The 144,179-nt window shown below is 36.8% G+C and overlaps 7 protein-coding genes across 7 annotated transcripts; 2 read left to right on the top strand and 5 right to left on the bottom strand.

The window, feature by feature from the left end:
- Positions 1-7,059: 7,059 nt before the first annotated feature.
- LOC123879389 lies at positions 7,060-12,211 on the top strand. Its single transcript, XM_045927050.1, has 2 exons — positions 7,060-7,104; positions 11,555-12,211. The coding sequence occupies exons 1-2, from the start codon at positions 7,072-7,074 to the stop codon at positions 12,050-12,052; spliced, it is 531 nt and encodes a 176-aa protein (XP_045783006.1). The 5' UTR covers positions 7,060-7,071; the 3' UTR covers positions 12,053-12,211.
- Positions 12,212-30,333: 18,122 nt separating this feature from the next.
- LOC123879391 lies at positions 30,334-31,669 on the bottom strand. Its single transcript, XM_045927052.1, has 2 exons — positions 31,629-31,669; positions 30,334-30,953 (listed from the first exon to the last, which is right to left on the bottom strand). The coding sequence occupies exons 1-2, from the start codon at positions 31,659-31,661 to the stop codon at positions 30,474-30,476; spliced, it is 513 nt and encodes a 170-aa protein (XP_045783008.1). The 5' UTR covers positions 31,662-31,669; the 3' UTR covers positions 30,334-30,473.
- Positions 31,670-37,340: 5,671 nt separating this feature from the next.
- On the bottom strand, positions 37,341-39,317 carry LOC123879390. Its single transcript, XM_045927051.1, has 2 exons — positions 39,253-39,317; positions 37,341-37,910 (listed from the first exon to the last, which is right to left on the bottom strand). Exons 1-2 carry the CDS (start codon positions 39,283-39,285, stop codon positions 37,431-37,433), a joined length of 513 nt encoding a protein of 170 aa, XP_045783007.1. The 5' UTR covers positions 39,286-39,317; the 3' UTR covers positions 37,341-37,430.
- Positions 39,318-45,966: 6,649 nt separating this feature from the next.
- Positions 45,967-75,259, top strand: LOC123879388. The gene is made up of 5 exons (XM_045927049.1): positions 45,967-46,183; positions 52,999-53,000; positions 71,286-71,509; positions 73,060-73,591; positions 75,164-75,259. The coding sequence occupies exons 3-4, from the start codon at positions 71,477-71,479 to the stop codon at positions 73,582-73,584; spliced, it is 558 nt and encodes a 185-aa protein (XP_045783005.1). The 5' UTR covers positions 45,967-46,183; positions 52,999-53,000; positions 71,286-71,476; the 3' UTR covers positions 73,585-73,591; positions 75,164-75,259.
- A 5,083-nt stretch (positions 75,260-80,342) lies between these two features.
- On the bottom strand, positions 80,343-81,011 carry LOC123879327 (histone-lysine N-methyltransferase PRDM9-like). The gene has a single exon (XM_045926973.1). The coding sequence runs from the start codon at positions 81,009-81,011 to the stop codon at positions 80,343-80,345; it is 669 nt and encodes a 222-aa protein (XP_045782929.1).
- Positions 81,012-82,233: 1,222 nt separating this feature from the next.
- LOC123879604 (gastrula zinc finger protein XlCGF57.1-like) lies at positions 82,234-84,137 on the bottom strand. Its single transcript, XM_045927395.1, has one exon. It carries the CDS (start codon positions 84,098-84,100, stop codon positions 82,406-82,408), a length of 1,695 nt encoding a protein of 564 aa, XP_045783351.1. The 5' UTR covers positions 84,101-84,137; the 3' UTR covers positions 82,234-82,405.
- Positions 84,138-84,233: 96 nt separating this feature from the next.
- LOC123879326 lies at positions 84,234-131,971 on the bottom strand. Its single transcript, XM_045926972.1, has 18 exons — positions 131,701-131,971; positions 119,136-119,310; positions 118,958-119,050; positions 100,939-101,073; positions 100,340-100,816; positions 99,738-99,835; positions 99,492-99,565; positions 96,746-98,413; positions 94,421-95,142; positions 94,148-94,314; positions 91,448-91,597; positions 90,412-90,586; positions 90,234-90,326; positions 89,960-90,094; positions 89,361-89,837; positions 89,152-89,249; positions 88,906-88,979; positions 84,234-87,833 (listed from the first exon to the last, which is right to left on the bottom strand). Exons 1-18 carry the CDS (start codon positions 131,778-131,780, stop codon positions 86,170-86,172), a joined length of 6,555 nt encoding a protein of 2,184 aa, XP_045782928.1. The 5' UTR covers positions 131,781-131,971; the 3' UTR covers positions 84,234-86,169.
- Between the last annotated feature and the right edge of the window lie 12,208 nt (positions 131,972-144,179).

Here is a 144,179-nt window from a genome sequence, read left to right as displayed (position 1 = left end):
TAAATAAAAGTAGCCCCGGGATGGAAGCTGACTCTACTTTTCATCAAAATCGGTAAAACTGTTGGGCCGTGAAAAGCTAGCAGACAGACAGACAGACAGACACACTTTCGCATTTATAATATTAGTATGGAGTATGGCAGTATGGATTTTAAGATTCTTTGTCAATCTCTCATCGAATTCAAATCACAGCGGGTTTCGGTCAGCGGAAAAGAAGTTTTTTCTTTAATATACAATAGTGAGCAAACGATCAGGCGGGTCGCCTGGTGTTAAGTGATAACCATGAACATTTGCAGCACCATAGGTCCGATGCGTTGCCGGCCTTTCAGGAATTTGTTGGTCCGCCCCTTGAATAACCCCATGTCGTAATCTATTGGGAACAGCGCCGATGGGAGTTGGTTCCACAGTTTGCATGTGCGTGGAAAAAAGGATCTGGCAAAGGGTGGCGTCCGATGCAGTTCACTTACAAAAATTGGATCAACCCTGAAAATAATCTATACTGCACTATTGATATTGACATAAAAAATTAAACGGTTAAGTAAATGGCAATGAGGCTTTAGTGCAAACGACTTTATCGCATTATTCTAAGTATAAAAAGACAGGGCGGCGATCAGTAATATCATTATTGAGAGTAACTTCAATAAAGTGACTTCAACCCTCAAGATGAAAAGCGCAACCGTCGTTCTGGTGGCACTGGTAAGTAATTAACTTTACCTACTCTCTTAATTTTTTTTTCTCTCTCGTCTGGCTTTACAAAGATTAGCCAATGTCAGATTTTTAGTTATTTGTAACGCGTTAGTTAAACTATACAAGTATGGACCCCGTCTGTGCCGGCGCTCGCCGACATACGCACGGCACCCCCTTAGAGTGCTTTCCAGTCAGTCTTAACAAAAAAAACACTCCAAAAAGGCAGAGCACATCCGCCAGCTAACACCAACACAGACGAAGTCCCACACTCTTAATTTAAAATCCTTATTATGTATCCATACGCCCATCAGGGTGTATGGCACGGGTCTGCCCGCGAAATTCAAATTTAATTTGATTTTTCGCAATTCGTAAACTAATACGACAAAGTAGGCTTATGGCACTTTAATTGCGCCAATATCATCCTCACAGGTTTATATGAAAACCTTTACTTGAAAGGGTCCAGTTCAAGAAATTAGTAGTAACTCATCAAACTCAACAATAATAACTCGTCAAACTCATTATTTTGACTAATTTCTTAAACTGAACACTTCCAAGGTAGTGCTAAGAGAGAGATAATAGAGTCCTAATATAGTCTTCCCTATAGAGCGCCACCACACCCGGTCCTCAGCCTTCCTCATCCAGCCACTTCCCGCCAGCCGCTTTATATCGTCGGTCCATCGTGTTGGAGGGCGTTCCACACTACGCTTGCTAAACGTGGTCTCCACTCAAAGACTTTTCAGCTCCAACGGCCATCGCCTCTACGACAGGCATGGCCTGCCCACTACCACTTCAGCTTGCTAGGCTAGGCTATGGCAGTGACCTTGGTTCTCCTGCGGATCTCCTGATTTCGGATATTATCCCTTACGGAAACTCCTACCATAGCATTCATTTGATAATTTGGAATTTGACTTGTTCCAGGTTGTGTTCACCACCTTATTCCTGGAAATTTCCACTGGTGCTGTAGAGTGGAGAGCAAGTGAAGACACCAGTATTGTAAGCGCAGATGCTGTTGGTAACGAGAAGGACTCAATTGTGATAGAAGCTATAACCAAGCTGAAAGACCGCCTTATTACCGCTATTAACACCATAGGTCAGACAGTAAACACTAAAGACAGAATCAAAGTTGCCGAATCAGTTAAAGAACGCCTTAATCAAGATATGGAAGATGCTCGAAATGCAATAACCCAGGCCATAATAATCACAGGCACCCCTGGACCTAAACCTGGGCCAAAAGGTGAAGCCAACGTTATCATCGTTAATAACTGGCTGAAGAATTTATTAGCTGAGACCATTAGTATCCAGAATGAGATCAAAGCGGCTATCAATAGCGGTTGGGTAAATGCTATCGCAAAGTCCTTAGCTAAAACCACTGTGGCGGTTGCTGAAGCTAAAGTCACATGGTGGGGATTAGTAAGGATTCTTCCGGAAGGCAAAGTCAGGGATGGCGCTAATAGGGAAATGCAAATCAACTTTAATAATGCTGATGAAATACAGGCAATACTTAAAGGATTGCTGTCCGGTACTACAGCCGCTTAGGATGCAAGTAAGTTAACAGAAAGTACTCTATAGGTTTAGATTTCCTTGACAGCTTGACAGACACAACAGACAGACAGACAAACAGATGACGAAGTGATCTTAGCAGAGTTCCTTTTTAGCTCTAAATATACGGGCCCTAAAATTAGCTGCGTACCTACCTCACACTAATATTATAAAGGAGAAAGTTTGTATATGTGTATGTGTGTGTGTGTGTGTGTATGTTTGTTACTCCTTCACGCAAAAACTACTGGACGGATTGGGCTGAAATTTAGAATGGAGATAGATTATACCCTGGATTAGCACATAGGCTACTTTTAACCCCGGAAAATCAAAGAGTTCCCACGGGAATTTTAAAAAACCTACATCCACGCGAACGAAGTCGCGGGCATCAGCTAGTTAATAATAAAAATAACCTTATCTCATAAGAACTGACTTTATTTTTAACTATTAACTTCTTGAAAATATAAGACAACTTATATACTTGGTTGGATGAATAAATATATAAGTATATTCCAATTTTTTTCTGAATTAATAACCCCCACTTTTTTGCCGCCATTTGCAATCTGCCGCGAGCGTGGTTTTTTTTTAAATCAACGTAAGCAAAGGCAATGTCGCTAACACTATTGTTTTTTTTTTTCAGATTACAAAAAGGTCGAATATATCAATCAAAAGCACATAAAGATCCCTCATCCATTCTTCGAAGATTAGCTTACGAACGCAGACTACAGAAAATTTTCTATAGAAACACTAACTTAAACTTAAGAGAGATGTTTTACGTGCCAATCACCGAGGAATTTTAATGGAATACCTTTAACAGGGCTCTCTCCGTCACTTACTCCATACAATCGTAGTTCCAATTTCATGAAATTTTGCAGACATATTCTAGAAAACTAATATCTGTGCCTGTGGTGTTTTAGATTTTTCTAAAAATATGTAGTTTTAAAATTACAGGGGCTCAAAGGTTTGTAAGTGAATTTTTAAGACCGCGTAACTTTGAAACCGAATATTTTAACGGAAATATGGAAAACCACAGACATAGATATTAGTTTCCGGAACGTTTCTAAAAAATTCCATTGAGTATGAATGGTTAGTATTCCAATGAGAGACGAACTACGTTTGTATGGAGCGTGTGACGGAGAGACCCCTCTTAAAGTATTTTCCTTCTTTCATGTAGATGTCACTGTTATAAATTAAATATTAATATTATATAATTAAATATTACACTGTTATAATTATTTAAATGTTATAATCATGTTTCGTTTTGAATATCCATATATAGATCTAAAATAAATTTCATTGCAATTAATTATAAGTTAGTTTTATTTAACTTTAGTTCATCATCTTTATTATTAACTAGCTGATGCCCGCGACTTTGTTCGCGTGGATGTAGGTTTTTGAAAATTCCCGTGGGAACTCTTTGATTTTCCGGGATAAAAAGTAGCCTATGTGCTAATCCAGGGTATAATCTATCTCCATTCTAAATTTCAGCTCAATCCGTCCAGTAGTTTTTGCGTGGAGGAGTAACAAACATACACACACACATACACACACATACAAACTTTCTCCTTTATAATATTAGTGTGATTCAATGACGATCTACTACTAAGTGTAATAAGTGCGGATTGACAGACTTCACACACCTTTGAGAACGTTATGGAGAACTCTCAGGCATGCAGGTTTTCTCACAATGTTTTCCTTCAACGTTAAAACAAGTGATATTTAATTGCTTAAAACGGACTCAACTCCGAAAAGTTAGAGGTTTGCACCCGGGATCGAACCCCCGATACTAATACTAAGGCAAATGGTTATTGGCATTGGATTGTGTTATAATATTATAGTGGTAGTAAGTTGCCTTCAAACTACGGAAATATATAATACTAGCCGATGCTCGCGGCTTCGCCCGCGTGGATTTAGGTTTTTCGAAATCCCGTGGAAACTCTTAGATTTTCCGGGATAAAAAGTAGCCTATGTGCTAATCCAGGATGTAATCTATCTACATTCTAAATTTCAGCCCAATCCGTCCAGTAGTTTTTGCGTGAAGGAGTAACAAACATACACACACACACACACACATACAAATTTTCGCCTTTATAATATTAGTGAATTGTCTCTGTTCACACTGAGATGAAATTACATCTCATTTCAAAGTAGGGTGAGCGATATTTATATATTATATTATATTTCCGTAGTTTGAAGGCAACTTAATAATAACGCTAAGTATTTGCTAGCGTTCTGGTTACACTCTGTATTTATATTTCACACAACTATCTATTTCTATACTTACTTATAATAAAAACTGTAACTGGACGATTTCTGTATCTTCTATATCTATATAAGTACATATAATAAAATTGTAGAAGAGTGGTGTCTGTACAATGGAAATATATAAAAAAAAAGTAGCAGGGGTTGTTATTATATCGATGCCGAACCCGAAATTGTAATTAATTTTTTTTTTTTGTCTGTTTGTCTGTTTGTCTGTGTGTTTGTGCACGCTAATCTCAGAAACGGCTTATTCGATTTAGATACGGTTTTCACTAATATATTGTAGTAAGCTTCACTTAGCATTTAGTGTTTATTTCATGTCAATCGGTTCATAAATAAAAAAGTTATGTCAATTTAAAGAATCACGGCGCCTCGCGCCTGAGCGTCCGTGGCTATATTATAAAGCGCGAAAAGTCACTATTCCACGCGAACGAAGTCGCGGGCACAGCTAGTATTTAATACATTTTGATGATCGGAGAAAACATTATTATCGATATAGAGCCCAAAACAATTTTTTTTAAAATTTTTGTCTGACTGTCTGTCTGTACGTGCATCACGAAAAAACTACTGAACGGATTTAAATGAAATTTTCATCCCATCTATTCGAAAAGGACGACTTGGTAAATAATAATATTAGATACAGTAAAATATGAGGCGCCATTTATTTCCTCATAGAGGGTGATGAAAAGTAGAGTGACTCGGGCGCAAAATATTTTTGGCTCGGGCGACGTACCTTGAATCCCTCGCTACGTTAAGGATTGTACAAAAGAATCCCTCACTTCACTCTGGATTCAAAAAAGCGCCGTAATAATATTATTTTGCTCCCTTATGATACAATCTACTATTTAAGACCTTCCTAAGGCGGAGAGTAGGAGCGTAAAAATGCAAGTGTGCAGGAATATCTTGTAGTTTCAGGGTCACAAAACAAGTGCAGATGTTTTCAGTAAATGGGATGGCAAATAAAATAATGTGGCAGTAAATGCAGTCTGCTAGGTTAGGGATGGCACTTTGGGGTATCAAGGTCACCTAAGTACCTACCATAAACATATTATTAATTCGTTTTTTTGAAAATCATGCCACATATAATTTTTGTACGACAAAACATTCTCAGTTACAAAAAAATCGGTGACCTCCACGATAGGCAAACTAGAAACCGTAATAAGCTCGCAACTCCTTCGCTCCGCCTCAGAAAAGTGGGTAAGTCATTTGTGGGAATGAGTGTAATATTTCAAAATAAAATTCCAGAGTCAATATTAGACTTGCCTTTACACAAGTTTAAAAAATCCATTAAAAGTATGCTCCTGGCAAAAGCTTATTACACAATCGAAGATTATGTAAATGATAAAAAAGCATGGATTTGACTCGCTCCCGCAATGCGCGGGCTGCAATTGCTTGTATAGTATGGAATATTATTATAAATTGAAGAATTGAAAAGAGCACCCGCCGAGTTTCTTGCTGGTTCTTCTCGGTAGGAACGGCATTCCGAACCAGTGGTAAATTATTATTTGACGATTCAAAAGCACTTGTAAAAGTCTATTTGAATAAATATCTATTCTATTCTACATAAACCTCTTACGAGCGCATTTTCACCCATTTAGACCGTGGCGCGTGGAGATACAAGAAGCATACGTCCAGCTGTGGACGTCTTATGATAAAATTTTCATGAAAGCAGATAAATGAAATGAATGAATGATGACAAAAAGAAATTGCTGCAGCCCTAAAAATACTGTAAAAAGATGTTTACACAATTGATATGTTATTGACATGGAAAATTTTAATACTTATTAATTACTAGCTGTGCCCGCGACTTCGTTCGCGTGGAATAGTGACTTTTCGGGCAGTATGTAGGAACGTTAAAAATGTTCGCCGTGATTCTTTAAATTGACATAACTTTTTTATTTATGAACCGATTGACATGAAATAAACACTAAATGTTAAGTGAAGCTTACTACAATATATTAGTGAAAACCGTATCTAAATCGAATAAGCCGTTTCTGATATTAGCGTGCACAAATACACAGACAAACAGACAAACAGACAAAAAAAAATTAATTACAATTTCGGGTTCGGCATCGATATAATAACAACCCCTGCTACTTTTTTTTATATATTTCCATTGTACAGACACCAGTTTTCTACAATTTTATTATATGTATTTTTAATTTTATTATATGATTTTAACTTTAATATTGACTTTTTTACTGTCGTCTTTTAAGTTATTGTTCCAATTAACAGGGCTCTCTCCGTCACTTACTCCATACAATCGTAGTTCCAATTTCATTTGAATTTAGGTTTTTCTAAAAATATGTACTTAGTTTTAAAATAACAGGGACTCAAAGATTTGTATGTGAATTTTTAAGACCGCGTAACTTTGAAACCGAATAACAGAAATCTGGAAAACCACAGACATAGATATTAGTTTCTAGAATATGTCTGCAAAATTTCATGGACTTTGTTTGCTTAATATTCAAATGAAATTGGAACTACGTTTGTATGGAGCGAGTGACGGAGAGAGCCCTCTTAAAGTATATAAAGTCGGCGCAGTGAGCGGTATTCATTACATTACTGAAAGTGACTTCAACTTTCAACATGAAGGCCGCAACCATCTTTCTAGTCGCAGTGGTAAGATATTCACTTATGTATTTTTTTCAATTACTTTTTTTAATATTCATTATAGACAAGCGCTTAAGACAACAATCACACCTGATGGAAAGTGATGATGTGGCCTAAGATGGGACGCGTTTACCTATGCCTATTCACTATTGTTTTAATTAAATGCTGTAATAAAAGTAAAACTAAAAAAAAAAAAAGGAAAAAGTAATAGACTTGCGGTTGACGACAATGATGCTTAATTAAACAGCACTAAACCCCGACTACTACCCGCGAACTGGCGATAGATAGCGCCTGGGAATTGACATAGGCAACTTTTTATCCCGGAAAATCAAAGAGTTCCCACGGGATTTTTAAAATACCTAAATCCGCCCGGACGAAATCGCGGGCAACTCCTCAATCCTGCAGCATCAGGATTGAGGAGTTGGACTTCAAATTTTTTATGAAACAATGTAGCAAAGTTCCTCTATCGATTAAAAAAGAAATGACGCAAATCGGTTCAGAAATCTCGGAGATTTCGGTGTACGTAGGTAGAAAAACACAACTCCCTTTTTGAAAGTCGGTTAAAAAAGTAGCCTATGTTACTCCCTGGTCAATTCTCTACTTGTCTGTGAAAATCCCGTCGAAATCGGTTCAGCCGTTCCCAAGATTAGCCTTTTCAAACAGACAGACAGACAGACAGACAGACAGACAAAAATTTTAAAAACGTGTGATTCAGTTATAGTATCGTTCAAATAACCATATGACCTTAATATGCGGTAGTTATTTCGAAATTACAGACAGACACTCCAATTTTATTTATTATATTAGTATAGACAAATAAGAGATCCCTACGGAAAATTGTAATAAGCTACAGGTGCGAAGCTGGGGCGGGTCACTAGTTCTTACATGTTTTTATTTTTGGGGCAAAAAAAAGAAGATTACCGTGGAAAATATCTGAAAGACGATGCGTTTTAGTAAAATTATCTACTTAATTACGATTTAATTGACTTAATTTCGTGATTCTAATCTTATTAAATTTCAATCGATAATAATAAAACTGTACTGGCGGGTTTCTGTGCATTGAATATTCTGTACATGGCATGTTATTGCAAATTGAATACTTGAAAAGAGCAACCGCCGAGTTTCTTGCTGGTTCTTCTAGGTAAGAACGGCATTCCAAACCAGTGGTAGATTATTTTGACGATTCAAAAGCACTTGTAAAAGTTTAATTGAATAAAAATATTTTGAATTCAATCATCATCATCAACAACCGATGGACGTCCATTGGGGACTTGTAGGGACTTCCACACGCCACGGTCTTGCGCCGCCGCTATCCAGCGGCTTTCGGAGACTCGCCTGATGTCTTCCTCCACCGTAGCGCCTAAACTACTGGGCCGATTTTGATGAATGGGGTGTCAATTGATTCGTTGTAAAGGTCCGGGTGACACAGGCTATATTTTATACGAAAAAAATTGACCTAACGGATGTTACATCAAAAAAACCGGCCGAGTGCGAGTCAGACTCGCGCACTGAGGGTTCCGTACTCGGGCATTTTGCACGATAAATCTTAGATAGTTTTAGAATGTACAGGTAAAGCCCTTTTATATGATACCCCACTTGGTATAGTTATCTTACTTTGAAAATTGAAACACATTTTAATTTTTTTTAATGGTGTAACCACAAATTGGCGGTTTTCAGATTTATTCCTGTACTTGTTCTATAAGACCTACCTACCTGCCAAATTTCATGATTCTAGGTCAACGGGAAGTACCCTATAGGTTTCTTAACAGACACGACGGACGGACGGACGGACAGACAGACAGACAGGCAACAAAGTGATCCTATAAGGGTTCCGTTTTTTCTTTTGAGGTACGGAACCCAAAAAGTGGAGGTCTCCGAGGATTGTATCGAATGGGATGTCAAATAAAAGAGAAGAAAATTCTGAGCTCATGAATATAAATGTACTATACAACATTAAAATATGCCAAGGGACAGAAAAACAAATTTACTCTAATACTTCAGCGTTTATTAAGACGATCGCAGTCGGGTTTTAGTTTTCAACTTTATTTCCTACTAGCTGATGCCCGCAGCTTCGCCCGCGTGGATTGGTCAGATCCCCTGCAGCATCAGGATTGCGGAGTTGGACTCCAAATTTTTTATGAAACAATGTCGCGAAGTTCCTCTATCGATTAAAAAAGAAATGACGCAAATCGGTTCAGAAATCTCGGAGATTTCGGTGTACATAGGTAGAAAAACACAACTCCCTTTTTGAAAGTCGGTTAAAAAAGTAGCCTATGTTACTCCCTGGTCAATTCTCTACTTGTCTGTGAAAACCCCGTCAAAATCGGTCCAGCCGTTCCGAAGATTAGCCTTTTCAAACAGACAGACAGACAGACAGACAGACAGACAGACAGACAAAAATTTTAAAAACGTGTGATTCAGTGTTGGTATCGTTCAAATAACCATATGAGCTTAAAATGAGGTAGTTATTTCGAAATTACAGACAGACACTCCAATTTTATTTATTAGTAGTATAGATAAAACGTAGCCTACGTCACCCACACCATAATAACGAACTGATTGACATCTCATTCATCAAAATCGGCCCAGTAATTTAGGCGCTACGGTGGAACACACAGAATCTGACACAAACATACATATACATACATACATAGAATGCTAAAATCATAACCCTTTCTCTTGGCTTTGCCGTAGTCGGGTAAAAACTGCCATACCCCTTTCCTTTATTTCCTATAAAATGTAGCCTACGTCACCCAGACCATAACAACGAACTGATTGACATCTCATTCATGGCTGCTTTCTAAATCAAATTATGGATAGTGAGAAAGACTTATTTTGTTAGATTAAGAATTTTGCTGTATTGTTGTATTTAATTAGATTATAATAGGGCTGACATGTACTTTTAAATGTATCAAAGCCCTTAAATAAATAAAGAAAAAAAAAACCCCTTTCCAGGTTAGCCCGGTTCCATCTTAGACTGCATCATCACTTACCACCAGGTGAGATTGCATTCAAGGGTTAGTGAAAAAAAAATTGCAACGCATGCCATGTAATGAGCTTGTATAGTATAGGTATATAAAAGTCGTTGCATTTTAGCAATTGATATAATTCATTGATCATTATTGAAAATTAATTTCAATTCTCAAGACTCAAAATGAAGAGTGCAAACGTCTTTCTGGTGGCAGTTGTAAGTTTATTTTATTTTTTCATTTCCATTACAAGTTAGCCTTTGGCTACGATCTCACCTGGTGGTAAGTGATTATGCAGTCTAAGATGGAAGCGGGCTAACCTATTTTTACCTGATTACGGCAAAGTCAAAAGGAAGGGTTTGATTTTAGCACTCAATGTATATGTATGAGTATCATGTATAGGATTGTATCAGTGATTGCAATGTAATTTATTTAATTTAGGGCCTGGTGGTTGTTAACCATCAGATAAACTTTATCTAACGGTTAACGGGAGGTGAGTGGGGGGGGGGGGGGGGGTTTAAGTCCAAGTAAAAGTATAAACCTTGACTTTGACTTGAAATTCAAAAATCCAAAATTGAAAATATTTTTATTCAATTAAATTTTTCCAAGTGCTTTTGAATCGTCAAAATAATCTAGCACGGGTTCCGAATGCCGTTCCTACCCAGAAGAACCAGCTAGAAACTCGGCGGTTGCTCTTTTAAAGTAATCAATTTACAATAATATGCCATACTGTATACAAGCAATTGCAGCGCCGTGTATTGCTGGAGCGAGTTAAATCCAAGCTTTTTTTGTCATTCACATAATCTTCGATTGTATAATAAGCTTTTTTTAGGAGCATACTTTTAATATTGTAAATCTTTGAAAAGAGCAACCGCCGAGTTTCTAGCTGGTTTTTCTCGGTAGGAAAGGCATTCCGAACTTATGGTAGATGCTTTTGACGATTCAAAAGAACTTTTAAAAGTCTAATTGAATAAAAATATTTTGAATTGAATTGAATTGATTTTTTAATCTATACTCTATACTAATAAATAAAATTGGAGTGTCTGTCTGTAATTTCGAAATAACTACCTAATATTAAGCTCATAGGGTTATTTGAACGATACCTTAGCTGAATCACACGTTTTTAAAATTTTTGTCTGTCTGTCTGTCTGTCTGTCTGTTTGAAAAGGCTAATCTTTGGAACGGCTGAACCGATTTCGACGGGATTTTCACAGACAAGTAGAGGATTGACCAGGGTGTAACATAGGCTACTTTTTTAACCGACTTTCAAAAAGGGAGTTGTGTTTTTCTACCTATGTACACCGAAATCTCTGAGATTTCTGAACCGATTTGCGTATTTTTTTTTTAATCGATAGAGGAGCTTTGCGACATTGTTTCATAAAAAATTTGGATTCCAACTCCTCAATCCTGATGCTTCAGGGGATCTGACCAATCCACGCGGGCGAAGCTGCGGGCATCAGCTAGTCTTGTATAAACTTGTGTTGTTCCAGACTGTCCTCACTTTATTCCTGGAATATTCCACCGCACGGAATCCACCAGCAAGCGAGCTCTCCAACACTAAAGGTGACATCATCGAAATTACAGAATCGTTTAGACAGCTTGTCTACAAAGCCATTGATGGCTGTAAAGATGGTTTGGCTAATGCACAAAATATTGTAGGAGAGGAATTGCCGAAAGCTACTGGCGATAAGAAAGTAGCTCTAACTGATTTCAATACCTGGCTGTATGATTATTTGACAATCATTATTGATGTATTACCAGACCAAATGATCGCTGCAATGGATAGCGGTTTGGTTGGTGACCTGAAACAGATTAAAGCTGATAACGCTAAAGCTATTGAAGACACCACGGAGTATATGGTTGGTTTCAACAAAGCGATGCCAGATGGGGAGGTGAAAGATAATTTGAATCGGGCGATTGATGGCCAAGTTTTGTATAACGCGAACGTGGTTGGTGACGCACTTGACGATTTACTAAGCGGTTTGTAGATATAGGCGGATGAAATCTTTATTCCCACACAAAGTAAGAAACGTAACAAACAGAGCAAAAGAAAAATAATTTGTGCACTGTATGCCTATCTCCTATCATATTAAATGTCCTAAAAATTTGTTACAATACTTAACAGGGCTCTCTCCGTCACTCGCTTCATACAATCGTAGTTCCAATTTCATTTGAATATTAAGCAACCAAAGTCCATGAAATTTTGCAGACATATTCTAGAAACTTAATATCTGTGTCTGTGGTGTTTTAGATTTTTATAAAAATATGTAGTTTTAAAATTACAGGGGCTCAAAGATTTGTATGTAAATTTTTAAGACTGCGTAACTTTGCAACCGAATAGTTTAACAGAAATCTGGAAAACCACAGACATAGATATTAGTTTCTAGAATATGTCTGCAAAATTTCATGGACTTTGGTTGCTTAATATTCAAATGAAATTGGAACTACGTTTGTATGAAGCGAGTGACGGAGAGACCCCTCTTAAATAAATGACATTGTGTTTAATTTGTTTTATTTAATTAACCCCCGACCCATAAAGAGGGGTGTTATAAGTTTGACGTGTGTATCTGTGTGTCTGTCTGTGGCATCGTAGCTCCTAAACTAATGAACCGATTTTAGTTTAGTTGTTTTTGTTTGAAAGGTAGCTTGATCGAGAGTGTTCTTAGCTATAATCCAAAAAAATCGGTTCAGCCGTTTGGAAGTTATCAGCTCTTTTCTAGTTACTGTAACCTTCACTTGTCGGGGGTGTTATTTTTTACACTTGTGTTTGAACCTTAAAAACTGGTAGGTATCTATATTATCACCATATATTATTATCACGTGTAAAACAAAAGTGTAGCTATAAATACAAAGACATACAGAGATAAGAATGGTATATTCTATTGCATAATTGACATAACTCCTTATAGCATTTATTTATTTAGAAACTAGCTGATACCCACGACTTCGTTCGCGTGGAGGTAGTTTTTTAAAATTCCCGTGGAAACTATTTGATTTTCCGGGATAAAAAGTAGCCTATGTGCTAATTCAGAGTATAATCTATCTCCATTCTAAATTTCAGCCCAATCCGTCCAGTAGTTTTTGCGTAAAGGAGTAACAAACATACACACACACTTTCGCCTTTATAATATTAGTGTGATGTGATTACTTACGTAATTGTTATCTCCATAATAAAATGTCCATAATACAATTTTGGCAGACAGTATTTATCTTTTACAAGATAAGAAGATCTTTGTGAGTTTTTGTTGAACTACATGTCATTGTAATGTAAACTGTCAGCATAGATAGGGTTGCATTTGGCAAGGATTTTAGAAATAAAAAGATTTTCCATTCAAATAAACTTTTATTTATTTATTTTAGTTTAAGAGGGGTCTCTCCGTCACTCGCTCCATACAAACGTAGTTCCAATTTCATTTGAATGTTAAGCAACCAAAGTCCATGAAATTTTGCAGAAATATTCTAGAAACTAAAACTTATCTATTATTATCAATTAAACTCCAAATAACTAAATCAACCCGTATAATCAAATTCAAATTCAAATTCAAATTCAAATTCAAATTCAAAATGTTTTTATTCAATTAGACTTTTACAAGTTCTTTCGAATCGTCAAAAGCATCTACCACTGGTTCGGAATGCCTTTCCTACCGAGAAGAACCAGCAAGAAACTCGGCGGTTGCTCTTTTCAAAGATTTGATATACAATATCGACACCTCCCACGTAAGTTGTTGTATCCCCAAAACTACAACTTTTCAGTAGAGCGTTTTAAAGATATAAATTGAAATTAAAGCTCCATTTTTCAATATATTTTTGTGAAATTCGGTATCTAGTTATAGTTTACAGTACTTTCACATATTCTGAAAGATAATTTATAGAAATACTTCACATTTCTGAGATTTTGTTCATACAACATTTTACGGCGTGTTTCATCTTTGTAAAATGTTGTATAAGATACTTACAACAAATTACGCTGGAAAAAACGGGTTGAGTGTCATCGTATGTGTTAAATACAACAGTGTACGTCGTTTAAAATTTAAAAAAAAATGTAGTATGTGTAGTCCGATTCATTATTTCCAACCAATGGATGTCCACTACTGGACATAGGTCTCTTGTAGGGACTTCTATATGCCACGGTCTTGCACCACCTGAATCCAGTGGCTCCTTGTGACTCGTTTGATGTCGTCTGTGCACCTAGTGGGAGTCTGTCAACGCTGCGCCTTACAGTGCGAGGTTCCAGCACCTTGGGACCTCAACGTCTATGGGTCTTTCGAATTATGTGCCCCGGCCATTTACACTTCAGCTTCGCAACCCATTTATGCCGGTTACTCTGATTTTCCTACCGATATCCACATTCCAGATTCGATCACGTAGAGAAACTTCAAATATAGCTCTCTAATTGCCCGCTTAGTGACTCTGAACTTTTTTATGAATTCCATTATAATATGTGACCATATTATCTCGGATCCATAATATGTCATCACTGGTAACACGCACTATTCGAAGACTAATTTAGTTTCCGTACGCTGCCGCCGAGTCGGATTCGTTGGCTGACCTGTTTCTTGAAATTGCACTTACCTACCTGGTCCAGGTACCTGTTCCAGGCTTACACACTTTTCTATAATTTCGAGTGCAGAGCCCTCAACGATTACTGGGTGGGCCGAGACATAAGAATTAGAGATAATTTTCGTCTCACTCATGTTCATTTTCAGGCCCAGCTGTTGTGAAACTTTGCAAATGTCATTGAGCTGTAAAAGTAGAAACTCTGGGAAACCTAATGAGGTTTCCCAGAGTTTCTGCGATAGTGACTATGTCATCGACAAATCGAAGGTGAATTTCTTTTGATGTTAATGTCAAGTTCATTCCAATCCAAGCTTAAAGATAAGGACGTCTTCCAAAGCAGCGGTAAAGAGTTTCAGAGAATTACGTCTCAATGTGCACTCTGTCACTGCAATTGGACTGGCCTAGTCTGGTCCTATATGTCGACTGACATGGTGTTTTCGTACAGGATTCTATTTCAGCATTTGTATGAACAGGCAGTTGTTTCAGCATCTCAATAGCAACCTTAATACAGCCCCAGTTTCCACCAAATCAAAAACTGTCTCATAGTTTACAAACGCTTAGCAAAGAGGCAGATTATTATAATAGCCTTCAGTTATATTATGCATAACATGTCGCAGCTTATGAATGTGACCTTAAGTGTTAAGTGTGTGCTTAAGCTTTTTCAGAATCAATGCTGAAAGTCATCGAACTTATTATTATGAACACAGCTTGATGAACAGCTTATAGACATGGCTTAGCAGCGAGATGAGTCTATGACTCTTCTTGAGTAATGTTTGTAGCTTTGTAATTTCGTTATGCAATGTACTAGATTAATTTGAATATAAGATTCACTAACCTTTTGTGCCCACATTGCAACAAATAAACCATTACTTATTATTTATTACGGCATTATCGCCATGACGGGATTGAAAATCCATAGAGAGCCATACTTATCTCGTATAAACTGGCATCTGGGATATCTTGGGTATAGTGTCCCGTCAATTTAGCTCTGGGATCTTTAGCCAAATCTTTAACAAGTCTTTGTTTTGTGGTGTATAACTGTCCATAGAACTTCTCCACTTATTTCAAGAGCTCAAGTTTAGCTGAAATGAGGTGTTGTCAGTTTTTTGTCGTATCAGCAGGCCCTGTTTAGTAGACAGATCTTTCGTGAATACTTTTGAGTTCCTGTTCCGCTCTATGGTATCTTTAAAACGAAATTAAAGATCCATAAGTCACGTGTTTGTACAATAGAGATCTGCCAGTAGGTAGGTGCATCTGCTGAAGACTACAGTATCATTTCAGGCCTTTTTCTGGTCATGAGCTTTAAAATCATAAAAAAATATTTATCATTTTTGGACGATAGGCCGTAAAGAAATTGGACTCCACCACCTGGCAGGTTCTACCAACCTATTTATTGGAAAGGTAGGCTCTGAAATAATATATTGTAGTAGTAATTTTTTTGTTAATTATATGGTAACCTAGTGGTATGATGAGCCGATTAGTTATTTCATTGACTATCATAGGTTTACGTCGCCATCAAACTAAATTTTAACATAGTTTTATTGTATGCAATGTCGTATGTAAGAAAAAAAACAATGTCATAGCAACGTAAAATATAGCATGTAATCATACAACAAAATTTTGAGAAATAAATGCCGAAGTAAAATGTTGTATGTATCACTTAACACAAAATTTATTATAATTCTGTAACGTAAACGGTTGTATGTCATCATACAATACTGTTTTTGGGTGTCCTCAACGACGTAAATTGTTGTATGTATTCTATACAATAGTTTAGCTTGGCATCACTATTAAATTACTAAAATACGATAATGAAATAAAAAAATGCAAACACAACCGTGACATATCAGTGTCTTGAGTTACAAACATTTCATTTGAAGTCCGGCGTGATCTGTTGTATCTGTTACATACGAGGCGCAAACGTGCGACTTCACCCCACATAAAATGTTGTAAAGGTCGATACAATATTTTACGTCGTCCTCGTTTGAAAAATACAACATTATACGCCTCATAAGTACTTTAAAAAACAACATTTTTAGGATTTTTTTTAATTGAACATATAAAATAGATAAAAATAGACATTGTTATGTAAAAAACGCAAAATGGCAATTTTGTGGCTTACAACAACTTACGTGGGAGGTGTCGATATTATGCCATGTATAAAAGCAATTGAAGTCCTGCGCATTGCTGGAGCGAATCGAAGTTCAAATCCACGCTTTTTTATCATTTACATAATCTTCGATAGTATAATATGCTTTTCTCAAGAGCATATTTTTAATAGATTTTTTGAACCTGTGTAAAGGCAAGTCCAAAATTGACTGAGGAATTTTGTTATAGAAGATTATACCCATTCCCACAAATGACTTTTGGACCTTCCTGAGGCGGAGCGTAGGAGTCGCAAGCCTGTTACGGTGTCTAGTCAGCCTGTTGTGTAGATCGCCAACCTTCTTGTAACTAAGAATATTTTGTCTTACAAAAATTATGTTGTTGTAAATATATTGAGAGGCTACGGTAAGGATACCTATTTCCTTAAATTTTTCTCGAAGTGAATCGCGTGGTTTTAAGTTATAAATTGCGCGTATTGCCCTTTTTTGTAATACAAAAATTCTCCCAATATCTGCCGCTCTACCCCATATTAAGATTCCATAAGACATAATACTATGAAAATAAGCAAAATATACTATCTTTGCGGTCTCCACGTCAGTTAATTGTCGAATCATTCAATTGTTACTCATTTAGCGTCCAAAACCAAAAGTTCAGTTGACGTTTCACCCCTCTTCGCCCTCCTTTTCACCACAGATATAGCACTGACGTCACGACCACAGCACAACCACCAATACCGGACATGGGTTGCCAACACTATGCCTGTGGTTTCCAGGTTTCTGTTAAAATATTCGTTTTCAAAGTTACTTGGTCTTAAAAATTCACATACAATTCTTTGAGCCCCTGTAATTTTAAAACTACATATTTTTAGAAAAATCTAAAACACCACAGGCACAGATATTAGTTTCTTGAATATGTCTGCAAAACATGGACTTTGGTTGCTTAATATTCAAATGAAATTGGTACTACGATTGTATGGAGTAAGTGACGGATAGAGCCCTGTTAAACGATATAAATAACTACCTACTAATCCAAAACGTATTATATAACTTATTTCGTCTACATATAAATTTACCAATTTAGCGTATTATGTTTGCTTCGTCTACGAGCTAGAGACGTGTGACAAGCGGACAGACAGACAGACGGACAGACAGCAGAGTGACATTAATAGAGTTCTTCGGATGTTTCAAACTCTTCGAACATAGGTAGAAACATTTTTAGTGTTTAATACATATATTAGAAGAATGTAATGTTGCAGCGAAATGGCATAAACCGGGAGTTAGCCATACATCCCCCGGGCGTTAGCCATATCCCGAAGGGAGTTGTATAACTCCCGGCTTATGTCATTTGGTACAGGGTTACTGTACCAAACGTCAGAATTGGTTAAACTGTTGGGCCGTGAGAAAGTAGCAGACAGACAGACAGACACACTTTCGTATTTATATTATTAGTATGGATGTATGAAGTGCCATAATTAACAGGAGTATCAACAGACTATGTTGTAACCAGACAGTAACTTGTCTATTGCTTCACCAGCTATGGTCGCAGTACCCGTAATAGTTTCTATTGCCACAATGAAATCCTCTTTCGCTTCTCCCTCGGGAAGAATTCTCTTGAACTCAGCCAAATCAGCGGTAGTCCTATCTATCTCTGTAAACATATCAATATTAACTTGCTTTAATGCTGCAACAGAGCCACTGTTCATCGCATCTATTAATGCTTCTGGTAGTTCAGCTAAAACAACTGCTAAATACTCATTCAACCAATTAACAGCATGGAAAAGTAACTCTTTCTCATCATCAGTAGCCTTAAGCAAAGCATCTGCCATGACTGTTTGAGCGTTTTCCAAAGCATTTTGGCAAATTTCGATAGATTTGTGAATGAATTCTTTAAAACATTCCTCAATTTCAATGTCTGCTGTAGTGTCAGAGATTTCGCTTGCTGGTAAATTTGGTGCGGTGGAACATTGAAGGAATAGAGTGGAAGCCTGGAACAAATCAAAATCGTATTTGAATCAATCGAAGATTAGGTCTTAACTTAACAGGGCTCTCTCCGTCACTTACTCCATACAATCGTAGTCCCAATTTCATTTGAATATCAAGCAACCAAAATCCATGAAATTTTACAGACATATTCTAGAAACTAATATCAGCTGTGCGTGTGGTTTTTTGGATTTTTCTAAAAATATTATTTTAAAATTACAGGGGCTCAAAGATTTGTATGTGAATTTTTAAGACCGTCTAACTTTGAAACCGAATATTTTAACGGAAATATGGAAAACTACAGACATAGATATTAGTTTCTAGAATATGTCTGCAAAATTTCATGAACTTTGGTTGCTTAATATTCAAATGAAATTGGAACTACGATTGTATGAAACGAGTGACGGAGAGAGCCCTCTTAACGAATATTAGTCATTTTTGATCATGACTAACATTCCTCTTTCCCCTCCAACTAAGCGTTAAGCTTGTGCTAGGAGTGGGTACGACAATAGTGCAACGGGTGGGGTTTGAACCGTCGACCTTTCAGATTTCAGTCCGCTCCTCAACCGTTGAGCTATTGAGGATATATTTATTTATTTATTTATTTGGACACCAGAAAATTATAATATTAATACATTCTTAAATCTATAAATACACACACACATTATTAAATATATAACTTATTAATTAGGTGTCACAACTTGTGCCAAAAGAAATAAAAAATAATTATTATTAAACAATAATAAAGTTTACAATGTACAAAATTTATGCCTTAAAATAAAGTAAAATAAAAATACTAACTAGTTATTAATGAATATATCAGTCAGTCAGTCACCTTTTACCTAGATTACGTAACAGAGAAAGCCCTATATTAATTTCTTTGTCTATAATTGGTGTTTGCTTACCACTGCCATCAAAAAGACGGTTGCACTCTTCATTTTTGAGGGTTGAAAATCAGGTAACTTTAATTAATTAATGATTAGTGAGTAATGAATAATAACGCTATCCGCTGCGGACTTTTTATAGCAATCATAGGTACCTACCTACTTATACAGGGTGTAGACCGTAGTAAAAACAAAGACAGGTGCTAGTACTGATGATTACTGATAAAAACGCGAAAATACCTGTACATTACAAACATTTGGAATGTATTGCAAGTAAAACATCTGACTGACGCTAGGGGTCAACGAACGTTGCGTAGATAGGCGCCCCTGGGTCAATGCCGCGTCATAGGCGAGGCATTGAGTACGAGTTTTGTACGCTATATATTGCGGATTTGAAATGTCATGTAAGACAAATGGTTATTAGTATTGATTGTATTTGAGTAGGTACTATAATAATAGCACCACGAATTTCAGAATACCCGGCTGAGTTTGCTGTGGGCTCTTCTCAGACTTGAGCGCGTCTGGAACCCTTAAGTTTAATTTACGTAATTAATTATCACCACTATATCATACAAATATAACAATTCCGACCATCAAAAGGAGTACAATTATAGTACCTACTCTGAATAAATAATTATGACTTTTGACTTTTTTGGACACGTTTTCGCTAGCATTCTAATTACACTCTGTATAACAAGCTTGCCTTGCCTTGCAAATCGCAATGCCTCTTTCATACCTAATCTCAACTTTTATGTAACTAATTTTTTGGATGACTACCACGCCACCTATTGTACGTTGCTGACCAGAAACCATCACGCAAGTGCCAACTTAATCGGTACAAAGTTTCAACGTCGTATAATACGAACATACAAGCATCAATTTATATATTACTAGCGACCCGCCCCGGCTTCGCACGGGTGGACATTTATTTTTTCTATTTTCCGGGATAAAAATATATAGCCTATACGGATTCGGAAGAATCCCTCTAAGTAATGGTAAAAGAAATTTTGAAATCGGTCCAGTAGTTTTTGAGCCTATTCAATACAAACACACAAAAATACAAAGGTTTCCTCTTTATAATATTAGTATAGAAGATGATTAAATGATAAGATTCTAGATCGATAATAAATAATTAGTAAGTATAATATTGAAGACGTCAATGAAGAAAAATCAATATCTAATAATCAAAAGGAGTTTATTGGTATTGGGCTCTAAACAAGCGTATTTTGTCTCTCATTTGAGTACTAATCTAGTTGTAAAGTTTCATACAAAAAGCGATAACGCTTTTCTCCCTGTAAATGTAGTCCAATTTTCATAATTTTTACAAAAGTTGTAGAAATAATGAAGAACTATGCTCGTACATTTTAATTTTAAAGAAATATTGCTTACGTTAAAGGTTACAAAACCACTTGCAAAGCAATTTTACAATTGTGCGTTGTAAGGTCTACTAAGTATACATCTCCTGAGGATGCTCCGGTGTCGAGGCGAAACGTGCGTCGAGTGGTTTGGGATTTTTGTGTGGTGCTGCGTGGTGTTGCGTATTGCTTGCTTGGTGGCTGGCTTTTCCTGCATGTTTAGCAGTGGGAGGGCGGGCGGCACATATCGCATGCTGCATGTTGCACCATACAGATTTGTCAGTTTCAGCGGATTATAGCAAACTAGCTGATACCCGCGACTTCGTTCGCGTGGATGTAAGTTTTTTAAAATTCCCGTGGGAACTCTTTGATTTTCCGGGATAAAAAGTAGCCTATGTGCTAATCCAGGGTATAATCTATCTCCATTCTAAATTTCGGCCCAAATCGTCCAGTAGTTTTTGCGTGAAGGAGTAACAAACATACACATACACACATACAAACTTTCTCCTTTATAATATTAGTGTGATAGTGTGATTAAGCTTTGGGTTCCTTGTATTTCGTTCAGTTAGGTAATAATATGGATTGGTTAAGTAGGTATTCTATTCAAATGAGAACCAAACTACGTTTGTACGGAATCGTAAGGGGAGCGCTACGCAAACTTCTCTTAATTGTAATTTAGTAGATAATTTTAATAGATAAATTGCATTTAGTAGATAAACTGCATCGCCTTTCAGATAATATAAAATTTATTATCTAAGGTTATCTTTACTTGCACCCAATTTTTAGGGTGTCGTACCTCAAAAGGAAAAACGTAACCCTTATAGGATCACTTTGTCTGTCTGTCCGTCTGTCGAGTCTGTCAAAAAAACCTATAGGGTACTTCCCGTTGACCTAGAATCATGAAATTTGGCAGGTAGGTAGGCCTTATAGCACAAGGAAAGGGAAAAATCCGAAAACCCTGAATTTATGGTTACGTTAGAAAAAAAATGTGTTCATAAACAAATAATAATTAGTATTTTCAATGTAAGATAACTATACCTACCAAGTGGGGTATCATAATATGAAAGGGCTTTACCTATAGGTACATTCCAAAACAGATTTTTATTTACTTTTATGCATAATAGTTTTTGATTTATCGTGCGAAATGTCGGAAAAAAGTACCCGAGTACGGAACCCTCGGTGCGCGAGTCTGACTCGCACTTGGCCGAGGTTTTTTTTTCATCAATTTGATTCATTATCACGCATTACTGCATCGCTTATCTTATCATAAGTATCATCTAGCCTGGTTGTTAAGACAAGGTCCTCCTATTCGGAAGCTTCGGGGTTCGATTCCGGGCACGCACCTCCAACTTTTTGGAGTTACATGCGGTTTAACAGGGCTCTCTCCGTCACTCCATACAATCGTAGCCCCAATTCCATTTGAATATTAGGCAACCAAAGTCCATGAAATGCAGACATATTCTAGAAACTAATATCTGTGTCTGTGGTGTTTTAGATTTTTCTAAAAATATGTATTTTTAAAATTACAGGGGCTCAAAGATTTGTATGTGAATTTTTAAGACCGCGTAACTTTGAAAACGAATATTTTAACACAAACTTGGAAACCACAGGCATAGTGTTGGCAACCCATGTCCGGTATTGGTGGTTGTGCTGTGGTCGTGACGTCAGCGCTATATCTGTGGTGAAAAAGAGGGCGAAGAGGGGTGAAACGTCAACTGAACGTTTGGTTTTTACCGAATATTTTAACGGAAATCTGGAAAACCACATACATATCTATGAATTCAATGGAATCATATTCAATGGAATTTAGTAGAAACGGTCCGGGAACTAATAGATATTAGTTCCCGGACCCGGTTTCTACTAAATTCCATTGAATATGATTGGATAGTATTCCATGAGAGAGACCTACGTTTGTATAGAGCGAATGACGGAGAGACCCCTCTTAAGCAATTAAATAAGTATCACTTGCTTTAACGGTGAAAGAAAACATAGTGAAAATAGAGTTCTCCATTGAGTTCTCAAAGATGTTTGAACCTCTTATATCTATAACTATGTCCTTGCATCATTTTGATTGCCTGGAAGAGATCGCTAGGTAGCGTTAAGGCCGCCAAATTGTACTTACCTGCCTATATTTTGTGCATTGTATGTGTTTTAACCCCCGACCCAAAAAGAGGGGTGTTATAAGTTTGACGTGTGTATCTGTCTGTAGCATTGTATAGCTCCTAAACTAATGAACCGATCTTATTTAGTTTTTTTTTTTTTGTTTGAAAAGTGGCTAGATCGAGAGTGTTCTTAGCTATAATCCCAGAAAATCGGTTCAGCCGTTTGAAAGTTATCAGCTCTTTTCTAGTTACTGTAACCTTCACTTGTCGGGGGTGTTATAAATTTTTAATTTACAGTTGTTTCTGTATTACTTTTGTCATCAATCCAAGTCTGCCAATCCGCACTTTACCAGCGTGGTAGACTTGGCCTAAACCATTCTCATTCTGAAAGGAGACCTGTTCAAAATTCAAAATTCAAAATATTTTTATTCAATTAGACTTTTACAAGATCTTTTGAATAGTCAAAAGCATCTACCACTGGTTCGGAATGCCTTTCCTACCGAGAAGAACCAGCAAGAAACTCGGCGGTTGCTCTTTTCAAAGATTTGATATACAATATTATGCCATGTATAAAAGCAATTGAAGTCCCGCGCATTGCTGTTCTCAGTAGTGGGACGGTGATTGGTTGATCATGATGATGTTGATGATACCTTGATATAAATGACGGATGGTCAGATTCAGCCAAAGTTAAATAAAATCTCAAAACCAATTAAAAGCAATGCAATTTATTTAATGTAATCAATTCGATGTAATAAAAAATAATATAACAACATGATTATAATTATAATAAATTATTAAAATATATTATAACAATATAAAACAGTAACATCAAAGTTTGTTGTAGGCTTATTCTCAGACCTGGGCGCGTTTGGAACACTCGTATAGCTTTAGTTTTAAGTTTACCAAATTAATTATTACATCATTAGAGGATGCCCGCGATTCCGTCCGCGTGGATTTAGGTTTTTAAAGATCCCGTGGGAACTGTTTGATTTTCTGGGATAAAAAGTCGCCTATGTCAACTACGGTTAAGTGGATGGGTCTTTTAGGAATCCCGCGGGAACTCAATGATTTTCCGGGATAAAAAGTAGCCCATAGGTATAAGCTAAACCTGTACCAGATTTCGTCAGAATCGATTACACTGTTGGGCCGTGAAAGAGGACAGACAGACAGAGAAAGATAGACAGACAGACAGACACACTTTCGTATTTATAATATTAATATGGATATGGATAGTATGGATAAACGTTTCTTAAACAGCATCAACACCTTCAACACTCTTCAGTAATTCCCTAGCATTAGTAGCATTACGCACAACAATTTTTATTTCCTTGTTAAAACCAGCCCTGACTTTGCCTTTAAGAACTTTAGTATATTCAACAACTGCAGCGTTAACTCCTTCAATAGCTTCAGAAATTTCAGGTACAATTTTATTAATAGCTTTCACCGAGCCAATAGCAATCGCATCTTTAATTTCTTTATGTAGTTGGTTGGAAATTCCTTCTAAATTGTCCAACCAGGCGCTGATTTCAGTTAAATTCTTTTTATTATCACCAGTAGCTTTAAGTAAAGCTTTTGCTATAATTTCTTTGGCGCGAGTGAGAGCATTTTCACTGGAGTCAATCAGTCTGTAAATTTCTTGTTTTACGGAATCGTCTATTTTTACTCTGTCTTCTAAGCCTGCTCCTGGTGGTGGATTGGGAGCCGTGGAAGATTCCAGGAATAGGCTGGAAATAGTCTGGAACAAGTAAAATCTATTTTTACATCTTTTTAGGGTTCCTTACCTCAAAAGCAAAAACGGAACCCTTATAAGAATACCTTGTTGTCTGTTCGTCTGTCGTGTCTGTCAAGAAAACTTATAGGGTTACTACCCGTTGACCTAGAATCATGAAATTTGGCATCTAGGTAGATTTTATAGCACAAGTAAAGGAATAAATCTGGAAACCGTGAATTTGTGGGTACATAACAAAAAAATAATTAAAATGTGTTCATGAAAAAATAATTAGTATTTTCCAGTTTCAAAGTGAGATAAAGGTAACAAGTGGAGTATCATATGAAAGAGTTAACCTGTACATTCTAAAACAGATTTTTAACCCCCGACCCAAAAAGAGGGGTGTTATAAGTTTGACGTGTGTATCTGTGTATCTGTGTGTCTGTGTATCTGTGTATCTGTCTGTGGCACCATAGCGCCTAAACTAATGAACCGATTTTAATTTAGTTTTTTTTTGTTTGAAAGGTGGCTTGATCGAAAGTGTTCTTAGCTATAATCCAAGAAAATCGGTTCAGCCGTTTGAAAGTTATCAGCTCTTTTCTAGTTACTGTAAACCTTCACTTGTCGGGGGTGTTTTTAAATTTTTAATTTACACTTGTTATTAATTTTAATGTATAATATGACAAATGTTTAAGTTTTATTGTAATATTTTCAATTAAAAAAAATTATTAATTATATGACAATATGTCGGAAAAAATGCCCGACTACAGAAACCTCGGTGCGCGAGTCCGACTTGCACTTGGCTGGTTTTTTAGATTTTCTAATTGGAATAGTATTAGAAATCACGTCATGTAGGTGGCTCAATAGTTTAGGCGCTATGGTGGAACACTCATAAAACACAAACATACATAGGAACATACATACAAAGACTGCTAAAATCTTTGCCGTGGTCGGGTGAATATTAAGTAGGTATAGATACTTGCCACTGTTATCAGAAATATGGTAGCACTCTTCATTTTGACTCTTGTTACCTTACAATAACAAAATTTACTACTTCACAGACTTTTTATCCATAATTAGAGCAATATTCAATATATTACACATAATCTATTAAGTAGGTACATTGATTAAAATAATGATGCCTGCGACTTCGTTCGCGAGGATTTCGGTTTTTTTTTAATCGTTTTGATTTTTTTCGGATAAAAAGTAATGCAAGTTGTAAGAGGGACGAGTGGCCTAGTTGTGACAACGCAAGGGGTCTCTCCGTCACTTGCTCCATACAAACGTAGTTCTAATTTCATTTGAATGTTAAGCAACCAAAGACCATGAAATTTTGCAGACGTAGTCTAGAAAATGATATCTATGCCTGTGGTTTTCCAGATTTCTGTTAAAATATTCGGTTTCAAAGTTACGCGGTCTTAAAAATTCACATAGAAATCTTAGAGCCCCTGTAATTTTAAAACTACTTACATACTTTTTAGAAAAATCTAAAACACCACAGGCACAGATATTAGTTTCTACAATATGTCTGCAAAATTTCATGGACTTTGGTTACTTAATATTCAAATGAAATTGGAACTACGATTGTATGGAGTAAGTGACGGAGAGAGTCCTGTAATTAAGCAAGGTTGTTATAGCATTAATCCTATAAGGGTTCCGTTTTACCTTTTTAGGTATGGAAGCCTAAAAATCCCGTGGGAACTCTTTGATTTTCCGGGATAAAAGTAACCTATGCTGTTCCGTCTCCGAAATGCAAGCTGATAGATTGGTAAGGAGTAAGGCCTAACTTCCGTCAAAATCGATTAAACGGATAGACTCTGACACAGTAACAGACAGACAGACAGACATACTTTCTAGATTTATAATATTAGTTTGGAAATATGGATATCATAATAAGATAAAGTCATTAAGTAATAAAAAAAATGTCAGCATGGTTATATTACACTTATAAATGTTAAAGTGCACAATAAAATATTACTTACTTACTTTATATTATACGCTCATATACTAAAATCTAGATTATAAATTCAAAAAGAGCACGTGTATCTATTCCTTTGTAAAAAAAATTAGTACACTTAACGTTGCATTTTTTTCCTGCTATAAAACTCCATTAGCTTTTTCTAAGCCCTAATACACACGAGCGTTAAAAAATCGTTGCGTTTAAACCCGGCGTTGCGCTTACAACAGTGCGCGATAAAAAAGCGTTGACGAGTGAACAGATACTTGGGAATGCATTTGTTCTATTTGAACGCTTTTTTAACGAACGTTACAAAACAAAAGCTCTCGTACGAATGAGGCCTTACAGTTTTGTCTTTAAACTTCAACGCTTTAATTTTATTTATAGTCCAGTCATTATAGTAAGTTCACCTCGGAATTCAAGATACCCAGCTGTAGGTCTGTAAATACTTGTATATTGACACCCTAAAAGTTGTCTCAAAACCTACATATCTACTATATGTAGGGTGTACGCAATTATTAAATTTTAAGGTCAAAGGTCACAAAAATCGTTTTTTTGCGCTTATAATAAATACAAATAGCAAAAACCCATAGGAAATAAGATATTTACAAAAAAAGCGCAAAAAACGATTTTTGTGACCTTTGACCTAGAAGTTTAATAGTCGATTTTTTGCGCTTATAATAAATAATACAAATAGCAAAAACCCATAGGGAATGAGATATTTACAAAAAAAAACCAATATACAAGTATTAACAGGCTTACAGCTGGGTATCTCGAATTCCGAGATTCTTATCTAATTTAATCATAAATGACTGGCCTATTAATACTTGCTGAACAAAGTTAAATAAAACAAATCAACTTATAAAATGCAATTTAATTTATTAATTTTAGTAAATTTTTCGATGTAGACAAAATATTGTGTATTTTAAAATCAATAACAAGACAAAATTAAATGAAATGTAAGTATTTATTTATTTCATGTGCCACTAATGATATTATTATTATGTCAATGCTCAAATAAAATAATAACAATTTATAACAGTAACAAAATGTAAAAAAAAAAGATTTTTTTGGTGCAAGATCCGAGTGTTGCCAGACCTTACTTATTTTCTAGAGTAGTGTTAGAGCGTTTGTGCACCCATTCATTATTCAATTAATCTTAGTTTTTGCAAAAATACGATTCAAAATGGCCGCCACACAAAACAAACGTACGCGTGTGCACTCATCAGGGGGCACGGCAGTGCCCCCGCCAAGACGAGCCAAACGGCGGCCGGGGCGCTACGTACCTTTTTCTCGAAGTGTTTCGCCGTATTTTTGACCCGTCATAACTTCGGTCTGGATGACGCTAGAAAGCTGAAATTTTCAGTATAAGGTGTCCTCAGCAAATTTACCAAATATACTAAGTATCAAATATCTAGCTTTTATGGTTACAGATTTATTGATACCTAAAATACGCCGTTTTCGTCCCTCACTGATGATCATCACTATTCATAGTCTGTAATTCTAGGGTACTTCCCGAAGTCCTAGAAAGCTGAAATTTGGTATGTAGACTAGAATATGCATACAAACTACAGGAAAATTGAGAAATTGGAATTCCCCCCCCCCTCTACGCCTCTTATGAGAAAAGCGAATCTGTAAATTCTGTCGCTAGAATGCTGATATTTTCAGGATAAGATGTCCTTGGCAGATTTATTAAACGCATTGAGTATCGATTATCTAGCTTTTATAGTTTCAGATTTATTGACAGTCAAAACTTCTAGTCTGTAATTCTAGGGTACTTCCCGAAGTCCTAGAAGACTGAAATTTGGTATGTAGACTAGAAATTGCATACAAACTACAGGAAAATTGAGAAATTGGAATTGCCCCCCCTCTACGCCTCTTATGAGAAAAGCAAATCTGTAAATTCTATCGCTAGAATGCTGATATTACTATTGATATGATATATTACGATAATATACTATTCCTACTTAATGCCAAATTTCAGTCCTAGTAGACTGAAATTTGGCATTAAGTAGGAATTTCAAGAATTATGAACAACAGATAAATTAAGAAATCGGGTCCCCCTTCATCCTCTCGTATATGAGATGCATATCTGTAAAATCTGTTGCTCGAATTCTAAAGTTTTCAGGATAAGATGTCCGTGGCAGATTTATCAAACGTACCAAGTATCTGTGTTTCCTGAAGTCCTAAAAGACTGAAATTTGGTATATCTGCTTCAAAATTGAGTTGCAAGATTCCACCCGAACAAACATATTTACATACGAGTACATTGCAAGTTGAATAAAAGCTTTTAAAAAAAGAGGTAACGATAGAGAGTGGGCCATGAAAATGATGTACCTACAAAAAATAGATCCAAAAAAATCTAGGGCACCTGCCAAAAAGAAATGAAATCCCACCAAAAACATTTCATGTAAAAAGGTAGGCCAAGACTCACAAGTTCATAATGTTTTCACTGTTAAAAAGTTATGAGATCTCTAATAGAGCCAAGCCCCTAGCTGAGCTTAAATTTGTGCTGGCCATGGGACCTATCCGAAGTCCAAAGTAATATAGCTCTTAAATGTTCTTGACTGTATCACATTTATAACAATAAATAACAAATCACTCTACTTACAAGCTCTGATTCTACAAACCCTATATCTTGGTAAAAAAAGTACGGCTTGGCCGTTTACAGTTCGTGGATTTTTTATCTGAAATGACATTTAAGCCCGGAATAGCTTCTGCGACCATCACGAAGTACAATACAAATTAGTAATTGTCGAACAAACTATTCCTTAAGGCCTTAAAATATGTTATGTCATGTAATAGTTTTACGAACATTAAACGGCCAAGCCGTCCTTTTTTTACCAAGATGTAGGGTTTGTAGAGTCAGAGCTTGTAAGTAGAGTGATTTGTTATTTATTGTTATAAATGTGATACAGTCAAGAACATTTAAGAGCTATATTACTTTGGACTTCGGATAGGTCCCATGGCCAGCACAAATTTAAGCTCAGCTAGGGGCTTGGCTCTATTAGAGATCTCATAACTTTTTAACAGTAAAACATTATGAACTTGTGAGTCTTGGCCTACCTTTTTACATGAAATGTTTTTGGTGGGATTCGTATTTTTACGTTTCGTATTTGATAGATTTTGACAAAAACTATTTTTTTTTTATTCACTATCCACATCACCACCATTTAGACCACATCATCACTTTCCATCAGGTGTAATTGTGGTCAAGCGCTTACCTATAGTGAATAAAAAAAAAATATGAATTGAATACGGTTACACCCTGTATATGCTAAAATGTATCACTACTCTAACCCAAACATTTTGTATCTCAGAAAATAAATAAGGTCGGACGATACTGGGATCCTGCTCATCAACACCCGCGTTCTTGTGAACAAACTATTCATTTGCTTAACAGGACTCTCTCCGTCACTTACTCCATCCAATCGTAGTTCCAATTTCATTTGAATATTAAGCAACCAAAGTCCATGAAATTTTGCACACATATTTTAGAAACTAATATCTGTGCCTGTGGTGTTTTAGATTTTTCTAAAAATATGTAGTTTCAAAATTACAGGAGCTCAAAGATTTGTATATGAATTTTTAAGACGTAACTTTGAAACCGAATATTTTAACAGAAATCTGGAAAACCACAGGCAAAGATAAGTTTCTAGAATATGTCTGCAAAATTTCATGGACTTTGGTTGCTTAATATTCAAATGAAATAGGAACTACGTTTGTATGGAGCGAGCGACGGAGAAACCCCTCTTAACGTTTTAGGCACTTTGGCATACAACGCCTTTAACTGCCACATCCACTAAATCGGCATTAGCAAAGTTGGCATTCACCTTCTCATTCAAATTCCGTTTAAGTTCGCCATTTTCAACTTTTCCCATTAATTTTGACCATTCAGCTTTTTTCACTGCAACAGCTTCGGTAATTGCAGTTGATACTCGTGCTAGATTTTCATTATCACCACTGTCGAGTGCGCTATTTATTTCATTTTTGAATTGATTGATAACTTCTCCTTTGTCATCCAACCAAGCACTAACTTCGCCCAAGGTCTCTTTGTCATTACCTTCAGCAGTAGCTATAGCATTGTCTGCATCTTGTTTAGCGCTAGCTATAAGCCCTGAATTCACATTCAGGATTGCGATAAGGGATTTTTGTACGGAGTCGTTGACTTTGATACTGCCTCCAGTTGTTGAATCCACAGCTGCGGCGGAAGTTCCCAGGAATAAGGCGAAGGACACAGTCTGGAACGAGACAAATTCAAAAATATCCATTTGTATCCATGCTTCTATTATATAATCCGGGTATCTTTAAAACAAGAGTGAATAGGCACCTTCTAGGTAAACGCGTCCCATCTTAGACCAAATCATCACTTTCCATCAGGTGTGATATGGTCAAGCGCTTGCCTATACTGAATAAAAAAAAAATAGGTGCGATAGTTTGTCTGTGTGTATATTTGCGTACTTAGGTACTAATAGGTCTATCTATCTGTTTTTCCTTTTTGTGGTTTCATATACCTAATCACTACGTAGATGATTTTGTCTGGTGGGAGGCTTCGGCCGTGGCTAGTTACCACCCTACTGGCAAAGCCATGCCGCCAAGCGATTTAGCGTAGCTGAAATATTTAAATGCATATAACTTTTTTGTTATTTGATCGATTTAATTAATTTTTTCAGTTTACGTCATTATTTTTATCCTAGTTTATAATAAAGTAATAAAAAAATTAGAGTAAAATACCCTATTAAGCATTCCTATACGATGCCGTGTAGAATCCAAAAGGGTATGGGTTTAATGAAAACTATCATATCCCTTCCGGGTTAGCCCGCTTCCATCTTAGACTGCATCATCACTTACCACCAGGTGAGATTGCAGTCAAGGGCTAACTTGTATCTGAAATTAAAAATGTATATTTAACTTACCAGTGCCACCAGGAAGACGGTTGCGCTCTTCATTTTGACAGTTGCAGTCTCACTGAACAATTATATTACTGATTACTGCACAGACTTTTTATACTTAGGACAATGCATTGAAGTTGTTTGCACCAAAGCCCGTATTATCATCATTTAAGAGGGGTCTCTCCGTCACTCGCTTCATACAAACGTAGTTCCAATTTCATTTGAATATTAAGAAACCAAAGTGCATGAAATTTTGCAGACATATTCTAGAAACTAATATCTATGTCTGTGGTTTTCAAGATTTCTGTTATTCGGTTTCAAAGTTACGCGGTCTTAAAAATTTACATACAAATCTTTGAGCCCCTGTAATTTTAAAACTACATATTTTTAGAAAAATCTAAAACACCACAGACACAGATACTAGTTTCTAGAATATGTCTGCAAAATTTCATGGACTTTGGTTGCTTAATATTCAAATGAAATTGGAACTACGATTGTATGAAGCGAGTGACGGAGAGAGCCCTGTTAAGTATCCAATTTTTTATGTCAATAACATAATGCATAATGTTAATAGTGTACAGTAAATATTATTTTCAGGGTTGATACATATTTTTATTTTGAATATCTTTTTTGTTAGGGTTTCGTACCTGAAATGGAAAAACGGAACCCTTATAGGATCACTTTGTTGTCCGTCTGTCTGTCCGTGTGTCCGTCTGTCGTGTCAGTCAAGAAAATCTATAGTGTACTTCCCGTTGACCTAGAATCATGTGGCAGGTAGGTAGGTCTTATAGCACAAGTAAAGGAAAACATCCGAAAGCCAACCTGCCAAATTTCACGATTCTTGGTCAACGGGAAGTACCCTTGGTAAGTTTTCTTGACAGACACGACGGACGGACAGACAGACCGACAGACAACAAAGTGATCCTATAAGGGTTCCGTTTTTCCTTTTGAGGTACGGAACCCTAAAAAATATGTTTTTTTTTATCATTCTAAATAGAGCTTTTCTATACACTTAGCTTACAACAACAACAACTCTAACAAGGTATTATTATTCCAATGTCGAGTACATCTTGATTCTTTATCTGAGCAGAGATAAGAATGGAAAATTATACTGCACAATTGACATAACTCTTTTTTAAGCCTTGTTTATTTAGAAATTACTTACATAAATATTACCTGTCTCCATGATACTATTTTTGCAGTGTTTAACTTTTACAAGATAAGGTTTTTGTGGTCGTTTTAGGGTTTCACACAACTCAAAAACTCAAAATCATTTATTCAAAGTAGCTCGGTAGCCCAACGGTTGAGGAGCGGACTGAATTCCGAAAGGTCGGCGATTCAAACCCCACCCGTTGCACTATTGTCGTACCCACTTCTGGCACAAGCTTTACGCTTAATTTGAGGGGAAAGGGGAGTATTAGTCATGATTAGCATGGCTAATATTCTCATTGAAAAAAAAAGTAGGTACTATATTGTACACCTTTTGATGGTCAGAATTGTAGATTTGTAAGATGATATAGTTATATAGTGGTGATAATTAATTATGTAAACTTAAAACTAAAGCTTGGACAGGCCTATGTCCAGCAGTGGACGCATACAGGCTGATGGATGGATGGATGGAAAACTAAAGCTTGGACAGGCCTATGTCCAGCAGTGGACGCATACAGGCTGATGGATGGATGGATGGAAAACTAAAGCTTGGACAGGCCTATGTCCAGCAGTGGACGCATACAGGCTGATGGATGGATGGATGGAAAACTAAAGCTTGGACAGGCCTATGTCCAGCAGTGGACGCATACAGGCTGATGGATGGATGGATGGAAAACTAAAGCTTGGACAGGCCTATGTCCAGCAGTGGACGCATACAGGCTGATGGATGGATGGATGGAAAACTAAAGCTTGGACAGGCCTATGTCCAGCAGTGGACGCATACAGGCTGATGGATGGATGGATGGAAAACTAAAGCTTGGACAGGCCTATGTCCAGCAGTGGACGCATACAGGCTGATGGATGGATGGATGGAAAACTAAAGCTTGGACAGGCCTATGTCCAGCAGTGGACGCATACAGGCTGATGGATGGATGGATGGAAAACTAAAGCTTGGACAGGCCTATGTCCAGCAGTGGACGCATACAGGCTGATGGATGGATGGATGGAAAACTAAAGCTTGGACAGGCCTATGTCCAGCAGTGGACGCATACAGGCTGATGGATGGATGGATGGAAAACTAAAGCTTGGAGGGTTCCAAACGCACCCAGGTCTGAGAAGAGCCCACAACAAACAGACGGGTATTCTTTTTGAGATTTGTGTATCTCAAAAAATTTTCAAAAGAAAAATAAAACCGACTTCAAAACCAAAAACACTAAAAAGTAGAAAATGATGAAACTTAAGTTTCAGTTAAAACGGGACAGATTTATGCCAGCGGTATAACGCTGTCTCGTTCTAACAGTGTCTTAAGACGGAGCAAACTCTAAGTGCACTCTATAGATCTCAGCCTTAAAGAGGGTTTCGAGTTAACGGGGATCAAGTTAAAGAGGTTCCACTGTATTTATTTATTTAATTTTTTGCTTCTGATACCACTTCTTTAAGTTTTTCATCTATCACACCGGCATTAGCAAAGATGGTGTTCACTTTCTCGTTCAAATCTTGCTTAACTTTGTCATTTCGAAGATTTCCGCTTAACTCGGCCCATTGGGTTTTATGTGCTCCAGCAGCTGCGGTAACTTCAGCTGAGATTGGTTTGAGAGCTTCAATAGAACCATCATTTAACAGGTTGTTAATTTCCTTGTGCAATTTAACGGTGAGTTCTAGTTTATTCTTCAACCAGTGGCTAACTCGGGTTAAACTTTCTTTGAGACCACCTTCAGCTGTAAGCGAAGCATCGTCTGCAGTTTTCTTAGCGCTAGCTATAATCCCTTCATTGACAGTCAGTTTTTCATCAATTAATTGTTTTACAGATTCTTTTACTTGAACAGCAGCGGAGGAAGACTCCAGGAATAAGGTGGTGAACACAGTCTGAAAAAAGTCCAATTCAAAAATTTCCGAAAATCAAAGAGTTCCCACAGACTTTCTAAAAAACCTTTAAAGACGAAGTCGTATGCATTATTATACTTTGTAACCCGACTGCGGCAAAGCTAAACGGAAGGGTTATGATTTTAGCAGTCTATGTATGTATGTATGTGGGTGTGTATGTTTGTATCCAGATTGTGTGTTCCACCGTAGTGCCTAAACTACTGGGCCGATTTTGATGCATGAGGTGTCAATCGATTCGTCGTAAAAGTCCGGGTGACATAGGCTACATTTGATACGAAAAAAATTGACCTAACGGATGTTACATGAAAAAAGTGGGGGTCTCCAAAAATTTTTTTTGCATTGTATCGAGTGAGGTGTCAAATGAAAGAGGAGAAAATTCTGAGTTCATAAATATAAATGCACTACAACATTTAAATATACCAAGCGACAGAAAAACAATTTTACTCTAATATTTCAGCGTTTATTAAGACAATCGCAGTCGGGTTTTAGTTTTCAACTTTAATAATAAAAAGTTCATAACTTACCAGTGCCACCAGGCAGACGGTTGCGCTCTTCATGTTGAGTGTTGAAGTCACTCAGTTGAAGTCACTCTCAATAATAATACAACTGATTACCGCACCGGATTTTTATAGGTTCTTAGAACAGTGCATTGAAGTCATTGGCATTAAGCCAAATTATTATTTAATCATTAATATGTATGCCAATAACATACCTAATGCATGATGTAATAAATAGTGCACAAAAAATATTATATTCCGGGTTGATACATAATATTTTTAACAGGGCTCTCTCCGTCATTTACTCCATACAATCGTAGCCCCAATTTTAATGAAATGCAGACATATTCTAATCTAGAAACTAATATCTGTGCCTGTGGTGTTTTAGATTTTTCTAAAAATATGTAGTTTTAAAATTACAGGGGCTATGTGAATTTTTAAGACCGCGTAACTATGAAACCGAATATTTTAACGGAAATCTGGAAAACCACAGACACAGATATTAGTTCCTGGAACGTTTCTACAAAATTCCATTGAGTATGATTGGTTAGTATTCCAATGAGAGACGAACTACGTTTGTATGGAGCGAGTGACGAAGAGACCCCTCTTAAAGGCCATTTGTACACAGTGACTTTTTAGTTGTCTTACAAAAGCAAACTAGTTAATGCACCCAATGTCTACTATTCAGTCATCGTCATCATCATCATCATGATCATTTTAGGGTTCCGTACCTTAAAAGAAAAGGGGAACCTTTATAGTATCACTTTGTTGTCTGTCTGTTCGTCTGTCTGTCTGTCTGTTCGTTGTGACTGTCCTCTACAAATAAAGTTAGTTTTGCGATTCGTTAACCAAAGTGATTCTTAACGTTTTATTTCTTCTGTAGTACGGAACCCTCGGTGTGCGAGTCTGACTCGCACTTGGCGGTTTTCTCGTGTAAATTGTAGCTTACATAATATGTGTGATGCCATTCATCATCATTATTATCATCATCATGATAATTTTTTGCGAAGAAATTCTAGATTATATCACCCGGACTATAATAACGAATCGATTGACAGCTGTCAAAATTGGCTCAGTAGTTTGGGTGCTATGGTGCAACACACACAGATACATACATACATAGACTGTTAAACCTTTTTTTGGCTTTGCCGTATTCGGGTAAAAAATTGCCCATGAGCGTTTGCTTTAAAGGTGGGAACTTGACAGTTGGGCTAGTTAGTAAATGAAGGCCTGAGTGGAAAATTTGGCGAATTGGAAATTGTACGCGGACGAAGTCACGGGCAACTTCTAGTTTTGAATAAAAGGAATAAAAACCTACTTGATTTATTGTTTAATTAATTATATTAAGTAATCCTACAAAGGTTAATTTAGTAAGTTATGCATATAAGAAAAAAAATTGCATAATTTAATTAAGTCGGTAGGTTTTATCTTTTTTTGAAGATCTGCCTGACGTATTGGTGATTGCTACGCTGTGTGGGAGTCTTATTAGTGGGAGGTCTTGAGTTCGATGGTATGGAACCAATCTGTACCTTAAAAGGAAAAACGGAACCCTTATAGAATCACTTTGTTGTGTGTCTGTCTGTCGGTCCGTCCGTCGTGTCTGTCAAGAAAACCTATAGGGTACTTCCCGTTGACCTAGAATCATAAAATTTGCAAGTAAAGGAATAAATCCGAAAACCATGAATTTGTGGTTGCATCATTAAAAAAAATTAAAATGTGTTTCAATATTCAAAGTAAGATAATTATACCAAGTGGGGTATCATATGAAAGGGCTTTACCTGTACATATTCTAAAACAGATTTTTATTTATTTTTATGCATAATAGTTTTTAATTTAAGGTGCAAAATGTTGGAAAAAATACCCGAGTACCCTCCGTGCGCGAGTCTGACTCGCACTTGGCCGTTTTTTATTTTTTTCAAACAGAATGTAGGTACAATTCAAAAAGTCTGCAGTGCTATGAGTGTAACAAACACTAGCGATAGTTGGCCTTAGCTTCACAGCTTTTATACAAGCTTAATGAATAAAGTTAAAACTAATTAACTTTTGGAATGTAATTTATTTATTTTAGTAATTTTTTTATTGTAAATAGATATTTAAAATGTAATGAAATAATATTTATAACAATTAAACTTTAACAATTCATAACAGTAACAATGTTAAAACAAAATTATATCAAAGTACTTAATAAGACGTAAAGTACCTACTGAAAAATAATATATAATCTTGGTTAAGTTACTAAACTTGGTAGTTAACTTGGTTAAGGGTTTCCATAGTCATTATTTATTTACTCCATTTCTTACTTCGCAGAGCACGATACTCCTTTAAGTGCTGCATCTATTACATCCGAGTTAGCAAAGATGATATTCGCTCTCTTGTTCAATTCTTCCTTGACTTCGCCATTTGGAAGACTTTCTCTCAATGGTGGCCATTGGGCTTTTATTGCTGCTAAAGATACGGATAGCTGAGTTGAGACTATCTCGAGAGCCACACTAGAACCACTGTTCAAAGCGACATTCATCTCAAAGTGCAATACTTGGACTACTTCTAATGCTAACTTCAACCAAACACTAACTTGGATTAAACTTTTTTTGGCTTTTCCTTTAGCTGTAAGGATATTTTCGTCTACATATTCTATAGCGTCGGTTGCAAGCCTTTCATTCAATGACACAGCTTTATCAAGGAATCGTTTTACGGATTCGTTAACTTGGACCGCTTCCCTTGTTGTTGAGTCCACAGCAGCGGTAGAAGATTCCAGGAATAGGGTGAAGGACACAGTCTGGAACAAGACAAATCCAAAAATATCCATCTATATCCATAGTAACAAATTATGCGATAGTGTGTCTATCTTTTCACGGTCCATCCGCTAAACTGATTTTGACGAAATGTACAGAGATAGTTCGCATCCCGGGGAAGGACATAAATTATTTTTTTACCCGGAAAATTAAAGAGTACCCATGGAATTTTCAAAAAACTTAAATCCGTCACCCGGGTCACAGATGAAAATCAGCGTCTTGCATTTTATGCACGTTGAAGCACATGATGCAAAGCATCATGCTGTCAGCTGTACACCCATTTGGGGTGGTGTCACAGATGAAAATGTTACATTATAGTATGCTTTGTTTTTATCTGTGACACACAACAAATAAAATGCATTTTCTTTCTTCTTTTCAAATGCATCTGACAGAAGTCACGGGCAAGTATTTGATACATAGATAGCTTGCATCCCGAAGCTGAATAGATAGACTACTTTTTATCCCGGACGCTCAAAGTGTTCCCACGGGGGTTTCATAGAAATAATCCATACTTAATATGATAATTGCGAAAGTGTGTCTGTTTGTCTGTCTGTCTGACTGCTAGATTTTTACGGCCCAACAGTTTAACTGATTTTGGTGTTAGCTTACATTTCAGGGACGTTATGTCCGTCCTCGAAATTTTACTTTTTATCCTGGAAAATTAAACAGTTCCCACGGGATACTGTTTAACCGATTTAAATTGGTACAGTGGTAACTTGCGTGCCGGAAATTGACATAGGCAACTTTTGATCCCGGAAAAGCCAAGAATTCCCACGGGATTTTTCAAAAACCTAAACCCACGGGGACGAAGTCGCGGGAATCATCAAGTTCGTAAATCTATACTAATAAATAAAATTGGAGTGTCTGTCTGTAATTTCGAAATAACTACCGCATATTAAGGTCATATGGTTATTTGTACGATACCATCCCTGAATCACACGTTTTTAAAATTTTTGTCTGTCTGTCTGTCTGTCTGTCTATCTGTCTGTCTGTCTGTTTGAAAAGGCTAATCTTCGGAACGGCTGAACCGATTTTAACGGGATTTTCACATACAAGTAGAGGATTGACCAGGGTGTAACGTAGGCTACTTTTTTAACCGACTTTCAAGAAGGGAGTTGTGGGTTTCTACCTATGTGCACCGAAATCTCCGAAATTTCTGAACTGATTTGCGTCATTTCTTTTTTAATCGATAGAAGAACTTTGCGACATTGTTTCATAAAAAAATTGGATTCCAACTCCTCAATCCTGATGCTGTAGGGGATCTAACCAATCCACGCGGGCGAAGCTGCGGGCATCAGCTATATTTAATAAAATTTGATTGTTTACCAGTGCCACCAGGAAGACGGTTGCGCTCTTCATGTTGAGGGTTGAAGTCACTCAGTTGAAGTCACTCTCAACAATGATACTACTGATTACCACTCTATCATTTTATACTTAGAAAATGCATTGAGTTCATTTGCACTAAAGTCATATTATCATTTTACTACTTAATTTTTTATGTCGATATCATAATGCATAATGTTAATAGTGCACTAAAAATTATATAATAATTTATTTTCGGGTTGATAAATACTATATTTTTTAAAGGTTTTAGACACGGTGACTTTATATTCACGATTTTCGGATTTTTCTCTTCATTTGTTCTATAAGACCTATCCCACCTGCCAAATTTCATGATTCTTGGACTATGCCTCTCTTTCAAACTAATTATCCTTCCTATTTGCATTGTTGAAATAAGGATAGTTTCTTTATCCTTTTGTTTCCTAGAAAAGATGAGCTACTTGCAAGACGGGCGTTCTGGATAGTTCTGGCACGTGGTGGTAGTGAAGAGTTTCTGTTATTTTCACAAATTTTAAGTGTGACAAGCACAGTGATGTTTCAGCATTCCAACGTACAAAAAACTAGCAGTTTAACTAGCAGCATGATAATCTTCAAAATTATTTTGAATTAAACTAATCTACTGAAATTTGCACCTTGACATGAAAAAACGATTATATTACCAGAATTACGAAACAAAGAGTAATGTATTATACCTCATTTGAATTGGCATTAAATCAGCAAGTTTTTCTAATACAGGGTCATTTTTCCGTAGTACATTTTTTTTTCACAGTGCGCTTTTAAAGTGACACTTAATTTTTGGTAACGCTTTAAAAGTTTTGGAAAAAAATTAATTGCTCTTCTAATTTGGCAGCCAGAGCCTCAATAGAAGGTTTGTAGTGCTGATACATTATCTAGTAATGACACAACATCGTTTGTTTTATTGTTTTTTATCACATTTTTTTTTAATTAGTGTAATTGTAACAGAATTTGGTATTTTGTTAAAAAACCCAAAAATATTCATAACTTTTAGGGCAATTTAAATATGGCCATGCTGTAGAATTTTTTTTTGCTGGAAATGACCTCCTCTATCTCCCTATTGCGTTTGATCCACGACTTTTTGACCACCCTGTATATCCTTTGGCTTTTGTATATATCTTTTTTGTGACAGGGCGTGAGAGTAAGTTGTATAACAATAATCTGATACTTATAATAAAACTGTAACTGGACGATTTCTGTGCATTAAATATATTTAGCAAAATTTATTGGAGTAAACATGTAGACACCAAAATATGTTTTTGGAATTTTTGTCTGTCTGTCTATATGTGCGCGCATCACGCGAAAATTACTCAACGGATTTAATAATAATAATAATAATAATAAAAACCTTTTATTCAGCCAAATTTACAAATACAGACAGGTAGGGTGTCGTAGTCCCTGGAGAACCAAGGAGCCGACCAGTGTCCATGCTCCCTGGTCCCCCAAGACCCAGGCACCCACTTCTTAATACTAGCTTAATGTCTATCTTGGCCGAACGGGGCGCTGCCTCAGCTTATTGCTGCAGTCGGTCGACTGCAGCGCTGATTTTCGGGCATGGCCCCCAAGTGAATATCACGGGCCGATCGGGAGCGCGAACATACCGTGCCTCTTTTATATTGACATATGCCAAGTCACTTGGTGCTCTTTTGGTAGTAAATTGTTGTTAAATCTATTGAATATTATACATTTATATCTAATATGTCTACTTAACTATCTATTTTAACTATCTACATATATAATAAAATTATCCACTATCTATTTATAAGTCGCTAGGCGTTGTCCTGTAAAATTTGAAAAAAAAAAAAAATTAGAAAAAAAATTAAAAATTAATTAATTAAAATTTAGATGAGGTACAGTGGTAGCTGATACTTCGGGTAGGTACCATATAGGGTAGTTTTTATCCCGAAAAAAATAGGGATTCTTCGGAATACGGGATAATTTTTTTATCGGTTATACTCCATAACTGTCAGGTAGATACAATATAAGTTTGGTGAAGATTTAATTAACTGTTTCGGAAATAGAGGATGGAACTCCTCAACGGGTTACAGAAACTTGCGAAAAATAGCTTGGTAAATAATAAACTGTTATCCATATAGGTTGTATACGCCTTAATTTCTCAGTGCAATTCAACACGGGTTTCATTGTATCCAGAACATTCTACTGCAATAACTCTTTTTAAGCTTCGATTATTTAGAAATTATTTCCCATTCCACAAATTCTGAGTTCCGGGATAAAAATAAACCTATGTTTATAAGCTTTATCATTAACATGTGTGAAATTAGCAAATAATTAATCTTTTTCTTTTCTCTTCTTTTCCACTCCGTAGGGGGGTGATGTAGAGGCATGCAGCCTCTTTTAAGACTGGCAGCTGCGAAGAAAGCAACACACTTTGCAACTGTCACTTAGAACACGATTTGGATACGGAACGATTCAAATCTCCTGCGGGCCTGGGCAAACCCCGGGCACGGAATTCACCTCAGAGACACCAAGACCGAAACACCTCGGTCACGCATCGAGCTCCGGCCCTCGTTTTATACCACAGTTTTGATGTGACAACGTCTTATAATTCGATAGAGCCGGCTGCACGCACGAAAAAACATGACTCATGCGACGTTACCTCCCTCTGAGGCGTTCCATGAAAGGCTTGAAGTGCAAGCGAGAGCGCGGAACGAGCGACAAAGAAGCACAATCGGCCTTTGTTGTCACGTTCAACTATCGTCAGTAAACCGACTTTACAGACAACCAATTTTTTATTATAATTACAGCCATATTGTAAAAGTATACACACCAAGATACGTACAAATACCAAGATAAGAATGGATCATAATTCTATTGCAATAACTCTTTTAAGCTTCGATTATATAGAAATTATTTCCATTCCATTAATAATTATATTATCTCCATAATATTATTTTTATAACTTTTACAAGATAAGAAGAATTTTGTGGAGTTTTCTTAGACTGCATGTCATTGCAATTTAGATTTTCAGAAAAGGGTTGCCTTCGGGAAGGTTTTAGAAATAGAAAGATTTTCTATTTAGATAAACTTTTAAATTCCTCTGTGCGCAATTTAAAAATTAGAGTGCGTTTTGCCAGTGATGATGTAATATTATAGATCCAAAACATGGTCGCTACTCTCTAACTATAACAGGCCTCATAAAAATACTCAGCTGATTCTGAAGCGGTCAAATGGGCAACAATGAAAACCCGATAAATTCAACTTCAAAATATTTTTATTCAATTAGCCTTTTACAAGTACTTGTGAATCGTTAAGAGCATCTACCACTGGTTCGGAATGCCGAAAAGAACCAGCAAGAAACTCGGCAGTTGCTCTTTTCAAAGATTTGATATACAATATTATGCTATGTAAAAAAGTACTTAATTGAAGAATTGAGCGAGCTGCAGGTCAAATCCACACTCTTATCATTTACATAATCTTCGATTGTATAATATACTTTTCTCAGGAGCATAGTTTTAATAGATTTTTTTAAACTTGTGTAAAGGCAAGTCCAAAATTGATTGCCGTATTTTGTTATAAAAAGTTTAATTGAATAAATTAACTCGTAAATTGCAACAATATCGTTTATTTATTTTTCGTTGTAGTCCTTTAAAATGTAATTACCTAATAAAATGATTATAACAATTAAAAATTAACAATTCATAACAGTAACAAATGTAACAAAATTCTGAGTACTAAAATTTATTCGTTGAAATGCGTAAAGTACTGAAAAATAATAAAACAAAGAGTAGGCTTGTGCTAACGCAGACGTTCGATTTTATCCGTTAGATGATGAAAAGCGGTGGCCAAATATACGCCGATTCAACGCACAGTCGCCTTCTATAGCAAGTCTTCACTGTGGTTCACTCGTCCGATAAAGAATCGGATCCAATCGGCGAGAGTTGCTCTTTAATCGATGTTTGTAAAGTCATTTTTTTGTGCGACGATGTCAGAATGTATTATATAATAAATCATATGTTCTATGCTTGCTGACTTTGGTAAAATTAAATTATTTCATTAAAGTTGCTTCCGCTCTTAAACGTATCAGTCTGTTGTGCATGCATGCCCCTCCCAGCCGAAGAAACTAAAACACATACTAACTATTATGTGCTTATGTGCTAACTATTGTGTGTATCTTACCTACGTGCTTGTGAACAAACTATTTATTTGATTGATTTTTTACTTCGTATAGCACGCCTTTAAGTGTAAAATCTATTACATAAGCATTAGCAAAGATGGTTGTCAGTTTCTCGTTCAAATTCTGCTTGACTTCACCATTTGGAAGAGGTTCATATAATTCTGACCATTCGACTTTTTTTAATGCAATAGCTACAGAAATATCAGCTGAGACTTTTTCGAGTTCTTCAACAGTGCCATTATCCAACACGTTATTCATTTCATCGTGCAAATTTTTGACAAGTTTTAGTGAAGTCTTCAACCAAATAATTATTTTGGTTAAACATTCTTCTCCGACTTCAGTTGTAAGCAAAGCGTCGACTGCATATTTTTTAGTGCTAGCTATAAGCATTTCATTCGATGTTAGTTTTTCATCAAGGAATTGTTTTACAGCTTCATTAACTTTTATGGTCTCTTTACGTGTTGTTGAATCCACAGCAGCGGTGGAAGATTCCAGGAAAAAGGCGGTGGACAAAGTCTGGAACAAAAAAATTTTTTTTTAATTAATAGATTATCGCTTGACTGTAATCAGAACTACTGTCCAAGTGATAATGCAGCCTAAGATGGCTAAAACAATTCAAAAATATCCATCTATTTCCATAATAATTTTCTAATGCCGAAAGTGTTTCTAGTTTTTCACGGCCACGTTAAAAATTAAACTGATTTCGACGAAAAGTACAGAGATACTTTGTATCCCGGCGAAGAACACAGGCTAACTTTTGTCCCAGAAAGTTAAAGAGTTCCCACGGGATTTAAAAACACTTTAATCCATATGACAGAAATCGCGGGCGATTTTTGGTACAGTGATAGCTTGCATGCCGGAGACGGATATAGGCTACTTTTTATCCCGGAAAATCAAAAAGTCCCCACATTAACAATAATAACTGTAACATCAGCTGTATATACACACTCACACCCACATATCCTACATATCATACATATCGCGGTATCCTATTCCTCTGTTCACTCACCGAATCAGTAGAACCAATCTAGGTCGTCATTCGTTAATACCAAGGTTTAGTAGTACATATAAGGAATTTTTGGACAAGGACATTACCACGGATCTGTTTTGCGATAACCTGGCTAAATTTAAAGCCAAGTTGTTCAAATCATTCGATTCCTCAATAGGATAACGATAATTAGTGTCAGTCCCTAGCCGTAAGTATATTGTATTTTAGATGATTTAGATAATTTAGCTTAGTTTAACTTAACTTTACTTTAATTTAATTTCCATCTTATTATATTCTTTTAAAATTCATAACTTAGGTATTTTTTCATATTCCTTAGGTTAGCAATTATATTATATTTTATATTTTACTGTACGACTTATGTTTATGTTAATGTATGCTGTGACTGCCCGTAAGTGGAGTTGCATAAGAGCCCTAGAATTTAAGGAACAACATGTATTTAATCTAAATGTGTAACTCTGTGGGCGGTACATAAATAAATAAATAAATAAATAAATAAATAAATACATATCCAAATAAATGAATTTGATTTGATTTGATTTAATAAAATTAAATCCATACTTCCATACTAATATTATAAATGCGAAAGTGTGTCTGTCTGTCTGTCTGCTACCTTTTCACGGCCCAACAGTCTAACCGATTCTAACGAAATTTGGTACAGGTTTGGCTTTTATCCCGGGGACGGACATAGGCTACTTATCCCGGAAAATCAAACAGTTCCCACGGGATCTTTAAAAACCTAAATCCACGTGGACGAAGTCGCGGGCATCCTCTAGTATTTAATAAAAGTTCATAACTTACCAGTGCCACCAGGAAGACGGTTGCGCTCTTCATGTTGACAGTTGAAGTCACTCAGTTGAAGTCACTCTCAATAATGCTGCTACTGATGACCGCAACGACTTTTTATACTTAGAACAATGCACTGAGTTCATTGGCACAAAAGCCCTAATATAATTTGAATACTGAATTTTTTTATGTCAATAACAACGCACAATGTTAATAGTATTTACAGAGTTGGTATCACATATTAGGCTTTTTATAATAAATAAAATAAATAGAAATTAAAATAGGCTTTATTGCAGTATTAAGTAGTAGGTAGGTACAGGTTTTTCTTAATGCTACGTAAATAATTAATTAGATAAGTAATTACTTAAAATAATTACAGTAAAGATTATCAACATGTAAGGTTTTAGTTTTTAACCGACTTCAAAAAAGGAGGAGATTCTCAATTCGTCGGGATCTTTTTTTTTAATGTATGTTCCCCGATTAGGTACTCAAAGACGGATTTGGCTGAAATTCGGAATATAGATAGAAAATATCCTGGATGAGCACATAGGCTACTTTTTATCCCGGAAAACCAAAGAGTTCCCACAAAATTTCGAAAAACCTAAATTCACGCAGACGAAGTCGCGAGCATCAGCTAGTCCCATATAAAGGTGAAGATCTGATGAATATCTTCGGAGATGGAGAACAGAACTCCTCAATGGATAAGAGTAAATTGCTCGCGATCAGTGTAGGTACAATAACTGTAGGAAAAAGAAAATAGCTTACCTGTTTTTATTTCGTTTTTAGCATTTAAAACATAAAATTGTTCCTAGCGCACGCGTCTTTGATAGCAATCCGCCGGCAACTGGTTAGGAAGCGACGCTACACAAAACGATTCTTTTAGACTCTGTTGCACGGCTTGGCAACGTCGCGTTATTTTAATAAGTTTGTGATTCATTTAGTACCCCTGGTTCAATGATGACCACCGTACCCTAGTACAATGTTAAAATACACCGAGCGATAGAAAAACAATTTCACTATCGCTATAATTTCTATCGCTATCTATTGGCCGTTCGCGGGTAGTAGTCGGGGTTTAGCGCTGTTTAATTAAGCATCATTGTCGTCAAGCGCAAGTCTATTACTTTTTTCCATTATTTTTTACAGCATTTAATTAAAACAATAGTGAATAGGCATAGGTAAACGCGTCCCATCTTAGGCCACATCATCACCTTCCATCAGGTGTGATTGTGGTCAAGCGCTTGCCTATAATGAATATTAAAAAAAAAGTAATTGAAAAAAATACATAAGTGAATATCTTACCACTGCAACTAGAAAGATGGTTGCGGTCTTCATGTTGAAAGTTGAAATCACTTTCAGTAATGTAATGAATACCGCTCACTGCACACACTTTATATACTTAATTGGAACAATAACTTAACAGCGCTCTCTCCGTCACTTACTCCATACAATCGTAGTCCCAAATTCATTTGAATACTAAGCAACCAAAGGCCATGAAATGCAGACATAATCTAGAAACTAATATCTGTGCCTGTGGTGTTTTAAATTTTTCAAAAAATATGTAATTTTAAAATTACAGAGGCTCAAAGATTTGTATGTGAATTTTTAAGACCGCGTAACTTTGAAACCGAATATTTTAACGGAAATCTGGAAAACCACAGATTAGTTCCCGGAAAGTTTCTACAAAATTCCATTGAGTACGATTGGTTAGTATTCCAATGAGAGACGAACTACGTTTGTATGGAGTGAGTGACAGAGAGACCCCTCTTAAAAGACGACAGTAAAAAGTCAATATTAAAGTTAAAATAATTAATAAGTATTAAAATTTTCCATGTCAATAACATATCAATTGTGTAAACATCTTTTCACAGTTTTTTAGGGCTGCAGCAATTCCTTTTTGTCATCATTCATTCATTTCATTTAATTTATTTGCTTTCATGTACATTAACAGGGCTCTCTCCGTCACTCGTTTCATACAATCGTAGTTCCAATTTCATTTGAATATTAAGCAACCAAAGTCCATGAAATTTGCAGACATATTCTAGAAACTAATATTTGTGTCTGTGGTGTTTTAGATTTTTCTAAAAATATGTAGTTTTAAAATTACAGGGGCTCAAAGATTTGTATGAATTTTTTTAAGACCGCGTAACTTTGAAACCGAATATTTTAACAGAAATCTGGAAAACCACAGACACAGATATTAGTTTCTAGAATATGCCTGCAAAATTTCATGGACTTTGGTTGCTTAATATTCAAATGAAATTGGAACTACGATTGTATGTAGTGACGGACAGAGCCCTCTTAAAACTACATAATATGTGAGGCTCTGTCAGGGCATCGCAAATACATTTGTTGTACAATACGATACTTAAAATTTTATCATAAGACGTCCACAGCTGGACGTATGCTTCTTGTATCTCCACACGCCACGGTCTAAATGGGTGAAAATGCGCTCGTAAGAGGTTTATGTAGAATAGAATAGAACAGATTTTTATTCAAATATACTTTTACAAGTGCTTTTGAATCGTCAAATAATTTACCACTGGTTCGTAATGCCGTTCCTACCGAGAAGAACCAGCAAGAAACACGGCGGTTGCTCTTTTCAATTCTTCAATTTACAATAATATTCCATGCTATACAAACAATTGCAGCCCCGCGCATTGCTGGAGCGAGTCAAATCCATGCTTTTTTATCATTTACATAATCTTCGATTGTGTAATATGCTTTTGCCAGGAGCATACTTTTAATGGATTTTTTAAACTTGTGTAAAGGCAAGTCTAATATTGACTGTGGAATTTTATTTTAAAATATTACACTCATTCCCACAAATGACTTTCCCACTTTTCTGAGGCGGAGCGTAGGAGTTGCGAGCTTATAATTATTATGGTTTCTAGTTTGCCTATCGTGGAAGTCACCGATTTTTTTGTAACTGAGAATGTTTTGTCGTACAAAAATTATATCACACTAATATTATAAAAGCGAAAGTTTGTATGGCATAATTTTCAAAAAAACGAATTAATAATATGTTTATGGTAGGTACTTAGGTGACCTTGATACCCCAAAGTGCCATCCCTAACCTAGCAGACTGCATTTTCTGCCACATTATTTTATTTGCCATCCCATTTACTGAAAACATCTGCACTTGTTTTGTGACCCTGAAACTACAAGGTCTCTATATTCCTGAACACTTGCATTTTTACGCTCCTACGCTCCGCCTCAGGAAGGTCCAATTGTAGATTGTATCATAAGGGAGCCATAAGGGAGCAAAATAATATTTTTACGGCGAGGAGGCTTTTTGGAATCCAGAGTGAAGTGAGGGATCGTAGAGTAGAATCCCGAGCGTAACGAGGAATTCTTTAGTACAATCCTGAACGTAGCGAGGGATTCAAAGTACGTCGCCCGAGCCAAAAATATTTTGCGCCCGAGTGATACACTCTACTTTCATCACCCTCTATGAGGAAATAAAAGGCGCCTCATATTTTATTGTATCTAATATTATTATTTACCAAGTCGTCCTTTTCGAATAGATGGGATGATATTTAAATCCGTTCAGTAGTTTTTGCGTGATGCACGTACTGACAGACAAAAATTCAAAAAAAATTGTTTGGGCTCTATATCGATAATGTTTTCTCCGATAAAAAAAATTCAAAATGTATTAAATATACAGAAATTGACCAGTTACAATTTATCTATACTTTAATCTATACTAATAAATAAAATTGGAGTGTCTGTCTGTAATTTCGAAATAACTGCCACATATTAAGGTCATATGGTAATTTGAACGATACTATAACTGAATCACACGTTTTTAAAATTTTTGTCTGTCTGTCTGTCTGTTTGAAAAGGCTAATCTTTGGAACGGCTGAACCGATTTTAACGGGATTTTCACATACAAGTAGAGGATTGACCAGGGTGTAACATAGGCTACTTTTTTAACCGACTTTCAAGAAGGGGGTTGTGTTTTTCTACCTATGTACATCGAAATCTCCGAGATTTCTGAATCGATTTGCGTCATTTCTTTTTTAATCGATAGAGGAACTTTGCGACATTGTTTCATAAAAAAATTTATTCCAACTCCTCAATCCTGATGCTGCAGGATCTGACCTATCCACGCGGGCGAAGCTGCGGGCATCAACTAGTAATAAATAAAATTTAAGTGACTGTCTGTTTGAACGGGCTAATCGTCGAAACGATTGAACCTATTTTGACGGTACTTTTATAGACAAGTAGAGGATTAATCAAGGAGTAACACAGGCTACTTTTTTAACCGACTTTAAAAATGGAGGAGCTGTGTTTTTCTACCCATGCACTGATATCTCCGAAATTTCCGAACCGATAAGCGTAATTTTTTTTTAATCAATAGAGGAACTTCCGACATTATTCCATAAAAAAATTGGATTCCAACTCCTCAATCCTGATGCTGCAGGGGATCTGACCAATCCACGCGGGCGAAGCTGCGGGCATCAGCTAGTTATAAGTATAGATAGATGTGTGAAATATAGAATAGAATAGAATAGAATAGATTTTTATTCAAATAAACTTTTACAAGTGCTTTTGAATCGTCAAATAATTTACCACTGGTTCGGAATGCCGTTCCTACCGAGAAGGACCAGCAAGAAACTCGGCGGTTGCTCTTTTCAATTGTTCAATTTACAATAATATTCATATAAATAGATACAGGTTGTAACCAGAACGCTAGCTAAAACTTAGCCTTATTATTATACCTAGGTACCTTAACACAATCCAATGCCAAAAACCATTTGCCTTATCTGGTAGATTTAGTGATTACCTACTAGAAGATGCCCGCGGCTTCGCCCGCGTGGATTTCGGTTTTTTAAAATCCCGTAGGAACTCTTTGATTTTCCGGGATAAAAAGTAGCCTATGTGCTAATCCAGGGTATAATCTATCTCCATTCTAAATTTCAGCCAAATCCGTCCAGAAGTTTTTGCGTGAAGGAGTAACAAACATACACACACACACACACACACACACACACACACACACACACGCACACACACACATACAAACTTTCGCCTTTATAATATTAGTGTGATTAAAATTTTTCAAACCCGCATTGTGTAGCGTGCAAAATTCGGGTTAATGCCCCATCAACGACGCGTTATTGACGTCGAATCATCTATTTACGGAACGTTTGTTGACCTCTAGCGTAAGTTTGATGTTTTGAACTTTTAAAAAATGCTGGTTTTTTTTATTTTCTCGTAGTTTTTTTTATGATATCATATCAGTAGGTTCATCATAATCATCAGCTTCCAGCTTCGTTTTTGCTAGCGTTCTATAGGTACAAATACCAAGACGTACCTACAAAAATAATAGTGGATAAGGACTTCGTCTGTGTTAGCGTTTGCTGGCGCGCGTGCGGTGCCTTTTTGGAGTGTTTTTTGTTAAAAGTAACCTGTTTTTGTGTTTCACTGGTGTTTTTTGGTGGTGAAACTGACTGGGAAGCGCTCTAAAGGGGTGCCGCGCGTGTGTAGGTGAGTGCCGGCACAGACGAAGTCCATACTTATATAGTTTCCCTAACTTGTAAAGAACTACAAACTGGACATTGGCTAATCTTTGTAAAGCCAGACGAGAGAGAGAAAAATAGTGGATAATTCTATAGTATATAGTATAAAGTATAAGTAGGAGAGTCATAACTCTTATTAAGGTTTATTTATTTAGAAATTACTTCCATAATAAGCCTCAATAGCTCAACCGGTAAAGGAGTGAACTGAAAACCGAAAGGTCGACGGTTCAAACCCCGCCCGTTGCACTATTGTCGTACCTACTCCTAGCACAAGCCTGACGCTTAGTTGGAGAGGAAAGGGGAATATTAGTCATTTAACATGGCTAATATTCTTTTAAAAAAAAAAATATATCATTTCCATTATACTATTTTTAACCCCCAACCCAAAAAGAGGGGTGTTATAAGTTTGACGTGTGTATCTGTGTATCTGTCTGTGGCATCGTAGCTCCTAAACTAAAGAACCGATTTTAATTAAGTTTTTTTTTGTTTGAAAGGTGGCTTGATCTTGGGGTGTTCTTAGCTTACTTACTTAGCTTGCTATAACTTTTCCAAGGAAGAATTTTGTGGATATTTATTGTACGTGCATGTCATTGTAATTCAAATTTTCTGAATGCCTGAAAGGCTTCAATCAATCAATCAATCAATCAATTTATTTACTTGCTTCGGGAATGTTCTAAGAACAGAAGGATTTTCTATTTAATTTATTTATGAATCTGAGACATGGCCACTAACTATTATGAAAAGCCTCAAGAGAAAGCTCAGATTCTGAAGCGGCAGGGCACATAGTTTGAAAACCCGATAGAAAGGTAAATAAAACAAAGTGACTTATAAATTGTATTATTATTTATTTCAGTAAATTTTTCGTTGTAGACTTTTATAAAATGTATGTTATGTACGTAATAAAATGGCTACAATTAAATATTAACAATTCATAGCATTAAAAATTTATACTAAATCAAATTTTTATCTAAGTATCCATATACAATTTTCTGTAGACTGCGGTTGGAAAAAATCTTCGAAATACTAGTAGGATGGATGGCCGTGGAGTGCTTAGTGATTTCCATTTGGGTTTTCGTAACCTGTAAAAATATTAATACTCAACAAAGTTTCAACTGATTTTACTACTTGTATAATAACTAGTTAACAGGGCTCTCTTCGTCACTTACTCCATACAATCGTAGTTCCAATTTCATTTGAATATTAAGCAACCAAAGTCCATGAAATTTTGCAGACATATTCTAGAAATTAATATCTGTGCCTGTGGTGTTTTAGATTTTTCTAAAAATATGTAGTTTTAAAGTTACAGGGGCTCAAAGATTTGTATGTGAATTTTTAAGACCGCGTAGCTTTGAAACCGAATATTTTAACGGAAATCTGGAAAACCACAGGGATATATATCAGTTCCCGGAACGTTTCTACAAAATTCCATTGAGTAGGTATGATTGGTAAGTATTCCAATGAGTGACGAACTACGTTTGTATGGAGCGAGTGACGGAGAGTCCCCTCTTAATTAAGAGTACCCGATCTCCATTCCATGCAGCAGCGTCCAAGGTGCAGATAGCCCTAATGGTTGCCAACGTTCGGTAGAAGACGGCACTTCAAGAAGAAGATATTAGTTAAGAGAAAATTTGTACATACGAGGGTATTCTACTAAAATCCAAGACGTAACCTATTAAAGACCTTTTGATTATAAATACTCTCGGATATTTCAAAGATTCTACACAGCAAATGCCCTTGTGCTTTTTTTTAAATAGCACTTTTGTCATAATAAATACAATTTGAATACCCGGCTGAGTTTGTTGTGGGCTCTTCTCAGACTTGGGCTCGTTTGGAACCCTCGTAACTTTAGTTTTAAGTTAACGTAATTATTTATTATCACCTTTCAAATATAACAAATCGGACAAACAAATGGTTTTTACCTTTTTTGAATAAATGATTTTGTTTTTTTTTTATAACAAATTAGAAATCGTGAAAAGAGAATTACGGACTATGAGAAAGAAGAATTAAGATGGCCTTTCTTACGCGCTACTCCATACAAACGTATTACGTCTATAATTCTACGATTAATCTAAAACTAAGCTAGTTATCGATCCATTATCTGTGCCTTAAAGTAATAAATTCAGTAAAATAATTATATTATTTACATTGTAAGTTATGACCATTGAAAATCTCTATTTTAGGACAAATATCGAGGCAACTTCGTGCGTAAATAAAGTTGGACCATAATAACGAATCAATTGACACATCATTCATCAAAATCTGCTCAGCAGTTTAGGCGCTACGGTGGAACACGCATAAATACAAACCAACATACATACATGGACTGCTAAAATCATAACCCTTCCTTTTAACTTTGCCGTAATCGGGTAAAAAGATCATAATAGTAACTTACTTGTATCCTAAGCAACAAGAGTATTATTTTCTAGCAGATAGCAATTCCCGAAGTCTTATTTCTATAACGTCGGCATTAGCGAAGTTGACTCTCATTTTCTCATCCAAATCTTCCCTCAGGTCGGGAAGGTTTTCAAGATTTCCGCTTAGGACTGACCATTCAGCTCTTTTAATAACAATGGCATCGCCAATGTTATCTGTCACTGTTTCGATAGGTTTTCTACTACCATCAATTAGCACGTCAATCATTTCATAGTGCAATTTGATGCAAAGGCCTAGTAAATCCGTGAACCAAATCTTGGCTTGGGTTAAACTGTCTTTGTCTCCACCTTCAGCAGTAACCAAGGCATTGACTGTGTTTTGTATAGAGTTTGCTATAATCCCTTCACTAAATTTCATAGCCCCATCAAGGAATCGAATTACGGTTATGTCAACGTTTATGGAGTCTTCACTGGTTGTTGAATCTACAGCAGCGGCGGAAGTTTCCAGGAATATAGTGGTGAACACAGTCTGAAACGAGACCAATTCAGTAAAAAAAACACTAAATCCATCCATACTAACATTATAAATGCGAAAGTGTGTCTGTCTGTCTGCTAAGTTTTCACGGCCCAACCGCTGAACCGATTGCAATGAAATTTGGTACAGACATGGGATCCATCCCGGGGAAGGACACAGGCTACTTTTTATTCCGGAAAATCAAAGAGTTCCTACGGGATCTATAAAATCTAAATCCACGCGGACGAAGTCGCGGGCTTCCTCTAGTACTTAATAATTATAAATGCGAAAGTGTGTCTGTCTGTCTGCTAAGTTTTCACGGCCCAACCGCTGAACCGATTGCAATGAAATTTGGTACAGGGCTAGCTTATATCCCGGGGACGGACATAGGCTACTTTTTATCCAGGAATATCAAAGAGTTCCTACGGGATCTATAAAATCTAAATCCACGCGGACGAAGTCGCGGGCTTCCTCTAGTACTTAATAATTATAAATGCGAAAGTGTGTCTGTCTGTCTGCTAAGTTTTCACGGCCCAACCGCTGAACCGATTGCAATGAAATTTGGTACAGGGCTAGCTTATATCCCGGGGACGGACATAGGCTACTTTTTATCCAGGAATATCAAAGAGTTCCTACGGGATCTATAAAATCTAAATCCACGCGGACGAAGTCGCGGGCTTCCTCTAGTACTTAATAATTATAAATGCGAAAGTGTGTCTGTCTGTCTGCTAAGTTTTCACGGCCCAACCGCTGAACCGATTGCAATGAAATTTGGTACAGGGCTAGCTTATATCCCGGGGACGGACATAGGCTACTTTTTATCCAGGAATATCAAAGAGTTCCTACGGGATCTATAAAATCTAAATCCGAGCGGACGAAGTCGCGGGCTTCCTCTAGTACTTAATAATTATAAATGCGAAAGTGTGTCTGTCTGTCTGCTAAGTTTTCACGGCCCAACCGCTGAACCAATTGCAATGAAATTTGGTACAGACATGGGATACATCCCGGGGAAGGACACAGGCTACTTTTTATTCGGGAAAATCAAAGAGTTCATACGGGATCTATAAAATCTAAATCCACGCGGACGAAGTCGCGGGCTTCCTCTAGTACTTAATAATTATAAATGCGAAAGTGTGTCTGTCTGTCTGTTAAGTTTTCACGGCCCAACCGCTGAATCGATTGCAATGAAATTTGGTACAGACATGGGATCCATCCCGGGGAAGGACACAGGCTACTTTTTATTCCGGAAAATCAAAGAGTTCCTACGGGATTTAAAAAAAACCGGAATCAACGCGGGAGAATCCGCGGGCGTCCTCTAGTCACAGATAAGTAGATGGCGTAGACCATTAGTAACTTGCAGAGATCTACATGAAGGTGTTAGGTATATCTTGTGTGCGAGTCCGACTCATACTTGACCGGCTTTTTTAGGTCTGTCTGTCAAGAAACCTATAGGCTACTTCCCGTTGACCTAGAATCATGAAAGGCAGGTAGGTAGGTCTTATAGCACAAGTAGGTACAGGAATTAATCTGAAAACCCCGAATTTAAGTTTCATCACAAAAAAAAACAATTTTACAAGTAAGATAGCTATATCAAGTGGGGTACTACTATATGAAAGGGCTTTACCTGTACATTCTAAAACTGATTTTTTTATTTTTATGCATAACTAGCTGATACCCGTGATTTCGATCGCGTGGATGTAGGTTTTTTAAAATTCCCGTGGGAACTCTTTGATTTTCCGGGATAAAAAGTAGCCTAATAATCTAATCTAGAGTATAATCTATTGCCATTCTCAGCCCAATCCGTCCAGTAGTTTTTGCGTGAAGGAGTAACAAACACACACACACACACACACGCACGCACGCACGCACGCACGCACGCACGCACGCACGCACGCACGCACGCACGCACGCACGCACGCACGCACGCACGCACGCACGCACGCACGCACGCACGCACGCACGCACGCACGCACGCACGCACGCACGCACGCACGCACGCACGCACGCACGCACGCACGCACGCACGCACGCACGCACGCACGCACGCACGCACGCACGCACGCACGCACGCACGCACGCACGCACGCACGCACGCACGCACGCACGCACGCACGCACGCACGCACGCACGCACGCACGCACGCACGCACGCACGCACGCACGCACGCACGCACGCACGCACGCACGCACGCACGCACGCACGCACGCACGCACGCACGCACGCACGCACGCACGCACGCACGCACGCACGCACGCACGCACGCACGCACGCACGCACGCACGCACGCACGCACGCACGCACGCACGCACGCACGCACGCACGCACGCACGCACGCACGCACGCACGCACGCACGCACGCACGCACGCACGCACGCACGCACGCACGCACGCACGCACGCACGCACGCACGCACGCACGCACGCACGCACGCACGCACGCACGCACGCACGCACGCACGCACGCACGCACGCACGCACGCACGCACGCACGCACGCACGCACGCACGCACGCACGCACGCACGCACGCACGCACGCACGCACGCACGCACGCACGCACGCACGCACGCACGCACGCACGCACGCACGCACGCACGCACGCACGCACGCACGCACGCACGCACGCACGCACGCACGCACGCACGCACGCACGCACGCACGCACGCACGCACGCACGCACGCACGCACGCACGCACGCACGCACGCACGCACGCACACACACACACACACACACACACACACACACACACACACACATACACACACACACACACACACACACACACACACACACACACCCTCGATGCGCGAGTCTGACTCGCACTTGACCGGCTTTTTTATTTTATAGAAGTTCATCACTTACCAGTGCCATCAAGAAGACGATTGCGCTCTTCATGTTGAAAGTTGAAGTCACTCTGAATATTGACACTACCAGATCACCGCAACGGCTTTTTATACTTTTTTGAACAATGCATTGAAACAATTGTTTGAAAAAAAACCATATTATCATTTAATCGTTAAATTTTTATGTCAACAACGTAATGCATAACGTAAATAGTGCATAGTAACCATTTTCAGGGTTGGTACATATTTTTAATTTTTATTCTAAACATATTTGTTCAGACTCAAACAGACAGACACAACTTCAGACTTGGGCGCGTTTGGAACCCTCGTAGCTTTAGTTTTAAGTAACGTACCTAATTAATTATCACCACTATATCGTACAAATTTAACAGGGCTCTCTCCGTCACTTGCTTCCACTCGCTTCATACAATCGTAGTTCCAATTTCATTTGAATATTAAGCAACCAAAGTCCATGAAATTTTGCACACATATTCTAGAAACTAATATCTGTGTCTGTGGTGTTTTAGATTTTTCTAAAAATATGTAGTTTTAAAATTACAGGGGCTCAAAGATTTGTATGTAAATTTTTAAGACGGCGTAACTTTAAAACCGAATATTTTAACAGAAATCTGGAAAACCACAGACATAGTTAGTTTCTAGAATATGTCTGCAAAATTTCATGGACTTTGGTTGCTTAATATTCAAATGAAATTGGAACTACGATTGTATGAAGCGAGTGACGGAGAGAGCCCTCTCAACAATTTCGACCATCAAAAGGAGTACAATTGTACCTACTGTAAGGTTATTTTTAAAAATTGATTTGAGTTGTCAAAAATAATATAAAATTATTAATTTATCTAATGCAGGTAGTTTGATAAAATCGATATTTCGCTCATTCGATGTCATACAATCTGTTACTAGGAGGCCGACAAGATTGAACTTGCATAAATACGGGTGTTTTGAAGGTTTTAGTTCAGTCTCCTTCTGAGATTCGGAGCGATATCGTATATTTTCGGTATTTAGATTGTGAACTGAATAATTAGATGTTGTGATAGCAATCACGCTCTAATTAAATTATTTATTTTGGTATTAGTTTGTTTAGATTAAAACTCTCGGATAACCTTACACATTAAACTTGTGTTTTTTGTGTTGTTTTTGGAGAGAACATTCCAATAATTCGATAAAAATATTTAAATAATACCTGCTTTTCTGAGTGACGCCAATAATTCAGAAGCGGGACGTGTCTCACGTTGTCTTAATTTCGCTTTGGTATCTTTTTGTAAATAACCCACATTTGATTAAAATTTTTATTGAGTTTGATTTGGTGATTAAAATTTTAAGTTTTAAAAAAAAAAATTAGTCTTTTGTGAAGTGAAAAGTAATTTGCAATAAGTGGTTCAGATTTTGTATACATCGAATGAGAAGTTAGTCGTTTGGATTTATTGTTGACTGGATATTAAAACTGTGAGTTCGGCAGTTCAAGGGTAGGTTTTAATAATTTGACGGAGGGCAGGATAGCCCATGATTTGGATTTGACTTAGGGCAAGGAAGCCCGCGACTGACATGACAAGATTGATTAGAAACACGAGGACGTGTTAAATTCAGGACGGCCGAACTGTAAGGTTATTTTTAAAAATTGATTTGAGTTGTCAAAAATAATATAAAATTATTAATTTATCTAATGCAGGTAGTTTGATAAAATCGATATTTCGCTCATTCGATGTCATACAATCTGTTACTAGGAGGCCGACAAGATTGAACTTGCATAAATACGGGTGTTTTGAAGGTTTTAGTTCAGTCTCCTTCTGAGATTCGGAGCGATATCGTATATTTTCGGTATTTAGATTGTGAACTGAATAATTAGATGTTGTGATAGCAATCACGCTCTAATTAAATTATTTATTTTGGTATTAGTTTGTTTAGATTAAAACTCTCGGATAACCTTACACATTAAACTTGTGTTTTTTGTGTTGTTTTTGGAGAGAACATTCCAATAATTCGATAAAAATATTTAAATAATACCTGCTTTTCTGAGTGACGCCAATACTACTTTGAATAAATGGTATTGACTTTGACTTTGAGTTTAACGAAATTACAAAGAGTAAGAATATGGGATATACACACATAACAAGATAAAGGGACCGACATAGCTCAAAGGATTAGCAAGCTGAAGTGGCAATGGGCAGGCCATGTCTGTCGCAGAACCGACGGCCGATGGGGCAGACGTGTTCTGGAGTGGAGACCGCGTACCGGTAAGCGCAGTGTGGGACGACCTCCAGCCCGCTGGACCGATGACCTGAAGAAGGTGGCGGGGAGCGGGTGGATGAGGAAGGCGGAGGACCGTGTTTGGTGGCGCGCTCTTGGAAAGGCCTATGTCCAGCAGTGGACGCTTACAGGCTGATGGATGGATGGATCGATGACACATAACAAGATAAAGTAAACTAAAACCCGACTACGATCGTCTTAAATATAATAAGTAAATAGTAAAATGGTTTTTCTTCTCGTCTTCTTGGTATACTTATATTCTAATGTTGTAGTACATTTATATTCATGGACTCAGAATTTTCTCTTCTTTCATTTGGCATCCCACTCGATACAATAGCACAAAAAAAATTTTTGGAGACCCGCACTTTTTTTGATGTAACATCCGTTAATTAATTTTTTCGTAAAAAATATAGCCCATTATCGCCCGGACCTTTACAATGAATCAATTGAAACCTCATTCATTAAAATCGGCCCAGTAGTTTATCTGATACAAGCATACATTACATACAGAGACTGTTAAAATCGTAACCCTTCCTTTTGGCTTTGCCGTAGTCGGGTAAAAATTAAATGAAGGACATTTGAAAAGAAATTATCTAGTTACCTACGTGGTAGAGTACCTATCTGAGTCTCAGGGGACTAAGGAGCATTAACTTTCATGCCTGATGATAGGATATTTATTATTATTATCAGTATACTTTTACGCTTTTACTCTCGCGCCCGTGTGCAAAATAAATACATTATAAAAGCCAAAAAGATAAGCAATATTTAAATTACTAACATAGGTAGATAAAATTAAATAAACTTACATACACGATACATAAATACATATTTGTACCGGGCGGAGGATTGCACCCCGGCAGGGGAGACCAAACGGCCGGGAGTCAGGGCGACAGGTTGAGAAACCGGCGGACTATCCTAGCCGAGTCTAGCAAGACCGCTTTTTGCATCCTGGCTGCGAGCGAACTGCCACCCCAGTCGCTTCAGATGGTAAGCGAGGCTGACTGGGATCAACCCATTTGCAGATATTACGTTTTTTTAAAGATTATTAGCCATGCTAATCATGACTAATATTCCCCCTTCCCCTCCAACTAAGCGCAAAGCTGTGTTAGGAGTAGGTACGACAACAGTGCAACGGGTGGGGCTTGAACCGCCAACCTTTCCACCGCTCAACCGTTGAGCTATTGAGGCTCTTAGGATGGTTTCAGTGGACTTCACATGCCACATACATATATAATGAATACCCCACTTGGTACTTATCTTATTTTGAAAATTCAATATCCTAATTGTTCATGAACACATTTCAATTTTTTCCTTTATTTGTGCTACAAGACTTATCTACCTGCCAAACATGATTCTAGATCAACGGGAAGTACCTACCCTATAGGTTTTCCTGACAGATGCGACAGACAGGCAAACAGACAATTACAATAAAGCTCATGCTATCAGGAGTGTCTTGAAGATGCTGTTTGCTCAAATATTTAGGTACTGAATAAAGTTAAATAAAACAAATTAACGTATAAATTGCAGTATTATATATATTTATTTTAGTAAAATTCTCGTTGTAGATATTAAAAACTAGCTGATGCCCGCGATTTCGTCCGCGTATGTTTTTAAAAATCCCATAGGAACTCTGATTTTTTTATTATTCAAAATTACAAAAAAAAAATTACACGTTACAATTGTTGGCTCCAGCTTAAGTCCATTTTATATGATAAAAAAGTAGCATCCACTCTCCATGTCTATCACACTATTCAATAACACACACACACAAAAACCTCTATAAGAAAAAAAGAGCTGATAACTTTCAAACGGCTGATCCGATTTTCTTCGATTACAGCTAAGAACACTCTCGATCAAGCTACCTTTCAAACAAAAAAAAAACTAAATTAAAATCGGTTTATTAGTTTAGGAGCTACGATGCCACAGACATATACACAGACACACACGTCAAACTTATGACACCCCTCTTTTTAAAAAACTACGTCGATGCGTTGCTCTGTTGAACCAACAAACAAACACACTTTCTCGTTTATAACATAAGAAGTGATGTAATAAAATGATTAAATAACAATTAAATATTAACAACAATTCATAACAGTAACAATGGTTAAACAAAATTCGAAATATATATAAAGTACTAAAAAATAAGATAACAACGAAAACACCTTTTCAGGGTTCCGTACCTCAAAAGGAAAAAACGAAACCCTATAAGGGTTTCGTTTATAAGGGTTTCGTAACCCTATAAGGGTTTCGTTCATAAGGGGATCACTTTGTTGTCTGTCTGTCTGTGTGTCTATCCGTCCGCACGCTTAACAAGAAGATGCGTACCTATTCACTCTTGCCTTGAAAATACGTGGCAGGAACCTTAGCAACTTGTATCAGAAACGTTGAGCAAAAACGCTTCGTGCGAATAAATTCCGGTAAATTAGTTCATAGTCGAATTTCTGTAGTCTGTGATTGTATTATTTATCTTCAAAGTAGTACGAATGAGCTAAGCGACCCAAGTATTAGCTACACCAGACAATAATTCTTTAAGTGCTGCATCTATTCCTTTGTCAATAGCAAAGTTGGTTTCCATTTCCTTGTTGAATGCCGCTTTGACATCTTCATCCACACCCACAAGACTTTCGTTTAGTTGTATCAGCTCGGCTTCTTTTAGTACAATAGCTTCGGAAATGTCGGTGGAGACTTTTTCTATAGCTTTGGTAGAACCACTACGTAACGCGTTATTCATATCTATGTTCAATTGTATGCAAATTTCTAGTACCTCCTTCGCCCAGATACTTGCTTTATCAAGACCCTTTTTGGCAGCAGCTTCAGCTGCAATGAGTAAAGCATCGTCAATAATTTTTATGGCGCGAGCTTTAGCATTTTGGCTACTCTTCATGGCTTCATCAAGGGATTGTATTAGGGATGCGTCAACTTTTATGGTGTCTCCACTTATTGAATCCACAGAAGCGGTGGAAGTTTCCAGGAATAAGCTCGTCGACACCGTCTGGAACAAGACAAATTCAAAATATACAAGTAAAGTAAAGTAAATTCTTTATTGTATACTAAAACTACATAGAAATGCATAATTAAATAGATTTTTAGGGTTCCATACGTTTAAAGAAAAAACGGAACCCTTATAGGATCACTCTGTCTGTCTGTCTGTTCGTCTGTCCGTCTGTCGTGTCTGTCAAGAAAACCTATAGGGTACTTCCCGTTGACCTAGAATCATAAAATTTGGCAGGTACAAGTAAAATATAAACTCCGAAAACCGCGATTTTGTGGTTATAATATCATAGAAAAAATTAATACGTGTTTACGAAAAATTTTATTCACTAAATCACATATATTTGCAGAGTTGTAAATAGAGGCGTTAAATTTATCTTGTATGTTGGTACGGAACCCAACGTGTGCGAGTCGACCCGAATCGCACTTGACCGGATTATTTCTTGTACAATAGGCGGCCTTATTGCTAAAATAGAGATCTCCTCCAGGCAACCTTAGTGTAGACGAGGATATCACACTAATATTATAAAGGCGTCACACTAATATTATAAATTCGAAAGTTTGTATGTGTGTGTGTGTGTGTGTGTGTACGTTTGTTACTCCTTCACGCAAAAACCACCGGACGCATTTTGAAAATCTCCCGGGATTTTGAAAAACCTAAATCCACGCGGACGAAGTGTCGCGGGCGTCAGCTAGTAATAAAAATTAAAGAAAGTGGTAGGAGTTTACTAGGTAATTAAAAAACCACAAGCACTAAAAAGTAAAAAAAAAATTTTGTTTCTACACGTGTATAATGTATGTATGAAGTCGAGCGGGCATAATAAAAGAAACTAGAAATCCAAGTGTGAAGCTCGCCCGACTTCATACATACACTACACGTGTAGAAACAAAAATTATTTTGTACTTTTTAGTGCTTAAGTGGTTTTTGAAGTCGGTTTTATTTTTATTTAAAAAAAATTATGTGACAATTTTTAGTGACCTTACTGTACTATAATATGCTATGCGCAGTTAAAACCCTACTGTTTACTAAGCTATTAGGTACACTGATCGCGAGCAATTTGCTCTTATCCATTGAGGAGTTCTGTTCTCCATCTCCGAAGATATTCATCAGATCTTCATCTTTATATGGGACCACCACCCTTTCAAACAAAAAAAAATCCAAATCGGTCCAGGGGTTTTTGAGTAATCGGGGAACATGTACATAAAAAATATTTGTGGTTTTCCAGATTTCTGTTAAAATATTCAATTTTAAAGTTACGTGGTCTTAAAAATTTACATACAAATCTTTGAGCCCCTGTGACTTTAAAACTAGGTACATATTTTTAGAAAAATCTAAAACCCCACAGGCACAGATATTAGTTTCTAGAATATGTCTGCAAAATTTCATGGACTTTGGTTGCTTAATATTTCAAATGAAATTGGAACTACGATTGTATGAAGCGAGTGACGGAGAGAGCCTTGTTAAAACCCAATGTTAGTAGGTAACCTATTACTATACTTGTGACAAAAAGACAGAACATTTACAAAGGTGGCTTCACCCACACTTGAACAATGTGTTTAAGCATTGGTGAGTCCATCTCGCTCGCAGACATGTTCAGGATGCTGTTGGATCCTGAGTAATACATATAAAAAATTGCGGAGCCGGCATTATTCGAACCTGCGTCTTCTGGGTTCGCGCCCGACGCTCAGACCGCTAAGCCACGGTATCTCTTACTGCCAGTGGGCCAATCACACTAATATTATAAAGGCGAAAGTTTGTATGTGTGTGTGTGTGTGTGTGTGTGTGTGTGTGTGTATGTTTGTTACTCCTTCACGCAAAAACTACTGGACGGATTTGACTGAAATTTGGAATGGAGATAGATAATATCCTGGATTAGCACATAGGCTACTTTTTATCCCGGAAAATCAAAGAGTTCCCACGGGATTTCAAAAAACCTAAATCCACGCGGGCGAAGTCGCGGGCATCGGCTAGTTTACTATATCAGTTACTGAAAGTACCAATAGTATCCCAACACCACTCGACGCACTTTTGCCCCGACACCGAAAACTCCTCAGGAGATGTAGATATTACATTGCCTAATTACAAAGGTCTACATCTCCTGAGGATGCTCCGGGATGTGTGGTGCTGCGTGGTGGTGGTGCGTATGGCTTGCTTGGTGGCTGGCTTTTCCTGCATGTTTATCAGTGGGAGGGCGGGCGGTGCACGTCACATGCTGCATGTTGCACCATACAGATTTCTTTGGTTAAGCGGATTATAGCAAATTAAGCTTTTGGTTCCTTGTATATCATAGACTTCCGCAAGATAACGCCTGCTTCTATAATAATTAATACATTTAAAAGGTGAACACTTACAACTGCCACCAGGAAGATCGCTGCACACTTCATGTTGAAAGTTGAAGTCACTTTCAATAATGATTGCACTGATAACTGTTTATATTTGCAGCAATGCACTTAAGTCGTAATGCATTAAAGCCATGTTATCATTTAATTATTATCACTAAAATTTTAATGTCAATATCATAATGCATTATGCATATACTGCATAGTAAGTATTATTTTCAGGGTTGGTGCATTCATTTTTTTAAAGTTTTTAAGTTATCACACAACAACAAAGGCGAAAGTCTGAGTATGTGTGTGTGTATGTTTGTTACTCTATCACGCAAAGACTACTGGACGGATTTGGCTGTTTAGAATCACAGGCTACTTTTTATCCCAGAAAATTGAAGAGTTCTTACGGAATTTTTAAAAAACCTGTATTTTAGTATACTATACCAGCTGATGCCCGCGACTTCGTTCGCGTGATTATAGGTTTTTAAAAATCCCGTGGGAACTCTTTGATTTTCCGGTATAAAAAGTAGCTTATGTGCAAGCTTATGTGTTAATCCATGGTATAATCTACCTTCGTTAAAAATTTCAGCCAAATCCGTCCAATAGTTTTTACGTGAAAGAGTAACAAACATACACACATACATACACACAAACTTCCGCCTTTGTAATATTAGTGTGATACGTACATTTTAGTTATCTTACTAGAGCATACCTGATAATATACCTAATGTGAACTATTCATTAGTACCTAATAAAAGATTAAAAAACAATAAAAAAAAATATATATAAAATAATTTGATCGAATCAATGACTTAACCTAATCGAATTGCGCTAGAGTAAATAAAACAAATACACTTAAGTTGCAATGTAATTTATTTATTTTCAGTAAGTATTTCAGTATCATACATGAAAAATTTCATTTTATACTAAACATACATGTCCAAATAATAATATTTAACAATGAAGTTATTTATATTACAAAATTTTTCGTTGTAAATATTTAGAATGATTAAAACAATTAAATATTAACAATTCATAACAGTTACCAATGTTAAAACCAAATTTTGTCTAAGTACTTCAATCGAAAGATATAAATTACCTACTGAAAAAACAAATAATAAGCTTAAGCGACCAGCACTGTTAAAGTAAGTGATATTATATAAACTGTAAAGGAAAACATTGTAAGGAAACCTGCTCCCCTGAGAGTTCTAAAGCCTGCCAATCTGCTAAACACCATCATGGTAGACTATGGCTTAAATCTTTCTCATTCTGAAAGCAGACCCGTATTCAAAAGTGTGCGTGAGTACGATGATCGCAGACGAATGCTATCCCATTAAGATGGTTCAACGCGATGTCCAATTTAATGCTGATTTAACACGCAGAGCGTGTGTTAACTCTAATTTTATATTTCTTTCCATTCAAACATCCGATCTGGTCTTCAGAAGTTTATTGGATACATCGTTTCTTGTAGAACTGTTTTTTCGCGATCTCATTTTTGAGTTCCATTGCCGAATTTTGTTGAATTGTTTTATTATTTCTTCTGCAAGTTAGTGTTAGTTTTATTAAATCGCCGATAATTTGTATGAGGAGTTGAGGACTATTCTATGCTCGCGTGAAAGTAAGTGCGATCAGGTTTCTACTAGCGCTATTTCGTCTACAATAAAAAAAGGATGAATAAACTAAGCGACACGAGCTGTAGTCCACCTGGCAACAATTCCTTTAAGTGCCTCATCTAATTCCTCAGCATTGGCAAATCCTAGATCAAGTTGCCTGGTGTAATTGTTCTTGACTTTGCCTTCCGCAAGTAATTTTTTTATTTCTTCGTATTCGGCTTCAGCTTGTGCAACAGCTTGGGTGATTACAGCTGATATATTTTCGACAGATTTCTTAGAATTACTGTCTAATGCGTCTCTCAAATCGACGCGCACTTGCATGGCAAGCGCTAGTAAATTCGTCGTCCAGATATTAACTTCATTTAGATTCTTCTTCGCATTACCTTTAGCCTTAAGCAAAGCATTTTGTATAATTTTGCTAGCGCGAGCTATAACATTTTGGCTATACAGCATAGCTCCATTGAGGTATCGTTTTTCTGATTGGCTAATTTTGACAAAGTCATCTTTGGCATTGTCTTCATTATTGATAGATTGTGATGATACAACGGCTTGGATTTGATTTCTGATCTTATTTCTATAGTCATCTTCAACAATCAAGCTCTCATCAGCAACGGCAGTGCCCGAATTCTGAATAGAATAGAAAAGATTTTTATTCAAATAAACTTTTACAAGTGCTTTTGAATCGTCAAATAATTTACCACTGGTTCGGAATGCCGTTCCTACCGAGAAGAACCAGCAAGAAACTCGGCGGTTGCTCTTTTCAATTGTTCACTATACAATAATATTCTTTACTTACAACGGCTTGGATTTGATTTCTGATCTTATTTCTATAGTCATCTTCAACAATCAAGCTCTCATCAGCAACGGCAGCGACCGAATTCTGAATAGAATAGAATAGAAAAGATTTTTATTCAAATAAACTTTTACAAGTGCTTTTGAATCGTCAAATAATTTACCACTGGTTCGGAATGCCGTTCCTACCGAGAAGAACCAACAAGAAACTCGGCGGTTGCTCTTTTCAATTGTTCACTTTACAATAATATTCTTTACTTACAACGGCTTGGATTTGATTTCTGATCTTATTTCTATAGTCATCTTCAACAATCAAGCTCTCATCAGCAACGGCAGCGACCGAATTCTGAATACTGGCGACATTTATTGTTGAATCCGCAGGCGCAGTAGAAGATTCCAGGAATAAGGTGGTGAACACGGTCTGGAATAACACAAATTAAAAATCATCGGTTAACAAATTCTGACCACAGCTAAATTTCAGAGTGTTTGCATCTTTTTCTTGCCAACGTTATAAGGAAAGGACAGACAAACTTAAATTAAGTTTAGAACTGGAAAACCTCGTGGCTTTAGGTGATAGTCTTAATTAAGCATGGTGTTTAAAATAGAGTAGGTAGCACTAAAATTTAGTCTTCAACCATTTAAAATATATTTTACGCCCTTTTTTAGCAATATTACGAACATTATGCACTATGCAGATACTCTAAATTTTGTTTAGAGAAAAACATAATCGACGCCAATACAAAACAAGCCATTTTATATTTTTCAAGAGAAACGAAAAAATGTTTTTATTTTGGCGACATTTCAATTTATAACTTACCAGTGCCATCAGGAAGACGGTTGCGCTCTTCATGTTGAAAGTTGAAGTCACTCTCAATAATGCTACTACTGATCACCGCAACGACTTTTTATACTTAGAACAATGCATTGAAGTCACAATGTAAAAGCCATATTATCATTTAAATTTTTAATGTCAATAATAAATTGTTTAAAGTGAGCCGTAAATTATTTTCAGGGTTGATGCATTTAACTTTTTTTAAAGGCTCTACTTATACTTATTATAGCTTTTTAGTATAAAAAGTTTTTTTTAATTTACAGACTAGTGCTAAGGCTGCAATTAGACCTGCTAGCAAGTGATGTTTTTTTTTTAAATTATAATATATAGACTAGTGCTTGGCTGCAATCAGACTTGCTAGCAAGTGATGATGCAGTCTTAGATGGAGCGCGCTTGCCTAGAAGTTGCCTATTCACTCTTGACTTGAAGGTACCCATATTATAGGTGGAAGGAAGATTTAATAAGTAATGCATGCAGTCCATCCACCAAGTGGGTGGTCTTCCAACACTGCGGTTTGCGGCGAGAGGTCGCCAATTTAGCATTTTGGGACCCCAATGTCCCAACAGGTTGATAGCTCAACAGGTTGAGGAGCGGACTGAATTCCGAAAGGTCGGCGGTTCAAACCCCACCTGTTGCACTATTGTCGTACCCACTCCTGGCACAAGCTTTACGCTTAATTGGAGGGGAAAGGGGAGTATTAGTCATGATTGGCATGGCTAATATTCTTTAATCCATACTAATATTATAAATGCGAAAGTGTGTCTGTCTGTCTGCTACGCATTCACGGCTCAACCGCTGAACCGATTTTAATGAAATTTTGTACAGACTTAGGATACATTCCGGGGAAAGACATAGGCTACTTTTTATCCCGAAAAAACAAACAGTTCCCGCGGGATTCCTAAATACTCATCCGCTTGATCGATTTGTATGAAATTTGGTACCGAGGTAGCTTGCGTCCCTGTAATTGACATAGGCAATTTTTTATCCCGGATTATCAAACAGTTCCCACGGGATCTTTAAAAACCTAAATCCACGCGGACGAAGTCGCGGGCATACTCTAGTAAAAAATAAAAATGTCTATCAGCTTTTTTAAGTAGGTATATGCCCTGCCCATCAGCTTCGCAACCCGATGAGCTGTGTCGGTTACTCTGGTTCTCGTCATAATATCCGCTTAGAGAAACTCTAAGCAAAACTCTCTCCATCGCCTGTTTAGTGACTCTGAGTTTTCACATGAGGCTCATAGTTAGCGACCATGTCTCCGATCCATATGTCATCACTGCCAACACGTACTGTTAGAAGACTTTTTTAAATAAGAATATTTCCCTTCCCCCTCCAGCTAAGCGTAAGCTTGTGGTAGGAGTAGGTACGAAAATAGCGCAACGGGTGGGGTTTGAACCGCCGACCTTTCGGAATTCAGTCCGCTCCTCAACCGTTGAGCTATTGAGGCTTAACTTTGGTCTTCGAGCGCTGAAGAGTTTTGGACGAAAAGACATCTCGAAGGATTTTGGTGGCCATCCCCTGATCAAGCGCAGATCCATCGTTATGCTCACAACCCTAATATATTTGTGACGTCATACTTTCACGGTTTATTCAGGTCGCAAGGCTGATGACATTAGGTATATTAAACGCCTTAATAACAAACACGTCATTTACTATTGTAATTTTCGTACGCGAAAAAACTAACATTTTACAGGTTTATTGATTCACTAGTGCTCGCCCCACGGCTTTGCGCACATGTGTTTTGTAAACATCTCCTTAAGGAGCAAGCGACGGGTCTGCCCGCGAAATTCAAATTTAACTTGGTTTTTCGCAATTTGCAAACTAATACGACAACGTAGGCATATGGCATTTTAATTGCGACAATGGCAGTATAATTCTCACAGGTTTACGTAAAAATCTTTGCTTGAAAAGGTCCAGTTTAAGAAATTAAATCTAGTATCGACTATAACATAAATTAGTTGATACTAAATCTAATTTCTTAAACTGGACCCTTTCAAGTAAAGATTTTTATATAAACCTGTGAGGATTATACCTACTGCCATTTTCGTAATTAAAATGCCATATGCCTACGTTGTCGTATTAGTTTACAGATTGCGAAAAACCAAGTTAAATTTGAATTTCGCGGGCAGATCCGTCGCTTCCACCTTATTAGGAATACACTATATCGTGTATAATATAATGTTTTAAGAGGGGTCTTCCGTCACTAGCTCCATACAAACGTAGTTCGTCTCTCATTGGAATACTAACCAATATACTCAATGGAAAATTTGTAGAAACGTTCTGGGAACTGATATCAATATCTGTGGTTTTCCTAATTTCCTTTAAAATATTCGTTTTCAAAGATACGCGGTCTTGAAAATTCACATACAAATCTTTGAGCCCCTGTAATTTTAAAACTACATATTTTCAGAAAAATCTAAAACACCACAGACACAGATATTAGTTTCTAGAATATGCCTGCAAAATTTCATGGACTTTGGTTGCTTCATATTCAAATGATATTGGGGCTACGATTGTATGGAGTAAGTGACGGAGAGAGCCCTGCTAAGAAGGTAAGATGCTGCGTTCAATGCACGCCATGCTTGGCAGGATATGTGATTGCTTAGTAACAAATTGTACCTAAATAATGCATAGAATAATATGATTAACTAGCTGATGCCCGCAGCTTCGCCCGCGTGGATTGGTCAGATCCCCTGCAGCATCAGGATTGAGGAGTTGGAATCCAAATTTTTTATAAAACAATGTCGCTAAGTTCCTCTATCGATTAAAAAAGAAACGACGCAAATCGGTTCAGAAATCTTGGAGATTTCGGTGTACATAGGTAGAAAAACACAACTCCCTTTTTGAAAGTCGGTTAAAAAAGTAGCCTATGTTACACCCTGGTCAATCCTCTACTTGTCTGTGAAAATCCCGTCAAAATCGGTTCAGCCGTTCCAAAGATTAGCCTTTTCAAACAGACAGACAGACAGACAGACAGACAAAAATTTTAAAAACGTGTGATTCAGTGTTGGTATCGTTCAAATAACCATATGAGCTTAATATGAGGTAGTTATTTCGAAATTACAGACAGACACTCCAATTTTATTTATTAGTATAGATATAGATAAATATTAATATTAATAAGTATAGATAACTTTTGCATGATGACATAATATTAAGTTAAGAAGGTGAGATGAGATGCAGGACTGGATTCAATATAAACATTTCTTATTTGAATAGTTGTAAGTAATGAATGATTTTTTCACACCACTCGCTCCAGAATGCCTTATTACTGACCTGTTATTCTAAAGGTAATACGTCATTACATTCCTATGAATTATTAGCCGGGCTGTAATGTTGTATGGAAAGCCCATGGGGCGTAATGTAGCGTCTAAAAAGTTTTTAGTTATCAACTATCTCGCTTCGACGTATGATGGTGTCCCTCTCACACGCGCGATTTAAATTTTCTATCTCGCTTTGATGAGTGATGGCGTCTCTTTCACAAACCATAGATTAAAGAATATTGAAAATTCCCTTCAAAACTTATCTGCGAAACCTTGTGCGAAACGTTATATTATGGTGTTATTGAAATAAATTACTTATTTAACTTGAAATTAAAATATCGAGTGATGACGATGATGGCAGCAATAATCTAACTCCGGAAACTATTAATGCTCAAAATGTAATAAACGATTTGCTCCCAGATATTTCTAAAGACAGATAGGTAGGTACCTATATAAGCATACGAAGATTTTGATTTTATTGCGAGGTGTGAAAAGCAGAGTATACAACTTGGGGATAATGCTGTCTTAGTCTTGGGCACCCCTAAACCCCGCGCGTCACATAGGATTCTAGATGAAACACCCTCGCTACGCTCGGGAGTTACTCTAGAATCCCTCGTTCGCTTGGGATTTATCCAGGTGCCCGTGACGTAAGACATTACATTATCCCCATGTTGCATAATCTACTATTATTGCAATCAAGTGTCAACCCTACAAAATCATGCGAGAGAAAAATTCGCCAGTTAATATTTGCAAACAGAAATTGCAAAAAGATAAAGAAAAAAACTAAGTACTAGATCAATATTGATCTAGATAGCCCCATCTAATATTTACTTTAATATCTTCCATAGTTGCAGTATCATATAAAAGACGTTTTTACGTGTAATTGCATTAGTTTATCTTCAGTTCTACATAACATTACCGAAATAACAAGATGAAGTCGTCAGTTACTTTAGTACTCGCTGTGGTAAGAAATATATTATAGTCAAAGTCAAAATCATTTATTCAAAGTAGGTACAATTGTACTCCTTTTGATGGTCGAAATTGTTAAACTTGTACGATATAGTGGTGATAATTAGTTACGTTACTTAAAACTAAAGCTACGAGGGTTCCAAACGCGCCCAAGTCTGAGAGATATAAAATACTCTTATTTCTATGCCCGACCCAAAAAGAGGGGTGTTTAAGTTTGACGTATGTACCTATCTGTCTGTGGCATCGCGCTCCTAAACTAATGAACCGATTTTAATTTAGTTTTTTTGTTTGAAAGGTGGCTCGATAGAGAGTGTTCTTAGTTGTAAGAAAATCGGTTAAGCCGTTTGAAAGTTATCAGCTCTTTTCTAGGTAGTTCTGTAACCTTCACTAGTCGGTGTTATAAATTTTTAATTTACTCTTGTCTGTGAATTGCTGAAAATACTAATTATTTGTTCGTAAACACATTTTTTTTGTGATATAACCACAAATTCACGGTTTTCGGATTTTTTCCTTTACTTGTGCTATAAAAGATCTACTTAGTTACCTGCCTTTCATGATTCTAGGTCAGCGAGGAGTACCTACCCTAAAGGTTTTGATTGGCTTTTCTTGACGCGACAGACTGACAGACAAACAAAGTGATGATTCTATAAAGGGTTCTTTTTTTTTTTGAGGTACGTAACCCTAAAAAGACTTGTCCTGACTGACTGACTGATCTTAGGATTTTTGGAAAATCCATCGCTAAACGAAAATTGAAGTTTAACGGACCGGGAAGGGTGAATTACCCATACAAACGTAATACCAAAACAATTTGTCATTGGAGAAAATCTCCACCGTATTTTTTTTTTAATAAAGAGTATTAGCCACGTTAAAATGAGTAATATTCCCCTTTCCTCTCCAACTAAGCGTCAGGCTTGTGCTAGGAGTAGGTACGACAATAGTGCAACGGGCGGGGTTTGAACCGTCGACCTTTCGGTTTTCAGTCCACTCCTTTACCGGTTGAGCTATTGAGGCTTATTATGGGGTTTGTATTTACCTAGGTCCCTGCCGATATATATTTTCAAAATGCTTTTCTAAAATGAAATTTAAGCGCACACTGAGGGTTCCCTACTCGGATATTTTTTCCAACATTTTGCACGATAAATCAAAAACTATTATATACATACAAATAAATAAAAATCTGTTTTAGAATGTACAGGTAAAGCCCTTTCATAATATGACACCCTACTTGGTATAGTTATCTTATTTAGCAATTTTTTTTTTAATGATGTAACCACAAATTCGCGGTTTTCGGATTTATTCCTGTACTTGTGCTATAAGACCTACTTACCTGCCAAATTTCATGATTCTAGGTGAACGGGAAGTACCCTATAGGTTTCTTGACAGACACGACGACAGACAACAAAGTGATCCTATAAGGGTTCCGTTTTTCCTTTTGAGGTACGGAACCCTAAAAATACTTACTCCAAAAAGGCAGAGCACGCGCGCCAGCAAACGCCAACACAGACGAAGTCCACCGGTATATTTATTTATCAACAATTGTTTCAGGCGGTGTTCAGCACACTATTCTTGGGATCTTCCGGTGCTTCAGTAGGCGCTGGTCTAAAATTAGACCTTGGAATCATAGACAAACTACTCGAAGGAATTGATGGTATCCTTGGTAACCTCATCAAAGGTGTCGCAGGAGTGGTTGACAAAGTTGGAGACACTACTAACGGCGCCTTAAATGGTGTAAATGATCTTTTGAAAAATGCCACTGGTGAAACTGCAGATCTCCTGAATGAAACTAAAGACGTTCTAAGTAAAATACCAGCGCTTGTAAACGAAACATCAGCAGCTCTTTCAGAAGCAATCAAAAGCAATACTACTGAAGCTTGGAATAAAGTAAACGATTGGGTCAAGAAAATTACTAGCACTGTTGATGAACTCCAGCAACTGCAAGTGAAAATTGAAGCAAATGCAAACCTTGGAATTCTTGGCAAAGAAATAGGTTCTGTTGTTTCCGGGTTGACTGAATTGTCGAGTAAAATAGTGAACGTCCAGGCTTCAGTCTCTGGTGGAAAAACCGCTTAAGATACAAGTAAGTAATCTATATCTATATTAATTAATTAATAAATAAAATTTAAGTGTCTGTCTGCCTAATTTCGAAATAACTACCTCATATTAAGCTCATAATTATGGTTATTTGAACGATACCAAACCGAATCACACGTTTTAAAATTTTTTGTCAGTCTGTCTGTCTGTTTGAACGGGCTAATCTTCGGAACAGCTGAACCTATTTTGACGGGACTTTCACAGACAAGTAGAGGATGAACCAAGGAGTAACATAGGCTACATTTTTAAGCGACTTTAAAAATGGAGGAGTTGTGTTTTTCTACCTAAGCACTGATATCTCTGAGATTTCTGAACCGATTTGTGTATTTATTATTAATAATCGATAGAGGAACTTTCGATATAGTTCCATAAATAATTTGGTTTCCAACTCCTCAATCCTGATGCTGCAGGGGATCTGACCAATCCACGCGGGCGAAGCTACGCGCGTCATCTAGTCTGTAATATAAAACTAGTGATAATCCATACTTATAATATTATAAATGCGAAAGTGTGTCTCTCTGTTTTCAAGCTAGCTTTTCACGGTCCACGGTTTAACCGATTTTGATGAGATTTTGTATAGAGTTAGCTTACATCCCGGGGATGGACATAGGCTACTTTTTATCCCAGAAAATCATACTTAATATTATAAATGCGAAAGTGGGTCTGCCTGTCTGTAGTTTAACCGATTTTGATGGGTACCTATAGAGTTAGTATATATCCCGGGGAAGGACATAGTTACTTTTTATCCAGGAAAATCATAGTATGATATGATACCCCACTTGGTATAGTTATCTTATACCCCACTTGGTATAGGTAGTTATCTTACTTTGATAAAAAAAATTCAAAAGAAAAATAAAACCGACTTCAAAAACCAAAAACACTAAAAAGTAGAAAATAATTTTTGTTTAGCTACACATGTAATGTACCTAGGTATGAAGTCGAGCGAGCATATTAAAACAAAATTAGAAATCCAAGAGTGAAGCTCGCCCGACTTCATACCTAGGTACATTACATGTGTAGCTAAACAAAAATTATTTTCTACTTTTTAGTGTTTTTGGTTTTTGAAGTCGGTTTTATTTTTCTTTTGAAAATTTTTTATTTCACAATTTTTAGTGGCCCCACTGTACTATATATAATATGCTATACCCAGTTAAAACCCTACTGTTTACTAAGCTATTACACTGATCGCGAGCAATTTGCTCTTATCCATTGAGGAGTTCTGTTCTCCATCTCCGAAGATATTCATCAGATCTTCACCAAATTTATATGGGACCACCTGCACAGTATACCCTTTCAAACAAAAAAAAAAATTTCCAAATCGGTCCAGGGGTCTTTGAGTAATCGGGGAACATACATAAAAAAAAAAAAAAAAAAAAAAAAAAAAAAAGATCCCGACGAATTGAGAACCTCCTCCTTTTTTGGAAGTCGGTTAAAAATTGAAACACATTTTAATATTTTTTAATTCACGGTTTTCGGATTTATTCCCTAACTTGTGCTATAAAACATACATACGATACATATAAATTAAAAAAAACTTAATGGTACTTTTTTTTCACAGGGTACCAAGGAACTCAAATGCATTGCACACAACACGACCCTTCGATGCCCCAAACGCAGACGTCCGAAAAATGTGCCGATTTGACGAAAGTCGATGAACTACCTACTAATGTCCCACAAAAAACGTCCTTACAAAAATCTAAGAACTCTAGAAATATCAGATTTTTAAACGGAGAGGTATAAAATACAAACGCTAAAGACGAGAACGTGTCTAATTCTGTTTGTATTCTTCTCTAAACTAAAATGACGTTTAAATGTATTGCTATCCCTTGCATAATGCTTCCTAAGGAAAAAGATAGCAGTATATGGAATCGGAGTAAAATCGGACACCGGTCCTAAATCAAATCGCATATAATCGTGCGTCTGCGTTAACCAAGCCTATTATAAGGTAAATAAATTAAGTACATTGCAAACTTTATTGATTTTGTTTTATTAGGGTTCCGTACCCCAAAATACGTATACAGTCACTTTGTTGTCTGTCTGTCGGTCGTGTCTATCAATCCGGGGGATACAAAACCCGGGTACTGCCTGTTGACCTAAAATCATGAAAGGCAGGTCCAAATAACCATTATGGGTGTACACTGTACAGGCGAATGCTGCGAATCCGTGTTTCCGCGATCTGTGTTTCCTTCCAATTACATCCTGGTATCTTTAAAACAAGAGTGAATAGGCACCTTCTAGGTAAACGCGTTCCATCTTAGACCACATCATCACTTTCCATCAGGTGTGATTGTGGTCAAACGCTTACCTATCACACTAATATTATAAAGGCGAAAGTTTGTATGTGTGTGTGTGTGTGTGTATGTTTGTTACTCCTTCACGCAAAAACTACTGGACGGATTTGGCTGAAATTTGGAATGGAGATAGATAATATCCTGGATTAGCACATAGGCTAAGGCATTTTCATCCCGGAAAATAAAAGAGTTCCCACGGGATTTCGAAAAACCTAAATCCACGCGGGCGAAGTCACGGGCATTGGCTAGTAGTGAATAAAAAAAATATGGAGAATGAGAAAGTCCACTAACCCCCGTATTCACAAACGTTACTATGAGGTCTCATAGTGCGCTCGAACGCACAGTGTCCGTTCCACCAATCAGATGACTGTATCACGTCAGTTTACAATGATCTGATTGGTGGAACCTACACTATACGTTCGAGCGCACTGTGAGACCTCATAGTAACGATTGTGGATACGGCCGAAGTTACTATAATATATACCATAATGCCATAGGGGCATATAATGCGCAACTCAAAATATGACCTGCTAATACTGGCCAAGATAAAAGGTGAACGTAGACCTGGCGATAGACGAACATCCTGGCTTAAGAACCTTCGCCAGTGGTTCGCAACATGAGTATAAGGTCACTGTGTAAAGCAGCGGTGAAAAAAATCCAGTTAGCTTTAACAGGGCTCTCTCCGTCACTCGTTTCATACAATCGTAGTTCCAATTTCATTTGAATATTAAGCAACCAAAGTCCATGCAATTTTGCAGACATATTCTAGAAACTAATATCTGTGTCTGTGGTGTTTTAGATTTTTCTAAAAATATGTAGTTTTAAAATTACAGGGGCTCAAAGATTTGTATGAAAATTTTTAAGACCGCGTAACTTTGAAACCGAATATTTTAACAGAAATCTGGAAAACCACAGACATAGATATTAGTTTCTAGAATATGTCTGCAAACATGGACTTTGGTTGCTTAATATTCAAATGAAATTGGAACTACGATTGTATGAAACGAGTGACGGAGAGAGCCCTCTTAAGGATTGCCAACCTCCGATAAGAGATGACAGCCCACCACAACAGGTCTAAGGCTGAGATCTGATCTGAGGAAGCGACGGGTCTGCCCGCGAAATTCAAATTTAATTTGGTTTTTCGCAATTTGTCAACTAATACGACAACGTAGGCTTATGGCATTCTAATTCCGACAGTGGCAGTATCATCCTCACAGGTTTACATAAAAATCTTTACTTGAAAGGGTCCAGTTTAAGAAATTAATTCTAGTATCGACTAACTTGTGAGAATAGTCGATACTAGAACTAATTTCTTAAACTGGACCCTACGTTGTCGTATTAGTTTACAAATTGCGAAAAACCAAATTAAATTTGAATTTCGCGGGCAGGCTGGTCTCATGCCCCTTAAGACACTTAAAACAACGTTATACCGCTGGCATAAATCTTCCTTGTTTTAACTGAAACTAACGCGCGGACAACGGACCGTACGAACACCTCCACGGCATCGCTCCACTCATCCCTCGACCGCCGACCGGGCGTCAACTACCTCGTGAGCTCCTGCGATCGCCATCCCCGGCGCGGCACGCTGCCGACCCAAGCGACGACGATAATGACGACGCGAGATCCACCGGACATGACTCCGTCTCCGCGCTCGACAGCGAACTCAACGCCGTCGCGCGGAGTCCAGCCCCGGACTGACTACACATCGGATATACAAAGAAGTCCACTAAGGCCATAAGCCAAGATGGTAGGCCCTAGCCGGTGAAATCCCGGCTAAAAGCTCGTCACCAGGGCACAAAGTTGCCCTGCGCCTCACCCGGGTAAGGAGGCCATGCCTCGAGGCCCGTACCCCCGCTTGGCAGTTCCGACCAAACGGAGAAGACCCGCACTCTCTCACTGAAACTAAAGTTAACGTGCACTCTATAGATTCCAACCTAAGATTGAGAAGGGTTTCAGCCATAATCCACCACACAAGCCAAGTACGGATTGGCAGTCTTCACACATCTTTGACAACTTTCAGGAGTGGAGGTTTCCTCACGATGTTTTACTTCACTGGTAAGGCAAGTATTATATTATAATAACTAGCTGATGCCCGCAGCTTCGCCCGCGTGGATCGGTCAGATCCCCTGCAGCATCAGGATTGAAGAGCTGGACTCCAAATTTTTTATGAAACAATGTCGTAAAGTTCCTCTATCGATTAAAAAAGAAATGACGCAAATCGGTTCAGAAATCTCGGAGATTTCGGTGTACATAGGTAGAAAAACACAACTCCCTTTTTGAAAGTCGGTTAAAAAAGTAGCCTATGTTACTCCCTGGTCAATTCTCTACTTGTCTGTGAAAACCCCGTCAAAATCGGTCCAGCCGTTCCGAAGATTAGCCTTTTCAAACAGACAGACAGACAGACAGACAGACAAAAATTTTAAAAACGTGTGATTCAGTGTTGTATCGTTCAAATAACCATATGAGCTTAATATGAGGTAGTTATTTCGAAATTACAGACAGACACTCCAATTTTATTTATTAGTATAGAGTATAGATAAGGTACCAATATATATACATTGAGGCAAATAAAACACTAAAGCTATGGTTTCCTCCAACAGCGGTGCCGTTTTTAAACGGACGCAATATGATGACCGCAAAAAGACGGCCGTAAACATGTGGAGTGTTCGAGACTGCATTGACCGTTTTAATACGGTGAACAGACCACAAAGTACGTGTTAATGGTTGAAAATGGACGAACTTGATTAGCGGTACTCGTATATTTGGAAGATGAACAATCATCAGAAGACGAAAATAGTCTAGTCTTTATGTTTTACATTATATAGCACATCATGAACCCGCACAAAATCAATTAAAATTTCATCATCCTCGCTGGTCCAGTTGATGAAACTCATTTTGAACAATAAATATTTTAAAATGGCACGCAAATTAATATTACGCTTGAAAATACCTTCACCGCTATGAAAAAAACGTTGACAGACACTTCGACACCGACAAGACGGCCGTCATGCAAATGGCGGTACCGCTTTTTGACGTTACGGTGTCAATTACCGTTATCTAGGATAACGGTAATCTATATTGTTTACATAGACAACGTTCTAGTGACGTCATTCACCGCTGTATTACGGCCGCTACATGATGGCACCGCTTTTGGAGGAAACCAGAGCTTAACTCTAGATATTAGTTGCTGTAATGATCGGTCTGTACGTGTCTCTTATGCAAGCAAATGGCCGAAAGACTAGTCACACAAATGTATATATTAACATGATAACACCTACTGTAACATGCACATTGCACAACCATGACAAGGCGCTACGCCAGAACAACAAGTGACACAAGTAGCTTAAGAGGGCTCTCTCCGTCACTCGTTTCATACAATCGTAGTTCCAATTTCATTTGAATATTAAGCAACCAAAGTCCATGAAATTTTGCAAACATTTTCTAGAAACTAATATCTATGTCTGTGGTTTTCCAGATTTCTGTTAAAATATTCGGTTTCAAAGTTACGCGGTCTTTAAAATTTACATACAAATCTTTGAGCCCCTGTAATTTTAAAACTACATATTTCTGGAAAAATCTAAAACACCACAGACACAGATATTAGTTTCTAGAATATGTCTGCAAAATTTCATGGACTTTGGTTGCTTAATATTCAAATGAAATTGGAACTACGATTGTATGAAACGAGTGGAAACGAGTGACGGAGAGAGCCCTGTTAAATGCACGACCTAGTATATAAGTAGACGTGAAACGTCAAATTTGATGCCTCCGAGATCTTCAAAATGGCGCCAGAATGAATTTTAGAGCTTGCCCTATCGATACTAAAATCACACTAAATATTATAAAGGAGAAAGCAAACAGTTCAACAAGAGTGTAGGTATCTCCTGAGCATGCGCCGGCGGCGGAGTGCCGCGTGCGGCTCACGAACATGACAGAGGATTTGTGTCAGTGTGAGTTCTCCTGTGCCTCGCCAGACTAGACTTACGTGCACATTTATAACCACATAACTTACAATTGTAAGGTTTTTCACCCGTGTGAGTTCTCATGTGGCTCACTAAATGACTTGATTGTGCAAATTTATAATCACATAACTTACAAATGTAAGATTTTTCACCAGTGTGAGTCCTCATGTGTTGCACTAAATTTCTAGAATCCGCACATTTATATTTGCATAATGTACAATTAAAAGGTTTTTCACCCGTGTGAGTTCTCATGTGTCGCACTAGACTACTATTTTGTGCACATTTATAATCGCATAGCTCGCAAGTAAAAGGTTTGTCACCAGTGTGAGTTCTCATGTGGCTCACTAAATGACTTGATTGTGCAAATTTATAATCACATAACTTACAAATGTAAGGTTTTTCACCAGTGTGAGTTCTCATGTGTTGCACTAGATTTGTAGAATCCGCACATTTATATTTGCATAATGTACAATTAAAAGGTTTTTCATTTTTCACCCGTGTGAGTTCTGACGTGGCGCACTAAATGACTTTTCTCTGCACATTTATATTCACATAACTTACAAATGTAAGGTTTTTCACCCGTGTGAGTTCTCATGTGGCTCAATAAATGACTAACTTGTGCAAATTTATAATCACATAGCTCGCAAGTAAAAGGTTTTTCACCCGTGTGAGTTCGCATATGAGTCTTTAAACTACATTTATATTTAGTTTTGAATTGGCAAAACTTGCAAGTGAACGGTTTCACTTCACTGTGAGTCTTTATGTGTTTAACTAAGAGACTTTTCCGTTCAAACGTATTTCTGCATACATCACAAATATACCCATTTTTGTCATTAAGCAAACTATCTTCACTATTGTAATCATTTGAACAATAAGTTTTACTTTGTGAAGTTTTCGTAGCATTAAGCTCAGTAACTTTCAGTTTACTAGTAACTGGTCGAATGTCTCCTATCGTATGTCTAGTGTCTTCATTCCGACTATCTGCCTGACAGTTAAAATCTTTAGAGGCATTTTCAATATGACACTGACTGTCCCAAGAACTAATACTTGGTGGCATTGTCGCCAGTGATTCACTTTGTATTGGTACACCTCCTTCGGGCTTTTTGAAAATATCATATAATATGACCACACAATCAGCTGTTAATCTATTCATGTCAGTTACATTGTTGGTATCGAATAATAATAATTGGTCATTCAATTTGACATTGTTAATTTTAAATAGTGGTTTACTCTTCTGGACTGTATCGGCGTCTTCAGCTTGCACTTTGTTTCCGTTACTCGTCGCAAGTCTCGCGGACAGAGGAGCGACTGAAACAAAATACATAGTTTTTATTTTTGATTATTTTAAAAGAGCTTGTATATCTCCAGTCAGAACAGTTTATTAGTCTTCTGTTTTAAAACGATCAGGTTGATTGGATGGGAGGCTCTGTGTTAAGGCAAAATAAAATTATTGTAATTAATTTTACTATCATATTTTAATCATTTTAAACTAAAAACTAAAATCGTACATTAAGAGTGTAAACAACTTTAATAAATAAAAATGTACATATCTTCAAATTATGAAGTTCTAGAAAAGTAACCTATGGCTAGTTATAAAAAATAAAATTGTTAACAGTTTGTGATTTATACTGGACCCTCGCCCTAAGCGAGAAGCTAGACTTCCATTACTAACATCAACGGAAATTCCTATTTAATATTAACCCACAAAAAAATGAATGCCAGGTTGTATCAGTGCCATGCAGTAAAATCAATTATAGTTTACAATGAAATACTTACTTCACATGTAAAGAAAGTGATATATAGTTGCTTAAAATGCGACGACGACGACGCCTTAATCACTAGCCTATCACTGCTTCACTAAACTAAATTGGCAAGTCTAAATCTAGTGCTATCTTTTTCGGCAGGAAGCGTTATGAAAAGAATAACAATACATTTAGACCAACCATTTTAGTTTAGAGATTGTGTGCAACAGAATTAGCCACAATATTTATTACTTACTAGCTGTGCCCGCGACTTCGTTCGCGTGGAATAGTGACTTTTCGGGCAGCATATTTTGAATTACATATACCGTCGTTTACGCGAGGCGTGTAGTACCTACTCTGTACGTTAAAAATGTTCGCCGTGATTCTTTAAATTGACATAACTTTTTTATTTATGAACCGATTGACATGAAAATTTCGTGTCAATCGGTTCATAGATAAAAAAGTTTTGTCAATTTAAAGAATTAATAAACACTAAATGTTAAGTGAAGCTTACTACAATATATTAGTGAAAACCATATCTAAATCGAATAAGCCGTTTCTGATATTAGCGTGCACAAACACACAGACAAACAGACAAAAAAAAATTAATTACAATTTCGGGTTCGGCATCGATATAATAACAACCCCTGCTACTTTTTTCTATATATTTCCATTGTACAGACACCACTTTTCTACAATTTTATTATATGTATAGATAATAATACAACATGACAATGCTTCAGCAAACAGTTCAACAAGAGTGTATCTCCTGAGCATGCGCCGGCGGCGGAGTGCCGCGTGCGGCTCACGAACATGACGGAGGATTTGTATCAGTGTGAATTCTCCTGTGCCTATCCAGACTAGACTTACGTGCACATTTGTAATCGCATCGCTCGCAAGCAAAAGGTTTTTCACCCGTGTGAGTTCTCATGTGGCTCACTAACTGACTAGGTCGTGCAAATTTATAATCACATAACCTACAAATGTAAGGTTTTTCAACCTTGTGAGTTCTCATGTGTTGCACTAAGCTATTATTATGTGAACATTTGTAATCGCATAGCTCGCAAGTAAAAGGTTTGTCACCAGTGTGAGTTCTCATGTGGCTCACTAACTGACTAGTTCGTGCAAATTTATAATCACATAACCTACAAATGTAAGGTTTTTCACCCGTGTGAATTCTCATGTGTCGTACTAGATTACTACAGTGTGTAAATTTGTAATCGCATAGCTCGCAAGTAAAAGGTTTGTCACCAGTGTGAGTTCTCATGTGGCTCACTAACTGACTACTTCGTGCAAATTTATGATCACATAACTTACAAATGTACGGTTTTTCACCCGTGTGTATTCTCATGTGTTCCACTAGATTTGTAGAATCCGCACATTTATATTTGCATAATGTACAATTAAAAGGTTTTTCACACGTGTGAGTTCTCACGTGGCGCACTAAATGACTTTTCTCTGCACATTTATATTCACATAACTTACAAATGTAAGGTTTTTCACCCGTGTGAGTTCTCATGTGTCGCACTAGATGACTACTTTGTGTAGATTTGTAGTCGCATAACTCGCAAGTAAAAGGTTTTTCACCCGTGTGAGTTGTCATGTGTTGCACTAATCTATTATTATGTGAGCATTTGTAATCACATAGCTCGCAAGTAAAAGGTTTGTCACCAGTGTGAGTTCTCATGTGTCTCACTAACTGACTAGTTCGTGCAAATTTATAATCACATAACTTACAAATGTAAGGTTTTTCACCCGTGTGAGTTCTCATGTGTTGCACTAAATTTCTAGAATCCGCACATTTATATTTGCATAATGCGCAATTAAAAGGTTTTTCACCCGTGTGAGTTCGCATATGATTATTTAAACTAAATTTATATTTAGTTTTGAATTGGCAAAACTTGCAAGTGAACGGTTTCACTTCACTGTGAGTCTTTACGTGTTTAACTAAGAGACTTTTCCATTTAAACGTATTTCTGCATACATCACAAATATACCCATTTTTGACATTAAGCAAACTATCATCACTATTGTAATTATTTGAACAATAAGTTTTACTTTGTGAAGTTTTCGTAACATTAAGCTCAGTAACTTTCAGTTTAATAGTAACTGGTCGAATGTCTCCTATCGTATGTCTAGTGGCTTCATTCCAAGTAACTGCCTGACAGTTAAAATCTTTAGAGGCATTTTCAATATGACACTGACTGTTCCAAGAACTAATACTTGGTGGCATTGTCGCCAGTGATTCACTTTTTATTGGTACACCTCCCTCGGGCTTTTTGAAAATATCATATAATATGACCACACAATCAGCTGTTAATCTATTCATGTCAGTTATATTGTTGGTATCTAATAATAATAATTGGTCGTTTAATTTGACATTGTTAATTTTAAATAGTTGTTTACTCTTCTGGACTGTATCGGCGTCTTCAGCTTGCACTTTGTTTCCGTTATTCGTCGCAAGTCTCGCGGACAGAGGAGCGACTGAAACAAAAAACATAGTTCTTATTTTTGATTATTGTGAAAGAGCTTGTATATCTTCAGTGGAACAGTTAATTAAAGTCTTCTGTTTTAAAACGATCAGGTTGATTGGATGGGAGGCTCTCCGTTGAGGCAAAATAAAATTATTGTAATTAATTTTACTATCATATTTTAATCATTTTAAACTAAAAACTAAAATCGTACATTAAGAGTTACAGTAAACAACTTCAATAAATATAAATGTACATATCTTCAAATTATTAAGTTCTAGAAAAGTAACCTAAGGCTAGTTATAAAAAATAATATTGTTAACAGTTTGTGTGATTTAGACTGGACCCTCGCCCTAAGTAAGAAGCTAGAATCCCATTACTAACTTCTTCGAAAATATAATATACTTGACTGCATTCGAGGCGTAAAGAACTTGAAGCTATGCTCTTATTTGATCTGTGTCATAATAAATATGTTTTTCACCTCTCTAGCTCAAACAGGGCGCCTTTGCTGCCTAAAACCAGTGAGCAACATTGAGTTTTGCTCACTGGTTTTGTGAAACTTAAAACCAGTGAGAAAAAATACTTTTTCTCACTGGTGTGAGAAAAAGTATTTTCTTTCATGATGATGATGTTGATTTTATCCCCTTCAGGAAAGGCAAAAGTCGTAGACCATGCAGCCTGGTAAGTCGTAGATGAATTATTCTTATTTTGTGTATTTTTTTTAGAATGCATTGGATTGGCATTTATTCAATTCATCGTCACAAGAAACGTTCGGAAATGTTGTATATAATATTGAATATCCCATACATTTTATTTCGACAATTTTTTTAACTCTCTATTTTATTATTTGAAATATTTGCTTTTTGTTAAAATGTGTTTTAGACTTTATAATTCTGTAACATAACATGAAACGTAAAAGAAAATTAATATTGATTTATTATTAATATATTTTATTTTATGATTGACACAATTCCGAACGCAGATTAAAAAGGAATAAAACATGGCGGAAAAACAAAAGAAAAATTGTCTATGAGGTCTTAAGCTTAATAAAAACATACCTATCTAATTTCTTTGTAGATAATTGTTATAAAAGTTTTAAAAATAAGAAAATGAGTTATTCTAGTGATAATTTAAAACCATCAGTTATTAAAGGAATCAGTGTCTAACGCTGAATTAAACTTTGTTCCGGAAAAGTGGCGTGAAAAATACTTGAAAGCCTTTGAATTATTTAACGATTGGAAATTTGTTAAAAGTGTGAAGATCTACTCAGAAACTGGTTTTATCATATAAACATGTAATATACATGAATATAAAAATATCTTAGTGTTTCAATAAATAATTATTTTCTTAGATCTTGTGTTTTCGCTATCGAGGTGAAAAGTTGTATGTATCACACGATAGCAAAATTTTTGTTTCTTGTGCCTTTAAACCCCTCGCTACACTCAGGATTCTAACTTGGAATCACTCGCTACGCTCGTGATTCTATTATAGAATCCTTCGCCCGCTCGGGGTTCAAACTAGGCACTCGCAGCAGAAATGAATTTTGCTATCTTGTTGAACAAATAACTATTGTATTCCCTTAACTCGTAAACTCTGTTAAAAAATTCAACTTTGAAGTCATGTGCGCAGTAAACAAACTCATAAACTTTTTGCTACTCTAAAATGTCGTACAAATTCTGGTGAGCGCTCGCCACCATGGAGAATGACGCAGTCATATAATGATTGCTTTGGCAATATTGATATCTTTTCGACTCGTGTGGGAACTTACAAGAAGTTGGTCATGGATTATCTTAAAAAAAAAACACAAAACCTGTGAATAATTAGAAAAATATTTAATTTGAGTACATATTAGTAATTTGTAATTAACGTAGTAGGTAGCAGGTAAGTTTTATTTCTACTCTATTTAATTTTATTTTATTTCATTATTATATTAATTGTAATACATTTAGACCAGCCATATCAGTTTAGAGATTGTGTGCAACAGAATTAGCCACAATATTTATTACTCATAATAATACAACATGACAGTGCTTCAGCAAACAGTTCAACAAGAGTGTATCTCCTGAGCATGCGCCGGCGGCGGAGTGCCGCGTGCGGCTCACGAACATGACGGAGGATTTGTATCAGTGTGAGTTATTTTATGCCTCGCCAGATTAGACTTACGTGCACATTTGTAATGGCATAACTCGCAAGTAAAAGGTTTTTCACCCGTGTGAGTTCTCATGTGTTGCACTAAACTACTATTTTGTGCACATTTGTAGTCGCATAACTCGCAAGTAAAAGGTTTTTCACCCGTGTGAGTACTCATGTGTCTCACTAAATGACTTGATTGTGCATAATCACATAACTTACAAACGTAAGGTTTTTCACCCGTGTGAGTTCTCATGTGGCTCACTAACTGACTAGTTCGTGCAAATTTATAATCACAAAACTTACAAATGTAAGGTTTTTCACCAGTGTGAGTTCTCATGTGTCTCACTAAATGACTAGTTCGTGCAAATTTATAATCACATAACTTACAAACGTAAGGTTTTTCACCCGTGTGAGTTCTCATGTGGCTCACTAAATTACTATTTTGTGCACATTTGTAGTCGCATAACTCGCAAGTAAAAGGTTTTTCACCCGTGTGAGTTAATTTGTGCCTCGCCAGATTACACTTAAGTGCACATTTATAATCACAAAACTTACAAATGTAAGGTTTTTCACGATTGTGAGTTCTCATGTGTCTCACTAAATGACTAGTTCGTGCAAATTTATAATCACATAACTTACAAACGTAAGGTTTTTCACCCGTGTGAGTTCTCATGTGTTGCACTAAATTACTATTTTGTGCACATTTGTAGTCGCATAACTCGCAAGTAAAAGGTTTTTCACCCGTGTGAGTTACTTTGTGCCTCGCCAGATTATACTTAAGTGCACATTTGTAATCGCAAAACTCGCAAGTAAAAGGTTTTTCACCCGTGTGAGTTCTCATGTGGCTCACTAACTGACTAGGTCGTACAAATTTATAATCACAAAACTTACAAATGTAAGGTTTTTCACCCGTGTGAGTTCTCATGTGTTGCACTAGTTTACTACTGTGTGTACATTTGTAGTCGCATAACGCGCAAGTAAATAGTTTGTCGCCCGTGTGAGTTTGCATATGTTTCTTTAAACTAAATTTATGTATGGCTTTGAATTGGCAAAACTCGCAAGTGAACGGTTTCACTTCACTGTGAGTCTTTATGTGTTTAACTAAGAGACTTTTCCGTTTAAACTTATGTCTACATACATCACAAATATACCCATTCTTTTCAGTAAGCAAACTATCTTCACTGTTGTAATTATTTGAACAATAAGTTTTACTTTGTGAAGTTTTCGTAGCATTAAGCTCAGTAACTTTCAGTTTGTTAGTAACTGGTTGAATGTCTCCTATCGTATGTCTAGTGGCTTCATTCCAAGTAACTGCCTGACAGTTAAAATCTTTAGAGGCTTTTTCAATATGACGCTGACTGTCCCAAGAACTAATACTTGGTCGCATTGTCGCCAGTGATTCACCTTGTATTGGTACACCTTCTTCAGGCTTTTTGAAAATATCATATAATATGACCACACAATCAGTCAATCTATTAATGTCAGTTATATTGTTGGTATCGAATAGTTGGTTGTTTAATCCGACATTGTTAATTTTAAATAGTGGTTCACTCTTCTGGACTGTATCGGCGTCTTCAGCTTGCACTTTGTTTCCGTTACTCGTCGCAAGTCTCGCGGACAGAGGAGCGACTGAAACAAAATATTTGTTTCTTAGCTTATAAAAATTTTCGTTGAGCGGAACTTGGAAAGTCCAACTCCCATATAGATGGATATTAATTTCCCATTTTTAAGCGTAATGTGCCGGCTCATACATGATGCTGTGACTGCGGCAATAACTATGTAGGAGACATCTGTCGGAACATTCAGATAAAAGTAATTTTGACATCTATGACGAATAGCACTCAGGACAGTTTAAATGCTAACTTACTTTAATATATTTTAGAGTTGTGTTCGCAGAACTTGCAACTTACAAAAACAACAACAGTTGCTTGCAACAGTTTTACTTTAACGTGAGTTTTATATTGTTTAACTACAAGCCTTTTTTTAATATTCATTGACACTAGACACACCTTTATAACTGTGCTGAAATTATGGATATAAGTTTTACATACAAAATACTAATTCTACTGTTTTTTTTTTTTGGCGAAGAAACTACCGAGAAGGTTAGCTCGGTGAATTATTACGAATATCGTTTGATCATTCGTCAAAATGCTGACAACGATTTGCTGCGGTGTCGTCGATCGCTTCAGCAGTATTGAGTCGACATGTACGTCAAAATAGAAACGGAGCGCTTAACTTTCATTAGGTTGAACCAAGCCGAACTGCCACTGAAGAGTGCAACCCATGCACCAAAATACATGGCCAATAAAGAATCATTCAAATACTTAATTTTTTTTAACCACCGACCCAAACAGCTGTCTGTCTAAAGTCTGTGGCATCGTAGCTCCTAAACTAATAAACCGATTTTGATTTAGTTTTTTTTTGTTTGAAAGGTGGCTTGATCGAGAGTATTTTTAGCTATAATCCAAGAAAATCGGTTCAGCCGTTTGAAAGTTATCAGCTCTTTTCTAGTTACTGTAACCTTCACTTGTTGGAGGAGTTACTAATTTTTTATTTACACTTGTATTTATATTTATTATCCTAGTGAAAAATTTAACTTAAAATCCAAAATCCGCTCATTTATTGCCTATAAGGTGGAACAAAGTTATTCGGGTCGGCTAGTAAATAATAAGCTATATAAATGAGTGAAATGGTCACTGACCTGCAGTTTGAGGTGAGTGTGCAGACGAGCTGTGTACAGACGGGCTCAAGGCCTGGCTCAGAGGAATGGCCTGCCTGTAAGATATATTGGAATGTATCTACAGTGTACTGGGGACCCACTCACTAGCATGCAGCTGTGCTGTACAGAGCAGGTACTCATAGAGTAGGAAAATTGAATTACGATATTGTACAAGTGTATACTCCGAAATATGTTGTATTGTGAAATAGTAATGGTAGGTCTACTGACTTGTTCTCAGTGAGGTGTGGAGAGTGTGAGGAGCTCACGGCTGTATGAGGCTTGCATACTTGAGACGTGCTACAGTCAGCATAACCGTCACTGTTCTGCTGAAAACAAAACAAAGGCGTTACATTTCTGTCCTTTGAGTGTGAGCGGAGCACTGAACACATTATCACATGAACACAAATTGACGCAAGTGTTCCATAGTGAAGACTCACCTGGTCATGCATGTGCATATGTTGCATGTACGCATGTTCACTAACAAACTCCTCAGAACATAAAGTACATTGGAAGGCAGCACTTTCGCACTTTAACAAATCCGGTATTTCAGCCACTTGTTCTGCAAATACTGGGTTCTCCAGAGCTTTGCAAATAACATCATCCAGCAGCTTTGTTTCCAACATTATGCTATCGTCAGAGAAGCACTCCTCCTTACACGCATCTAACTCATCATTGACATTGTCTGCAGTATTGTCATCTTCCTCTGCCACTTCCATGTCTTCATCAACCGGTGAGTCAAAACTTTCTTCATTCTTCACAACAGCACTATAGCCGATTGGCTCTGATTCTGTCTGTTTGTCTGAGGAGTCCAGTATGTATAAGTCACAGTGGTCAGGTCCTAGAGTTTTCATCACAAAATTACTCTTTAGTTGGTTCTTTGTGCGGTTTATCCCTTTGATATGTTGCCGTGTTATCTGTTGGGAAATAAGTTTATGTTTGAATGATTACATCATTATTAACATTATAATGAAAAGCAAGTATTACAGCTAAGGTGCAAACTATTAAGTTTATATTAAGTAGTGCTTTAAGTACTCACTAATTCATGTTTTTCAACTAAGTCCATCATCAGTGCACGGGCTCTCAAGCTCTTGTCTCTGAATCTACTAAAGTTTATTAGTCTCTGAGCACATTGTACACAAAGTGTTCGTTTCAGGTTTCCTTGATCATACAACTGAAACAAAATACTATTATAATTAAAATATTATAATATTAATATAATTAATAATTAAAATTAAATTATTAAATTATATATAATATTAATATTATTAATATAATATACAATCACTATGGATCATAAATCAACTACTTACTGGATATCCGGTTAACCGCTCATATGCTTCTTCCAATTTGTGTTTACTCATTAGATACAGCTTGTTGTCAGTGTTTAGACATATCATGCAAACCTGGAAACATATTTAACAGTTTAAAATTATTTCTACTTTTAATTCACAATATATAACATTAGGTACATTATAAAGAAGTAACTACCTGCACTGTTGAAGGAACAGCACCAGTAGCAATCTGCCTTAAGCCACTTTCTGTTTCATACATTTCATCATCAAGAAAATGCTGGGAGCAGACCACAGCAGAGTCTGGTAGCTGACTGTCTTGTTTGCCGAGGGCTCTGAGCCAAGCAGCGCGCAGACGCACATCACTGGGGAGACTGGAAATTACCATTTATGTTATACTAGCAGTAGCCTGCCTCGTGAACCTTCCTCAACTAATGTTTAACCAAATTAAACCAGCATTTAGAATGCTGGTTTAACCTTCTTAACTTTTAAGGACTTTTGATATTGTAGGAGGAAACCATAATCATAAGTAGAACTTTAAATTTAAGGTTTGCAAATGAGAACTTTTATTCTTTTTTCTTTTATTAATTTTTGGTACTACGTAGGTAGATAAATAATTGAAAAAAACTGAAAAGCGCTCGCCATGGTCGTTTCAAGAGCAAGCTATTGCAATCAACATTTTAGGGCAAGAAAACTCAAGAGCAAAATATGTGATGTGTCACCACCAAATAGTTTTGGAAATTTTGTAGTTTCTTACATGGTTTATTTACTCACGAACTTGCCTCAAATACTGGCTTAAACAGAGATGTTTCAAGAGTCATTACTCATTACTATCAAAATTAATACCTTGTATAATATTATACTATACATTGTAGTTATGCACGGGGCTGCAATTGCTCGTATACTAAGGAATATTATTGTAAATTGGACAATTGAAAAGAGCAACCGCCGATTTTCTTGCTGGTTCTTCTCGGTAGGAATACAATTCCAAACCAGTGGTTGATTATTTTGACGATTCAAAAGCACTTGTAAAAGTTTATTTGAATAAAAATCTATTCTATTCTATTAAGACAAAGCGGATAATGGAGAGATATATCTGGCTTAGCTTTAGATCTAGCACAACAAGTAGTAGATTATTAGAAGTAATACGTTCGTATGGAGAAACGCGTATGTGTCACCTTAACTACGGCTACAGCTAGGATGTGAGAGTAAACTCAAATATTGAATAAACTCACGCGTGAAAACTGATCCCCTTCGACTCAGATGTGGACACATTGGTGGGAGTATTTGTGCAGAATGGCACACAACAACGCATTTTCAATGATTTGTAGTTTCTCCAACCTTTGCACTGACCAATGAAAGTGGCTAACAAACTACGATTTACATTTCACATTACGCTATTCACCAGAAAATTACTCCGCAATCGCGAATTAAACAATAGTATTGGAAAAAACAAGGAAAAATTCTTTAATTTCTCGGTTAAAATTTATTTCCACATTTTTTGAAAACATTTCTTAGTGTCAAAAAATTTTTTTTTAATGATCAAAGAGTATGTAAACACTACGTTATTAGTGATTTTACGGCTCTGGGTTCCTCTTTGCTCTTTGAGCTCTGTCAAAATTGAATAAGGTACTTATTCAAAGACCATCATGTTCAATGGTTCAAAGGGTCAAAGATGGTCAAAATTTATGCATTTTTAAAAATTGGTTCTACGGCTCTTGGTTCTAGCCCTTTTGACAAATATGTAGATCAGTCACTGCACTACCACAGAGCAGTACGTTATTGACTAACACAGATTGATAATTAATTAAGTTGACAACACCACAGGTACTGTGGGAATGGGTAACTTTAGAAACAAGTCAAACGCTGATCGCCGACCAACGATGAACTGATGTTAAGGTATGTATGAAATAATGTTATCATTACCTATCAAAAAACTAATCATTCGCAAAAAATAGTTTTAAATAGGATAATAAGCACTATTCGCTATTCTATACATTCCGCAAAAGAAATAAAAACATTCGTTAAATATTATGTAATGATGATGCCATCTTATTTCTGGATTTTCCTGTGCATTTGTATAGTCCACCATCTTCTCTTTCTTTGTATTCTCTTTTCTTCCTTCGGTAATGATAAAATATATTCATATAATAAAAATTGATACTTATTCATTAAACCTTGAGCAGCGTCAACGTCAATCTTGAAACGAGGACATTTTAGCGCCAACGTAAACGGCAACCGTTAACCGTTAGTGTAGCCACTCAGTTCAACGTGTTGTATAACGGCAGAAACTATGACATTGTCTAAAGCATTGTTGGGCATGTAGCTGCATCTCAAAAATAGGATCAAGGGACAATAAAGGATTCAAAAAACTTTTAAGTTTTTCATGCTTTTTTTATATATAAAAAAATTGCCATGGTAAGTCGTGACTAATACTCTCCTTTCCCCTCTAATTAAAACATGACAAATTTTACATTCACAAATTATCATACATTAGAATATTTATTAATTGCAAAATTGTATGTATGTACAAATAGGTCTTTTTTAAAATTATAAAAGTCCAATTACAATCTGCCCACGCAATTTATCAGTCACACATTTTAATACTTAGTTATTTAAATACAAGGAAAACTATATAAAAAGTAAATTTATGTCAAAGAATACAGACTCGAAATTGTCTTAATTACCTACACGTCAATATTAACATTTAAAGAAAAATACTTAAAAATAAGTTCAAATTAAATAAAGTTTCAAAATCGAATCTTAATGTGTCGTTCGAGGTCATCTATTGCACATTTTTTTTTCTTGCAACCATTTTTTAGGGTTCCATACCTCAAATGGAAAAATTGAACCCTTATAGGATCACTTTGTTGTCTGTCCGTCTGTGCGTCAAGAAACCTATAGGGTACTTCCCGTTGACCTAGAATCATGACATTTGGCAGGTAGGTAGGTCTTATAGCACAAGTAAAGGGAATAAATCTGAAATCGCGAATTTGTGGTTACATCATTTAAAAAAAATTTAAAATATGTTTTAATTTGCAAAATAAGATAACTATACCAAGTGTAGTATCATATGAAAGGGCTTTGGAAACATACATTGGAAAAGTACCCGAGTACGGAACCCTCAGTGCGCGAGTCTGACTCGCACTTGGCCGGTTTTTTTAAAATTTATGACTCAATTGTTTAATTGGAAGAATTTTGATCTCCATTGCTAATTTGTTAAACACATTAGAAATATTATGCAACAATTAACAAGTAAAGCTAAGTAAGTAAACCAAAAAATTGTTACGCTATGTGCATCAACATTTATGCACATAGCATAACAATTTTTCCAGTATAGTGCTGTTTTGGAGATCCTATCAAACACTTAATTTATTTAAGATCCTCAATCCTCTTTTTCCCACATTATTATGCAGAGTTTTGAAAAGGTGAAGTTCAGTTAACAAACTTTGCAACTCCTAACGTGGAGATACATAGAAGCTATACATACATAGAAGACACAAAAAGTAGCCTATGTGTCAATCCAATATATTATCTATCACCATTCCTAATTTCAACCAAATCCATCCAGTACTTTTTGCGTGATTGAGTAACAAACATCGAAACATCCACACTTTCACATTTATATTACTAGCTGATGCCCACGACTTCCTCCGCGTGGATTTACGTTTCTCAAAATCCCGCGGAAATTCTTTAATTTTCCAGGATAAAAAGTAGCCTTTGCGTTAATCCAGGGTATAATCTATCTCCATTCCAAATTTCAGCCAAATCCGTCCAATAATTTTAGCGTGATTGAGTAACAAACATCCAAACATCCACACTTTCACATTTATAATATTCGTAGGATTAGGATAAGGATAATGCTTCAGCAAACAGTTCAACAAGAGTGTATCTCCTGAGCATGCGCCGGCGGCGGAGTGCCGCGTGCGGCTCACGAACATGACGGAGGATTTGTATCAGTGTGAGTTCTCCTGTGTCTCGCCAGACTAGACTTACGTGCACATTTGTAATCGCATAGCTCGCAAGCAAAAGGTTTTTCACCCGTGTGAGTTCTCATGTGTGTCACTAAATGACTAGTTCGTGCACATTTATAATCACACAACTTACAAATGTAAGGTTTTTCAAACCGTGTGAGTTAATTTGTGCCTCGCCAGACTAGACTTAAGTGCACATTTGTAATCGCAAAACTCGCAAGTAAAAGGTTTTTCACCCATGTGAGTTCTCATGTGGCTCAATAAATGACTAACTTGTGCAAATTTATAATCACATAGCTCGCAAGTAAAAGGTTTTTCAACTGTGTGAGTTCGCATATGAGTCTTTAAACTACATTTATATTTCGTTTGGAATTGGCAAAACTTGCAAGTGAACGGTTTCACTTCACTGTGAGTCTTTATGTGTTTAACTAAGACACTTTTCCGTTTAAACTTATGTCTACATACATCACAAATATACCCATTCTTGTCAGTAAGCAAACTATCTTCACTGTTGTAATTATTTGAACAATAAGTTTTACTTTGTGAAGTTTTCGTAGCATTAAGCTCAGTAACTTTTAGTTTATTAATAACCGGTCGAATGTCTCCTATCGTATGTCTTGTGTCTTTATTCCGACTAACTGCCTGACAGTTACAATCTTTAGAGGCATTTTCAACATGACACTGACTGTCCCAAGAACTAATATTTGGTCGCATTGTCGCCAGTGATTCACCTTGTATTGGTACACCTTCTTGGGGCTTTTTGAAAATATCATATAATATGACCACACAATCAGTCAATCTATTAATGTCAGTTATATTGTTGGTATTGAATAATTGGTTGTTTAATCCGATATTGTAAATTTTAAATAGTTGTTTACTCTTCTGGACTGTATCGGCGTCTTCAGCTTGCACTTTGTTTCCGTTATTCGTCGCAAGTCTCGCGGACAGAAGAGGGACTGAAACAAAATAATTTATTCTTATATTTTAATTATTGTAAAAGAGCTTGTATGTCTCCAGTTGAACAGTTTATTAAAGTCTTCTGTTTTAAAACGATCAGGTTGATTGGACGGGAGGCTGTGTTAAAGCAAAATAAAATTATTGTAATTAATTTTACTATCATATATTAATCATTTTAAACTAAAAACTAAAATCGTACATTAAGAGTTACAGTAAACAACTTCAATAAATAAAAATGTACATATCTTCAAATTATTAAGTTCTAGAAAAGTAACCTAAGCCTAGTTGTAAAAAATAATATTGTTAACAGTTTGTGTAATTTGGACTGGACCCTCACCCTAAGTGAGAAGCTAGAATCCCATTACTAACATCAACGTAAATTCCTATTTAATAGTAACGCATAAAAAAAAAAGAATGCCAGGTGGTATCAGTGCCATGCAATGCAATTATAGTTTACAATACAATGAAATACCAAAGCGAGAGAAGTTACTTAAAAGTTAAAACCTATTTCCATTAAGGTTTAAACGGTGTCTAATGGAAAAGTTCTTCTACACAATAAAAGAATTTTTGAATTTTAAAGAAAAGGTTACATCTTAAGTTGTTTTAGTACTAACTTTGCATGTCTTATTATTAAGGGGAAACATTTCTGCTGGACAAATGTAATAACATCTCATTGTAAAAAATGTTTCTGCAAATAAAAAATCCTGATCTTGAATTGTGATCTTTTCAGGTCTCGGCATATTTTATATCAGTGTGTAAGACTGTGAATAATATTTTCTTATATTCCATATTGAGAAACTTGGACGAGCCGCCTTTATCGAACCAACACTGTTAGGCGGGAGATGTGCAGCACGAAGTGCAAAGCAGTGACAGTGTCACTCATCCGCACACTCAATCCACGACGCACGTCCACCTCCACCTGAGATCTACTGGACTGCAGATGCGGTTTTCACCATTAGGGATGTAGGATAAATTTTACACAGAAGCTACATATCACACTAATATTATAAAGCCGATAGTTTGTGTGTGTGTGTGTGTGTGTGTGTGTGTGTGTGTGTGTGTGTGTGCGCGTGCGTGCGTGCGTGCGTGCGTGCGTGCGTGCGTGCGTGCGTGCGTGCGTGCGTGCGTGCGTGCGTGCGTGCGTGCGCGCGTGTGTGTGTGTGTGTGTTTATCACGGAAAATCAAAGCATTTCCACGGGATTTTGAAAAACTACATCCACGCGGGCGAAGCCGCGGGCATCGGCTAGTACATAATATATTAGATACATTACAGCCGGGGGGTCAAATAGTCTCTTAACCAAACCAAATCATCATCCTCAACCCATCGCCAGCCCACCATAACAGGTCTAAGGCTGAGATCTATAGAGTTAACTCAGAGTTTGCTCAGACTTAAGAAACTGTTAGAACGAGACAACGTAATACCGCTGGCATAAATCTGCCTCGTTTTAACTGAAACTAAAGTCAAAGTGCCATTTTAGTTAAGAGATTGTGTGAAACATTACTAGCCACAATATTTATTACTCATGACAGTGCTTCAGCAAACAGTTCAACGAGAGTGTATCTCCTGAGCATGCGCCGGCGGCGGAGTGCCGCGTGCGGCTCACGAACATGACGGAGGATTTGTATCAGTGTGAGTTCTCCTGTGTCTCGCCAGACTAGACTTACGTGCACATTTGTAATCGCATAGCTCGCAAGCAAAAGGTTTTTCACCCGTGTGAGTTCTCATGTGTCGCACTAAACTACTATTTTGTGCACATTTATAGTCGCATAACTCGCAAGTAAAAGGTTTTTCACCCGTGTGAGTACTCATGTGTCTCACTAAATGACTAGTTTGTGCAAATTTATAATCACATAACTTACAAACATAAGGTTTTTCACCCGTGTGAGTTCTCATGTGGCTCACTAACTGACTAGTTCGTGCAAATTTATGATCACAAAACTTACAAATGTAAGGTTTTTCACCAGTGTGAGTTCTCATGTGTCTCACTAAATGACTAGTTCCTGCAAATTTATAATCACAGAACTTACAAACGTAAGGTTTTTCACCCGTGTGAGTTCTCATGTGTTGCACTAAATGACTATTTTGTGCACATTTGTAGTCACATAACTCGCAAGTAAAAGGTTTTTCACCCGTGTGAGTACTCATGTGTCTCACTAAATGACTTGATAGTGCAAATTTATGATCACATAACTTACAAACGTAAGGTTTTTCACCCGTGTGAGTTCTCATGTGTTGCACTAAACTACTATTTTGTGCACATTTGTAGTCACATAACTCGCAAGTAAAAGGTTTTTCACCCGTGTGAGTTCTCATGTGTCGCACTAAATGACTAGAATATGCACATGTGTAGTCGCATAACTCGCAAGTAAAAGGTTTGTCACCAGTGTGAGTTGTCATGTGTTGCACTAAACAACTATTTTGTGCACATTTGTAGTCGCATAACTCGCAAGTAAAAGGTTTTTCACCCGTGTGAGTTCTCATGTGTCTCACTAAATGACTTGATTGTGCACATTTGTAATCGCAAAACTCGCAAGTAAAAGGTTTTTCACCCGTGTGAGTTCTCATGTGTCGCACTAGATTACTATTTTGTGTACATTTGTAGTCGCATAACTCGCAAGTAAATGGTTTGTCGCCCGTGTGAGTTTGCATATGTTTCTTTAAACTAAATTTATGTATGGCTTTGAATTGGCAAAACTCGAAAGTGAACGGTTTTACTTCATTGTGAGTCTTTATGTGTTTAACTAAGACACTTTTCCGTTTAAACTTATGTCTACATACATCACAAATATACCCATTCTTGTCAGTAAGCAAACTATCTTCACTGTTGTAATTATTTGAACAATAACTTTTACTTTGTGAAGTTTTCGTAACATTAAGCTCAGTAACTTTCAGTTTGTTAGTAACTGGTTGAATGTCTCCTATCGTATGTCTAGTGTCTTCATTCCGACTAACTGCCTGACAGTTAAAATCTTTAGAGGCCTTTTCAATATGACGCTGACTGTCCCAAGAACTAATACTTGGTCTCATTGTCGCCAGTGATTCACCTTGTATTGGTACACCTTCTTCAGGCTTTTTGAAAATATCATATAATATGACCACACAATCAGTCAATCTATTAATGTCAGTTACATTGTTGGTATCAAATAGTTGGTTGTTTAATTCGACATTGTTAATTTTAAATAGTGGTTTACTCTTCTGGACTGTATCGGCGTCTTCAGCTTGCACTTTGTTTCCGTTACTCGGCGCAAGTCTCGCGGACAGAGGAGCGACTGAAACAAAATATTTGTTTCTTAGCTTATAAAAATTTTCGTTGAGCGGAACTTGGAAAGTCCAACACCCATATAGATGGATATTAATTTCCCATTTTTAAGCGTAATGTGCCGGCTCATACATGATGCTGTGACTGCGGCAATAACTATGTAGGAGACATCCGTCGGAACATTCAGATAAAAGTCATTTTGACATCTATGACGAATAGCACTCAGGATAGTTTAAATGCTAACTTACTTTTATATATTTTAGAGTTGTGTTCTCAGAACTTGCAACTTACAAAAACAACAACAGTTGCTTGCAACAGTTTTACTTTAACGTGAGTTTTATATTGTTTAACTACAAGCCTTTTTTTAATATTCATTGACACTAGACACACCTTTATAACTGTGCTGAAATTATGGATATAAGTTTTACATACAAAATACTAATTCTACTGTTTTTTTTTTTTGGCGAAGAAACTACCGAGAAGGTTAGCTCGGTGAATTATTACGAATATCGTTTGATCATTCGTCAAAATGCTGACAACGATTTGCTGCGGTGTCGTCGATCGCTTCAGCAGTATTGAGTCGACATGTACGTCAAAATAGAAACGGAGCGCTTAACTTCCATTAGGTTGAACCAAGCCGAACTGCCACTGAAGAGTGCAACCCATGCACCAAAATACATGGCCAATAAAGAATCATTCAAATACTTAATTTTTTGTAACCACCGACCCAAACAGCTGTCTGTCTAAAGTCTGTGGCATCGTAGCTCCTAAACTAATAAACTGATTTTGATTTAGTTTTTTTTTGTTTGAAAGGTGGCTTGATCGAATCGAGAGTATTCTTAGCTATAATCCAAGAAAATCGGTTCAGCCGTTTGAAAGTTATCAGCTCTTTTCTAGTTACTGTAACCTTTACTTGTTGGAGGAGTTACTAATTTTTTTATTTACACTTGTATTTATATTTATTATCCTAGTGAAAAATTTAACTTAAAATCCAAAATCTGCTCATTTATTGCCTATAAGGTGGAACAAAGTTATTCGGGTCAGCTAGTAAATAATAAGCTATATAAATGAGTGAAATGGTCACTGACCTGCAGTTTGAGGTGAGTGTGCAGACGGGCTGTGTGCAGACAGGCTCGAGGCCTGGCTCAGAGGAATGGCCTGCCTGTAAGATATATTGGAATGTATCTACAGTGTACTGGGGACCCACTCGCTAGCATGCAGCTGTGCTGTACAGAGCAGGTACTCATAGAGTAGGAAAATTGAATTACGATATTGTACAAGTGTACACTCCGAAATATGTTGTATTGTAAAATAGTAATGGTAGGTGTACTGACTTGTTCTCAGTGAGGCATGGAGAGTGTGAGGAGCTCACGGCTGTATGAGGCTTGCATACTTGAGACGTGCTACAGTCAGCATTTCCGTCACTGTTCTGCTGAAAACAAAACAAAGGCATTACAGAGAAACTTTTCCTGCATTTAAAATAAGGGCACTCTGTTACTCTGTTACTACTTTTCATTTTGTTTGTTTTGTTTTGTTTTTAAACATTCACTTAGATATTAATGCAACGCAACTAAATTACTTCGTAGACACACACACATCCTTATTTTTATCTTTATTTCTGTAATCTTAGAATAGCTGTTATACTTAATATTAACGCTTAATGTTATTCTTAATAATTGTTATACTGTTAGCTTTAATTTAACCGAGTGTCAAATAAAATTGTAAATGGAATATTGTCAACGCAAACTAGGTACCCACGACACAGGATTACCTAGTGTGGGTACCACCAGACACAGGGAAATTATTGTATAAGACTATATTTTGTTAATAAAATATTTTTCATTTTTACATTTTTGTCCTTTGAGTGTGAGCATCCGACTGAACACATTATCATATGAACACAAATTGATGCAAGTGTTCCATAGTGAAGACTCACCTGGTCATGCATGTGCATATGTTGCATGTACGCATGTTCACTAACAAACTCCTCAGAACATAAAGTACATTGGAAGGCAGCACTTTCACACTTTAACAAATCCGGTATTTCAGCCACTTGTTCTGCAAATACTGGGTTCTCCAGAGCTTTGCAAATAACATCATCCAGCAATTTCGTTTCCAACATTATGCTATCCTCAGAGAAGCACTCCTCCTTACACGCATCTAACTCATCATTGACATTGTCTGCAGTATTGTCATCTTCCTCTGCCACTTCCATGTCTTCATCAACCGGCGAGTCAAAACTTTCTTCATTCTTCACAACAGCACTATAGCCGATTGGCTCTGATTCTGTCTGTTTGTCTGTGGAGTCCAGTATGTATAAGTCACAGTGGTCAGGTCCTAGAGTTTTCATCACAAAATTACTCTTTAGTTGGTTCTTTGTGCGGTTTATCCCTTTGATATGTCGCCGTGTTATCTGTTGGGAAATAAGTTTATGTTTGAATGATTACATCATTATTAACATTATAATGAAAAGCAAGTATTACAGCTAAGGTGCAAACTATTAAGTTTATATTAAGTAGTGCTTTAAGTACTCACTAATTCATGTTTTTCAACTAAGTCCATCATCAGTGCACGGGCTCTCAAGCTCTTGTCTCTGAATCTACTAAAGTTTATTAGTCTCTGAGCACATTGTACACAAAGTGTTTGTTTCAGGTTTCCTTGATCATACAACTGAAACAAAATACTATTATAATTAAAATATTCAATCATTCCTCAAATAATACAATCACTATGGATCATAAATCAACTACTTACTGGATATCCGGTTAACCGCTCATATGCTTCTTCCAATTTGTGTTTACTCATTAGATACAGCTTGTTGTCAGTGTTTAGACATATCATGCAAACCTGGAAACATATTTAACAGTTTAAAATTATTTCTACTTTTAATTCACAATATATAACATTAGGTACATTATAAAGAAGTAACTACCTGCACTGTTGAAGGAACAGCACCAGTAGCAATCTGCCTTAAGCCACTTTCTGTTTCATACATTTCATCATCAAGAAAATGCTGGGAGCAGACCACAGCAGAGTCTGGTAGCTGACTGTCTTGTTTGCCGAGGGCTCTGAGCCAAGCAGCGCGCAGACACACATCACTGGGGAGACTGGAAATTACCATTTATGTTATACCAGCAGTAGCCTGCCTCGTGAACCTTCCTCAACTAATGTTTAACCAAATTAAACCAGCATTTAGAATGCTGGTTTAACCTTCTTAACTTTTAAGGACTTTTGATATTGTAGGAGGAAACCATAATCATAAGTAGAACTTTAAATTTAAGGTTTGCAAATGAGAACTTTTATTCTTTTTTCTTTTATTAATTTTTGGTACTACGTAGGTAGATAAATAATTGAAAAAAACTGAAAAGCGCTCGCCATGGTCGTTTCAAGAGCAAGCTATTGCAATCAACATTTTAGGGCAAGAAAACTCAAGAGCAAAATATGTGATGTGTCACCACCAAATAGTTTTGGAAATTTTGTAGTTTCTTACATGGTTTATTTACTCACGAACTTGCCTCAAATACTGGCTTAAACAGAGATGTTTCAAGAGTCATTACTCATTACTATCAAAATTAATACCTTGTATAATATTATACTATACATTAAAGTTATGCACGGGGCTGCAATTGCTCGTATACTAAGGAATATTATTGTAAATTGGACAATTGAAAAGAGCAACCGCCGATTTTCTTGCTGGTTCTTCTCGGTAGGAATACAATTCCAAACCAGTGGTTGATTATTTTGACGATTCAAAAGCACTTGTAAAAGTTTATTTGAATAAAAATCTATTCTATTCTATTAAGACAAAGCGGATAATGGAGAGATATATCTGGCTTAGCTTTAGATCTAGCATAACAAGTAGTAGATTATTAGAAGTAATACGTTCGTATGGAGAAACGCGTATGTGTCACCTTAACTACGGCTACAGCTAGGATGTGAGAGTAAACTCAAATATTGAATAAACTCACGCGTGAAAACTGATCCCCTTCGACTCAGATGTTGACACATTGGTGGGAGTATTTGTGCAGAATGGCACACAACAACGCATTTTCAATGATTTGTAGTTTCTCCAACCTTTGCACTGACCAATGAAAGTGGCTAACAAACTACCTACGATTTACATTTCACATTACGCTATTCACCAGAAAATTACTCCGCAATCGCGAATTAAACAATAGTATTGGAAAAAACAAGGAAAAATTCTTTAATTTCTCGGTTAAAATTTATTTCCACATTTTTTGAAAACATTTCTTAGTGTCAAAAAATTTTTTTTAATGATCAAAGAGTATGTAAACACTACGTTATTAGTGATTTTACGGCTCTGGGTTCCTCTTTGCTCTTTGAGCTCTGTCAAAATTGAATAAGGTACTTATTCAAAGACCATCATGTTCAATGGTTCAAAGGGTCAAAGTGGGTCAAAATTTATGCGTTTTTAAAAATTGGTTCTACGGCTCTTGGTTCTAGCCCTTTTGACAAATATGTAGATCAGTCACTGCCAGAGACATGCTACCTAAACAAGATTGTGCACTGAGACACCAAAAACGAGCCTATTGAGATAGCGCTAAATTGGATTGTGTCCCTTTCTATTAGGGTGACAACACGATTTGATAATGTAAGACATTTGACGGATTATACGAGAATAGGAGAGGATGAATCATCATGATAACCCATCGCCGCTCACTACTGAGCACGGGTCTCTTCTCAGAATGATAAAGGTTTAGGCCATAGTCTGCCGCGCTGTAGTTATAAAAGTAGAGAAATTCAATTTTTTTTTGTTCTGCGAAAAAGTACCAGTCATGTTAAGTATGGGTACCTATAATATAGGTAAGTAAAATTATTTTGTATAATCTGGTGCATGTGTTTAGGTCCTAAACAGTTTTAGGAAGTTCGTAAGCAAGGCATACTTTTGGGAAAATTGATGGTACAGCGTTTCTTTTTAAAAAAAATTCAGTGCACACGAAGCCGTAGCAAAATCTTCCGCTTTAAAATGCATTCCGCAAACTGCCGAATATTTGGTGATATTTTCTGGAACGACAGCGATCCTTTTTTGCCTTAAGTCTTCATTTTTGAGAAATCTATCGATAAACAGAAAAAAACACTTCCATTAAACAATCAAATTATGGTTACCTTACTACTTCTGTATAGTATAGTACAGAATGTTCGCCATATTGTTTTGCTTGACACCCAGTGTTGTCATCCTATTAATTTAAAAAAATATTTATAATACTTTTTAAACTAAATGATATTTTAATGACATTATAAAATAAAGATAACAGTATGAAAATTACTGCGAAAACAAAAGAAAGTAATCTTGTTGTTTGAAATTAAATAAACAATGAATAAGAACTTTGTGAGCTACATCATAATTCGTACCATAGAAAATGTTTTTTTATGCTTGCAATCCATTAGACAGTGACACACTCCAATTTATAGACCTCTCGCTCGGCTCGTTTTTTCGCTTAGCATAATTGTATTAGAAATTGGACTTTATGCTAATGCAATAGAATTTATTTTTGCAGGGAATTAAAGCTGAAGTGCACAATCATGTTTAGGTAGCACGTCTCTGGTCACTGCACTACCACAGAGCAGTACGTTATTGACTAACACAGATTGATAATTAATTAAGTTGACAACACCACAGGTACTGTGGGAATGGGTAACTTTAGAAACTTGTCAAACACTGATCGCCGGCCGACGATGAACTGATCATTATGTATGAAATAATGTTATCATTACCTATCAAAAAACTAATCATTTGCAAAAAATAGTTTTAAATAGGATAATAAGCACTATTCGCTATTCTATACATTCCGCAAAAGAAATAAAAACATTCGTTAAATATTATGTAATGATGATGCCATCTTACTTCTGGATTTTCCTGTGCATTTGTATAGTCCACCATCTTCTCTTTCTTTGTATTCTCTTTTCTTCCTTCGGTAATGATAAAATATATTCATATAATAAAAATTGATACTTATTCATTAAACCTTGAGCGGCGTCAACGTCAATCTTGAAACGAGGACATTTTAACGCCAACCGTTAACCGTTAGTGTAGCCACTCAGTTCAACGTGTTGTTTAACGGCAGAAACTATGACGTTGTATAAAGCATTGTTGGGCATGTAGCCGCATCTCAGAAATAGGATCAAGGGGCAATAATGGATTCAAAAAACTTTTAAGTTTTCCATGCTTTTTTTAAATAAAAAAAATTGTCATGGTAAGTCATGACTAATACTCTCCTTTCCCCTCTAATTAAAACATGACAAATTATTTATTATCATTCACAAATTATCATACATTAGATTATTTATTAATTGCAAAATTGTATGTAGTTACCTACAATAGGTCTTAAAATGATAAACGTCCAATTACAATCTGCCCACGCAATTTATCAGTAATACATTTTAATAGGTAGCTATACTTAGTTATTTAAATACAAGGAAAACTATATAACAAGTAAATTTATGTAAAGAATACAGACTTGAAATTGTCTTATTTACGTGTCAATATTAACATTTAAAGAAAAATACTTAAAAATAAGTTTAAAATTAAATAAAGTTTCAATATCAAATCTTAATGTGTCGTTCGAGGTCATCTATTGCACATTTTTTTTCTTGCAACCATTATTTAGGGTTCCGTACCTCAAAAGGAAAAACGGAACCCCTATAGGATCACTTTGTTGTCTGTCTGTCTGTCCATATACCAAAAAAATTGTTATGCTAGCTGTTTTGGAGATCCTATCAAACACTTAATTTATTTAAGATCCTCAATCCTCTTTTTCCCACATTATTATGCAGAGTTTTGAAAAGGTGAAGTTCAGGTGACAAACTTTGCAACTCCTAACGTGGACATACATACATACATATTAAACACAAAAAAGAAAAATAAAACCGACTTCAAAAACCACAAGCACTAAAAAGTCAAAATAATTTTTGTTTCTACACGTGTAATGTATGTATGAAGTCGAGCGAGCATAGTAAAAGAAACTAGAAATCAAAGTGTGAAGCTCGCCCGACTTCATACATACACTACACGTGTAGAAACAAAAAATATTTTTTACTTTTTAGTGCTTGTAGTTTTTGAAGTCGGTTTTATTTTTCTTTTGAAAATTTATTATTTCACAATTTTTAGTGGCCCCACTGTACTACAATATGCGATGCACAGTCAAAACCTAACTTACTGTTTACTAAGCTATTACACTCAGTGGCGGCCTTAGGGGGTGAAGGGGGTCTCCAAAGATATTCATCAGATCTTCATAAAAATATGGGACCAACTCTAAAATATACCCTTTCAAACAAAAAACAAAATCGAAATCAGTCCAGGCGTCTTTGAGTAATCGGGGAACATACATATTAAAAAAAAAAAGATTCCGATGAATTGAGAACCTCCTCCTTTATAGGGTTCCGTAGCCGAATGGCAAAAAACGGAACCCTTATAGATTCGTCATGTCTGTCTGTCCGTCCTTATGTCACAGCCACTTTTCTCCGAAACTATAAGAACTATACTGTTGAAACTTGGTAAGTAGATGTATTCTGTGAACCGCATTAAGATTTTCACACGAAAATAGAAAAAAAAAAACAATAAATTTTGGGGGTCCCCATACTCAGAACTGAGTATGTAACATACATTTTATACAAAAGTTACATATACATAATATATCAGATACATTACAGCCGGGGGGTCACATAGTCTGTTAACCAAACCAAATCATCATCATCCTCACCCCATCGCCAGCCCACCATAACAGGTCTAAGGCTGAGATCTATAGAGCGAACTCAGAGTTTGCTCAGACTTAAGACACTTTAAAACGAGACAACGTAATACCGCTGGCATAAATCTGCCTCGTTTTAACTGAAACTAAAGTCAAAGTGCACTCTATAGATTTTCAACCTTCAACAGTGTTTCACTAAACTAAATTGGAACATCTAAATCAAGTGCTATCATTTTCGGCAGGGAGCGTTATGAAAGGGATAACAATACATTTAGACCAGCCATTTTAGTTAAGAGATTGTGTGCAACATTATAAGCCACAATATTTATTACTCATGACAGTGCTTCAGCAAACAGTTCAAGAAGAGTGTATCTCCTGAGCATGCGCCGGCGGCGGAGTGCCGCGTGCGGCTCACGAACATGACGTAGGATTTGTATCAGTGTGAGTTATTTTATGCCTCGCCAGATGAGACTTACGTGCACATTTGTAATGACATAACTCGCAAGTAAAAGGTTTTTCACCAGTGTGAGTTCTCATGTGTCTCACTAAATGACTTGATTGTGCAAATTTATAATCACATAACTTACAAACGTAAGGTTTTTCACCAGTGTGAGTTCTCATGTGTCTCACTAAAGTACTAGTTCGTGCACATTTATAATCACATAACTTACAAATGTAAGGTTTTTCGCCCGCGTGAATTCTCATGTGTTGCACTAAACTACTATTTTGTGCACATTTGTAGTCACATAACTCGCAATTAAAAGGTTTTTCACCCGTGTGAGTTATTTTGTGCCTCGCCAGATTAGACTTAAGTGCACATTTGTAATCGCAAAACTCGCAAGTAAAAGGTTTTTCACCCGTGTGAGTTCTCATGTGTCGCACTAGTTTACTACTGTGTGCACATTTGTAGTCGCATAACTCGCAAGTAAAAGGTTTTTCACCCGTGTGAGTTATTTTGTGCCTCGCCAGATTAAACTTAAGTGCACATTTGTAATCGCAAATCTCGCAAGTAAAAGGTTTTTCACCCGTGTGAGTTCTCATGTGTCGCACTAGATCTCTACTTTGTGTAAATTTGTAGTCGCATAACTCGCAAGTAAATGGTTTGTCAGCCGTGTGAGTTTGCATATGTTTCTTTAAACTAAATTTATATATAGCTTTGAATTGGCAAAACTCGCGAGTGAACGGTTTCACTTCACTGTGAGTCTTTATGTGTTTAACTAAGACACTTTTCCGTTTAAACTTATGTCTACATACATCACAAATATACCCATTCTTGTCAGTAAGCAAACTATCTTCACTGTTGTAATTATTTGAAAAATAAGTTTTACTTTGTGAAGTTTTCGTAGCATTAAGCTCAGTAACTTTCAGTTTGTTAGTAGCTGGTTGAATGTCTCCTATCGTATGTCTAGTGGCTTCATTCCAAGTAACTGCCTGACAGTTAAAATCTTTAGAGGCCTTTTCAATATGACACTGACTGTCCCAAGAACTAACACTTGGTCGCATTGTCGCCAGTGATTCACCTTGTATTGGTACACCTTCTTCAGGCTTTTTGAAAATATCATATAATATGACCACACAATCTGTTAATCTATTACTGTTACTTATATTGTTGGTATCGAATAATTGGTTGTTTAATTCGACATTGTTAATTTTAAGTAGTTGTTTACTCTTCTGGTCTGTATCGGCGTCTTCAGCTTGCAATTTGTTTCCGTTATTCGTCGCAAGTCTCGCGGACAGAGGAGCGACTGAAACAAAATAATTTATTCTTATATTTTAATTATTGTAAAATAGCTTGTATTTCTCCAGTTGAACAGTTTATTAAAGTCTTCTGTTTTAAAACGATCAGATTGATTGGATGGGGGCTCTGTGTTAAGGCAAAATAAAATTATTGTAATTAATTTTACGATCATATTTTAATCATTTTAAACTAAAAACTAAAATCGTACATTTAGAGTCACAGTAAACAACTTCAATAAATAAAAATGTACATATCTTCAAATTATTAAGTTCTAGAAAAGTAACCTAAGCCTAGTTGTGAAAAATAATATTGTTAACAGTTTGTGTAATTTGGACTGGACCCTCACCCTAAGTGAGAAGCTAGAATCCCATTACTAACATCAACGTAAATTCCTATTTAATAGTAACGCATAAAAAAAAAGAATGCCGGGTGGTATCAGTGCCATGCAATGCTATTATAGTTTACAATACAATGAAATACCAAAGCGATTATAGAAGTTACTTAAAACCTATTTCCATTAAGGCTTAAACGGTGTCTAATGGAAAGGTTCTTCTACACAATAAAAGAATTTTTGAATTTTAAAGAAAAGGTTACATCTTAAGAGTGTTGAACCGGCATGAGCTATTCTTAAGCCATTTTGCCCCCCTATATTTTATTAAACACTGCATTTATGTAAAACATGTATATACTACTTTGTAGAATATTTCCTGTTTTATTAAATTGACAGACAACATTTTGCAATTTATTCATAGTTTATCTTTTATTCCCAAAAATACCAAAAGACTATTACTGAATTTTGGATTTCGTGTCATCTTTGACGTTCACTACATCAAAAGTTACTTGGTCGATTCTCACAAAGAGATATATTTACCAAAGAAAAGGTCCTGAACTAATAAGATGACAGAACCAAATCTTTCGTTTGGCATTTTTTACATTATAAAAATTCAAACAAAAAAGTCATAATTTCATAAAACCGTGCAACAAGCAATAGTAAATTGAACTAGGAAATTAGTATCGGCCGAGGCCTCTCCGAGAACGGACGTAACGCTTGTTTGCTTAGCAATTGTTATCGGATTATTTACGATTTACCTGAAATTGTAGTGCGACTATCACTTCTCAATACTAGGTATTTTTAATACTCGCTATTTTTTCTTAAAGATAGATTAAAACTTTTTGTATATTTTTAAATTGTGTTTATATGATGCTGTAAGGAATTGCATTCCTAAATCCTGGTGATCCCTCGGGATTTTTAAAGGATCATCCGTTTAGATGTTTTTTACGTGGTACAGAAATGCGTTGCATCCCGGGGACGGGCTATTACGGATAGGCTACTTTTGTCCTGGAAAATCAAAAGTTCCCACGGGATTTTTAGAAACCAAAATCCACGCGGGTGAAGCTGCGGGCATCAGCTAGTTAATAAATAAGTATTGCCTCGAGCAAATAGCTGCATTGGTATCTATGTTCCCTGTCATTGAAAGGGAACAATTTAATTTTCAAAATTTGAAAAAAATTGTAAAACGCGATTTCGGTAGAGAATAGATCAATGCCTATCAGAGCAGTGGCATTGATCTATATTTTTAATAATTTCTAAAAAATAAATTTTTAACTGTTTAAATTTTACATGGGTTTCACATTTATTTCAAGAGCTTTTATAAATATGTAAAACTCAATACTCAAGGTTTCATTATACCGTTTGTGATAAGGAAAACCATGTTTAAATAAACGGAAAGTTGAATTTTGTATAATTAGTTATTGACTAGAATTATAATTTTTCAGAATTAAATATTCTTAAAGGCTTATAGTTTTACAGTTATTACCGGCTGACAATGCTATATCCCAATAGCCTTGCTATTTGTCCTAGCCGCTAAATAAAATTTTGATGATTCATCGTCCTTTTATGGCATTAGCGCGGTTTCTTGTATTCCATTATGATTTCTTTTTTTTCATTTGCATAATAGCATTAGTTTATTGTCTTTTACAGCATTAGTACGGTATTTTGTATTTAGATTTTGGTTGTATACATTGTACACTCTACCATAACACCTGAAACAATAGGATAATTACTATCATTTGCACGTGGTCATCCCTCGTGGATCTTTATGATGGTTTTATTTTTGAACTAGCTATTATTTAGCATGCTATCCTGCGGGAACTATTTGTTTTTTTTGAAAGGAAAAGTAGTCTATAATACTTTTTCCTCGACTATGTCTATGCAAGACAACCGGCCAAGTGCGAGTCACACTCGCGCACTAAGAGTTCCGTACTCGGCTATTTTTTCCAACATTATGCACGATAAGTCAAAAACTATTATGCATAAAAATAAATAAAACCTGTTTTAGAATGTACAGGTAAAGTCTTTTCATATGATACCTCACTTGGTATAGTTACCTTAGTTTGAAAATTAAAACATTTTTTTTTAATTCGTAGTTTTCAGATTTATTCCTGTACTTGTGCTGTAAGACCTACCTACCTGCCAAATTTTATGATTCTAGGTCAACGGGAAGTACCCTATAGGTTTCTTGACAGACACGACGGAAAGACAGACAGACAACAAAGTGATCCTATAAGGGTTCCGTTTTTGCTTGAACCCTAAAAAAATGACGTCAATACATACTCGTAGCTCTGTTGTGGCGTTATTGAATGACAAATGCGTGAAAAATAGTATGCTATCCCGCGAGAAGTGTTCATATAATATTTTTCGGGAGAAAAAGTTGCATTTATTACTTACTAGCTGATGCCCGCGACTTCGTTCGCGTGGATGTAGTTTTTTAAAAATTCCGTGGGAACTCTTTGATTTTCCGGGATAAAAAGTAGCCTATATGCTAAACCAGAGTATAATCTATCTCTATTCTAAATTTCAGCCCAATCCGCCCAGTAGTTTTTGCGTGAAGGAGTAACAAACACACACACACACACACTCACATACAAACTTTCGCCTTTATAATATTAGTGTGATGTGACTAGCTGATACCCGCGACTTCGTTCACGTGGATGTAGGTTTTTTAAAATTCCCGTGAGAATTTTTTGATTTTCCGGGATAAAAAGTAGCCTGTGTGCGAATCCATGGTATAATCTATCTGCATTCTAAATTTCACCCTAATCTGTCCATTAGTTTTTGCGTGAAGGAGTAACAAACATACACACACACACACACATACATACAAACTTTCTCCTTTATAATATTAGTGTGATTAGATTCTCAGCTATGTCTTTGCAAAAAAAAACGTCCATCCGTAACTCTGTTGCGGCGTTATTGAATGACGAATGCCTGAACGATAGCATGCTATCCTGCAGGAACTGTTTGGTTTTTAGAGAGAAAAGTAGCTTATTTCACTTTTTAGATTCTCCACTATGTCTGTGCAAAAAATGCCGTCAATCCGTAGCTCTGTTATGGCGTTATTGAACGACAAATGCGTGAAAAATAGTATGCTATCCCGCGGGAAGTGTCCATATTTTTCGGCAGAAAAAGTCTCATTTGTTACTTATTAGGTTCTCAGCTATGTCTTTGCAAAAAAAAAGCGTCAATCCGTAGCTCTGTTGCGGCGTTATTGTACGACAAATGCGTGAAAAATAGTATGCTATCCCGCGGAAAGTGTTCATATTTATCGGGAAAAAAAGTTGCATTTATTACTTATTAGGTTCTCAGCTATGTCTTTGCAAAAAAAGCGTCAATCTGTAGCTCTGTTGCGGTGTTAATGAATGACGAATGCCTGAACGATAGCATGCTATCCTGCAGGAACTGTTTGATTTTTAGAGAGAAAAGTTGCTTATTTCACTTTTTAGATCCTCCACTATGTCAATGCAAAAAATTGACGTTAATAAATAGCTCTGTTGTGGCGTTATTGAACGACAAATATACGAGAAAATAGTATGCTATCCCGTGGGAACTGTTTGTTTTTTCTGGAAAAAGTAGCATATATCACTTGCAAGGTCTTCAACTATGTTTATGCAAAAAAATGCCGTCAATCCGTAGTTCTGTTGCGGCGTTATTGTAGGACAAATGCGTGAAAAATAGCGTGCTGTCCCTTGGGAACTGTTTGTTTATTTTGGAAAAAAGTAGTCTGTATCACTTGTTATGTCTTCAATTATGTCTGTGCAAAAAATGCCGTCAAACCGTAGCTCTGTTGCGGCGTTATTGAACGACAAATGCGTGAAACACAGCGTGCTATCCCGGGGGAACTGTTTGTTTTTCCGGGATAAAAAGTAGCCTATGTCCTTTCCCGGAAAATATCCTAAGTTGGTACCAAATTTCATTAAAATCGGTTCAGCGGTTGAGCCGTGAAAGCGTAGCAGACAGACAGACAGACAGACACACTTTCGCATTTATAATATTATAGCATATAGTATCTTTTATCCAACCAAGAGAGGACTGAGTTTTCAGGAGCTATGTATAGTACGTGACAGGTCGAGATGGCAATTGAGGTATGCGGCGGGGGACGTTCTGCACACCCGCACGTCACCCGCGCTATCCCGCACCGGATTAGCCCAGGGATTGTGTGGGTGTGCGGGGCGTCCCCACCCTGATTGCCATCACAACCTGTCACGTGTTGTGTTGCGTATTTGTTTGTTTATTGGCTCATCGATTCACTTATTACTGCCAAACTGCACAATTTTGATAAATGAGATCTCTCTTTGGCTTCGCTTTACCATTCCGTGTGTTAGAGGCTATATTGTCATATGTCATAAAATTTTCCGATATGTCATAAAAGAACTTATCATAATCAAAACGAATGTAAGAGATATAACCTACAAAACCCAAAAAGTATATTGAAATTGGTTTACCTACACATGACATGAAAAAGAAATGTATAACGAGAAAAAATAAACTTGAAATAGATGGATCGAGTTTGATATCAAATCATAGCAGTTACTATGAAAATTTCGAATACATGTATATAATAATTTATACATATTCAAATATAAATCAATCATCTGCGGTGAAGTCTTTAAAAGTAGTAGGTGGGTTTTTGTACTTTTAGTTTTAAACTTTATCTTATTTTGTTTTTGTATCCCTAGCTTACTCGTGTAGCAATGCACTTATTTTTGATGAATAAATACCTACTCAAGTGTAACATCTGCATTTTTGTACCTGTTAATCCCTTTCATTGTACTGTCCATTGTCTTGCGCTTACGGTAAGTACGATTTAGTACTAACAATAAAATTTGAAAAGATTGTAAAGGACCATAAATAAATAAAAAATGCTCAATGTCTTTATGAGTATTAGCATTGCATTATATTTTTGATAATATTGCAAATTAAATATTTAAGACTGTTTAAATTTTAGACGGATTTCACATTTATTTTAGCCTTTATAAATATATGTGTGAAAATTATTATAGTAGGTGTAACTATTTATACTGTGCATGATAAGGGAACCATATTTTCGTAAATATGTATAAGGAAAGTTGAATTTTGTATAATTTCTTGACTCTCTTATACTTACACAAGTATATAAAAGATTAGTATTAAGTACTGACTACAATTCACTCGTACTTAATCTATAAAGACAATACACTGTTTTAAAAAACATCATTGTTTTGAAAAAAACGACAAACTAACACCACATACTTAAAAATATTGAAAAAATAATCTGTTTGAAAATCGTCTAGGATCAAAACGGTTTGTTATAAACTAAACTGCGCTGGGTACGTCCGTTCACGGAAACAAACAAAGAACCTCGGGTAAATACCTAAACTTGTGTTCCAGGCTCATGCTTCAACGCTCTTAAGTTGTTTTGGTACTAACTTTGCATGTCTTATTATTTAAGGGGAAACATTTTTACTGGACAATATGTAATAACATCTCATTGTAAAAAATGTTTCTGCAAATAAAAAATCCTGATCTTGAATTGTGATCTTTTCACGTCTCGGCATATTCTATATCAGTGTGTAAGACTGTGAATATTTTCTTATATTCCATATTGAGAAACTTGGACTAGCCGCCTTCATCATATAGAAAACAACACTGTTAGTCGGGAAATGTGCAGCACGAAGTGCAAAGCAGTGACAGTGTTACTCATCCGCACACTCAATCCACGACGCACGTCCACCTCCACCTGAGGTCTACTGGACTGCAGATGCGGTTTTCACCATTAGGTATGTAGGATACATTTTATACAAAAGTTACAGATACATAATATATCAGATACATTACAGCCGGGGGGTCACATAGTCTCTTAATCAAACCAAATCATCATCATCCTCACCCCATCGCCAGCCCACCATAACAGGTCTAAGGCTGAGATCTATAGAGCGAACTCAGAGTTTGCTCAGACTTAAGACACTTTAAAACGAGACAACGTAATACCGCTGGCATAAATCTGCCTCGTTTTAACTGAAACTAAAGTCTAAGTGCACTCTAAAGATTTTCAACCTTCAACAGTGTTTCACTAAACTAAATTGGAACATCTAAATCTAGTGCTATAATTTTCGGCAGGGAGCGTTATGAAAAGCATAACAATACATTTAAACCAGCCATTTTAGTTAAGAGATTGTGTGCAACATTATTAACCACAATATTTATTACTCATGACAGTGCTTCAGCAAAAAGTTCAACAAGAGTGTATCTCCTGAGCATGCGCCGGCGGCGGAGTGCCGCGTGCGGCTCACGAACATGACGGAGGATTTGTATCAGTGTGAGTTATTTTATGCCTCGCCAGATTAGACTTACGTGCACATTTGTAGTCGCATAACTCGCAAGTAAAAGGTTTCTCACCCGTGTGAGTACTCATGTGTCTCACTAAATAACTAGTTCGTGCAAATTTATGATCACATAACTTACAAATGTGAGGTTTTTCACCCGTGTGAGTTCTCATGTGGCTCACTAAATAACTAGTTCGTGCAAATTTATAATCACATAACTTACAAATGTAAGGTTTTTCACCCGTGTGAGTTCTCATGTGTCGCACTAAATGACTAGAATATGCACATTTGTAGTCGCATAACTCGCAAGTAAAAGGTTTGTCACCAGTGTGAGTTGTCATGTGTTGCACTAAACTACTATTTTGTGCACATTTGTAGTCGCATAACTCGCAAATAAAAGGTTTCTCACCCGTGTGAGTACTCATGTGTCTCACTAAATGACTAGCTTGTGCAAATTTATGATCACATAACTTACAAATGTGAGGTTTTTCACCCGTGTGAGTTCTCATGTGTTGCACTAAACTACTATTTTGTGCACATTTGTAGTCGCATAACTCGCAAGTAAAAGGTTTTTCACCCGTGTGAGTTCTCATGTGGCTCACTAAATGACTTGATAGTGCAAATTTATGATCACATAACTTACAAACGTAAGGTTTTTCACCTGTGTGAGTTATTTTGTGCCTCGCCAGATTAGACTTAAGTGCACATTTGTAATCGCATAACTCGCAAGTAAAAGGTTTTTCACCCGTGTGAGTACTCATGTGTCTCACTAAATGACTTGATAGTGCAAATTTATGATCACATAACTTACAAACGTAAGGTTTTTCACCCGTGTGAGTTATTTTGTGCCTCGCCAGATTAGACTTAAGTGCACATTTGTAATCGCATAACTCGCAAGTAAAAGGTTTTTCACCCGTGTGAATACTCATGTGTCTCACTAAATGACTTGATAGTGCAAATTTATGATCACATAACTTACAAACGTAAGGTTTTTCACCCGTGTGAGTTCTCATGTGCTGCACTAAACTACTATTTTGTGCACATTTGTAGTCGCATAACTCGCAAGTAAAAGGTTTTTCACCAGTGTGAGTACTCATGTGTCTCACTAAATGACTTGATAGTGCAAATTTGTGATCACATAACTTACAAACATAAGGTTTTTCACCCGTGTGAGTTATTTTGTGCCTCGCCAGATTAGACTTAAGTGCACATTTGTAATCGCATAACTCGCAAGTAAAAGGTTTTTCACCCGTGTGAGTACTCATGTGTCTCACTAAATGACTTGATAGTGCAAATTTATGATCACATAACTTACAAACGTAAGGTTTTTCACCCGTGTGAGTTATTTTGTGCCTCGCCAGATTAGACTTAAGTGCACATTTGTAATCGCATAACTCGCAAGTAAAAGGTTTTTCACCCGTGTGAGTTCTCATGTGTCGCACTAGATCCCTACTTTGTTTACATTTGTAGTCGCATAACTCGCAAGTAAATGGTTTGTCACCCGTGTGAGTTCGCATATGTTTCTTTAAACTAAATTTATATATAGCTTTGAATTGGCAATACTTGCAAGTGAACGGTTCTACTTCACTGTGAGTCTTTATGTGTTTAACTAAGAGACTTTTCCGTTTAAACTTATGTCTACATACATCACAAATATACTCATTCGTGTCAGTAAGCAAACTATCTTCACTGTTGTAATTATTTGAACAATAAGTTTTACTTTGTGAAGTTTTCGTAGCATTAAGCTCAGTAACTTTCAGTTTGTTAGTAACTGGACGCTGACTGTCCCAAGAACTAATACTTGGTCTCATTGTCGCCAGTGATTCACCTTGTATTGGTACACCTACTTCGGGCTTTTTGAAAATATCATATAATATGACCACACAATCAGTCAATCTATTAATGTCAGTTATATTGTTGGTATCGAATAGTTGGTTGTTTAATCCGACATTGTTAATTTTAAATAGTGGTTCACTCTTCTGGACTGTATCGGCGTCTTCAGCTTGCACTTTGTTTCCGTTACTCGTCGCAAGTCTCGCGGACAGAGGAGCGACTGAAACAAAATATTTGTTTCTTAGCTTATAAAAATTTTCGTTGAGCGGAACTTGGAAAGTCCAACTCCCATATAGATGGATATTAATTTCCCATTTTTAAGCGTAATGTGCCGGCTCATACATGATGCTGTGACTGCGGCAATAACTATGTAGGAGACATCCGTCGGAACATTCAGATAAAAGTCATTTTGACATCTATGACGAATAGCACTCAGGATAGTTTAAATGCTAACTTACTTTTATATATTTTAGAGTTGTGTTCTCAGAACTTGCAACTTACAAAAACAACAACAGTTGCTTGCAACAGTTTTACTTTAACGTGAGTTTTATATTGTTTAACTACAAGCCTTTTTTTAATATTCATTGACACTAGACACACCTTTATAACTGTGCTGAAATTATGGATATAAGTTTTACATACAAAATACTAATTCTACTGTTTTTTTTTTTTGCGAAGAAACTACCGAGAAGGTTAGCTCGGTGAATTATTACGAATATCGTTTGATCATTCGTCAAAATGCTGACAACGATTTGCTGCGGTGTCGTCGATCGCTTCAGCAGTATTGAGTCGACATGTACGTCAAAATAGAAACGGAGCGCTTAACTTTCATTAGGTTGAACCAAGCCGAACTGCCACTGAAGAGTGCAACCCATGCACCAAAATACATGGCCAATAAAGAATCATTCAAATACTTAATTTTTTTTAACCACCGACCCAAACAGCTGTCTGTCTAAAGTCTGTGGCATCATAGCTTCTAAACTAATAAACTGATTTAGATTTAGTTTTTTTTGTTTGAAAGGTGGCTTGATCGAATCGAGAGTATTCTTAGCTATAATCCAAGAAAATCGGTTCAGCCGTTTGAAAGTTATCAGCTCTTTTCTAGTTACTGTAACCTTCACTTGTTGGAGGAGTTACTAATTTTTTATTTACACTTGTATTTTTAATAAAAATACAAGTGTAAATAAAAAATTAAATTTTTCACTAGGATAATAAATAAAAATTTTTTATTTATTATCCTAGTGAAAAATTTAACTTAAAATCCAAAATCCGCTCATTTATTGCCTATAAGGCGGAACAAAGTTATTAGGGTCGGCTAGTAAATAATAAGCTATATAAATGAGTGAAATGGTCACTGACCTGCAGTTTGAGGTGAGTGTGCAGACGGGCTGTGTACAGACGGGCTCGAGGCCTGGCTCAGAGGAATGGCCTGCCTGTAAGATATATTGGAATGTATCTACAGTGTACTGGGGACCCACTTGCTAGCATGCAGCTGTGCTGTACAGAGCAGGTACTCATAGAGTAGGAAAATTGAATTACGATATTGTACAAGTGTACACTCTGAAATATGTTGTATTGTGAAATAGTAATGGTAGGTATACTGACTTGTTCTCAGTGAAGTGTGGAGAGTGTGAGGAGCTCACGGCTGTATGAAGCTTGCATACTTGAGACGTGCTACAGTCAGCATAACCGTCACTGTTCTGCTGAAAACAAAACAAAGGCATTACATTTTTGTCCTTTGAGTGTGAGCGTCCGACTGAACACATTATCATATGAATACAAATTGATGCAAGTGTTCCATAGTGAAGACTCACCTGGTCATGCATGTGCATATGTTGCATGTACGCATGTTCACTGACAAACTCCTCAGAACATAAAGTACATTGGAAGGCAGCACTTTCGCACTTTAACAAATCCGGTATTTCAGCCACTTGTTCTGCAAATACTGGGTTCTCCAGAGCTTTGCAAATAACATCATCCAGCAATTTCGTTTCCAACATTATGCTATCGTCAGAGAAGCACTCCTCGTTACATGCAACCAACTCATCATTGACATTGTCTGCAGTATTGTCATCTTCCTCTGCCACTTCCATGTCTTCATCAACCGGTGAGTCAAAACTTTCTTCATTCTTCACAACAGCACTATAGCCGATTGGCTCTGATTCTGTCTGTTTGTCTGAGGAGTCCAGTATGTATAAGTCACAGTGGTCAGGTCCTAGAGTTTTCATCACAAAATTACTCTTTAGTTGGTTCTTTGTGCCGTTTATCCCTTTGATATGTCGCCGTGTTATCTGTTGGGAAATAAGTTTATGTTTGAATGATTACATCATTATTAACATTATAATGAAAAGCAAGTATTACAGCTAAGGTGCAAACTATTAAGTTTATATTAAGTAGTGCTTTAAGTACTCACTAATTCATGTTTTTCAACTAAGTCCATCATCAGTGCACGGGCTCTCAAGCTCTTGTCTCTGAATCTACTAAAGTTTATTAGTCTCTGAGCACATTGTACACAAAGTGTTCGTTTCAGGTTTCCTTGATCATACAACTGAAACAAAATACTATTATAATTAAAATATTCAATCATTCCTGAAATAATACAATCACTATGGATCATAAATCAACAACTTACTGGATATCCTGTTAACCTTTCATATGCTTCTTCCAATTTGTGTTTACTCATTAGATACAGCTTGCTGTCAGTGTCTAGGCATATCATGCAAACCTGGAAACATATTTAACAGTTTAAAATTATTTCTACTTCTAATTCACAATATATAACATTAGGTACATTATGAAGAAGTAACTACCTGCACTGTTGAAGGAACAGCACCAGTAGCAATATGCCTTAAGCCACTTTCTGTTTCATACATTTCATCATCAAGAAAATGCTGGGAGCAGACCACAGCAGAGTCTGGTAGCTGACTGTCTTGTTTGCCGAGGGCTCTGAGCCAAGCAGCACGCAGAGGCACATCACTGGGGAGACTGGAAATTACCATTTATGTTATACTAGCAGTAGCCAGCCTCGTGAACCTTCCTCAACTAATGTTTAAGCAAATTAAACCAGCATTTAGAATGCTGGTTTAACCTTCTTAACTTTTAAAGACTTTTGATATTGTAGGAGGAAACCATATCATAAGTATAATACTTTAAATTTAAGATTTGCAAATGAGAACTTTTATTCTTTTTTCTTTTATAAATTTTTGGTACTACGTAGGTAGATAAATAATTGAAAAAAAACTAAAAAACGCTCGCCATGATCGTTTCAAGAGCAAGCTATTGCAATCATTTTAGGGCAAGAAAACTCAAGAGCAAAATATGTGATGTGTCACCACCAAATAGTTTTGGAAAGTTTGTAGTTTCTTACATGGTTTATTTACTCACGAACTTGCCTCAAATACTGGCTTAAACAGAGATGTTTCAAGAGTCATTACTCATTACTATCAAAATTAACACCCAATATAATATTATACTATATTCATTGTAGTAATGCACAGGGCTGCAATTGCTTGTATACTAAGGAATATTATTGTAAATTGGACAATTAAAAAGAGCAACCGCCGAGTTTCTTGCTGGTTCTACTCGGTAGGAATGGCATTCCAAACCAGTGGTTAACTATTTTGACGATTCAAAAGCACTTGTAAAAGTTTATTTGAATAAAAATCTATTCTATTCTATTAAGACAAAGCGGATAATGGAGAGATATATCGATATCTGGCTTAGCTTTAGAACTAGCACAACAAATAGTAGATTATTAGATGTAATACGTTTGTATGGAGACACGCGTAAGTATCACCTTAACTACGGCTACAGCTAGGATGTGAGAGTAAACTCAAATATTGAATAAACTCACGCGTGAAAACTGATCCCCTTCGACTCAGATGTTGACACATTGGTGGGAGTATTTGTGCATAATGGCACACAACAACGCATTTTCAATGATTTGTAGTTTCTCCGACCTTTGCAGTGGCCAATGAAAGTGGCTAACAAACTACGATGTACATTTCACATTACGCTATTCACCAGAAAATTACTCAGCAATCGCGAATCAAAAAATTTTGGAAAATAAAAAAATATTGGAAAAAACAAGGAAAAAATTCTGTAATTTTTTTTCAAAACATTTGTGTCAAAAAAATTTTTAAAGTTATTTTACGGCTCTGGGTTCCTCTTAGCTCTTTGAGCTCTGTCAAAAATAAATTCTTATTCATGGTCAAAGCATCAATACAATCAAATCATACAAAGCCAAAGACCTTACACTTACTAACGTTAGAAGTTTAAGGTCTTTGTACAAAGCATGGTCAAAGTGGGTCAAAGCTAGGTCAATGGGTCAAAGATTATGCATCGGTTTTGCGGCTCTTGGTTATAGCCCTTTTGACAAAATATGTGTATACCATAGAGTAGCATTATATTAGGGTAATAATATGTACCCATTATGTAATGTATACTTAGTGATACTTAGATCAGTCACTGCACTACCACAGAGCACTACGTTATTGACTAACACAGATTAATAATTAAGTTGACAACACCACAGGTACTGTGGGAATGGGTAACTTTAGAAACTTGTCAAACACTGATCGCCGGCCGACGATGAACTGAATGTATGAAATAATGTTATCATTATCTATCAAAAAAACGAATCACCTGCAAAAATTAGTTTTAAATAAGATAATAAAAATTGACACTCATTAAACCTTGAGCAGCGTCAACGTCAATCTTGAAAATAGGACATTTTAACGCCAATGTAAACGGCAACCGTTAACCGTTACTGTAATCACTCAGTTCAACGCGTTGTTCACCGGCAGAAACTATGACGTTGTATAAAGCATTGTTGGGCATGTAGCCGCATCTCAGAAATAGGATCAAGGGACAATAATGGATTTAAACCACTTTTAAGTTTTTAATGTTATTGTTACAAAAATGTCTCATAAATAAGCCAAAAGGTTCTTTTTTTTTATTTAAATAAACTGTTTATTACTTTTTACAAAAAACTTAAAGCTAGCCTTATCTAATTACTATATAAATCATGCCCGCGTGGAATGGTGCCAAGAATACTGGCTGCATTTCTGCGTTGGACAGCCAGGCTGATCCGTTGCGCAAAAAATGAGCCAGCCCTTCTGTCACCCGATGAGGCTATTAAACGCGGTGAAATGTCTCGTAAAATTTTTTTGCACTAAGACTCCATGGCCCCAGGGTCTCCACGGCAAACGGAACAAAAATGTAACTCTCAATAAGAGAGGCATACTTGCGCCGCTTGCCGTTTTCAGCCATTTCTGCTGCGGCTCCCGGCCTTGATACTGTCTCCCTGATATGACACGGGGCCAATGTGTCAACGCACGTTGCGTCCCACATTAGCGCCCGTCCCCTTTCCCAGGGAACCAGCGTCAATCCATCCGGTCTCTTGCCATCATCCCGACTAATCCCTGCCGGCTCAATGAGCGCAGGAACGTCTATGGTGGCAAGAGCCCTTTTGATCGTGTCGTTAAGAGAGCCATGCCTAAATAGCCTTTAAATTAAGCCTTTTAATTTATTTTAAATAAAGGTTTTAATAGTACTAAACGTAATATAAATAGGTGACATTTTTATTTTTTGTATTATAAGTGCTAATTTTACAGTAGCTAGGAAGGTACGTATGTATAAGCAATCGGTATTTCCTTACACACAGTAGGTTTTTAGCAGAGTTTGAGCCCCATCTCACAAAATTGAGTGTCCATAAAAATAAATGAAATGGTCAATTTTAATTAATGCTGATATCCTTACATTAAACTGAGTCGCTACTCAGATTCATGTAAGGACACGTGTAAATTAAAAAATAACACCCCCTACAAGTTAAGTTTACAGTAACTAGAAAAGAGCTGATAACTTTCAAACGGTTAAACCGATTTTCTTGGATTATAGCTAAGAACACTCTCGATCAAGCCACCTTTCAAACAAAAAAAAAACTAAATTAAAATCGGTTCATTAGTTTGGGAGCTACGATGCCACAGACAGATACACAGATACACACGTCAAACTTATAACACCCCTCTTTTTGGGTCGGGGGTTAATAAATACATTATATCGGGAGAATGTTTTTGCAAAAAAAATTCCTAATGGTTCCAAGGACAATGGGGATGATGCCTGTATGTCAAAAATAAATTATTTTTTAATACATAATTACTAAATAGAGGGACTTCCAAAATTCGTAAAATCCACATTCGCTGCTAGTTTTAAGTTTGCTACCCATTTTTAACCCCCGACCCAAAAAGAGGGGTGTTATAAGTTTGACGTGTGTATCTGTGTATCTGTCTGTGGCATCGTAGCGCCTAAACGAATCCGATTTTAATTTACTTTTTTTTGTTTGAAAGGTGGCTTGACCGAGAGTGTTCTTAGCTATAATCCAAAAAAATTGGTTCAGCCGTGTAAGAGTTATCAGCTCTTTTCTGGTTTTCTTGTAGAAAAGAAGGTTAGATAACCGTTAGGTTCATAATATTATGTCAATTGACAAATGTCAAGCTGTCAAGATGGACGTTGCCTTGATACATAATTATTTATTTGAAAATGATGTTTTGGAAAACTCAGATACTTTGGATCGTAGGCGTGGAATAGTCCAAGAAAATCGGTTCAGCCGTTTTTTTTTTTTTTTTACAAATACAAATAATTTATTTCCACAAAAGATTAATAACTAAGTACAATTAAATTTACATCTTATTAAATACAATCCTAAGTACCTACAACAAAGTGAACTGTAAGCATATATAATTAGTAAGATAACTTAGTTATTAAGTTTGATAAAAAGTTGCTGATTTGACTAATACTCATCATCCCTATTTCCCCGTATATATTATATGGTTTTGGATTTCCGCGTGTCTGTCTCAAATATTAAAAAAAGAAACACATTGTAAGTGTATCCGATATAAATACAATTGATATTTAAGGCGAATTCAGATTGGTTGCGAATCGGAGCGCATTTCTTATATCATACATCAATTATTACAATTTATGTTACTTTAAAGAACACAAGAACAAAGCGTCTTCCAATAAAAACTAACTGTAAACTAAGATAAGCCAAAGGACTGACTCTTAAATATAAGTATTACTTATTAACTTTACTCGTAGGCTAGATTTTTTTTTTTCTTTAAATCTGGCTTTACTCTGATTAGCCAATGTCAAGTTTGTGATATTTTCAAGTAATTGAGTTTATAAAAGTATGGACTCCGTCTGTGCCGGCGCCCGCCGACATACGCGCAGCGCCCCTTTAGAGCGCTTCCCAGTCAGTCCCACCACCAAAAAACACCAACTAACACAAAAAGCAGCCACTCTTAACAAAAAAAACACTCCAAACAAGCACAGCACGCGCGCCAGCAAACGCCATCACTGACGAAGTCCAGGCTAGATTTTAATGTTAGTAAAGTACTGCTGTCAACACTTTATGATAAAAAAAAAATTATTACAACAAATGATGCGATGAAGTTATTGTGGTATCACACTAATATCGTAAAGGCGAAAGTTTGTGTGTATGTATGTGTGTATGTGTGTGTGTATGTTTGTTACTCTTTCACGCAAAAAAATACTGAACGGATTTGGCTGAAAATTTGAAATGGAGATGATAATATCCTGGATTAGCACATGGGCTACTTTTTATCCCGGAAAATCAAAGAGTTCCCACGGGATTTCGAAAAACCTAAATCCACGCGGGCGAAGTCGCGGGCATCGGCTAGTCTATCAATAATCTGATTGGCCCGCGGAGCATGTCTCCACTCCGCTCCTCTTCAGGTCGACACCCGGGCGTTCACCAGTGTGAGATCCCATGTGAGTTACCAACTGATATTTGTAAGCAAATTTAATCTCGCATAAATCACAGCTAAAAGGCTTTTCACCAGAGTGAGTCCTTCTCACGTGGCTCACTAAATTACGTTTGTCCACACATTTGAATTTGCATAGCTCGCAGCTATAAGGTTTTTCACCCGTGTGAGTTCTCATGTGCCTTATTAAATCACAGTTTCTTGCAAATTTATATTCACACAAATTACACGTGTAGGGTTTTTCACCCGTGTGAGTTCTCATGTGGAACACAAAATTACTACTGGATGCACATTTGTAGTCGCATAGCTCGCAAGCGAAACATTTTCCACGCGTGTGAGTTCTCATGTGCCTCACTAAAGTGCGTTCATCCGCACATTTGTATTTGCACAGTTCGCAACTAACAGGCTTATCACGCGTGTGGGTTCTCATGTGGCTCAATAAATTACTATTTTGCGCACATTTGTACTCGCATACATTACAAGCGTAAGGTTTCTCACCCGTGTGAGTTCTCACGTGCGCCACCAGATGATTACTTCGCGCGCATATATAGTTGCACATTTTACATGTATACGACCTCGAAGCGCTGTGAGTCTTCATGTGATGCACTAAATTACTATTAGACGCACATTTATATTCGCATAGAGTGCAACTAACAGACTTATCACCCGTGTGAGTTCTTCTCATGTGGTTCACTAAATTGCGTTTATCGGAAAATTTGTATTCGCACAGCTCGCAATTGAAAGGCTTTTCACCCGTGTGGGATTTCATATGCCTTATCAAATCATAATTTCTTGCAAATTTATATTCACACAACTTACACGTGTAGGGTTTTTCACCCGTGTGAGTTCTCATGTGTAGCACAAAATTACTATTGAATGCGCATTGGTAATCGCATAGCTTGCAAGTAAATAGTTTTTCACCTGTGTGAGTTCGCATGTGAGTAGTTAAACTATATTTATATTTAGTTTTGAATGGGCAAATGTTGCAAGCGAACGGTTTTATGTCAGTGTGAGTCTTTATGTGTTTGACTAATAGACTTTTCCGATCATACGTATTTCTACATACATCACAAGTATACCAATTTTTCTCAATTGGTAAACTACCTTCACTGTAGTAATTCTTGTGTAGTTCCGCATTGTTGATTTTAAATAGTTTACTCTTCTGGACTGTGTCGGCGTCTTCAGCTTGCACTTTGTTTCCGTTATTCGTCGCAAGTCTCGCGGACAGAGGAGCGACTGAAACAAAATACATAGTTCTTATTTTTGATTATTGTGAAAGAGCTTGTATATCTTCAGTGGAACAGTTAATTAAAGTCTTCTGTTTTAAAACGATCAGGTTGATTGGATGGGAGGCTCTGTGTTGAGGCAAAATAAAATTATTGTAATTAATTTTACTATCATATTTTAATCATTTTAAACTAAAAACTAAAATCGTACATTGAAACAAAATATATATTTTTAACAAACTTCAAACAAGATAAAGTTGAAAACTAAAACCCAACTGCGATGACTGATGAATGAGGGTGTCATTTGATTTGCTGTAAAGGTCTGGGTGACATGGCTATATTTTAGACAAAAAAAATTGACCTAACACGGATGTTACATTAAAAAAGGTGGAGGTCTCCAAAATTTTTTTTTTTTTTTTTTGCTATAGTATTGAGTGGGATGTCAAATGAACGAGGAGAAAATTCTGAGCTCATGTATATAAATGAACAACAACATTAAAATATACCAAGTGACAGAATAACAATTTTACTCAATTTTTAATTAACAATCATGATTAATACTCATGACTAATTGTGAAATTTGTATAATTTCTTTTAAGAATAAATTCTTTAACCACAATACTCCCCTTTCCCCTCCAATTAAGCGTCAAGCTAGTGCCAGGAGTGGGTACGACAATAGTGCAACGGGTGGGGTTTGAACCGGCGACCTTTCGGAATTCAGTCCGCTCCTCAACCGTTGAGCTATTGAGGCTCTATTACTTATTAGTTTATTAAGACGATTGCAGTCGGATTTTACTTTTCAACTTTATCTTGTTAGTGTTCGTGATTATTGAAGTCGATTTTTATTTTATTACTAGCTGACGCCCGCGCGTCCGCGTGGATTTAGGTTTTTCGAAATCCCGTGGGAACTCTTAGGTTTTCCGGGATAAAAAGTAGCTTATGTGCTAATCCAGGATATTATCCATCTCCGTTCCGATTTTCAGCCAAATCCGTCCAGTGGTTTTTGTGTGAAGGAGTAACAAACATACACACACACACACAAACTTTCGGCTTTATAATATTAGTGTGATGTCACTGACCTGCAGTTTGAGATGAGTGTGTGGACGGGCTCGGGGCCTGGCTCAGCGGAATGGTCTGCCTGTAAGATATATCGGAATGCATCTACAGTGTGCTGGGGAGCCGCTCGCATGAAGCTGTGCTGTACAGAGCAGGCAGAGAAAGAAATGGTATTGATATATATATTAAAAAACCGGCCAAGTGCGAGTCGGACTCGCGCACCGAGGGTTCCATACTCAGGTATTTTTCCGACATTTTGCTTGATAAATCAAAAACTATTACGCATAAAAATAAATAAAAATCTGTTTTAGAATGTACAGGTAAAGCCCTTTCATATGATACCCCACTTTGTATAGTTATCTTAATTTAAAAAAAAAAAAATCAGTGATGTAACCACAAATTCACGGTTTTCGGAGTTTTTCCTTTATTTGTGCTATAAGATCTACCTGCCTACCAAACATGATTCTAGGTCAACGGGAAGTACCCTATAGGTTTTCTTGACACGACCGATGGATGGACGGACGGACGGACAGACAGACTGACAACAAAGTGTTCCTATAAGGGTTCCATTTTTCCTTTTGAGGTAGGATTTAGGAACCCTAAAAAGGGCAGACGTCTGAACGAGCGAACAGTCCTATCCGCATAGTATAAGGATATTAGTACAAGAAATATACTTTGAAAAATAGTGTACTGTGAAATAGTATTGGTATATGTACTGACTTGTTCTCAGTGAGGTGTGGAGAGTGTGAGGAGCTCACGGCTGTGTGAGGCTTGCATACTTGAGACGTGCCACAGTCAGCATCTCCACAAACTTTCTGCCAAATACAAAACAAAGCATTACAAGTTATAGCATAGCCCTGTAGCGCCAGCCCTACGTGCTTGGTCCGCGATAGCGCTGCGTAAGCTCTCGGGTTATGTTACCGTGAACGCGATATACGACGAGCGTTCCCACAGAACAATAGATTCCTTACTTCGGAACTATTCACACGTCTTGTTAGTAAGATTTAGTTTTGTAATTTTAGATAATAAATTTAATTTTTAAGTATCCGGACTTTTTCTTTGTGTCCTCCACCTGCGACTTTCCGTAACTTACATTTCTGTTCTTCATATTCATATTCATTTATTTATAATAATAATATCATTTATTCATTCTAAGTTGGTCATTAAATCATAATTAAATAATCAAGTCATTAAATCAATGGAAGGAACCCTCGTAGTTTTAGTTTTAAGTAACGTAATTAGTTATCACCACTATATTGTACAAATTTAACAATTTCAACCATCAAAAGGAGTACAATTGTATCTAATTTGAATAAATGATTTTGACTTTAACTTTGAAGAGCTTCACAGTGAAGGCTCACCTGGTCATGCATGCGCATATGTTGCATGTACGCATGTTCACTGACAAACTCCTCGGAACAAGGAGAGTATAGGAAGGCAGTAGTTTCATACTTTAACGGATCTGGCATTTCAGCCAATTGTTTCGCTTCCATTATTATCTCACTTTCGGATAAGAATTCCTCATTGACATTGTCTGCAGTATTGTCATCTTCCTCTGCCACTTCCATGTCTTCATCAACTGGCGAGTCATAACTTTCTTCATTTTTCACCACACTAACATATTGTATTGGCTCTGATTCTGTCTGTTTGTCTGAGGAGTCCAGTATGTACAAGTCGCAGTGATCAGGTCCTAGCATTGTCACCACAAGATCACTGTTTAGTTGGTTCTTTGTGAGGTTTATCATCTTTATATGTTGTCTTGTTATCTGTTGGGAGACAAGTTGTTTATTGAATGAATACATTATCATCACACTTCACACTAATATTATAAAGGCGAAAGTTTGTATGTGTGTGTGTGTGTGTGTATGTTTGTTACTCTTTCACGCAATAACTACTGAATGAATTTGGCTGAAATTTGGAATGGAGATAGATAATATCCTGGATTAGCACATAGGCTACTTTTTATCCCAGAAAATCAAAGAGTTCCTACGGGATTTTAAAAAATCTAAATCCACGCGAGCGAAGCCGCGGGCATCTTCTAGTTAACATTATAAAAAAAAGCGAGTTTTAAAGCAAAGATGAAAACTATTATGATAGAGATGATAATTAAAAAAAAAAGAATACTAGCCATGCTAAACATGACTAATATTCCCCTTTTCCCCTCCAATTAAGCGTAAAGCTTGTGCCAGGAGTGGGTACGACAACAGTGCAACGGGTGGGGTTTGAACCGCCGATCTTTCGGAACTCAGTCCACTCCCCAACCATTGAGCTATCGAGGCCCCGTGTTATTATGTTTATATTAAGTCAGTTTTAAATACTCACTAATTCATGTTTTTCAACTAAGTCCATCATCAGTGCACGGGCTCTCAAGCCCTTGTCTCTGAATCTACTAAAGTTTAACAGTCTCTGAGCACATTGTACACAAAGTGTTTGTTTCAGGTTTCCTTGATCATACAACTGAAACAACATATTTGCTTATTTATTTAACTAAAGACTTAATGAAAAGTGAACATTTTACACCAAGCTTTGTAGACTAGATAATAAAACCAGCCAAGTGTGAATCAGACTCGCGCACCGAGGATTCCGTAGTCCGGTATTTTTTCCAACATTTTGCACGATAAATCAAAAACTATTATGCATTAAAATAAATAAAAATCTGCTTTAGAATGTACAGGTAAAGCCCTTTCATATGATACCCCACTTGGTATAGTTATCTCACTTTGAAAATTGAAACACATTTTAATTTTTTTTTTTAATGATGTAACCACAAATTCGCGGTTATTAGATTTATGTACTTGTGCTATAAGACCTACCTGCATGCATGATTCTAGGTCAACGGGAAGTACCCTATAAGTTTTCTTGACAGACACAATGGACGGACGGACGTACGGACGTTTTTCCCTTTGAGCTATAGAACCCTAAATACTGAGACTGGTTTTTGCAATTTGCAGCCCAAATAGACTGTAGTCTGTGCTAAGGCTGACAAAAATCATCAGCCTTAAAAGAATAATTTATTTGATTTTTAACCCCCAACCCAAAAAGAGGGGTGTTATAAGTTTGACGTGTGTATCTGTGCATCTGTCTGTGGCATCGTAGCGCCTAAACAAATGAACCGATTTTAATTTAGTTTTTTTTTTGTTTGAAAGGTGGCTTGATCGAGAGTGTTCCTAGCTATCATCCAAGAAAATCGGTTCAGCTATTTGAAAGTTATCAGCTTTTTTCTAGTTACTGTAACCTTCACTTGTCGTGGGTGTTATAAATTTTTAATTTACACTTGTATTATTGATTTATTTAAATATGCAAAGGTTATATAATTAAAATCTTCAAATATTCCTGAAATAACTTTGCTACACATGTCTCTAACCTGTGTATATCACACTAATATTATAAAGGAGAAAGTTTGTATGCGTGTGTGTGTGTGTGTATGTTTGTTACTCCTTCACGCAAAAACTACTGGACGGATTGGGCTGAAATTTAAAATGGAGATAGATTATACCCTGGATTAGCACATAGGCTACTTTTTATCCCGGAAAAACAAAGAGTTTCCACGGGAATTATAATAACCTACATCCACGCGAACAAAGTCGCGGGCATCAGCTAGTTTACAATAATTGACTATGGATCATAAACCAACAACTTACTGGATATCCTGTTAACCTTTCATATGCTTCTTCCAATTTGTGTTTACTCATTGGATACAGCTTGCTGTCAGTGTCTAGGCATATCATGCAAACCTGGAAACATATTTAACAGTTTACAATTATTTCTACTTTTGATTCACAATATATAACATTAGGTACATTATAAAGAAGTAACTACCTGCACTGTTGAAGGAACAGCACCAGTAGCAATCTGCCTTAAGCCACTTTCTGTTTCATACATTTCATCATCAAGAAAATGCTGGGAGCAGACCACGGCAGAGTCTGGTAGCTGACTGTGTTGTTTGCCGAGGGCTCTGAGCCAAGCAGCGCGCAGACACACATCACTGGGGAGACTGGAAATTACCATTTATGTTATACTAGCTGATGCTCGCGACTTCGTTCGCGTGGATGCAGGTTTTTTAAAATTCCCGCGGGAACCCTTTGATTTTCCGGGATAAAAAGTAGCCTATGTGCTAATCCAGGGTATAATGTATCTCCATTCTAAATTTCAGCCCAATCCGTCCAGTAGTTTTTGCGTGAAGGAGTAACAAACATACACACACACACACATACAAACTTTCTCCTTTATAATATTAGTGTGACTAGCAGTAGCCAGTGTCATAAACCTTCTGCAACTCATGTTCTCAATGCTGGTTTAACCTTCCAAACTTTCAAGAGAGCAAAAATAAGTATAACTTAAGATTTAAGCTATACAAATGAGAACTTTTCCCCAGGACAATGTCGCCCAACATAATATGTCAACAGTTGAAATTATTATTATTAAGTTTCCCTTATAGACATTGCTTTTGCAACTTAATAGTGTCTTAGGGGGCATGAGGGGTATCGACTATTCTCACAAATTAGTCGATACTAGAATTAATTTCTTAAACTGGACCCTTTAAAGTAAAGATTTTTATATAAACCTGTGAGGATGATACTGCCATTGTCGCAATTAAAATACCATAAGCCTACGTTGTCGTAGTAGTTTACTAATTGCGAAAAACCAAATTAAATTTGAATTTCGCGGGCAGGTCCGTTGCTTCCACCGTATTTTATTTACGTACGAAGTTGCGGCACAAATTGTTTTCATTAAAGATATTTCAAGGGTAATTGCTTTCAAAATCTATACTAATAAATAAAATTGGAGTGTCTGTCTGTAATTTCGAAATAACTACCACATATTAAGGTCATATGGTTATTTGAACAATACCATAACTGAATCACACATTTTTAAAATTTTTGTCTATCTGTCTGTCTGTTTGAAAAGGCTAATCTTCGGAACGGCTGAACCGATTTTAACGGGATTTTCACATACAAGTAGAGGATTAACCAGGGTGTAACATAGGCTACTTTTTTACCCGACTTTCAAGAAGATAGTTGTGTTTTTCTACCTATGTACACCGAAATCTCCGAGATTTCTGAACCGATTTGCGTCATTTCTTTTTTAATCGATAGAGGAACTTTGCGACATTGTTTCATAAAAAATTTGGATTCCAACTCCTCAATCCTGATGCTGCAGGGGATCTGACCAATCCACGCGGGCGAAGCTGCGGGCATCAGCTAGTTAATAATATAATCTGTCAGTTACCTTAACGGTACTTAAGGCTACAGTTAAGCATCCGATGTAGTTAGGGCATAACTGAACTCAAATACTTCTAGAATACTCACCCGTGAAAACTAATCCCCTTCGACTCTGATGTGGACACATTGGTGGAAGTGTTTTCGCAGTAAGGTACACAACAACGCATTTTTAATGATTTTTATTGTTTCCGACCAAAACTTTTAGTTTGCAGTAGCACTGACCAATAAAATAAAAGTGGCTATTGATATACAAACGAAACAGAAAATTACTACGCAATCAAAATAGACAATTTAGTAAGTAGAAGCAAATTAAAGAATAGAATACCTAGTTAGAATTGGAAAATTCATTGAAAATCAAGGAAAGTTTTTTTTTTTTTTCTTTACACTTTTGGCTTTACAAAGATTAGTCAATGACCAATGTCAAGTTTGTAGGAAAGTTATTATAGGTATAGGTACTTTTCTCCCTCAGACAATTTTTTTCTTATCATTTTTTAAACAGGTTTTACGGCTCTGGGTTCTAGCACTTTGAAGTTTTCTTGTCAAAAAATCAAAGTCAAAGACAATATAATGATTACACTACCACAGATTACTGCGTAATCTTCGATCATAGATTTGTTCTTTATAAGAAACTAGCTGATGCCCGCGACTTCGTTCGCGTGGATGTAGTTTTTTAAAAATCCCGTGGGAAATCTTTGACTAAATAAAAACTAAATAACTCCGGGATAAAAATAGCCTATGTCCTTCCCCGAGATGTATCCAAAGTCTGTACCAAATTTCATTAAAATCGGATCAGTGGTTGGGCCGTGAAAACGTAGCAGACAGACAGACAGACAGATATTCAGACAGACAGACACACTTTCGCATTTTATAGTATGGAAAGTATGGAATATCATCATGCTCAACTCCCGGCTCACAACAGAGCATGGGTCTTCACTCTTCTCTCAGATTGTTCTAGAAGGGTTTTGGCCATAGTAGACCTCCAATATCAATTTACTACCGACTTACTTCTAAATTCCATTAGTTTTGGTGGTCATCCCCTGCAGCATCAGGATTGAGGAGTCGGAATCCAATTTTTTTTATAGGACAGTGTCTCAAAGATTCTCTATCGATTACAAAAAAATAAATACACAAATCGGTTCAGAAATCTCGATGTAGGTAGCCATAGTTAGGTAGGAAACCTCAACTCCTCCTTTTTTTAACCGACTTCAAAAAAAGGAAAGAATTATGTTACGCGATTACTCCGCCAAATATAAAACAATTTTGATTTGATTTTATCCTGGCACAGACTAAAAACTAACTGAATCTTTTTCAAACCAATTTCCAAAGGCAATGTTGGACTTCGTCTGTGTTGATGTTAGCTGGCGGGCGTGCTCTGCCTTTTTGGAGTGTATTTTTTGTTAAAACAAAACTGACTGGAAAGCGCTCTAAGGGGGTGCCGTGCGTGTGTCGGCGAGCGCCGGCACAGACGGGGTCCATACTTGTATAGTTTAACTAACTTGTTACAAATAACTACAAACTTGACATTGGCTAATCTTTGTAAAGCCAGACGAGAGAAGAAGAAAAAAAAGGCAATGTTTAGACACAATTTTGTAGAATCTCCATACATGGACATAGAATGATAAGGCTTGTCTAATTAGTAGTTAAAGTAGACTGAAACAAAATTACTGTTTGTCACTTTCTATTTCATAAACCACAAGCTTAATTTATTACATCGATGATTTATTATAATCCGCCAAAACAGACTTTTTAATACAGTTGCTCAAAAAGTGGCGTATTGCAGGGACGTATAGCGTTCGGGATGTGGGCTATTACATACTCGTGCTTTTTCTTTACCTTTCCCGCACTCGTGCTTTTTCTTTCCCAACTGTCAAAATATTAAAAAGAAAAACCAACCATGAAGTTTTTACTAAAAAAATTCATAGGAGTTTTTATGATTCATGCAAATACGTATTTCTAATAAGAAGCTACTAATTTGTTTCAATATCAGATTTAATGATTTGATTGAATGAGTTTGGTTAGGTTTCATTTCATTTCATCTCATTAAATTTCATTTTCATTTCATATCAATAAAAAACTTCTACTGAAGACTTGGCTGTATGGGCATAGTTCCCTTTGCCTACCAGAATGGGTGAAGAAAAAAAAAACTCTGCTTATATTCTACGGTTGGCGCCATTTTTCAGAAATTTTCTTTGCGAGTTTAGTTGTTGGTTGCCTAAAATGAGTAATTTCGACCCTAGTTTTTTATATCTATTAACAATAAAGTTGTTTTAAATTAAATTAAATTAAGTAAGTTGAGTTTATTGTGTTTTTATTATTTTATTAAATTGCTTCATTTTTTCGCAACTGTATTAAAAATAGTCGTTCAGTACACGTGCGGAACCGTCATTGCAACTCGTTCCGACTGTCAACCCTCGCCTTCAGCTACGCTTCGGCTCGGGTAGACATTTGTCGGAACTCTTTGCAATGACAGCCTTTCCGCACTTGTAATGAAATATACTATTGTACGTAAATACATCAATTTTTGAAGTTGGTCATGATCAAATAAGAAATGTGTCAACCTTAGCCTAGGCAAGGTTATGTACACTTATTTGGAAAAGTAACAACATATAAAAATATAACGTTAGTAACAAAGTTGAAAACTAAACCCGACTACGATCGTCTTAAGAAACACTGAAATATTATATTAAAATCGTTTTTCTGTCGCTTGGTATATTTTAATGTTGTAGTACATTTATATTCATGATCTCAGAATTTTCTCCTTTCATTTGACACACCACTCAATACAATAGCAAAAAAAAAAAAAATTTAGAAATCCCCACATTTTTTAAATAACATCTGGTAAGTAAATTTTTGTCACTAGGACTTTTACAACGAATCAATTGACACCTCATTCATCAAAATCGGCCGAGTAGTTTAGGCGCTACGGTGGAACACACAGAATCTAGACACAAGCTAAAATCATAACCCTTCCTTTTGGCTTTGCTGTAGTCGGGTAAAAAATAAAGCCGTGTTCATTCTATAACTTTAAAAGCCTCAACAAGTCAACGGTTATAGGAGCGGACTGAAATCTGATAGGTAGGCGGTTCAAACCCCACCCGTTGCACTATTGTCGTACCCACTCCTAGCACAAGCTTTACGCCTAGTTGGAGGGGAAAGGGGAATGTTAGTCATGATTCAAATGGCTAATATTCTTAAAAAAAAAAAATTGGTTGTCTGTAAAGTCGGTTTACTGACGATAGTTGAACGTGACAACAAAGGCCGATTGTGCTTCTTTGTCGCTCGTTCCGCGCTCTCGCTTGCACTTCAAGCCTTACATGGAACGCCTCAGAGCGAGGTAACGCCGCATGAGTCATGTTATTTCGTGCGTGCAGCCGGCTCTATCGAATTATAAGACGTTGTCACGTCAAAAACCCCTATTCTCGAGCATAATGTAATCATTTCTCTTTATTTTTTCGTCTCCTTGGTTTCCTGGCAGGTCTTCTTCTTTGACGCAAACCTTCAGCATGGAGTACGCGCCGGATAGTCACAACTGATGTATCGAATTCACATGCAAAACGCTCAGTCGGGATGAAACCATTCGTCTCATATTCGTGGACCATAAGATTTCGTTGGGACTCGGTGATGAGAGGTGGCCTTCCAGGTCTCTCACGGTCCTTCAGAGTACCTTCGGCTTCAAATCTCTTCACCCAACGACTCACCGTGTTCCTCTAGAAAGTAAAGAAAGCCATTACCCCCCCTATCTGTACAAGTTATTATAAAACTCTCTTTTTAGGGTTCTGTATCTCAGAAGGAAAAAAGGAATCCTTATAGAATCACTTCATAGTCTGTCTGTCTGTCCATCTTATCCATACTAATATTATAAATGCGAGAGTGTGTCTGTTTGTCTGTCTACCTTTTCACGGCCCAACAATGTAACCGATTCTGACGAAATTTGGTACAGGGTTAGCTTATATCCCAGGGACAGACATAGGCTACTTTTTATCCCAGAAAAGCAAACAGTTCCCATGGGATCTTTAAATCCACGTGGACGAAGTCGCGGGCATCCTCTAGTCACATCACACTAATATTATAAAGGCGAAAGTTTGTGTGTGTGTGTGTGTGTGTGTGTGTGTGTGTGTGTGTGTGTGTGTGTGTGTGTGTGTGTGTGCGTGTGTGCGTGTGTGTGTGTGTGTGTGTGTGTGTGTGTGTGTGTGTGTGTGTGTGTGTGTGTGTGTGTATGTTTGTTACTCCTTCACGCAAAAACTACTGGACGGATTTGGCTGAAATTTGGAATGAAGATAGATAATATCCTGGATTAGCACATAGGCTACTTTTTATCCCGGAAAATCAAAGAGTTCCCACGGGATTTCGAAAAACCTAAATCCACGCGGGCGAAGTCGCGGGCATCGGCTAGTATTAAATTAATTTAATTTTTCAAAGTAAGACTATACCAATTACCAAGTGGGGTATCATTTGAAAGGGCTTTGTAAAGTAAATTTTTTTTCTGCTCCTCTTTTTTGTATAAAATGTAGCTTATGTCACCCGGATCATAATAACAAATCGATTGACACCTCATTCATCGAAATCGGCTCAGCAGTTAAGGCGCTATGGCGGAACACACATAAATATAAACCTACATAGACAGCTAAAATTATACCCCTTCCTTTTGACTTTGCCGTAGTCGGGTAAAAAAATAACTTACAGATAAGCCCATTTCTCTGGCAATTTGCGATATATTCAGGCCATTCCCATGCAAGGTCACAATTCTCGCTCTGGCTTTCAGACCTATAGCTTGGTGTTTTACACCTCGAGTATCTGTAACAATTTAATATAATATTTTGTATTTTAGATGATTTAGATAATTTAGCTTAGTTTAACTTTACTTTACTTTAACTTAATCTCCATCTTATTATATTTTTTAAAATTTATAACTTAGGTATTTTTTCATAGTCCTTAGGTTAGCTATTATATTATATTTTATATTTTACTGTACGACTTATGTTTATGTTAATGCACGCTGTGATTGCCCGTAAGTGGAGTTGCATAAGAGCCATAGAATATACGGAATAACATGTATAGTTTAAATGTGTAACTCTGTGGGCGGTGCTAAGTAAATAAATAAACAAAACAACACTAATAATAAAAAAAACGATCGTCGATACCGCAAAGCCTTAGACTAAGGTCTTCATCAGTGCGTCCTGCCTGTGATGACGTATGGAGCAGAAACGAATGACCTGAAGAAGGTGGCGGGGAGCGGGTGGATGAGGAAGGCGGAGGACCGTGTTTGGTGGCGCGCTCTTGGAAAGGCCTATGTCCAGCTGTGGACGCATACAGGCTGATGGATGGATGGATGGAATAAAAAAACACAAATTCTCAAAACTATAGTCTACTTTTAGGGTTCCGTACCTCAAAAGGAAAAACGGAACCCATATAGGATCACTTTGTTGTCTGTCTCTCTGTCTGTCTGTCTGTCCGTCCGTTCGTCGTGTCTTTCAAGAAAACCTGTAGGGTACCTACTTCCCGTTGACCTAGAACCATGAAATTTGGCAGATAGGTAGGTCTCATAGCACAAGTAGGTAAAGGAATAAATCCGAAAACTGTGAATTTGTGGTTAAATCACAGAAAAAAAACTAAATGTGTTTTAATTTTCAAAGTAAGATAACTATACCAAGTGGGGTATCATATGGGGTAACTGGCACACCAGTTTGGCGAGATATAATATTATAGATTCTTGTTAAAATTTTTTGATTAAATAAATAAAAAAAAAAAATGAAAGACATTTTAAAACAGATTTTTATTTAACCCTGTATTGAGTGAAGTGGTCACTGACCTGCATTTGGAGGCGAGTGTGCGGACGGGCTCGAGGCCTGCTTCCGTCTGGCCTTCCTGTAAAACATATCGGAATGTATGTGTGTCTACTTAGATACATATTTTCTTTGATTATTACAATATTGCAATCTTAATCATCTTTAATTAAATTAAAATGCTCCTGAAAAAAGCTTATTATACAATCGAAGATTATGTAAATGACAAAAAAGCTTCGATTTGACTCGCTCCAGCAATACAAGGCGCTTCAATTGCTTGTATACAGTATGGCATATTATTGTAAATTGTACATTTGAAAAGAGCAACCGCCGAGTTTCTAACTGATTCTTCTCGGTAGGAACAGCATTCCGAACCAGTGGTAGATTATTTTGACGATTCAAAAGCACTTGTAAAAGTTTAATTGAATAAAAATAATTTGAATTTTAATTTGAATTTAATTTAATTTAAGATATTTGGTGATTGTCATTTGGCGTAAACCATAGGTCGGCTGGCGGTCCGGATAATCGCGAATCCGGATGACTGAGGACCGGATAATCGAGTCTCTACTGCACTTTGAAAAATGTTGTATTGTGAAATAGTATTGGTAGGTATACTCAATACTGACTTTTTTTCTTCTTTGTACTTGTTATCAGTGAGGCGTGGAGAGTGTGAGGAGCTCATGGCTGTATGAGGTTTGCGGTCTTGAGGCACTTCACAGTCAAAGATCCCACCAACTTTCTGCCAAATCAAATTCAAAATCATTTATTCAAAGTATGTCCTATTGTACACCTTTCGTTTGTCAGATTTGTTAGATTTGAAAGATGATATTATTGTGGTGATAATTAATTACGAATACGGGACCCTCGGTACGCGAGTCTGACTCGCACTTGGGCGGTTTTCTTAGATTAAAACTCTCGGATAACCTCTATGCGTTCAACCTGTGTTTGTCCGGGTAGGTTTTGGGAGGACATTCCAATAATTCAATAACTAGACAAGTGTAAATTAAAAATTTATAACACCCCCGACAAGTGAAGGTTACAGAAACTAGAAACGAGCTGATAACTTTTAAACGGCTGAACCGATTTGCTTGGATTATAGCTAAGAACACTCTCGATCAAGACACCTTTTGAACAAAAAAAAAACTAAATTAAAATCGGTAAAAGCTACGATGCCACAGATACACACGTCAAACTTATAACAACCCTCTTTTTGGGTCAGGGGTTAAAAATATTTAAATAACACCTGCTTTTCTGAGTGACGCTTATAATAGTGTAGACTCTCACCTGGTCATGCATGCGCATATGTTGCATGTACGCATGTTCACTGACAAACTCCTCAGAACAAAGAGAACTTGGGAATGGACCACTTTCATACTTTAAAGGATCTGGCATTTCAGACACTTTAGTTTCCAATATCTCACTTTCGGATAAAATTTTGTTGTTACCAACCAACTCATCTTTGACATTGTCTGCAGTATTGTCATCTTCCTCTGCCACTTCCATGTCTTCATCAACTGGCGAGTCATAACTTTCTTCATTCTTCACCACACTAATATATTGGATTGGCTCTGATTCTGTCTGTTTGTCTGAGGAGTCCAGTATGTACAAGTCGCAGTGGTCAGGTCCTAGCGTTGTCACCACAAGATCACTGTTTAGCTGGTTCTTTGTGTGGTTTATCATCTTTATATGTTGTCTTGTTATCTGTTGGGCATAACTTTGATGATTGAATAAATGCATCATTAATGATATTATATGGGGAAAAACAAGTTTTAAGGCAAAGGTAAAAACTATTAAGTTTAATATTATAAGTTAAGAAGAGGATACATAGGCTGCACTGAAAGTATCGGGAATGGAATATTTCCACTGTCTATTATATGTCTATTATATTAAAATCTTTTTAATTGAAAACTCCTAGGTTTTAAAAATCGAATACTTACCATTTATTTATTTAGAAAAAGATTCTCGGTTTTGCCACAAGGTCTTGTCAAACTTGTTTAGTCGTTGAGAAAATGGAATTGACTCGAGAAAATTCTAGAGCGATGATTTATTATGACTTTCGAAGTGGTTTAACACAAAAAGAGTGTGTCGACCGGATGATTTCTGCATTTGGTGATGAAGCCCCATCTAAAACCACAATTTATCGCTGGTTTGCTGAATTTCAACGTGGACGTGTCAAGCTCAGTGATGATCCCCGTCAAGGTCGTCCAAAAACTGCAGTCACCCAAGAAAACGTTGATGCTGTGCGTAAGCTGATTGAGGAAGATCGACATGTGACATACCGCGAAATTCAGGCAACTTTAGACATTGGCATGAGTCAAATACAAATAATCTGGCATGAACAATTAGGTGTAAAAAAGTTGTTTTCCCGATGGATACCTCATTTGCTCTGTGAAGAGCAAAAAGCGGCTCGCGTTACTTGGTGCGTCAGAACTCTCGAAAGATTCCACGCAGGATCCTCAAATGCTGTATACAACATCGTATTAGGTGACGAATCCTGGATATACGCGTAAGAACCCGAAACAAAAGACCAGTCACGAGTTTGGGTGTTCGAAAATGAGTTAAAGCCAACAAAAATTGTTCGTTCACGAAGTGTTGCAAGAAAAATGGTGGCCACGTTTGTCTCCAAAACCGGCCATGTTGCGACTATTCCTCTTGAGGGACAAAGAACGGTTAATGTAGAATGGTATGCTAGCATTTATTTGCCACAGGTCGTTTCTGAACTCCGTAAAGAGAACTGCAACCGCCGCATCATCCTCCATCACGACAATGCGAGTTCTCACACCGCGCACAGAACAAAAGAGTTTTTAGAGCAAGAAAACATAGAATTATTAGACCCTCCGCCGTACAGCCCCGATCTAAGCCCTAATGATTTCTGTACTATCCCTAAAATAAAGAATACATTGCGTGGTCAGAGATTTTCATCACCTGAAGAAGCTGTGGACGCCTACAAAACGGCCATTTTGAAGACCCCAACTTCCGAATGGAATGGTTGCTTCAATGATTGGTTCCATCGTATGGAAAAATGTGTCAAATTTCGCGGAGAATACTTCGAAAAGCAATAAATACATTTTTAAATAGTAATGTTGTGTCACTTCCTTGATTCCCGAAATTTTCAGTGCCGCCCTCGTATGAGGTAGTTATTTCGAAATTACAGACAGACACTCCAATTTTATTTATATCTATATCTATACTAAAATTTTTGTCTGTCTGTCTGTCTGTCTGTCTGTTTGAAAAGGCTAATCTTCGGAACGGCTGACTACTGAGGCTACTTTTTTAACCGACTTTCAAAAAGGGAGTTGTGTTTTTCGACCTATGTACACCGAAATCTCCGAGATTTCTTGCGACATTGTTTCATAAAAAATTTGGATTCCAACTCCTCAATCCTGATGCTGCAGGGGATCTGACCAATCCACGCGGGCGAAGCTGCGGGCATCAGCTAGTATATAATATAAATAAAATTGGAGAATAGATTGTATTCTATCTTGCCGTCAAATTAAAAAAAATTCAAAAGAATAATAAAACCGACTTCAAAAACCACTAAAAAGTTAAAAATAATTTTTAAGTCGGTTTTATTTTTCTTTTGATTTTTTTTTATTTCACAACTTTTAGTGGCCCCACTGTACTATAATATGCTATACCCAGTTAAAACCCTACTGTTTACTAAGCTATTACACTGATCGCGAGCAAGCTCTTATCCATTGAGAAGTTCTGTTCTCCATCTCCGAAGATATGCATCAGATCTTCACCAAATTTATATATGACCACCTGCACAGTATACCCTTTCGAACAAAAAAAAATCCAAATCGGTTCAGGGGTCTTTGAGTAATCGGGGAACATATATAAAAAACAAAAAAAAAAGATTCCGACGAATTGAGAACCTCCTCCTTTTTTGGAAGTCGATTAAAAAATACCCGAGTACGGAACCCTCAGTGCGCGAGTCTGACTCGCACTTGGCAAATTTACATAATCTTCGATTGTATAATATAAGGAGCATAGCTTTTTTAACTTGTGTAAAGGCAAGTCCAAAATTGATTTAGAAATTATGCTATAAAAGTTTACACCCATTCCCACAAATGACTTTTGGACCTTCCTGAGGCGGAGCGTAGGAGCGTAAAAATGCAATTGTGCAGGAATATAGAGACCTTGTAGTTCCATGGTCACAAAACAAGTGCAGATGTTTTCAGTAATTAATCATAATAAAACAATGGGATGGCAAATAAAATAATGTGGCAGAAAATGCAGTCTGCTAGGTTAGGGATGGCACTTTGGGGTATCAAGGTCACCTAAGTACCTACCATAAACATATTATTAATTCGTTTTTTTTTTAAATCATGCCACATAAACCTCTTACGAGCGCATTTTCACCCATTTAGACCGTGGCGTGTGGAGATACAAGAAGCATGCGTCCAGCTGTGGACGTCTTATGATAAAATTTTAAGTATCGTATTGTACAACAAATGTTTTTGCGATGCCCTGACAGAGCCTGACATATTATGTAGCTTTAAGCTTCCACCACGGACTTCGTCTGTGTTGGTGTTAGCTGGCGGGCGTGCTCTGCCTTTTTGGAGTGTTTTTTTTTTGTTAAAACTGACTGGAAAGCGCTCTAAGGGGGTGCCGTGCGTATGTCGGCGAGCGCCGGCACAGACGGGGTCCATACTTGTATAGTAACTAACTTGTTACAAATAACTACAAACTTGACATTGGCTAATCTTTGTAAAGCCAGACGAGAGAGAAAAAAAAAGCTTCCACCACTAATTAAAGTACATGAAAGCAAATAAATGAAATGAATAAATGATGACAAAAAGAAATTGCTGCAGCCCTAAAAAAAAACTGTAAAAAATGTTTACACAATTGATATGTTATTGACATGGAAATTTTAATACTTATTAATTATTTTAAGTTTAATATTGACTTTTTTACTGACGTCTTTGAGTTATTGTTCCAATTAAGTATATAAAGTGGGTGCAGTGAGCGGTATTCATTACATTACTGAAAGTGACTTCAACTTTCAACATGAAGACCGCAACCATCTTTCTAGTTGCAGTGGTAAGATATTTCCTTATGTATTTGTTTTCAATTACTTTTTCTTAATATTCATTATAGGCAAGCGCTTGACCACAATCACACCTGATGGAAAGTGATGATGTGGCTTAAGATGGGTGTGTTTACCTATGCCTATTCACTCTTGTTTTAATTAAATACTGTAAAAAATAAAGGAAAAAAGTAATAGACTTGCGCTTGACGACAATGATGCTTAATTAAACAGTACTAAACCCCGACTACTACCCGCGAACTGCCGATAGATAGCGATAGAAATTATAGCGATAGTGAAATTGTTTTTCTGTCGCTCGGTGTATTTTAACATTGTACTGTATATATATATTTACTTATTTACCGGCAAAAATCTGTTTTAGAATGTACAGGTAAAGCCCTTTTATATGATACCCCACTTAGTATAGTTATCTTACTCCAAAAATCTAAACACATTTAAATTTTTTTTAAATGATGCATGTAACCACAAATTCACGGTTTTCGGATTTATTCCTTTACTTGTGCTATAAGACCTACCTATCTGCCAAATTTCATGATTCTAGGTCAACGGGAAGTACCCTATAGGTTTTCTTGACAGACACGACGGACGAACGGACAGACAGACAGACACACAACAAAGTGATCCTATAAGGGTTCCGTTTTTCCTTTTGAGGTACGGAACCCTAAAAAGTAATAGACTTGCGCTTGACGACAATGAAACAGCGCTAAACCCCGACTACTACCCGCGAACTGGCGATAGATAGCGATAGAAATTATAGCGATAGTGAAATTGTTTTTCTGTCACTCGGGTATATTTTAACATTGTTCTATATTCATATTTACTGACTCAGAATTTTTCCTCTTTCATTTGATATCCCACTCGATATGATAGAAAAAAATTTTTTGGAGAGAACGCTTTGATTTTCCGGGATAAAAAGTAGACTATGTCAATCTCAAGGTTTTTAACTAGCTTTAACAGGGCTCTCTCCGTCACGTACTCCATACAATCGTAGTTTCAATTGCGACGTGATTGAAGAACATTGTTCAAACTAGAATCCTGAGCGTAGCGAGGAATTCAAAGGCACGCGCGCAAATAATTTGGCAACCGTGCGAAACGTAACTAAATTCATCTCACTACAGCGACTAAAACGCGAAAATTTTGAAAAAAAAAAAAAATTTGGGTGCATTCTGAATTCAAATTTAAAATTCTGCGAACAAAATATAAATTTCAAATTTATGTATTCTTGTTGTATGACGTTTTCTTTTATTACAATAATTACGATAATTACAAATCATGACCGCATGGAATGGTGCCTGGAATACTGGCTGCATTTCCGCGCTGGACAGCCAGGCTGATCCGTTGCGCAAAAAATGAGCCAGCCTTTTTGTCACCCGATGAGGCTATTAATCGCGGTGAAATGTCTCGTAATTTTTTTTTTGCACCAAGACTCCATGGTCCCAGGAACGGAACAAAACTATAACTCCCTATAACTCTAATAAAAAGTTTGTATGTGTGTTTGTGTGTGTGTGTGTGTGTGTGTGTATGTTTGTTACTCCTTCACGCAAAAACTACTGGACGGGTTGGGCTGAAATTTAGAATGAAGATAGATTATACCCTGGATTAGCACATAGGCTACTTTTTATCCCGGTAAATCAAAGAATTCCCACGGGAATTTTAATAAACCTACATCCACGTGAACGAAGTCGCGGGCATCAGCTAGTATCAAATAAAGAGGGAAAAATTCTGAGTTC

The sequence above is a fragment of the Maniola jurtina genome, chromosome 28, assembly GCF_905333055.1.
Source record: "Maniola jurtina chromosome 28, ilManJurt1.1, whole genome shotgun sequence".
Classification (NCBI taxonomy): Eukaryota; Metazoa; Arthropoda; class Insecta; order Lepidoptera; family Nymphalidae; genus Maniola; species Maniola jurtina.
This window is presented reverse-complemented; position numbering and strand designations above follow the sequence as displayed.

Excerpts from the sequence above, each read along its gene's own strand:
- LOC123879389 (XM_045927050.1), top strand. The coding sequence starts at position 7,072 with ATGAAGGCCGCAACCATCTTTCTAGTCGCAGTG. Across the intron at positions 7,105-11,554 it reads CCATCTTTCTAGTCGCAGTG|ACTGTCCTCACTTTATTCCT; the intron begins GTAAGATATTCA and ends GTGTTGTTCCAG.
- LOC123879391 (XM_045927052.1), bottom strand. The coding sequence starts at position 31,661 with ATGAAGAGCGCAACCGTCTTCCTGGTGGCACTG. Across the intron at positions 30,954-31,628 it reads CCGTCTTCCTGGTGGCACTG|ACTGTGTCCTTCGCCTTATT; the intron begins GTAAGTTAAATA and ends GTCTCGTTCCAG.
- LOC123879390 (XM_045927051.1), bottom strand. The coding sequence starts at position 39,285 with ATGAAGAGCGCAACCGTCTTCCTGGTGGCACTG. Across the intron at positions 37,911-39,252 it reads CCGTCTTCCTGGTGGCACTG|ACTGTGTCCTTCACCCTATT; the intron begins GTAAACAATCAA and ends GTCTTGTTCCAG.
- LOC123879388 (XM_045927049.1), top strand. The coding sequence starts at position 71,477 with ATGAAGTCGTCAGTTACTTTAGTACTCGCTGTG. Across the intron at positions 71,510-73,059 it reads TTACTTTAGTACTCGCTGTG|GCGGTGTTCAGCACACTATT; the intron begins GTAAGAAATATA and ends CAATTGTTTCAG.
- LOC123879327 (XM_045926973.1), bottom strand. The coding sequence starts at position 81,011 with ATGAATAGATTAACAGCTGATTGTGTGGTCATATTATATGATATTTTC.
- LOC123879604 (XM_045927395.1), bottom strand. The coding sequence starts at position 84,100 with ATGTTTTTTGTTTCAGTCGCTCCTCTGTCCGCGAGACTTGCGACGAAT.
- LOC123879326 (XM_045926972.1), bottom strand. The coding sequence starts at position 131,780 with ATGCGTTGTTGTGTACCTTACTGCGAAAACACTTCCACCAATGTGTCC. Across the intron at positions 99,566-99,737 it reads CCATGCCTCACTGAGAACAA|GCAGGCCATTCCTCTGAGCC; the intron begins GTCAGTACACCT and ends TATATCTTACAG. Across the intron at positions 91,598-94,147 it reads ACAAATCCTCCGTCATGTTC|TGTAAATCGTAGTTTGTTAG; the intron begins GTGAGCCGCACG and ends CGTAATGTGAAA.